Raw genomic sequence first — 120,393 nt, 5'->3', positions numbered from 1 at the left:
AGGCCCGTCCCAAAATTAGCAGCGCGGCGTAGAATTCGTCTAGCGATTCTCCGGGACTTTGCCGTCTCATTGCGAGTTGGTAGCGTGAGTAGATCTGGTTCACTGGGCGAACATAGATGCTCTTTAGTGCTGCGAACGCCGTCTGTAAATCCTCTGCGTCTTCTATGAGAGGGTAAATTTCCGGGCTTACCCTCGAGTGCAGGACCTGTAGTTTCTGGTCTTCTGTGACCCGGCCGGGGGCCGTTCTGAGGTAGGCTTCGAAACAAGTCTGCCAGTGTTTAAAAACTGCTGCTGAGTTCACTGCGTGGGGGCTGATCCTCAGGCATTCCGGGACGATCCTGAGCTCCATCGTCCTTTAAGCACGCTTAATAAATTGTAGCGCACAAAGACTCAAGAGAGACGAATAGAGATGAAGTCGATGAGGCTTTATTAAGCGTGACTTGTTCCCCGCAGTTCAGCAACAGACTGGCCTGCGGGGGAGAACTCCTGGTTCTTATACTCCGCCTTCAGGGCGGAGCTAGAGATCAACAGCCAACCAGGACCGGGGATCTGTCAGCCAATGACATCACGGCTTCACAGTCCCACATGACCCCTAATGCATACTACCATGTGTTTAATTTGCACCTGAATTTTTGCCATTTCCCATGAGTCAAACGCTATCTCAGGCAACTTTAAATGCTTAACCACCGCCATAATGACCTCACCTTTTCCCATTTTGTCAGGTAATATTAACCGCAATGTTTTTGCCAGACTCAACAGTCTGCGTTTAGTCACTGTCCGTAAGGTACTGCGTGTGACAGTCTCCACCCCCAAACATTTCTGAGCCTCTGAAAGAGCCATTGTCCACAACACACTTAAACTAAAATACCACACCGGAAAAGCCACAATCCTTCACTGTCTTTAAGTTCACAAAAGCCAATCCAATAGATAGACTTTTATCCCCCTCGAGCCCCCAATTGTTATGGGAGAGGCGTTTTCAGAACCCCAAAATGTATCATGGAGTTCAACAAACCTCCCCCTTTAATGCTATTGGTGCTTTTCCAAACACACGGTTTGTTCTCCAGGTGTGATATAGCAATTATGGACAAATGGTTTTTAAACACAAAACAATGTTTATTCCATGAACTCAACTTAACACTTTTAAATAAACATTGAATCACTTAACACACCCTTACTTCAAAGATAACCCTGAAAATATTACAACACTAAATAATCCTTCAGTTATTCCTTTCAACATCCAAGAGAGACTTAACACCTTTAAGCAGAAACACATCAGGTTAAAGGCATGACTTTTATGAGTTTAAATCACCCAAATGATCCAGAGATAGTCTTTCATGGCAGAGATCACAGCAGATCCAGCTCACTGCAAACACAGACACTCCCCAAGCTCTTTTCCTCAAAACTGAAACTTCAAAATGGCTGAACTGAGCTCAGCTCCACCCACTCTCTGACATCACTGTTTTCTTAAAGGTACATTGCTTAAACATCCATTTCGTAAAGGTACTCTCACATGACACATGCAACATTTTCCACGCAACATGCCACGTGTTTTGCAGCGGTGGAGGCTGCCGGCCTACAACAGGATCTTCTGGTCCTGCTGTTGTCAATGGGGTTTCGGTTGAATGCACCCCTCATGAAACCTGTGGTGGGGGTGCACCATTGGCAGGACTAAACGATTTCACCGACGTGAATAGGCATAAAATTCCGGCCAATGAGTTTTTTGTGATAGTGATAAATATTGGTCAGGACGTCCTCAATACTGCACTACAGTACCAGCCTTGGTTTTTGTGTTCAAGTCCCAGAGTGGGGTTTGGACCCACAATCTTGTGATTGAGAGGCAATGCCGCAACCAACTGAACCTCACCTATTACTCTATGCACCCTGTGACTCATGTGATGTAAAACACTATGATTCTGACTGTTGTTATCGTTACTTGGTTGTTACAAATATTACCCCTTATCAGGTCACGTCTATGTTGCCAAGGCCTTGCTATATGCGGGCAGGACAAGTTTCATCATCTGAGCAATGATACTGAACACTGTACAATCACCGGTAAATATCCCTTCTTTTGACTTGATGATGACAGGGGTCATTGGTGAAGTGTCTGAAGATGGTTGGGCATAGGACATTGTCCTTGGGAACTATTGCAGCAATATCCTGCGGCTGTGTTGATTGGCCTCTGAAAACCATAAGCATTTACCTTTGTGATCGGTATGACTCCTGTCAAGTGTAGATTTATCTCTCTGATTTCCAATGGTGTCATTTTTATTAGGGTTCCTTTATGCCACACTTGGTCAAATGCTGACTTAATTTCAAAGGCAGTCACTATCACTTCACCTCTGGAATTCATCTCTTTGATTCATGCACTAACCAAGAAGGGAGTGGGGGTGGGGGTGTCTTGTGGCCAGAAGCTGTGGGTGCAAGTCCCACTTCAGGACTTGATGGCTTGATGGGCATGGAAGGTGTGTGTATGATGTAGCCAGACAGGTCGATAATGAGCCTGTAAATTTTTCCAAATATGCCTGATGGCAAGTGTTAAAGAGTGGGAGGGTTACCGCGGCAGTCGTACTACAGAAGACAAACCACTGCAGTGCGTTACCAAGCATAACCATGGGCAATCCAATGGACGTCCACAGTTCCCCAATGTCCTTCTTGGGCAGGATAGAGTAGGAGGGGGACCAAACAAGGCTGCGATGAGGTGTGAAGTGGAATGGCCGTGGCGGAACCCAAACGCCGCAACGGGAGGAGCAGGCTGCTGCTCAACTTCCTTTTTTAAAATAAATTTAGAATTTATTCTAAAATTCTAGAGTTTTGCACTTTTGCGGAGTTTGCACATTCTCCCCTTGGTGTTTGCGTGGGTTGCGCCTCCATAACCCAAAGATGTGCAGGCTAGGTGGATTGGCCACACTAAATTGTCCCTTAATTGGAAAAAATGAATTGGGTATAAAAAAAGAGTACCCAATTCATTTTTTCCAATTAAGGGGCAATTTAGCGTGGCCAATCCACCTACTCCCCTGCACACCTTTGGGTTGTGGGGGCGAAACCCACGCAAACACGGGGAGAATGTGCAAACTCCACATGGGCTGCTCAACTTTCTTAACATTTCTCCAAAACCTGCGGTACCAGCGTCGTCCAGCAGAGGTTCCCTCCCATGTTCTTGCAGTAGCGAGGCTGCCGGGATGGGGGCGGCGCGCGCTGTCTCCGCCTCCGTCCCGGAGTCTCGGGCAGTTACATCCGGTGCGGCTGCGACGTGACCCAGTTGCCGATCGGCCGGCAACATCTCGGGGAGACTAAACAGGGGCAGCTCGGCCGGACCCTCCTCCCCACCCCCCTCCCGGTATCACCAGCTGGAAGACTCGCTCGCTCCCTGCGCCATGGCGGACAGCAGCAACCGGTATCAGGCGGTGAGTCGCCGCGCGCTCGGCTTCCCGGGGCGGCTGGGTCTGGCCAGTCCCGGGCAGGCGGCTCGGCTGGCGAGTGCCAGGAGACACCGAGGCTTGGCGTTGTCCTCTAGGCCTCAGACCCCATGAAAGCGGGCGGGGGCGTCTGGGTGCTGACTGACGGCAGCGGGCACCGGATTTAATATGTCAATTGATATAAAATAATAGGTAGCAAACCAACACCACATTGTCAATTGTTAAAAACCAATTGATGGTGTATACAAAAGCAAGGAGTTTGAGTCGCGATGGAATCGCCGCCTATGTTGAGCAAACGCAGTGTTGGCGGATAAAGGCCATTTGCATTGGAAGTGACTGGCGGTCGCACATCTTGTAACATTACACCTGGATTGGGTTCTTGTCACTCTTAAAATGCGGCCTCGAGCCCTAAAAGAGCGCTTGAATCCCGCTCGGTCCTGGCGAAATTGTGGCAGTCCCACTTCAACCTGTTGTGGATAACCTTGGGTCAAAGGATTGCGGAAGCTGTCAACATCATTTTAGCGAGACACGGCGTGAGGGGGATTGCAAACTCCTTTCAACACACATACACCAAGTGTGTTCTGTTCTTGAGGGTGACCTATTTGAAATTGGGTTAGGAACTGGCACACCTCAGTAGCAAATCTCCAGCTTTTCCTACAGCCATTGAAGGTGCAATTTAAAACTGTCTGCCTCCTCATGCTGGTCAATTGTTAAAGACCAGAGAAAAGGGGGAATGCATATTTTAAAAGAAAGGTATAGTGATCTCTCGCGGGGGGGGGGGGGGGTCCAAAATAACATTTATATGCATTGTTTATGATTTAAAAGAAAGAAGCTCTTAAGGTGCGTCTGAGATGCAATATTGGATAACAATTTGCCAGTATTATAAATATTTGCCCGAACTATAAATACTTCACAGCTGATCGGATTACCTTTTGAGTGGCACGATCAACCTTGAATTAGTGGTTGCACCCTCCTCTGCTGAAAACTGATATTGAGGGAAAGCACCAGGGTATTGAGTAATCTAAGGGAGGTTTTGTAAAGATATTAGTTTGTGACAGTAAAGGGTGGATACCAGGCACCACATACAAATGAAAACAATCCTGGACTCAGTTGTATCCATAAATCAGCTTGTCGGCCTAATATTACATTTGGTGACAATACCTCTTAATGTTTGCCTTAAATGTTTTGTAGAAATTCTGTGGGATGTTTTACTACATTAATGGCGATATGTAAATTCAAGTTGACTGTTATACACAACTAAGAATTGTCTTGAAACAATACGCAAGTGTTTTCTGTTGATTTCTATTAATTCCCTCACCCACCATATACTTAGCTCTATCATCACGTCTCTGTTTCTGCTGTGAGCTGTAGAATTTTAATTTCTAAAAAAATGCTTTTGTATACATTTTTGGAACACACTACACAAATTACGCAGGAGATGCAGTCAAATAAGGTATACAAAATGTGTGAATTTTCTCTTAGGCAGTTGTTGTGAGTTGTTAATCTTGGTAGGCATGTTATTTTGAGGTTGAATAGAAAGGGATATAATTTATTTTGGCTCCAGACAGACAATTACTTCTGGACAAAATGTGCAGCTGTAGAACTTGGCAAAATGGTACAACCCTGCCCTCTTTTAAAGCATTTAGATTTAAAATCTTAGTTTACTATTGACAGTGTTTACTGTGGATGGCCTAATAATCCTCAGGAAGAATTCATTTCTGAGCCCCATTCAGAGAGTTTTAGGAAAATAGACATTTAGGATAGTTAGCTTTAATAAAGTGAAACACAATTCATGTATCAAGAGAAAGCTGGTAGGGAAGAAGTAGTCACATGATTCATTTAAATGCAGCTGACACTGCATCTTTAGTGCAAAGTTGTGAGCAGTTGTGCTCCGAAGCTGCTGCTGTTAAAGGCAGAGGTGATTTGGAGCAAAGGGGAAACATACTATATTTGCTGACATCTTCTGGAAATGTGCAAATTGGTGTGGTGGGGAAACTCCTGTATATTAAATACAGTGAAATTAGCTGCATACATTTGGATTTTTGTCCTCCTTTGACATCTATTCGGATTAATATTTAATCCTCCTTTGTTCCAGTGTACTGTTACTTCAGCAAGGTAGATATGTGCCTCTACCCTTGAACTAATTAGTTCCCAGAACCACTACGCCATTATGCTTTGGCCGTCTGCCTATATTGATAGGCAATCGACTTTCAAAGATACGGTTACTTAAGTAAGAATGCTCGAAAGGGATTTGCCTTCCCTTGGGTTGGGGGGTGGGGGGGCGGGGGGGCTAGTCCACATATCCACTTCCTAATGTGCATGGTCTAAAAAAACAACCACATCTTTACTTTTTGGTATACAATTTGGTTGACAATACTGGTTATTTCAGATGCATTGAATGCCATCAGGGGAGAGATTATGTTCTCATATCGCGTCAAGTAAGAATTGTTTTGGGACAGCACGGTGGCTCAGTGGTTAGCACTGTAGTCTCACTGTACCGAGGTCCCAAGTTCGATCCCGGCTTTGGGTCATTGTCCGTGTGGAGTTTGCACATTCTCCCCATGTTTGCGTGTTTCGCCCCCACAACACAAAGATGTGCCGGGTAGGTGGCTTGAACACACTGAATTGCCCCGTAATTAGAAAAAATTAATTGAGTACTTTAAGAATTGTTTTGGAATTCACCCTATTACTTCGAATGACGATTCCTAACTTTGAAAGAGGAACCCAACATGTCCTTGATTTCATTTTTTGAAAGTGCATCCATAAACTCCTACCTTTCCTCCTTTTAAAACAATTCTTAAAACTTATCTCCATGAACATAGTGATCTTTCCTAATTTCCTGTGATTTGGTGTCTATTTGTTTCTGTGCCTGTTTTGTGATGCACCGTGGGATGCTTTGCTGGTATTAAAAATGTGAAGTGAATGTAAATTGTTTGGGGTAGTGCTCCCAGGGTAGTGTTAGGTAAAGAATCCAATATATTGACCCAGTAATAATGGTTGTATAAAGAGTTGAGTGGGAAGAATGTTTTTTAAATTTGTTCTTGGGATGTGGGTATCGCTGGCCAGGCCAGCATGGTTGCCCATCCCTAATTGCTCTTGAACTGAGCGGCTGGTGAGACCATTTCATTGCGGGTTTAAGAGTCAACCGCATCGCTGTGTGGGTCTGTACTCGCACGTTGGCCAGACCAGGTAGGGATGGGAGTTTTTTCCCTGAAAGACAGCAGTGAACTAGAAAGACTTTTTCAATAATCGACAATGGTCGTCATTAGACCTTTATTTCCAGATTTCTATTGAATCTAATATCGTAGGATTCGAACCCAGGACCCCAGAGCATTACCATGGGTCTCTGTATTACTCGTCCAGTGACAACACCACTATGCCACTGCCTGACGAAGGTACTTGCTAATAAGCCACTTTGGCTGGTGAACTAGCGGCAGCACCTTTTGTTATTGTGGATTTGCTGGCTTAGATTTGGACTGCTGAGTTTGCCATAGTGATGGTTGACTGCAATCTCTCTCATCAGTTAATTTGTCTTAGGACCAAGTTGTGTATCTCCGTGCTGCCCACCCCCAACCTAAATGAAGATAAACACCAATTGTTACCCAAGATAACATTAGGTACATGATCTCTTTGTAAGTGATTTAAGATGGTTCACTAAAAATAGTTTGAGGACTCCAATCAAGGCATGCCACAGTAACGTTTCGGAGAAATTAGAAGCTGTAAATTTAATTCATGTGTGAGCACGTCACCTCCGTGAGCTTTCTGTTTTGCAGTCTACTAGTTGATAACAGATAGCATTGTAATAGAGGATTACTAAGTAAGTTTGCAGACGACACAAAGGTTGGTGGAATTGCGGATAGCGATGAGGACTGTCTGAGGATACAGCAGGATTTAGATTGTCTGGAGACTTGGGCGGAGAGATGGCAGATGGAGTTTAACCTGGACAAATGTGAGGTAATGCATTTTGGAAGGGCTAATGCAGGTAGGGAATATACAGTGAATGGTAGAACCCTCAAGAGTATTGAAAGTCAAAGAGATCTAGGAGTACAGGTCCACAGATCACTGAAAGGGGCTACACAGGTGGAGAAGGTAGTCAAGAAGGCATACGGCATGCTTGCCTTCATTGGCCGGGGCATTGAGTATAAGAATTGGCAAGTCATGTTGCAGCTGTATAGAACCTTAGTTAGGCCACACTTGGAGTATAGTGTTCAATTCTGGTCGCCACACTACCAGAAGGATGTGGAGGCTTTAGAGAGGGTGCAGAAGAGATTTACCAGAATGTTGCCTGGTATGGAGGGCATAAGCTATGAGGAGCGATTGAATAAACTCGGTTTGTTCTCACTGGAACGAAGGAGGTTGAGGGGCGACCTGATAGAGGTATACAAAATTATGAGGGGCATAGACAGAGTGGATAGTCAGAGGCTTTTCCCCAGGGTAGAGGGGTCAATTACTAGGGGGCATAGGTTTAAGGTGAGAGGGGCAAGGTTTAGAGTAGATGTACGAGGCAAGTTTTTTACGCAGAGGGTAGTGGGTGCCTGGAACTCGCTACCGGAGGAGGTAGTGGAAGCGGGGACGATAGGGACATTTAAGGGGCATCTTGACAAATATATGAATAGGATGGGAATAGAAGGATACGGACCCAGGAAGTGTAGAAGATTGTAGTTTAGTCGGGCAGTATGGTCGGCACGGGCTTGGAGGGCCGAAGGGCCTGTTCCTGTGCTGTACATTTCTTTGTTCTTTGTTCTTTGATTGAAGAAGACTAATTTGTGTCAGTTAATATTTAAATCCAGATCCCATCATTATTTATTCTGGTGTGTTGTAAGTAGAATACTAATGAGCTATGTCATACAAGTTACCTTTGTTGGTAGAGCTGGGTTAGGACAGCTGATGATGCTCTATTGTCTGTGCATTCTTTACATATGTTCTACATCCAGTAAGTCACAATTAACCGCCTCAAACTAAGCTTCTTACTCCGGTTGTCAATTGAACATACAAAAATGGAGCAGGAGTAGACCAGCACCTCGAGCCTGTTCTACAATTTAATAAGATTACGGCTGAATTGATAGTAACCTCAAATCTGCACCCGCCTACCCTTGGTAACCTATCACCTCCTTGCTTACCAAGAATCTATCCACCTCTGCCTTAAAAATATTCAAATATTCTGCTTCCACCACATGAGCATACAGTGAACAATTTTCAATGTGTCCATTCATCTCTCACCCCTTGTGTACCGGGTAGTGATTTTGTAAAGTATCATGTGCTCTACAAGTACAGTTGTGTCCTAATAAATTATCTGACTGTAGCTGTGCTGCAGTGGGTGTATTGTAGCAAGGAATAGGATATGAAAAAAATGAATATCCATTAATCTTTTCATAGATATTATCTTAAAAACTAAAACAAAAATTAAAGGCAGGATGTACTTCCTGGATTTGTTTCATGCCAGCTGGTACCACAAATAAAACCACTGGAGTGGTACTGAATGTCTTGCCATTGTACTGAGATCTCGAAATCATTTAGTTGACATCTTCTCAAAGCACCATTGGATTGTACCAAACAATTTCATGTGGGCCTATCTATGAAACTACATGGTGATTGCATCTGGCATCCTAGTCAACTTTGGGGGCCTCCAGAATTGGCACAAGTTTACATTTTCTTAAATAAGTACGTTTATTTTATAAATGAAAGGCAAAAATGTACACTTTGTTATGAGTGTGTATTAAAAAAATTGAAGGGATCAGACTTTCACGTGGCAGAATTTATCCTTCGCGGAAAGCTGAGCAATCTGCTTGATTGGCTTACTTGCCTCTGGTCTTAATTCACCACTGACACCCTGTGGCCACCATCTGAAGAAAGCACTGTAGATGCAACATGTATTATCTGCAGGATCTGGTGCACAGTTTAAATGCCCTTCAAAATCCCATGATCTCTACCACCAGGGCGAATGAAGGATGACCTTAATGTGAGCACCATCACCTCCAATTTTCACAACAACTTGTATATCTTTCTGACGTGGATATATATTGCTATTTCTTCACAGTTATTGGGTCAAAATATTTTAATGCATATCTCACATTGTGTAATGTATTTCTCATTGTGTGGAAGCAATCATCACCATAAGGACTACCGTTTCAGGAAGATCTGAAACCATTATCTTGGGGTAACCAGGGATTGTCAATAAGCGAGCATTGCTAGCTTTGCCACATCCAGACAACCAATAAATTAAAATGTTTAAAACAAATCATGTATCTGAGCTCCTAAAATAAAGACCCAGCTGAATTTGGTAGCCACGGAATGACCAGCTAGTGTCTCTCTGTCTCCCTTTCCCCATCTTTAGTATTGCTGATGTGCAGAAGTATGTGCAGTCTCCTGTAACTTATCTAAGTGGCCACTTTTCCAATGTGAGCCTAGATTGTGACATTTCCTGACTGTTTGATGTGCAGAATATCATAGCATTCTGCATTCGGATATGACTTGTAATTGTATTATCATTTTTCTATAGCTTAGGGATTTTGACTTCCACATTGGTGTCTTGGCTGAGATCAAATTCCTATTTTCTTGTCAAAAATGACATTAAAGGAACATTTCCAAGAATAGTTCCTGCCTGAAACAGACTTGCAAGATTCCTTGCATAAGAATAAGGCAGAAATAGAACCAGCCTTTCCAGCCGAATGTTGTGGGACATTTTAAACAAGTGGACATGTGTGACTACAAGATCCCTACAAAGAATAGGAATGTCATTTAAAGAATTATAGTAATTTTGTATTGAAAGAAAATCTCCAAAGGCTCAATAGGTCAGTAACTAGTTGAGCTATACAGGTCTGGAAGACACCAGTTTAATTCCAGCAGCCGGAGTTGACCTCCGCTCCCTGGGTTGGGAGTGGAGAAAAGTGAACCATGGCTTCTATTCCTGATTGCTATGAGTTCTGGCATCAGAAGAGGATTAAACTCAACGGTGCTCTCCTCTTCCCTCCCCACTCAGCATGAAACTTCACACAAATAACTGTCAAAACACCAAAAGCTTCAATGGAGCTAAAATCCGCAATGAGTCAATGCTTTCAGACACGGAAATGATATGGAAAATATTTTTCCTGCACATAGGTATATCTGCACTGATAGTCTTTGATATTTCTTTTCCTATTAAGGATTTGCGGGAGCAAATTTTTTTAATAGTTTCATCCGAATAAATTGATACACTAAATGGCCTTCTACGCATTAAGGTTATATGATTGTGGATGATTAGGGAGTAGAGAAAGAAATTATTCTGTGGAAAAGCATGGATTACAGGTAGGCGAGAGGCACTTTGGTTATCGAACATTTTTGGGTTGTTTCCTGAAGTTTGCTTTTAAATTAATATTTTACATTTCACATACCTGCTTTGATAATGAGATTTAATTTGTGTCTTTTTGTTTTTGTCAATACAGTTGCAGAATGAAGAAGAGCCATTGGAGGTGTCGGAATCTGGGGCTGAGGCTGCACCTCCACCATACAGCAGCATCGCAGTAGAGAGTGCAGGTATGTAGGACTGTTAAGGAACTACAAGTATTACTGACAAAGTAATTCTCTGGTGGATTTGCAGATGGGAAATGAAGTAGCTCACCAGCTTTACCCGAGATCCCGATTGATGAGAAACAAAAAGGTTTAATTTGCATTTTGGAAAATATTTCATCATTGTACGTGGGTACATAGGTATTAAGAGCAGAAGTAGGCAATTCAGCCCTTCGAGCCTGCTCCGCCATTAAATCAGATCGTGGCTGATCTCTTCCTGGTCTCAAATCCACCTCCCTGCCCCTTCCCCCCCTCCCTTTAGGGGATTTTCACAGTAACTTCATTGCAGTGTTAATGTAAGCCTACTTGTGACAATAATAAAGATTATTATCATTAAATCATTTTTTATCAGAAATATATCTATCTCGTTCTCTACCGCATTGAGGCAGCGGGTTCCACAAATTCACCGCCCTCTGCAAGAAGTAGTTCCACCTTATCTCCGTTTTAAATCTATCGCCACTCAACCTATAGAGTGAATTGGCAATTAGATAAGATCTTTTTGTTGAGTTTTTTTAAGCTTCTCTCTTTTCCATCAGTCACTTGAAGAGATGACTTTCTTTAGGGTATCACCTTTCAAAAATACACAAATTCCCTCTAAGCTGCTGTCCACCCAACTTGCTTCTAAGTTAACTAACATTGTGGCTCTCCTTGGACATTCAAAATGACCTTTACTGCCCCCCCCCCCCCCCCCCCCAAAGAAACAACTCTACCTTAATCCCTCCTTACAAATTACCACACCAAACATAAATCTGTCTCCAAATTCCAAACATATTTCCTGTGAATTGACCACTTTGCTCTTTCCTCATCAGAAGGCTCCAGCAAGTGAATTAAATGTTATTTACGTTTGACAAATCCATGCTGGCTTTCCTAATGAACTCTCATTTGCCTCCATGACTATTAATTTCATCCTGAACTTCATTGTTAGAAGCTTCCCCACCACCAAGGTGAAACTGACTGGCCTGTACTTGCCAGGCTTATCTTTGCACCCTTTTCTGAATAACGGTGTAATATTTGCAATTCTTCAGCCTTCTGATACCACCCCGAGTCGAAGGAAGATTAGAAAATTATGGCCAAAGCTGTCACAATTTCCACACTCATTTCCCTCAGTACCCTTGTTTGCAGTGCAGTACAGGCAGCCTATCCAGTACTTCCTTGGGTATACAAGGATCTAGAAACTCAACAAAGCTCCCGGTCTCCTGTTCCAACGTTTCTCATCTCGTTCCTCCTGCTACCACCACGTCACACCAACTTGTCATTAGGAATCTTTGTAAAGTAGAAATAACTAGGAAGAAATAACTAGGTGTGAGAAATAACATTCAGGTGCATGACTATTGTGCCTTGTATTACTTGAGTAGAGCAAGAAGTCTTACAACACCAGGTTAAAGACCAACATGTTTGTTTCAAACACTAGCTTTCGGAGCACTGCTCCTTCCTCTGGTGACTCGGAACAGTGCTCCGAAAGCTAGTGTTTGAAACAATCATGTTGGACTTTAACCTGGTGTTGTAAGACTTCTTACTGTGCTCACCCCAGTCCAAAGCCGGCATCTCTACATCATTGCTTGAGTAGGTTTGTATGCTGTTCGTTCAAAGGGGGCTTGAGATTTAACATTGAAATTTGTGTTGTTTTAAATTGCCTTCCATATGCATTGGTTGTATGAAGGTTACAGTCCCATTGTAGAATTGTATGAATGCACATAATAATGTCAGTAATTTAAGTCAATATAATGGTACCTTCATGGGAGCCAGTCTATAAACAAGCGTATTAAAATTGAATTGTCGCGAAAAAATATTTGTGGGTATCAGCTATTTGAGGTGCCAATGCAATTGTTTAAATATTTGCCTATCTTGTCCATCTGTAACTTGTATTCCAATTGTGCTTAAAAATAAGCTGCAAACAGCATTTTCTCAATAAATATGTGAGGTTACTGGTGCCGGTAAGAGGTTGTGGTTTTGAAACAACTTTTCAAATGGGTTTAGGACTAAATAACCACTCTACTGCACAATGACTTGAAAACTATTTCCAGAATGACTTTGCTGCCCCTCTTGGCTGAATGTCAGGACATTTTATAATCTTTTAGTCCTTCAGAGTAAGACAATTTTGCATTTTTCGTTAATTCAGTTCCAGTACAGAAAATAGTTCTACGGGACTATTAATAAACCTGAATTTAAAATGATTTCTGGCTCTGCATCAATCAGTTTTAACTACCCTGCACGGAACCAAGTTTGGTAACTATTTTTGCTAGCTTGTGTAGAGACCTGTGCCAAAATAATTTGAAATGTTGTAAATTAAAGATATGATCTATGTGCAAAGGGTTTAGGGTCTTATTTTGTATACAAGACCATTGACAAAATATTACTGAAATGATATTTATATTGCTTGTGATTCAGTCAGTTTTTGAAGTATACTCTCCTTTTGTAGAAAAGTCTTAAACAATTCCTTTTTCTTCATCTCTCCCCGCAAAAAAAAAAAATGACTTGTGGATTATACTGTTGCCAAGCTTGTGTTGTCAAATAATTATTTTTAAGGTCATCCCAAATTTATAGTTATGCAAACAAAAATCTCCAATATTTGGCCGTTTAAAGAAATGTTAATCTTTTTGAAATGAGAAATTTCAGTTCTTGAATCCTGTTCTCCTTTTTCCTAAAGTCAGTGACTTCCCCTGGGATTCAATTCCATGTGTAATTGCAGCCTTCCAATACTTAACTCAAATGGCCATTCGCCCTGAGTCAAGGCAGTGAATGTCGACAGTCAGTTCAAAAGGTTCAAACTTTGCAGGCAAGCCTAAACCCGGAATCATCAAACATCCACATACATGCACTTTGCAAAACAATTGGATATGCTACTAGGTAGCGTGATCCCTTCTAGTTTTCCTTTTGACTTAACTGCAAAGCATGAGTTTTTGGCCGGATTGCGATCATCAATTCACCTCTGACTAATAACACGATAGTTTGAATGGTTTTGTACTGCGCTGAGTGCTGCAGTTACGCACTGAAACTTGTAAAAATGTTAAATTCTGTTACGTGTGAACAGAATGAACAGTAACTTGTTTTAATATGTCCCACTACTGTGCACCTATTAACTAGGGAACTGAAATTGTGATGCAGCCTCACTATGAATTAAGTGGAAATGGTTCAGTTTGTTCATTTATTTGCCATTCATTTTGAAATTTGGCATTGGCAGGGTATCAAAACTAGTGTTTTCATGTGATTTCCTTAGGGCCCCATTGGCCCAGAATATTATTTGTGCATGTTAATAACAGTTTACAGATATGATAAGTGTAGTGGTTATGTTACTGGACTAGTAATTCACAGGCCTGGAATAACAATCCAATAATGTGTGTTTCACCCACTGTGGCACTTTTGAATATTTTAATTTGGCGATTAAGGAGAATCTGGCAATAAAAGATTATCATTAAAAGTGCTACTGATACTGGTGGATTGTCATAAACAGCCAACTGGTTCACAAATGCTCTTCGGGGAAGGAAACCTGATGCCCTTAGCTGGTCAGGCTTAAATGTGACTCTAGTCCTTTAACGATTAGGTTGATTCTTAAATCGGAAATGGGCAAGCAAGACAGTCAGTTGTATCAAACTGCTGCAAGGAAGACAAGCCACCACCTCAGGGTTACTATAGATGGACAATAAAGGCAGGCCTTGCCAGTGACACACACATCCAGACAATGAATGAAAAAAACACAAGTAGACATAGGTTTAGTCAAAATTTAGTATTAGTTTCAATATTCATTTTAACTTGAAATTTTGACGGTGCCATCCTGAATTTTTGATCATGTTGTTAAAATGCATAATGTCACCCAAAAAATGTAATTTCTCATAATAATGGTGAGATCTAGTCATGAACAGAAAGTAACTGTTGAAGTCTGCATCGAAGAGGGAGGAAAGTTCTTGTAATTTTAGCTTGTTGAGAATGAAGAGGATTTTGCTCGAGAGATGGGTTTCGTTTCAGCGTGACAGGAAAATGTCATAGAATGGGAACAGCACTGGAGGTCACCCGGCCTATTGTGTTTTTGCTATCTGTCTGAAGGAGCGGCTCACTTAGTCCCACTCCCTTGTCTTTTCCCTGTAGATATGTAAATTATTTTCTCCTCTATAATTATCCAATTTTTCCCTTCCAGCCTCAATTGAATCTGCATCAATTGCACTGCCAGGGAGTGCATTCGATATCCTAAACATTCACTGGGTAAAATAACTTCTCACGCCACCATTGCTTCTTTCGTCAGTCACCTTAAATCCGTGACATCTGGTTCATGGCCCTTCCAGCAATGAGAACGGTTTCTCTGTATCGACTCTACCCAGATCCTTCACTCACCCTTTTCTTTTAAAAAAAAAAAAAAAAATTTTTATTAAAGGTTTTCATAAAATATCAATAACAAAATGAGAAAGAAAAAAGAACCCAACATGGTTAAGTACAAAACACAATCTAAAAAAGCAACCCCCCAAACCCCTCCCCCCTGTACATAAATAATAAATTAACATTAACACCCCGACTTAACACAACAGGTGTATACACCCCCTCAGACCCTCCCAGTGTAAATAACATAAACAAAAATAAAGTAACCTCCCCCCGAGCTGCTGCTGCCACTGACCAATGTCTATCGTTCTGCCAGAAAGTCTAAGAACGGGTGCCACCGATTAAAGAACCCTTGTACCGACCCTCTCAAGGCGAATTTCACCCTCCAATTTAATGAACCCTGCCATATCGCTGGTCCAGGATTCCACGCTTGGGGGCCTCGCATCTTTCCACTGAAGAAGAATCCTTCGCCGGGCTACCAGGGACGCAAAGGCCAGAATTCCGGCCTCTTTCGCCTCCTGCACTCCCGGCTCCTCTGCCACCCCAAATATTGCGAGCCCCCAGCCCGGTCTGACCCTGGATCCAACCACCCTCGACACCGTCCTCGCTACGCCCTTCCAAAATTCCTCCAGCACTGGGCATGACCAGAACATATGGGTGTGATTTGCTGGGCTCCCTGAGCACCTAACACACCTGTCCTCGCCCCCAAAGAACCGGCTCATCCTTGTCCCGGTCATGTGCGCCCTGTGCAGCACCTTAAACTGTATGAGGCTGGACTGAGCCTCACGCACGAAGAGGAAGAATTCATCCTCCCTAGGGCATCTGCCCATGTCCACTCTTCGATCTCCTCTCCCAACTCCTCCTCCCACTTACCTTTCAACTCCACCACCGAGGCCGCCTCCTCCTCCTGCATCACCTGGTAGGTTTCTGAGATCTTCCCCACTCCCCCCTCCACCCCCGAGAGCACCCTGTCCTGTACTGTGTGTGGCAGTAGCCGCGGGAATTCCACCACCTGCCGTCTGGCAAACGCCCTTACCTGCAAGTACCTGAAGGTGTTCCCCGGGGGGGAGCCCGTACTTCTCCTCCAGCTCACCCAAGCTCACGAACTTCCCGTCCACAAACAGGTCCCCCAACTTTCGTATCCCTGCCCTGTGCCACCCCGAAAACCCTCCACCTGTTCTTCCTGGGGTGAAACGGTGGTTCCCCCGTAATGGGGTCCACGCCGAGGCCCCAACTCTTTCTTCCCCCCCCCCCCCCCATGCCGCCTCCACTGCCCCCAAATTTTGAGGGCTGCCACCACCACTGGGCTCGTGGTATACCTCCTTGGAGGGATCGGCAGCGGCGCCGTTGCCAGCGCCCCCAGATTCGGACCCACATAGGACACCGTCTCCAGCCTCTTCCATGCAGCCCCTCCCCCTCCATCACCCACTTGTGCACCATCGTCGCATTGGCGGCCCAGTAGTACCCACAGAGGTTGGGCAGCGCCAGCCCCCCCCCCCCCCCCTCTCTATCTCTACTCCGCTCCAGGAACACCCTTCTCACCCTCGGAGTCCCTCGCGCCCATACAAGCCCCATTATACTCCTGTTATAGCTCGCTCTTCCCCATATTGAGCTTGTACCCCGAAAAGTCCCCGAATTCCCTAAGGATCCTCATTACCTCTGGCATTCCTCCCACCGGGTCCGCCACATACAGCAGCAGGTCGTCCGCATAAAGCGACACCCTATGCTCCTCCCCACCCCGCACCAACCCCCTCCAGTTCCTCGACTCTCTCGGTGCCATAGCCAGGGGTTCAATCGCCAGTGCGAAGAGCAGGGGGGACAGGGGACACCCCTGTCTCGTCCCTTGGTGCAACCAAAAGTACTCGGACCTCCTCCTATTTGTGGCCACACTCTCCATCGGGACCTCATACAACAGCCAAACCCACCTGACAAACCCCTCCCCAAACCCGAACCTCTTTAGCACCTCCCACAGGTACCCCCACTCTACCCTATCGAAGTCTTTCTCAGCATCCATCGCCACCACTATCTCCCCCTCTCTCGCCGGCATCATGATAACGTTCAAAAGCCTCCGCACATTCGCGTTCAAATGTCTCCCCTTCACAAACCCCGACTGGTCTTCATGGATGATCTGCGGCACATAATCCTCAATCCTCGTGGCCGAGACTTTCGCCAGCACCTTGGCACCTTCATTTAGCAAGGAAATCGGTCTGTAAGACCCACATTGCAGGGGATCCTTCTCCCGCTTCAGGATCAAGGAGATCAGTGCCTGGGACATCATTGGGGGTAAAGCCCCCCCCTGCCTTGCCTCATTAAAGGTCCTAACTAACAGCGGGCCCAACAGGTCCATATATTTTTTATAGAATTCGACCGGGAAACCGTCCGGCCCCGGTGCTTTCCCCGCCTGCATGCTTCCTATCTCTTTGATCAGCTCCTCTAGCCCAATCGGGGCCCCCCAGTGCCGCCACCAGTCCCTCTTCCACCTTTGGAAACCTCAATTGGTCCAGGAAACGGCCCATCCCTCCCTCCTCCTGTGGGGGCTCTGATCGGTATGATTCCTCGTGGAAGTCCCTGAAGACCCCATTGATGCTAACCCCACTCTGCACCACGCTCCCTCCCCTGTCCTTAACTCCCCCGATCTCCCTAGCTGCGTCCCGCTTCCGAAGCTGATGCGCCAGCATCCGGCTTGCCTTTTCCCCATACTCGTAGACCGCCCCCTGGGCCTTCCTCCACTGCACCTCCGCCTTCCTGGTGGTCACCAGGTCGAATTCAGCCTGAAGGCTGCGCCTCTTCCTCAACAATCCTTCCTCAGGCTCTTCTGCATACCTCCTGTCTACCCTCACCATCTCCCCCACCAGCCTCTTCTCCCTCTCCCCCCCCCCCCCCCCTTGCTCCTTGTGGGCCCTAATGGAGATCAGCTCTCCCCTCACTACCGCCTTCAGTGCCTCCCATACCATCCCCACTCGGACCTCCCCATTGTCGTTGGTCACCAAGTACCTCTCTATACTTCCTCGGACCCGCTTGCTCACCTCCTCGTCCGCCAACAGCCCCACCTCCAAGTGCCACAGCGGGCGCTGGTCCCTCTCCTCCCCCATCTCCAAGTCCACCCAATGCAGGGCGTGGTCTGAAATGGCTATTGACGAATACTCTGTATCCTCTACTCTCGCTATCAGCGCCCTACTCAATGAAAAAGTCGATTCGAGAATAAGCCTCATGGACATGTGAGAAGAATGAAAATTCCCTAACCCCCGGCCTTGCAAATCTCCAAGGGTCCACCCCTCCCATTTGGTCCATAAATCCCCTCAACACTCTAGCCGCCGCCGGCTTCCTACCCGTCATAGACCTGGAGCGATCCAGTGCCGGATCTCCCCCCATTATCAGGCCCCCCACTTCCAAGTCTGGGATCCGACCCAACATACACCGCATAAAACCCGCATCGTCCCAGTTCGGAGCATACACATTGACCAGTACCACCCTCTCTCCCTGCAATTTACCACTTACCATTATGCACCTACCGCCATTATCTGCCACAATGCTCGACGCCTCGAATGACACCTTCTTTCCCACCAAGATCGCCACACCTCTATTTTTGGCATCTATCCCCGAGTGAAACACCTGACCTACCCACCCTTTCCTCGGTCTTACCTGGTCTGCCACCTTCAGGTGTGTCTCCTGGAGCATAACCACATCCGCCTTGAGCCCCTTCAGGTGCGCGAACACGCGGGCCCACTTAACCGGCCCATTCAGTCCCCTTACATTCCAGGTTATCAGCCGGATCAGGGGGCTACCCGCCCCCCCTCTCCCGCCGACTAGCCATGACCCCTCCTCGGCCAGCCACGCGCCCGCACCCCACACCCGGCCCGTTCCCCACAGCGGTCCCCTTCGACTCCTCCCATTGTGTGGCACACCCTCCTCTCCCGCTCCCCATCCACAGGCTCTCCCCCTCCGTTCTAAGCGCGGGAAACAATCCTCATTGCCCCAGCCCCCCCCCCAGTCTTCGGCGCGGCGAAAAAGCCCGCGCTCCCCACCTACCAGGCCCTGCCACCAACCAAAACAGTGCCCAACCCGCCCCATCCATCCTCCCCAACCCGAAAGAGAAAAACACAAAGAAAAAGAAACCCAAAACAATACAAAGGCCCCCCCCCCCCCCCCCGAACCAAAAATAGGCATAACATATCCACCGCAGTCCCCCCCTCGTGCATCCCGACCCTCAGTCTGTGTCCAGCTTCTCGGCCTGAACAAAGGCCCATGCCTCCTCCGGAGACTCAAAATAATGGTACTGGTCCTTGTAGGTAACCCACAGTCGCGCCGGCTGCAACGTGCCAAACTTCACCCCCTTCCTGTGCAGCACCGCCTTCCCTCGATTGTACCCGGCCCCCCACTTTGCCATCTCCGCACTCCAGTCCTGGTCTCTCTGAACCTCCGCGTTCTCCCACCTGCTGCTCCTCTCCTTGGCCCACCTGAGCGCACACTCCTGATCGACGAACCGATGGAACCGAACCAGCACCGCCCGCGGAGGCTCGTTAGCCTTGGGCCTCCTCGCAAACACTCTATGGGCCCCTTCCAGCTCCAGGGGCCCTTGGAAGGACCCTGCTACTCACCCTTTTCTAAGAACAGTCTAGTTATACCTATTTGGAACTTAAGTCTCTCACCTCTGTAATTATTCTCATAAATCTTTTCTGCAACCTCTCCAATATCTTCACGTTTTTCCTAAATTGTGGTGCCCTTCTCCATTTGAGACTAAGCCAGTGTTCTTAAATGTTTAGCATAACTTTCTTGCTTATGTATTCAATGCCTCATTAACTGTTTTCTCAACCTGTACCCCGCATCTTCAATAATCTGTGCACATATACCTCCAGTTACAACTGTGTTGTATCCTTTATATTGCTTCTTCGTTCTTCCCATCAAAATAAATCACTTCACATTTTTCTGCATTAAATTTCAACTGCAGTATGTCTGTCCATTCCTCAAGCCTGTCTAGAACGTCTTGGATTTGGATTTGTTTATTGTCATGTGTACTGAGGTACAGTGAAAAGTATTTTTCTGCGAGCAGCTCAACAGATCATTAAGTACATGGGAAGAAAAGAAAATACATATTAGGGCAACACAAGGTATACAATGTAACTACATAAGCACCTGCATCAGATGGAGCAGGGTGTAGTGTTAATGAGGTCAGTCCATAAGAGGGTCATTTAGGAGTCTGGTAACAGCGGGGAAGAAGCTGTTTTTGAGTCTGTTCGTGCGTGTTCTCAGACTTTTGTATATCCTGCCTGATGGAAGAAGTTGGAAGAGTGAGTAAGCTGGGTGGGAGGGCTCTTTGATTATGCTGCCCGCTTTCCCCAGGCAGCGGGAGGTGTAGATGGAGTCAATGGATGGGAGGCAGGTTTGCAATCTATCGCTATCCACATCACAGTTCATAATACTTCCAGGTTTTATCATCTGCAAATTTTGAAGTTACAGCCTGGCAAGCAAGTCTGGGTCATTCATGTAGATCGCAAAAGGCAGCAATCCTAATGTTAATCCTGAGGAATCCAACTGTAAACCACCACCTAGTCCGAAAACAACCATTCACCACTACTCTGATTCGTGTTTCTCAGCCAAATTTGAGTGCGTGCTGGTATTGTTTCATTTATTCCTTTTGCAGGATTATCCTAACCAATGAAAGATTAACAAAAATTCCTGAAAGTAAAACAGTAGGGAAAATGGGAATTATTTTAAGGCAATGTAAAATGGGGACTTGCATCTGCATATAGGGCTCAGTCTCAAATTTTATATCTTTGCTTTCAATGAGGTAGTGTTGTGGGAAAAATCAACCACTTCAAGAGTCAGACTTGCTGTGATCAGGTAAATGCAGTTTTATTGTTACACGAAGCTTCGGGAGAAAGCGTACGTACCCCGCGGTACAGTAGCCAGCCTTTCGCTCGGTTTGAATGGCAGTCATTCATTTTACACTTTGGGTTCACAATGAGCCCAGATACAAAACAATTATCACCTTGTTATCTTTAAACATTTTATAGATTGTACATCGCTATTTGTAAGCATTTTGCCATTTACACATGGCCACAGTCAAAGAGGTTTAATAGGTTACAGGCAGCGGCAGGAAGGTAGTATTGATTGTCCCTTTGTTTTAGGAAATGGCCCAAGACATTCGTATTAGCATATTGTGTACACCTTGGCTGAAGTCAGCTTTATTCAAGTGGTGTCCCTCATTTATGTATTTCTTAATCTTCCTGTCTGGCTTCCTTTGTCCTGTATCTGTTCCTATCTGTCCTACTGGATTCCAGGCATCAGTTATGTCTGCTTTATTCTCAGTCCACCCCGCTGGACTCCAGGCATCAGTTATGTCTGCTTTATTCTCTGTGCCTCCATCTTGTGTGTCAGGCAGCCATCTTCTGTGCCAAGTGCCCTTTTGAACCATTTCCCACTTCAGTAGATACAAATTAAAATAGTGTACACTTATATGAACATAACTGCTGGTAAGGATAGGATTTTAAGGAGTGATTTTTGTAACTTGGCCATTAAAATGAATTTGTTTAATAAATGAAGAGAAGCAACATTGATTTTATTTCTATGCAATGCATATTTAATGGCTGATGAATAATTCAGGATGCTTTATTGTGCTTTTGAGTAGTTGCTGAAAGATTTTTATGGATGTTCTACTTTTGATGTGACTGAGGAGGAGAATTCACCATTACACAGCACAGGTGTTACATCATGATTAAAAAGGGAAAAAATAAATCATAAATTTGAAATACAAAACTAGAGATGCACAGCACCTGAGATCGAGAAGTTTATCTGCTGAAGCCCTTCATCGGAGTAACATGGTTAGGGTGGAACCTGGCCACAGCAGAGAGGGAAGAACATCTCATTTTCAACATCTGCAGTATTTTGACTTTTATTTTAGAATTCAGGAATCTTTGCTTTCCATGAATTGTCTTTTTGTTCAATTGTTCTTCAGCTCACATTGGTGTTAGGAAGTCTGTTGGATATGCTGCAACTCGGTAATTTCATTTCAAAAATAGCTTTTACATTGAAAGGTAGGGTGCTGTTGCAAACTTTAGGAGCAAGTGGTTACACTGGAGTCAGCAGGGTTCATGGCCTGTTCTCGTGGACAGTATTCTTCAATTTATGGCAGTTAAAGTGTCCATATTTAATAATAGTTCAAAACACATTTCAGGTGAGAAGTAGGGTGCAGCACAGATACATCAAAAAGCAGGTACAGGCCATTTATGGACTTTGTGTACCTTGGAGCACTAAAAGACATGATTACTCCTGATTATGGTCCTGATTCTCTTAAATATGAGATTGTGGCAGAAATAAGGCAAGTATGAGTAATTTGAAACATAACATGCTTTGGTGGAACTAGTGACTTTGATCGTTATTGGTACGGTAGCACAGTGGTTAGCACAGTTGCATTACAGCTCCAGGGTCCCAGGTTCACTTCCGGCTTGGGTCACTGTCTGTGCGTGGGTTTCTTCCGGGTGCTCTGGTTTCTTTCCACAGTCCAAAGATGTGCAGGTTAGGTAGATTGGCAATGCTAAATTGCCCTTAGTGTTCAAAAAAGGTTAGGTGGGGCTATGGGGACAAAGGGGATAGTGTGGAGATGTGGGGCTTGGGTAGGGTGCTCTTTCGAAGGGCCGGTGCAGACTCGATGGGCCGAATAGCCTCCTTCTGCACTGCAAATTCTATGATTCTATGTAAATCGATATACCAATGACTTGGGCAGGGGGGTTTGGGAAGAAAAGTTGAGGCAGAATTTGGAGAGCTCGGAAAGAAATGAGCAGGCAGGACACAGAGCTAGTAATCTCTGCCTTACTCCTGGGGTCACACATTAGTGAGTTTAGAAATAGGAGGATAGAGTAGATGAATATATCACTGGAGAGATGGTGCAGTAGGGAGTGCTAGACATTCCTGGAGCATTGGCACTGGTTCTGGAAGAGATGGGATATGTGCAGGCCAGATGGGTTGCACCTGAACAGAACTGGGAACAATATCCTTCCGGGGCAGTTTCCTTGTACTATTTGGGAGAGTTGAAGCTAAATTGGCAGGGAATGAAAATAAGGAGGTAACAGAGGGAAAACAAGGTGCACAAGGAATTGTGAGAGCCAGAGGCACTAAAGTAAATAGTAAGGTATTGGGTTGGGCCAGAATAAGAGGGAATGCATTTAGGTCTAAAGTTGATTTTAAGTGCCATATGTGAATGCACAAAATGTAGTAAATAAAGTTGATGAACTGCAGGAGCAGATAACCACATTGGAGGATAATGTTGTCGCGATAAAGTGGACCTGGTACTCACAAGGGCAGAACTGGGTACTAAATATTCCTTTTTGAAGCTATTTAGGAAACATTGGCAAACAAAGAAAGACGAATGGGTGGCAGTGATGATCTCACAATACTGAAGAACGAGAATATCCTGGAGAATCTGTTTGGTTCGAGCAAAGAGATTTTCTTCGGCGATCACTCGCTAAAGCGCATGATAGTCACTTAAGAAACTAGGTATTACTTTTCATGGGTTCTGTGGGTTCTTGCATGGCTGATGAGCCTGATTCTAGAGCCGCATCTTCGACGGCACACTTGGCAGGGATGGGATCGGTTCTTGGATCCTAGATTCCTAGTATTCCTTTCTCAGGCTCCTTTTCCAGGCCTCTTGCTGTCAGGTGTCCTCGAAGCATTGTGTCCCTTCAATTAGGAGATTCCTCCATGCAGGGAAGAGAAAATGCTGGAAAATCTCAGCAAGTCTGTCAGCATCTGTAGGGAGAGAAAAGAGCTAACGTTTTGAGTCCGATGACGCTTTGCAGGACTCTTGTCCTTGGCATCCGACAGATGTGCGTGCAGATTTGATACGATGTTAGATCTTTGTATCGATGTTAGCCTTAGAGGAGAGTGGCTCCCCAGGTATGGGAAATGTTCCACGTTTGGTTGGATTTCTGCGTTGATTTTGATGGAATGAGCGACCGGATCTTGCCCTGGGGTGGGTTGGTAAAGGGCTTGCGTCTTCATGAGGTTGAGGCTGAGACTGATTCTTCGTATGCTTCTGCGAAGGTGTCAAGCATAGCTTGGAGATTATCTATTGAGAGGGTGGAGATGGCTATATCATGTCAGTGTCATTTCCTCCTTGGATTTCAGTCGGCTGAGGTTGAACAATTTCCGTTCATCCTGTAGACTATATCCACTCCACTGGGAAGCTTGCTCTTGACAAGGTGAAGGATGGTGGTGATGAAGATGGAGAAAAGGGTGGTGTGATGACATACCAATGACTGACTCCAGTCTTGACTGCGAAGGTTTCTGTCTTATTTCTTCAGTGAGGACTGACGCAAACATCTTGTGGTGGATGAGTTGGAGGATGTTGATGAATTTCTCTGGACAGCCAGCCTTTGACATGGTTTTGAATAGTACTTCCAGTTTGACAGAGTCAAAAACCTTCATCAGATCAAGGAGGGCCATGTCATGTGGTTGATGTTGCTCCTGGCACTTCTGTTTTCACTTTTGAGCAAAATGTGTCCACTGTTCCACAGTTTGGTTGGAAGCCACACTAGCTTACCAGCAGGATTTCTTCAGAGTGGGAGAAGGCGGCATGCGAGGATTTGGGCAATGATCTTCCCCGTATTGGAGAGTACGGAGATTCCTCGATAGTTCCCACAGTCCGCTTTGATTCCTTTCTTGAAGATGGTGGTGATAATGGCATCCCCGAGGTTGGCACGAATTTCTTCTCTGTCCCAGATTTCCAGCAACAGCTGATGGAGATGATGGGTGATCTCCAAGTTTGAAAGGAGACGATTTCTTCAAACATGCTCTCATCTATTACTGTAGCACCGTTTAGGAGTTCTTTGAAGTGTACTCTCTATCGAAGACCGATGTTTTCTCTGGCTCTCGAGGGTTCCATCCTTACTCTGCTCCAGTTTGAGACCGAGGGTATTGGGTCCACATATTGTCTTAGTAGCACTGAAGAAGCCCTGAGTGTCATGCCAGTCAGTGAGGAGATGCAGCTCCTTGGCTTTCTCAGTCCATCATTAATACTTGAATTCCCTAGTTCTTTTTGTACCTCTGCCTTGACTGATTGAGCTCTCATCTCTGCTATGCTGATTGTTTTGCCGAGTGCAGAGAGCATTCCTCCTCTTGTTGATGAGGTCTTGGTTGGTGTGGTTGTTCTCGTCGAACCAGTCTTGGTGTTTCCTGGTGTGGTTACCAATGGTTTCTTCACAGCTATCGATGATGGCTGTCTTTAGTTCTTTCCAGTTTTTCTCAACTCCATTAGAATGAGATTTTGGAGACATTCACCAGCATGCTAGACTGCTCAAAGTTGATCTTTTTTCTGAGCTGTTTCTTTATCTTCCGCTGCTTCTGGAAGAGTTTGATGGACAGAGAAGAACGGATAAGCGGGTGGTCTGTCCAGCAATCATCTGCACTGGTCATCACTTTGGTGATGAGGGCTTGCTTTTGGTCTCCGTATCGGATGATGGCGAAGTCAATCATGTCCCGGTGCTTTGATCATGGATGTCTCCAGGAAGTTTTGAACTTGTCTTTTTGGCGGAACTGTGTGTTAGTCATGACCAAGCTGGTGTTCTGTGCATTTGGTGAGCAACAAGACCCTGTTGGAGTTACAATTCCCAACTCCTTCCTTTTCCGATTTTTCCTTTGCCGAGACCGGAGTCCTTTCCAACCCTGGCGTCGATGTCGTCGAGGAGGATGATCTTCCTTAGGAATGTGGGCGTGCCTGGTGTCCAGAGTGGAGCACAAGCTTTCTTTGGACTCATCATTGGCATCAAGGGCTGGGGCATTGGCACTCACGATTGTTGCCTGCTGGTGCTTGGCAAGTTATAGACTGTTCATGAGGCACTCGTTGATGCCAACAGGGAACTCCGAGTGTCAGTTGACTAGTTCATTCTTGATGATGACTTCAGTTCCATGCATCCTGGCTGATCCGGGGGTTTTCCTCTGCAGAAGAAGGTGTAACCACTGTCATTATATTCGCTCTTACTTCGGATCTCTTACAGCACAGTGACATCAATGTTGAAGCGCTAGAGTTCATGAGCAACAAGGGCAGTTCTCCGTTCCGATCGATTGTTTTGCTCATTATCCAGGAGCGTTTGCACGCTCCGGGTTCCGAATGTTTAACTTTGATGTTTTGACCGCAGGTAGATGAGCCTGCTGGATAGGGGGTCAGTTTGGGGGCGGAACAGACTATTTTTAGGATACATTTTCTAGCCCTTTCCCCATGCGGGGTGAGCAGAGTGGACCCTGAAGAGGGCTGCTCATTCGTGAAGAAAGTTGCCGAAACACGCTCCTCCTCTTATTCCAGAAGCGAGATGACTCCACCAAACTCCACTGGCTACGTGCCAGTCCGAAGCTTGGGACTTGCAAATCTCATGTTCCTGACCCCGTCACCTCTTGCCGATTGCCGCAGGGCTTATCTGTGTATGTAAGGGGGGTTCCTCTAGGTAGACACCTGGTGCAGGACATAATTTCATGAGGGCATGCTGTTGCAGACGCACGGTCCTTGACAGAGGGGAGGTCCAGTTCCAGTGGCATGGGAACCTCGACAACAGGGGATTTCATTTTGTCTGCCATTGCCGTTGATTCCATGCTGGTATCGTCCACCTGATCCGCTGTTGAGGACTTGTTTTGGATTGCACAGTGTCTGGTTTCTCCCCTCCAACCTTAACGTCATGGGTGACCCTCGACTCCTGGCTGCATTGTTCTCTGGCTCAACGGAACATTCAAGCCTCTCCACGGTAAGGTGGCAATCCAAGAAAGGAGCTTAGAAATAATAGAAGTACCATTCCATTACTAGGTGTATTCTATAGCATCTCTAATTAGTGGGGACGGTATGGAGGAACAAATTTGTAAGGAAATTAGAGTTACAAAAACTAGAGGGGTTGTAATAGGGGACTTCAAATATGTTAAAATAGACTGGGGTTGTAACAGTGTAAAGGACAGAAGGGGGAAGAATTTCTGAAGTGTTCGGCAGAATTTTCAACATCAGTATGTTTCCAGTGCAATGAGGAATGTGGCATTATTGAATCTGGTTCTGGGAATGAAGTAGGTCAAGTGGCAGTTGGGGAACATTATGGTTATGTTCACAAAAGGTTTAGGTTAGCTATGGATAAGATCAAAAAGCAATCCAGAGTAAACAAGAATTAATTTTGTTATTGGCCAGGGTTTAGAAAACTGCACAGTATATCACCTGACCTCCAACTGTTTATTGATTTTGGTTACGATGAGCACAAAAGCCTGCCTTTCAGGTGTTATTGAACAGCGTTCTTGGGCGCTTTTAATAACAAACGCCAAGCTTTATTCTACAAATTTAGTTAACATTTGTACAAACACACACACTAAGAATTTTTATCAACTACAAACATAAAGACCCCATACAGCTACAGTAATCTATGTATAACCCTTAATAAATTCCCCCTTAACTGTTCCAATTTAATAACACAATCCAAGTACAACCAGAAACCACTTTTCAAAGGTGTGGCCCAGCACAAGGCATTCTTACTGGTTTTAGACTTGTTAGTGATACTCTGTTCCCGTTTTCTTTTTTTTTTTAAACAAACCATTTTATTGAGGTATTTTAGGCATATAGAATAAAATGACATCGTACAGTACAAACAAAAAAAGTCAAGACACAAATTCCACATTAAACATAATGCAACCCATGGCTCTGTTCACGCACGGACCTGCCTCAATATCCCCCTACTCTACTCTACCCCCCCCCCTTTTTGCTGACGCTTACTCCTCTGCAAAGAAGTCAATAAATGGCTGCCACCTTCGGACGAGCCCTAGTAGCGAACCTCAAGGCGAACGTGACTTTCTCTAGGCCAAGAAAGCTCACCATGTTTGATAGCCATACCTCAGCCCTCGGGGGCTTTGAGTCCCTCCATGCTAACAGTATTCATCGCCAGGCTACCAGGGAAGCCAAGGCCAGAACATCGGCTTCCCTCTCTTCCTGAACTCCCGGGTCCTCCGAAACCCCAAAGATTGCCACCTCCGCCCTCATTACCACCCCAGTTTTCAACACCCGGGACATGACATCTGCGAATCCCTGCCAATACCCCCCCCCCCCCCCCCCCCCCCCCCGAGTTTAGGGCACGACCAGAACATGTGTACATGGTTAGCCGGCCCTCCGGTGCATCTAGCACACTTGTCCTCCAGCCCGAAGAATTTACTCATCCGGGTCATGTGGACCCGGTGCACGTCCTTAAACTGGATCAGGCTGAGCCTGGCGCATGTTGCGGTCGTGTTCACTCTGCTCAGGGCTTCTACCCAAATACCGTCATCCAGGCACCCCCCCCCCCCCCCCGAGTTCCTCCTCCCACTTAAGCTTCAGGTCCTCGGTCTGCGTATCCTCAGCTCTCATTAGCTCCTTGTAGACGTCGGAAACTCTACCCTCTCCCACCTCTCACCTAGAAACTACTCTGTCCTGCCTCCCCTTCGGCGGGAGATGTGGGAAGGACGGCACCAGTCTGCATACAAAATCCCTCACCTGTAAATATCTAAAGTCGATCCCTCTCGTCAGCCCTCTGTTCCCCTTTTCAAACGGCAGGTTTGAATTTCTTCCAGAAAGCAATTATCTATTTTAAGTTACCAAGTAGTCTGGAAACAACTTTTAAAATGAAGATCGAGAGACACTTCTTTCAACCTGTGCAGTTCAAACCAGTCCAAACCTCAAAACGAAAGTAAAACCAGAGCCACAGCCCAGCTCCACCCACACTATGACATCACTGAAGCCATGTGATAAAACAAAAACATTTCTTAAAGGGACACCCCCATGACAATTGCGAGACAACGAATTTCATTAGGATGGGAAGGAATCTCGCAAAGGTGAAGGTTTAATGGGCTGCTTTTAAAGAAGACATAGTTTGGGTTCAGTCAAGGTACATTTGCATGAGGAGGAAAGGTAGGACAAACACAGTCAGATTTCTAGATGATGAACGAGAACGGGTAAGACAAAACTGAAAAAGGTCGTCTTTTAAGTGCATGACTTGGTGTATGGTTGATAATACAACTCTGAACCAGGCTGAGTATAGAAAGTTCAGAAGGAAAGTGAGTGAAGAAATAAGAGAAACAAGCGCATGTGAGAAGAGACTAGTAATAAACATAAAAAGAAATCCATATAGATAGTAAAAGAATGGTAACGGGGGAATAGGGTGCATTAGGGACCAAAAAGAGGAATTATGCAAGGAGGCAGGGATCATTGTTAAGATACTGAATACTTTGCATCTGACTTTACCAAGGACGATTATGCTGCCCAAGCCATAGTAAAAGAAATGGTATTGAGATGCTGGATGGGATAAAAATTAACCGGAGGTATTACAATAGGCTGTATTGAAAAGTTGATGCATTACTGGGACTGGATGAACTGCATCGAGGAAAGTGAGGATGGAAACTGCAGACACACTGGCAGTAATTTTGCAATCTTCCTTCCTCCCCACTCTGCAACCGGATCCTCGATTTTCTGACCAACAGACTACAATCAGTAAGAATGAACAACAACACCTCCTCCCCAATAGTCCTCAACACCGGCGCCCCACAAGGCTGCGTACTTAGCCCCCTACTCTACTCCCTGTACACACACGACTGCGTGGCAAAACTTGGTTCCAACTCCATCGACAAGTTTGTTGACGATACGACCATAGTGGGCTGGATCTCGAATAACGATGAGTCCGAATACAGGAGGGAGATAGAGAACCTAGTGGAGCGGTGTAGCGACAACAATCTCTCCCTCCATGCCAGCAAAACTAAAGAGCTGGTAATTGACTTCGGAAGCAAAGTACTGTACACACCCTTGTCAGCATCAACGGGGCCGAGGTGGAGATGGTTAGCAGTTTCAAATTCCTAGGGGTGCACATCTCCAAAAATCTGTCCTGGTCCATCCACGTCGACGCTACCACCAAGAAAGCACAACAGCGCCTATACTTCCTCAGGAAACTAAGGAAATTCGGCATGTCCACATTAACCCTTACCGACTTTTACAGATGCACCATAGAAAGCATTCTATCGGGCTGCATCACAGCCTGGTATGGCAACTGCTCAGCCCAGGACCGCAAGAAACTTCAGAGAGTCGTGAACACCGCCCAGTCCATCACACAAACCTGCCTCCCATCCATTGACTCCATCTACACCTCCCGCTGCCTGGGGAAAGCAGGCAGCATAATCAAAGATTATGGAAGTTGCATCAGGTCAATCATGGGCAGCGAAATCTCCTGATTACCATCTACCCACCCTCTCTCAACTGATCAATCAGCACTCCTTCATCCTGTGCACCACTTGGAAGAAGCACCAAGGGTCATAAGGGTACAATATACTCTGGGTAGATAACTTTAATGTCCATCACTATGAATGGCCCCATGGTACCACTACTGGCTGAGTCTTGAATATATCTGCCTGACCTGGTCTGCAGCAGGTGGTGAGAGATCCAACAAGAAGGAAAAAATTACTTCACCCCGTACTCGCCAATTTATTTGCCGCAGGTGCAACAGTCCATAACAGTATAGGTAGGCGTGACCACCTTAAAGTTTTTATGAAGACTAAGTCCTGTCTTCACAATACCGTTCATCATGGTTTGTGGCACAAACATTGTGCTAAATTAAATAAATTCAGAACAGGTCTAGCAGCTCAGAACTCTGGCTCTGTGAAATATGTGAGCAATCAACAGCAGCCTACAATTGTATTCAACCCACAATCTATAACTCAGCATATCTCTTGCTCTCCCATTACCATCAAGATGGAGGTCCGACTCTGGTTCCTTGGGTGTTGGGCAGTGTGTCAGGCGAAACACAGACATAGCTAGAAATCAGGCGCCAACCCGGTGAAGCTAAACCCAGGACTGCATGTTAAAACAGCAGTAATAATCTTTTTTGCCCTGGGACCCATTTTGGCGACTGGCCAACCTTCGCGAACCACGCCGGCTGACCGTTACGATACACGTTATGTTTGCATATCTTTTAATGTGTAAGGGCAGCCTGTCCTCACAATCTCACTTGAATCCAGTTCAAAGGAACACCGGGCAATCCGCGTATCAGACTTCAGCCAGTTCCTTTTGTGCCGTCTTCATCTTTATGAAAACGGAAAATCCAACCTCGCATGCAGGTCGTCATGCAGGGCAATAGCAACAAAATGTTTGTTTTACTCAGCACTGGATATTCCTGCGAGATGCTACATCAGAATGCTGACAGCCTTGTGGGCTTTTGCCGTGTTTTTAATGTGGTAGTACAGGTAGCTGCAGCAGCATAGTCTTTTGATTTGGAGTCCGCTCCAAATTAGTAACTGATTCTGTGGTCTCAACCCGAAAAGGAATTTTTCATACCCCACTTCTCTTTCAAATTCTGAAACTTCCCTCATTTACCAGTACTTGCCTGCATATAACACACAGGGGTTTTGCCTCCTTATTTGCTTTCCACAATTCTCCAAAAATCATTATTATACTTCTTTGTTCCGAATTAAGTTTCTTTTTTCAGGGCTGTTAACCAGAGGCCCTGGAGCTCTAATGCTATCACTGCTCTGTCCTGCCCTGGACTCTCCTGCGCAGCTTGCTCCAGCCGATTCTGTTGCGAGATCCTGTCCAGTAGGTCATCTGCCTATTTGAGTCTTCGGCTGTCTCTTACTTTTAAGAAAACCATTGATCTTCACAGTTCATGTGTCTTGCTTGCCTGCTCCCTGCTTTGGCGCCAAAAGCATATGGCGCTTTACGTTAGTTCTACGTGCAGGGTGCGTGACCTGCTTTTTGCCGCCGCTTCTGGCTGAAAGACCCCCACAGCCTAATGTATCTCCATTTAAAAGGTGGCAACAATTCTCAATGTAAAAGCTGGAAACAGCTGTTGGGTACATCTTCCGCAATTAGGACCACCATTGGAATGCCGGGACCGATCGCTCTACTACACTCCTAACGCCCCCAGCGACCTACCCATGGGTCATGACCCTGACTTTGAAAAACCCTGTTTTAGACACAGCTAAGTGATATCACAACCAATGGATCAGATCAAGGTTCTGCAGTCCTGCGGTGAATGGTTGTGAACAATTAACTGGAATTAACTGTGAAATTCCACAGACATCCTCAATGATGGGGAACCTAGTATATCAGTGCAAAAAACAAGACTGAAGCATTTGCAATCATCTTCAGCCAGAAATGTTATTTGGATGATTTATTTTCGCCTCCTTCTGAGGTCCCCAGTATCACAGTCTTCAGTTCAATTCAGTTCACGTGATGCGAAGAAATGGCTGAAGGCAGTAAAGCTATGAATCCTGACAACATCCCAGCTCTAGTACTGACCTGTGCTCCAGAGCTAGCCGTGGAATCTAACCAAGCTGTTCCAGTACAGCTCATCTCCAGCATCTACTTGACAATGTGCCCAGGGAAAATTGCCCAGGTATGCCGTGTCCACAAAAAGCAGGAAAATGCAATCCAGCCAGTTAACTGTCTTCCCCCCCCCCCCCCCCCCCCCCCCATTAATCTGCTCAGGGTCTTCAGTGAAGTGGTGGAAATTGTAATTGATGATGCTGTCAAGTGATACTTCCTCATTGCTCATTTTGGATTCTGCTAGGTAGGGCCATTCAACTCCAGGCTTTATTAATGATTCTCTCCAAAAGTGGACAAACAGAATTCAAATGGTGAGGTGAAAGTGACTACCCTTAACATCATGACTGCATTTGTGTGGTATTAAGGAGTACTAGCAAAATTGAAGTCACTGGGACTTGAGTTCAAACTGCATTGGTTGGAGTTGGACCAAGCTCGAAGGAATATGGTTGAGGCTTTTGGATGCCAATCATCTTTGCCTGGGACATGACTGCAGCAGTCCCTCAGGATCATGTTCTCGGTCCACTCAGCTTCAACTGCTTCGCCGTGACCTTTCCTCCATCATAAAGTCAAAAATGCGAATGTATGCAATTTCTCAGCTACTGAAGCAGCCTGTGCGTGTTGAGGTAAGATCTGGATAACATTCAAGTATGCTGATGAGTGGCAGTCGACACTTCATGCCATACAAGTACCAGACAATGGCATCTCCAAAAAGACAGACTATGACCAGCTCCCCTTCAAGTTCAACTGTATTACTCTCGCTGAATTCCTCACTACCAACATCCTGCATGTTATAATTGATGAGAAACCTAACTAGACTAGCCTTATAAAAGCTGTAGCCTTAAGAGGGGTCACTCACTGGGAACTTTGTGCAAGGTAACTCACCTCCTGATTACTGTCAACCACCCAGAATATGCTTGCCCAAATGAACCCCCTCCCCCGCACCAAAGAAGCTTGGCACCACCCAATACAAAACAGCCTACATGATCTGCACCTCATCGACAAACATGCATTCCCTTCACACTGATTCAATGTGGCAGTGTGTGTCGTCTACAAGGTGCAGTGCAGCAACTCACCAAGGCTTTGTCGGCACCTTTCAAATCCATGACCCCTACCGCCTGACAGAACAAGGGCAGCAGACACATGCAACCACCATCGTCTGCAAGTTTCCCTGCATGTTCTTCACTGTCACTGGGCCAAAATCCTGACACTTACTCCACAGCAGCACAGTGTATGGATGAAAACCTTGTGGACTGCAGCAGTTCAAGCTTGCAACTTAGCACCACCTTGAGGGCAAGTACTGAAAGTACGGATAAGCAATAATGCTGGCCTGCAAGTGATGTTCACCTCCCATGAACAAAGAAGAAAAAAGGCCAAGCAACAGAGATTGACTAGTCAACAAGTCCAATTCTCTCTATCATGCGAAAAACAGCATGTTAATGGTCAAACTACAAAGAACAAAGGAAAGTACAGCACAGGAACAGGCCCTTCGGCCCCTCCAAGCCTGCGCCGACCATGGGGCCATCTAACCTAAAATCGTTTACACTTCCAGGGCCTGTATCCTTCTGTTCCCATCCTACTCATGTATTGTCAAGTCTCCCCTTAAATGTCAGTATCTTACCTGCTTCCACCCCCACCACCTCCGGCAGTGAGTTCCAGGCACTGACTACCCTCTGTATAAAAAAAAAAAAACTTCCCTCGTACATATCCTCTTGCCCCGCGCACCTTAAACCTATGTCCCCTAGTAATTGAATCTTCCACCCTGGGAAAAAGCTTCTGACTATCCACTCTGTCCATGTCCCTCAATTTTGTAGACTTCTATCAGGTCGCCCTCCACCTCTGTCGTTCCAGTGAGAACAAACCATTGTGGGGTTGTGGGGGCGGAATCCACGCAAAGACCGGGAGAATGTGCAAACCCCACACGGACAGTGACCCAGAGCCAGTATCGAACCTGAGACCTCGGCGCCGTGAGGAAGCAGTGTTAACCACTGCACCTACTTGATCTGCACCTCATCGACAAACATGCATTCCCTTCACACTGATTCACAGTGGCAGTGTGTGCTGTCTACAAGATGCATACACCGTGCTGTCCACGCAATATGCCAGTCTTGACTACCTTCACCTGCTTTGCCACTTTCAGTGACCTGTGGACCTGTACACCTAGATTCCTCTGCTTGTCAATACACTTCAGGGTTCTGCCATTTACTGTATATTTCCCACCTGTATTAGACCTTCCAAAATGCATTACCTCACATTTGTCTGTATTAAACTCCATCTACCATTTCTCCTCCCAAATCTCTAACCAATCTATATTCTGCTGTATCCTCTGACAGTCATATTACAGGGTTCTTTCTATTTTTATGACTTAAGTATTTTTTTGCTACACAATTCTGCATTTAATTTTGCGATCTTGGCTAATCTTGAATGAGTTGGCAGTAAGTTGATTACAAATCACCTCCCATGTCCTTGGGCTGGAGAAGGTGACAAATTCGACTATGTCAATTCCTGGTTGCTGTCTGACTCATGCAGGAATTTTTTCCCGTGCACTGAATTAATTAATTACAGCTGGGTTCCATGGGTTGTCCTTGACTGCGCAAAAATTCCCATACTTCATGTGAGCTTAAACTGTAGGCGATATCGTAGTCAAGCCAGATTCTTCCCTCAACCAATTCCCATTCACATGCACTTTTCAGCAGGAGGCACTGCCAATGATGAGGGCTACTGCCTGATATACTTTTCAGTCCAATGTTGTATGGCTGTTTGAAGCTCCTTGCTACCACTCCAGCTAGTTCAATACAGGCCTGGCTCTTCCTGGGCTGTGGAATTTGGTTATTCCCTGGCTTAATCACTGAGCTACTGGAGCGACAATGCTGCAAACATTTGCCCAACCTAAACATCTGGAGAAGAGGACTGGGCATGGTTCATTGTGGTTAAATAGCCATTTTATTTATCTATCTGGCTTGCAATTTAAGTATGGTTAGCCAACAATTAAAGAAGTGATGTACCCACAAGAGTACCTCATTTAGGAAATGGGGCAAAACAGCCTTTTTTTCTACATGACAGCACGTCTTGAACTGATCTGAGGTTCTAACTCTCTCAAGTCTCTGCTGTTTTTCTTCTATACAAGCCACCATATTTGTTCCCACTCATTTACTGACTCTCCATACTTCACCTCCCCTTTAATTATTTTTAATTTGTTAAACGTGGAATTATGCTCAGAAGAGATGAGAATTTTGACGGAGCTTTCACCATGCCAATTAGTTGAACCAATTTTCATATCTACTTTATCATAACACTTCATATTGGAGGACCTCCCAGGTTCTGTACTTCACAACTCCTGTCTTATAAAGAACAAGAGCTCCTTATCTGTGGTAACATCGTAGGTCTTGGTTGATAACTGGAATTGTTTCAGAAAAGACTATGGCTCACCTTTGCCACAGATTGTAGCTATGCTAGCATTAATGAGCAACGTCAACCTAGTGATTCCGGTGACAAGTTGTTCATAAAATGTACAAACCTTGTTCAAAGACCTCAGTCATGTGATTTACTGGAAAGTTCAGGATTGGCATTATTCTTTGTCTAGCATTAGAAGACAGCACGCAAATTTGATAATCTGACTGTTGTATCGTAAATTTTGGTAGGCATCGTGAATCTAGAACATAGAACATAGAAAATACAGCACAGAACAGGCCCTTCAGCCCACGATCTTGTGCCGAACCTTTGTCCGAGATTAATCATAGATTATCATTGAATTTACAGTGCAGAAGGAGGCCATTCGGCCCTTTGAGTCTGCACCAGCTCTTGGAAAGAGCACCCTACCCAAACTCAACGCCTCCACCCAACACCAAGGGCAATTTGGACATTAAGGGCAATTTATCATTGGCCAATTCACCTAACCCACACATCTTTGGACTGTGGGAGGAAACCGGAGCACCCGGAGGAAACCCACGCAGACACTGGGAGGACGTGCAGACTCCGCACAGACAATGACCCAAGCCGGAATCGAACCTGGGACCATGGATCTGTGAAGCAATTGTGCTATCCACAATGCTACCGTGCTGCCCTTAAGAACAAATAAATCTACACTATATCATTTTCCCGTAATCCATGTACCTATCCAACAGCTGCTTGAAGGTCCCTAATGTTTCCGACTCAACTACTTCCACAGGCAGTGCATTCCATGCCCCCACTACTCTCTGGGTAAAGAACCTACCTCTGATATCCCTTCTATATCTTCCACCTTTCACCTTAAATTTATGTCCACTTGTAATGGTGTGTTCCACCTGGGGAAAAAGTCTCTGACTGTCTACTCTATCTATTCCCCTGATCATCTTATAAACCTCCATCAAGTCGCCCCTCATCCTTCTTCGCTCTAATGAGAAAAGGCCTAGCACCCTCAACCTTTCCTCATAAGACCTACTCTCCATTCCAGGCAACATCCTGGTAAATCTTCTTTGCACCTTTTCCAGAGCTTCCACATCCTTCCTAAAATGAGGCGACCAGAACTGTACACAGTACTCCAAATGTGGCCTTACCAAAGTTTTGTACAGCTGCATCATCACCTCACGGCTCTTAAATTCAATCCCTCTGTTAATGAATGTGAGCACACCATAGGCCTTCTTCACAGCTCTATCCACTTGAGTGGCAACTTTCAAAGATGTATGAACATAGACCCCAAGATCTCTCTGCTCCTCCACATTGCCAAGAACTCTACCGTTAACCCTGTATTCCGCATTCATATTTGTCCTTCCAAAATGGACAACCTCACACTTTTCAGGGTTAAACTCCATCTGCCACTTCTCAGCCCAGCTCTGCATCCTATCTATGTCTCTTTGCAGCCGACAACAGCCCTCCTTACTATCCACAACTCCACCAATCTTCGTATTGTCTGCAAATTTACTGACCCACCCTTCAACTCCCTCATCCAAGTCATTAATGAAAATCACAAACAGCAGAGGACCCAGAACTGATCCCTGCGGTACACCACTGGTAACTGGGATCCAGGCTGAATATTTGCCATCCACCACCACTCTCTGACTTGTATCGGTTAGCCAGTTCGTTATCCAACTGGCCAAATTTCCCACTATCCCATGCCTCCTTACTTTGTGCAGAAGCCTACCATGGGGAACATTATCAAATGCCTTACTAAAATCCATGTACACTACATCCACTGCTTTACCTTCATCCACATGCTTGGTCACCTCCTCAAAGAATTCAATAAGATTTGTAAGGCAAGACCTACCCCTCACAAATCCGTGCTGACTATCCCTAATCAAGCAGTGTCTTTCCAGATGCTCAGAAATCCTATCCTTCAGTACCCTTTCCATTACTTTGCCTACCACTGAAGTAAGACTAACTGGCCTGTAATTCCCAGGGTTATCCCTAGTCCCTTTTTTGAACAGGGGCACGACATTCGCCACTCTCCAATCCCCTGGTACCACCCCTGTTGACAGTGAGGACGTAAAGATCATTGCCAACGGCTCTGCAATTTCATCTCTTGCTTCCCATAGAATCCTTGGATATATCCCGTCAGGCCCGGGGGACTTGTCTATCCTCAAGTTTTTCAAAATGCCCAACACATCTTCCTTCCTAACAAGTATTTCCTCGAGCTTACCAATCTGTTTCACACTGTCCTCTCCAACAATATCGCCCCTCTCATTTGTAAATACAGAAGAAAAGTACTCATTCAAGACCTCTCCTATCTCTTCAGACTCAATACACAATCTCCCGCTACTGTCCTTGATCGGACCTACCCTCGCTCTAGTCATTCTCATATTTCTCACATGTGTAAAAGGCCTTGGGGTTTTCCTTGATCCTACCCGCCAAAGATTGTTCATGCCCTCTCTTAGCTCTCCTAATCCCTTTCTTCAGTTCCCTCCTGGCTATCTTGTATCCCTCCAATGCCCTGTCTGAACCTTGTTTCCTCAGCCTTACATAAGTCACCTTTTTCCTCTTAACAAGACATTCAACCTCTCTTGTCAACCATGGTTCCCTCACTCGACCATCTCTTCCCTGCCTGACAGGGACATACATATCAAGGACACGTAGCACCTGTTCCTTGAACAAGTTCCACATTTCACTTGTGTCCTTCCCTGCCAGCCTATGTTCCCAACTTATGCACTTCAATTCCTGTCTGACAACATCGTATTTACCCTTCCCCCAATTGTAAACCTTGCCCTGTTGCACGTACCTATCCCTCTCCATTACTAAAGTGAAAGTCACAGAATTGTGGTCACTATCTCCAAAATGCTCCCCCACTAACAAATCTATCACTTGCCCTGGTTCATTACCCAGTACTAAATCCAATATTGCCCCTCCTCTGGTCGGACAATCTACATACTGTGTTAGAAAAGCTTCCTGGACACACTGCACAAACACCACCCCATCCAAACTATTTGATCTAAAGAGTTTCCACTCAATATTTGGGAAGTTAAAGTCACCCATGACTACTACCCTATGACTTCTGCACCTTTCCAAAATCTGTTTCCCAATCTGTTCCTCCTCATCTCTGCTACTATTGGGGGGCCTATAAAAAAACTCCTAACAAGGTGACTGCTCCTTTCCTATTTCTGACTTCAACCCATACTACCTCAATAGGGTGATACTCCTCGAACTGCCTTTCTGCAGCTGTTATACTATCTCTAATTAATAATGCCACCCCCCCCCCCCCACCTCTTTTACCACCCTCCCTAATCTTATTGAAACATCTATAACCAGGGACCTCCAACAACCATTTCTGCCCCTCTTCTATCCAAGTTTCCGTGATGGCCACCACATCGTAGTCCCAAGTACCGATCCATGCCTTAAGTTCACCCACCTTATTCCTGATGCTTCTTGCGTTGAAGTATACACACTTCAACCCATCTCCGTGCCTGCAAATACTCTCCTTTGTCAGTGTTCCCTTCCCCACTGCCTCATTACATGCTTTGGCGTCCTGAATATCGGCTACCTTAGTTGCTGGACTACAAATCCGGTTCCCATTCCCCTGCCAAATTAGTTTAAACCCTCCCGAAGAGTACTAGCAAACCTCCCTCCCAGGATATTGGTGCCCCTCTAATGGACATTGTTTACGTTGACTGATATCCTAGGATCAGATTGATTTGGCAGCAGTTTTAAATTTTCAAAAGGACATTTGTTGTAATATTGAATGCTTTTAAAGCATTGGTGCTCATCATTTTCCTTATGAACCTCCAAATCTTTTTTACCAGCTGGAAGCAAGCCCTTTGCTAGATTAGTTCCATGGGCTGGAGCAGATGAGAAAAGGTACAAACTCCAGGATACAGATGTTTCAGGCAGGATAGAGGGGTTCTAAAAGGGGTGGGGGAGATGCATTACTGGTTAAGGAGAATACCACAGCTGTACTGCATGAGGACATCATACAACGAGGCAATATGGGTAGAGCTCAGTAATAGAAAGGGTGTAGTCACGATGTTGGGGGTTTACTATATGCCTCCCAACGGCCAGCGGGAGATAGAGGAACCGATATGTCGGCAGATTTTGTTAGGTGTAAAAGTAACAGGGTTGTTGTGTGAGATTTTAACTTCCCTATATTGACTGGGACTCACTTAGTGATAGGGAAGTGAATGGAGCAGAGTTTGTAAGGAGCATCCAGGACAGCTTCTTGAAACAGTATGTAGATAGTCCAGCTGGAAAGGGGCAAGACTGGACCTGGTATTGAGGAATGAACCCGGCCAGGTGGTTGATGTTTTAATAGCAGCAATTTGGGAACAGTGACCACAATTCAGTAAGCTTTAAGGTACTGATTGATGAAGGTGAATGTAGTTCTCAGGTGAAGATGCTAAATTGGGGCAAGGTAAATTACAACAATATTAGACAGGAATTGAAGAATGTAGATTGGGGGCAGATGTTTGAGGACAAATCTATATCTGGCATGTGGGAGGTTTTCGTAAATTGATAGGGATTCAGGACTGGCAGCCTCCTGTAAGGATGAAGGATAAGTAAGTATGGCAAGTTTCAGGAATCTTGGATAACGAGAGGAATTGTGAGCCAAGTCAAAAAGAAAAAGTAAGCATTTGTCAAGGCTTGGAGGCTGGGAAGTAAGCAAGTGTGGAATGCAAGGAAAGTAGCAAGAAACTTGAGCAAGGCGTCAGGAGGGATAAAATGGGTCACAAAAAGTCATTGGCCAGCAGGATTAAGATCATAGATCATAGAATTTACAGTGCAGAAAGAGGCCATTTGGCCCTTTAAGGAAAATTATACATAAATAAAGAGCAAGAGGGTTGCCAGGGAGAGGGTTGGCCAACTCTAGGACAGGGGAGGGAATCTATGCATGGAGCCAAACGAAATAGGAGAGATATTAAATGAGTACTTTGCGTCAGTATTCACCAAAGAGAAGGACTTGGTGGATGATGAGTCTGGGGAAGGGTGTGTAGATAGTTTGGGTCGTGTTGAGATCAAAAAGGGGGAGGTGTTGGAGGTCTTTAAAAATATTAAGGTAGACAAGTTCCCAGGGCCCGATGCGATATATCCCAGAATACTGAGAGCGGCAAGGGAGGAAATTGCTGGGGCCTTGAGAGAAATCTTTGTATCCTCACTGGCTACAGGGGAGGTCCCAGAGGATTAGAGTGTAGCCAATGTTTTTCCTCTGTTTATGAAGGATAGCAAAGGTAATCCAGGTAATTCCAGGCCTGTGGGCCTTATGTCAGAGGTATGGAAATTATTGAAGAGGATTCTCCGAGACTGGGTTTACTCCCTCTTGGAAATGAGTGGACGTATTAGCGAGTGGCATCATGGTTTTGTGAAGGCGAGGTCGTGTCTCACTAATTTGAGTTTTTCGAGGAAGTGACGAAGATGATTGATGAGGGTAGGGCAGTGGATGTTGTCTACATGGTCTTCTGTAAGACCTTTGACAAGGTCCCTCATGGCAGACTGGTACAGAAGGTGAAGTCGCACGGGATCAGGCATGAGCTGGCAAGATGGATACAGAACTGGCTCGATCATAGAAGACAGGGTATCAGTGGAAGGGTGTGTTTCTGAATGGAGGGCTGTGACTAGTGGCATTCCTCAGCGATCAGTGCTGGGACCTTTGCTGTTTGTAATTTCTAACTATGATGATTTTGGGGAATATGTTTGATTAGTAAGTTTGCGAATTTTGGTGGAAATCTGGATAGCGATGAGGACCGTCAAAGGATACAGATCGATGGAGACGGGCGGAGAGATGACAGATGGAGTTTAATCCGGACAAATGTGAGGTAATGCACTTAATGCTCTTTGGAAGGTCTAATACAGATGTGAAATATACAGTAAATTGCAGAACCCTGAAGAGTATTGGTAGGCAGAGGGATCTTGGTGTACAGGTACACAGGCCACAAAGTGGAGAAGGTAGTCAGGAAGGCAGACGGCATGCTTACCTCTGTCGGCCGGGGCATTGCTACGAGGAGAAGTTGGAGAAACTTGGCTTGTTCTCACTTGAACGACGGAGGTTGAGGGTCGCCCTGATAGAAGTCTACAAGATTATGAGGGACAAGGACAGAGTGGATAGTAAAAGGTTTTTTCTCCAGAGTGGAAGAGTCAATTACTAAGGGGCATAGCTTAAGGTGCAAGGGGCAAGTTTTAAAGGAGATGTGGTGGGAGCCTGGAACGCTGCCAGGAGAGGTAGTGGAAGCAGACACAAGTGACTTTTAAGGGACGTCTTGACAAATCTATGAATAAGATGGGACTAGAGGGGTATGATCCCCGGAAGGTTAGAGGGTTTTAGTTCGGATGGGCAGCATGGTCAGTGCAGGCTTGGAGGGCCGAAGGGCCTGTTCCTGTGCTGTACCTTCTTTGTTCTTATTGACTGACATCAGTGGCTCAGCTGCAGCCTTGGAGGCAAGGCAGGACTTGACTGAAACAAAGAAGCATATTTTAGTTTATTCACAAAGTCCATATAAAATTAAACTCTACAAGCTGCAGCAAACATAACTCATGCATGTCTATAATTACTGCTGCACCTGAGAAAAGCATGGCGAAAATGCAATGATAGTTATGTGCCTATATTCAATCCCAGGAATATAGGTGTCACTATATGCAGCCCTAAACTGATTGCTTGTGAAGTAATGTTTTACTGAACATAAAATTTGCATGGGTGGCGTTTGCATGTACCCTTATAGTAACTTCAGTATTTAATTGTCACCAAATAATAACTGCACCATATGGAATTAACCTTGTTCCAAGAAAGTAGGGAGCCATTGTTAAATCATTTGGATTTGTGACCTCACCTCATCAAAAAAACCCTTGGGTTAAATTTCCAGTCTTGAACGACTGTCCAATTCTATATGTGGATTGGGCAGCAAGATAGCACAGTGGTTAGTACTGTAGCTTCGCAGCGCCAGGGTCCTAGGTTTGATTCTCGGCTTGGGTCACTGTCTGTGTGGAGTCTGCACGTTCTCCCCATGTCTGCGTGGGTTTCCTCCGGGTGCTCCGGTTTCCTCCCACAAGTCCCGAAAGACGTGCTGTTGGGTAATGTGGACATTCGGAATTCTCCCTCTGTATGGCCGAACAGACGCCGGACTGTGGCAACTAGGGGCTTTTCACAGTAACTTCATTGCAGTGTTAATGTAAGCCTACTTGTGACAATAAAGATTATTGTTATAAAAAATGTCAATATTGCTTGAGTGGAAAACCTACCTGTAGCTAGATTATAAAGATAAAGGGTTAATTGATTTCTCCAACAAATTGTTGCTAATTCTGCCTTATTGATGTGCAACCGTCTTTTCATTTAGACCCACTGATTTCTTTGACAACCTTTAACATTAATTTCCTATATCCCATTTTCTAGATATTCTTGAAAGTGTGGCTGAGCAGAGGGATCTAGGTGTCCATGTACATAGATCCCTGAAAGTTGCCACCCAGGTTGATAGGGTTGTGAAGAAGGCCTATGGAGTGTTGGCCTTTATTGGTAGAGGGATTGAGTTCCGGAGTCGGGAGGTCATGTTGCAGCTGGACAGAACTCTGGTCCGGCCGCATTTGGAGTATTGCGTACAGTTCTGGTCACCGCATTATAGGAAGGACGTGGAGGCTTTGGAGCGGGTGCAGAGGAGGTTTACCAGGATGTTGCCTGGTATGGAGGGAAAATCTTATGAGGAAAGGCTGACGGACTTGAGGTTGTTTTCGTTGGAGAGAAGAAGGTTAAGAGGAGACTTAATAGAGGCATACAAAATGATCAGGGGGTTGGATAGGGTGGACAGTGAGAGCCTTCTCCCGCGGATGGATATGGCTGGCACGAGGGGACATAACTTTAAACTGAGGGGTAATAGATATAGGACAGAGGTCAGAGGTAGGTTCTTTACGCAAAGAGTAGTGAGGCCGTGGAATGCCCTACCTGCTACAGTAGTGAACTCGCCAACATTGAGGGCATTTAAAAGTTTATTGGATAAACATATGGATGATAATGGCATAGTGTAGGTTAGATGGCTTTTGTTTCGGTGCAACATCGTGGGCCGAAGGGCCTGTACTGCGCTGTATTGTTCTATGTTCTATGTTCTATATGGAAGGCCTAAAGTATCAAGGCGCGTTTCTATCTCTAACCATCTCTGCAATGAGGGATTCAAAGATGGTTCTATTTAGGTAGTTTTACAATGTGTTGTTTGTCGAGAATTTCTTGAATTTCACTGTTTCCAAACTAACATCATCACTACAGAAATGACGAGACAAAATATATCATCACCAGGAAATATAACATTGAGCCATTTGTGCTCAATTAATTATCTTTCCAGATACCTTCTAGCCATATGCGGGAGCAGAGAAAGTAGAAACAAAAATGAATCACCACATTCTTATATAACAGGACTAAATTTGTCACTGTTTGAGTCCTCTAATACGTGGGTAGAAAACGAGATGGAAAGATCACAGGTTGAGTAGTGTACTTAGTGTGCTGTGTTGAGCTCTCAGTTACTGTTTTAAGTGCTGAAATTGAAATTCTGTGGCTGAGCAGATAAACCCTGACTACCACCTCACAAGTACATTACTTGATCTGGACAGTGGTTAGAACTCGCTCACCTTGTTACGTTTTAATGTCAAGTTTGTTTTGAGTAATTTGCATCCAACTTTATACTTTTCCATATCAATTCGGTGTTCTGGCACAGATAAGATGGGAAGAGTGGCCTCCATCAAGTTTTCTACAATTCCATGACAGAAAGTAACATCGACCGATCTACATGATCTGCTTTTTGAGATAAAAGATACAAAAAGAAATGCACGAAAAGTCAAGAGCATGTAAAAGCCAGTTGAGTACATCCCTCCAGTAATTCAGTTAATCAATCCGAGCATTCAACTGTACTCTCTCTGGATTATTTTAGCGGTTTGACTAAAGATATTTTTGAGATTTATTTTGCTCATCAGTAATTCATTTTCTAGTTTTACTGGCCAGATTGGCAAAGTAATCTAGTTTATTCCTCTTGATTCAGCAATTGAATTAAATTATTTGTACTAAATGTGCATATTGATATGATTTATATTGATTCAATAACTTCAATTAAGTATTCAACTTTTAAAGTGCACAAATTACTTAATTGGACTATTCAAAGTTCACCGTAGCTATGTAATTTAATACTTCATGCACCTGATGAGGTTTCCTCCTAAATAAACCAAAAGCATAAATCATTTCTGCTCTTTCCTCAAAGCTCATTGTCTTTATCCTTGCAATCATTCTTCTTCTCTGTGTTGCTCTTATTAGCCTTAGTTTATTACCTCTGATTATGTCACCTTTGCTCATGAGTCGCCAGGTATCTTTCTGATACCGCCACGTGGTTCAAGCTCGAGTTATGATTAATAAGTCAGCACACCGCTTAGTAAGATTGAAATCAACGGTCATTTATTATGTACAACAAGTAATGCTTACACAATAATGCTACTCTCTATCTAGAAACCTACCACAACTGGCCAATACTTAACTTTAGGAAGGGCCCACCAGGTCATGGAAACGAATGGCTTATCGAATCGGATCTGGCCCGCGGGATTCAAAAGGTTGATATGGGTCGATGGCCAGGAGTCTCTATCGGGTAGCGATCGCTGGAGTCAAACTTACTGTTTCTGGTCGATGTTCTTGCGAAGGTCGCGAGCAGGTGAAGAAGGGAGAGAGAGAGAGAGATCTGAACTTGGCCCCTCACTTTATAGGGTCCCGGGGCTTCCCGCCTCTCGGGGCGGCCCTTGACCCTGAGTCCCAAGTGATTGGACTTGTTCCCAATCACTGGGTTCGATATATCCAATAACGGGGCGATTCCTCGATCAGGGGGTGGTCGTTCACCTGTCTTTGTTTCGGCCACTGCAGGCGCCGACAGGTCTGGCCCGGCATTCAATTGCTAATATGTTGCAATTGTTCCCGTGGATAGTCGATTAAACTGCAGATGTCTGGGTTGCGGTGCTGCTAATAGTCGTGAGTATCGATCTGGGCCGACTTCCCCAGAGCCGAATACGCTATTCTGTCTGCAGCTGTCCGTTTGTGTCCTGTTGCCTGCTTTTCCCATCAGCCTTTTCGGTTAGCCATTTTAAATCGGGTTTTGGCCAAATTAATAGGGAATCAGCCATTTTAGGTGGCTACATCTGCTTTAAAGAGTTTCCGTCAGAATTGCACAAATTATTCCAAGTTAAATCAAACCAGAGCATTATAAAGATTCAACATAACATTGTCTAGATTTGGACTCTGCAGATCTGGCTATTCCATTTACATTTTGTTATTTTTTTTGCACTATTGTTGCATTGCTCAAATGGTGAGCCGGCTGACACTTTAAGTGTCACTTTTTGTTTTCAAAACCTCTGCTCAAAATTTGTTCCTTTCATTCTATAGCCATGTTACTGATACCGCATTACTTCACATTTCCTATTTGGCTCCACCATTGCATGACACACTTTCTGCAAAACCTGAACTGCATTCTCTGTTAGTCATCTGCAAGTTTTTCAGGCTTGCAATTAGTTTCTGCACCCACGTCATTTGTATTCCTAAATGTACTTCATGTACCACCCCTGCCCTCATCCTAGCTCTTTCTATTTGTTTCTGATTTTTTTGGTCCATTATTCAGTCACAACTGGAACTGCGGATTCTATAGATTCTCGTTTCAATTGTAATTCTGCATGTGGAACTTTTCAAAGTTTTCTGGGAGTTGAAATGATTTTCTTGGTGGGTTTTGTCTGCTATCCATTTCAATTGTAAAATCGCTTTTTTATTCTTTCATAGGATGTGGGTGCCTTTGGCAAGGCAAGCTTTTGTTGCCCTTCCCTAATTGTGCTTGAACTGAATTGCTTACAAAGCAATTTCAGAGGTCAGTTGAGAGCAAGCTACATGTTGTGGGTCTGGAATCACATGTAGGCCAGACTGGGTACGGGTGGCCTATTTCCTACCCGAAAGGGCATCAGTGAGCCAGATGGGTTTTCAACATCAGTCAATGATAGCTGTCATGATCACCATTGCTGAGATTGGCTTTCAATTCCAGACTTTATTAATTGAATTTAAATTCGACCAGCTACCATGGTGGAATTTGAACCCATGTCCCCAGTGTATTAACAAAAACCGAGAAAGCTGGAAAAGTTGTCTCTGTTTTTTGTTTCCAACATTTGCAATATTTTGCATTTATCTCCAGTCTGGGCCTCTGGCTTTCTCGTCCAATTACATTATCACTATGTCACCATTTCCCTTCAATCAGCAAAGACAGACAAATTTGCATAGGTATAGTGCCTTTCATGACCTCGGAACACCTCCAAGTGCTTTACAGTCAATTAAGTATTTTTGAAGTGTAGTCACTGTTACAAAGTCGAAAACCAGTCTAGAAATATTGTCAAGTAGGAGCTTACTCTCTGACTGTCGCGGTTTTTAATTAATTCATGGCGTAAGAGATCACTGCCAAGGCCAGCGTTTATTGTTCATCACCAATTGCCTTTGAGAAGGTAATGACGAACCACCTTGAGTTTCTCGATTTTATAGAGAGGAAGTTCCAGGATTTGATCCAGCGACAGTGAAGGAACAGCAATATTGTTCAAGTTAGAATGTATGTAATTTGCAGTTGATGGTATTCCCATGCACCTCCTGCTCTTGTATTGCTAATTGGTAGAGGTTGTGGGTTGGACGATGCCGTCAAAGGAAGCTTCTCGTGTTGCTGCAAAGCACCTTGTGAATAATATGCATTGCTGCCACTGTGTGCAGGCAGTGAAGGAAGTGACTATTTAAGGTGGTGGGTGGGATGCCAATCAAGCGGGCTGCTTTGTCCTGGATGGTATCGAGCTTTTTGAGTGTTGTTGGAGTTGCACTCACCCAGGTAAGTGGAGAATATTCCATCACACCCCCGACTTGCACCTTTAAGATGGCGGGCAGGCTTTGCGGAGTGTGGAGATGAGTTACTTGCTGCAGAGGTCCCTGCTTCTGAAATTCTAATGTAGCCATGGTATTATATCGCTGTTCCAGTTTGAAGTTTTTGATCAATTTTATGGCCCAGTATGTTGATGCTCAGGGTTTCAGCGATGATGGTGCATTTGCAGGTCAAGGAGATGGTCATCGTTGAACACCTGTTGAACACAGGCACTGAATTCTTGGAATCCCACTGGTTAGGATACCGGACCAGACCCCAACATTTGTTAGGATATTGGACAAAGGCAGCACGGTAGCACAGTGGTTAGCACTGTTCTTTCACAACAACAGATTCCCGGCTTGGGTCACTGGTTGTGCGAAGCCTGTACGTTCTCCCAGGGTGCTCTGGTTTCCTCCCATAAGTCCCGAAAGACGTGCTTGTTAGGTGAATTGGACATTCTGAATTCTCCCTCCGTGTACCTGAACAGGCGCTGAAGTGTGGCGACTAGGGGATTTTCACAGTAACTTCATTGCAGTGTTAATGTAGCCTACTTGTGACACTAATAAAGATTATTATAAATCTCTTTAGCTAGGGCTATGGAGCTAAGAAGGTCCAATTACGTTGCTTGGTGCAATTTATAGGTCACCAGCTAATGCGAAAGATATAGAGGAACAAATTTGCAGGAAAATTAGAGAGGTGCAAAATTACAGAGTAGTTATATTGGAGACTTTACTATTATCCCAGTCTATATTTGGATAATTAATGTAAAGGGCAGAGGGGCAAGAGTTCATAATAGCTTTGGGAAGTTTTCTACATTCGTACATTTCCAGGCCAATAAGAGGGGAAGCAATGCTCAACTTGATTATTGGGAATGAGGTGGGCCAAGTAGATCAGGTGTCAGTAGGAGAACATTTAGGTGTCAGCGATCATTCTATCAGAAGGCTTAGGTTTGCTATGAAAAAGGGCAAAGAACAATCCAGAGTAAGAATAATTAATTGAGGGGGCGGGGGGGAGGCGAATCCAAATTCAATAGAATAACAACAGATCTGGACCAAATAAATGAGTCAAAGATTGGTGCAAAAAGATACCTGAACAATGGGCTACCTTCCAGGAAGTGCACAGTCAAGGTATATTCTCTCCAAAAGGAAAAGTAGAGCAAACCAATCCAGAGCTCCCTGGAGAGATTGAAATGAAGAAAAAATGTGTGCTTGTGACAGATGTCTGGTACAAAATACACTTTTAAAAAATAAATTCAAGTACCCAATTTTTCTTTCCAATTAAGGGGCCATTTAGCGTGGCCAATCCACCTAACCTGCACCACCTACCCTGCACATCTTTTGGGTTGTGGGGGCAAACACAGGGAGAATGTGCAAACTCCACACGGACAGTCTTCTGGAGGCATATACATAGTAAAAGGGTGATAAAAATGGGAGTAAGGCTGATTTGGGAGCCAAAACAGGATTTACGCATCAGCATTGGACAGGATGAGATATGTCTAAGCATACCAAGGGAAGTGAGAATGGAAATTATGGAGCCATTGGCCATAATTTTTCAGTCTTCCTTGGATTTGGGGCTGGTGCCTGAGGTTTGGAGAATAGTAAATGTTCCACCCTTGTTCAAAAAAAGATATAACGGGAAGCCCAGCAATTACTGAAGAATCATAGAATCGCTACATTACAGAAGGAGGCTGTTCGGCCCATTTAATCTGCCCCAACCCTCTGAAAGAGCACCCTACCTAGGCCTACTCCCCCGCCCTATTCCCGTAACCCTACTCAACCGTTGGACACGAAAAGGCAATTTAGCACGGCCAATCTGCCTAACTGTCACATCTTTGGCCTGTGAGAGGAAACCGGAGTGCCCAGAGGGAACCCAAGCAAGCACGGTGTCATGTGAGAGTACCTTTAAAAAAAAAAAAAAAAATAAATAAATAAATAAATGGGTGTTTATCAAATAGCTGTCGTGGGTGTACCTTTAAGAAATGGGTGTTTATCAGATAGTTGCAGTGATGTCAGAGTGTGGGTGGAGCTGGGCTGTCTTGTCTTTCACTTTTGTTTATGAGCAGACAGCTACAGGGTGTGTTTAGTTTTGTTTTGCAGATTGAGAGCTGCATCCAGAGAGACGAGGTGTAATTCTGGTCTGTCTCTGTACGAAAGGAATGTCTTCAGATCACTTGCCAATTTAACAGTGATAACTGCTCTCAGTAGTGAATTTAAACCTGATCTGTGTTAAAAAGGGTCTTTTGTCTTATGGATGTTGCAAGGAACGATTAAGGGATACTTATAGAATATTGTATCTGTGGGGATAATTGGTTTTGATAGTTGTTAAACTGTGGGTTTATAAAGTGTTAACTTGTTTCATAAATAAACATTGTTTTAATTTAAAAGTACTTCAGCTCTCTGTTGCACCACACCTGTAAAGTAGGCCCGTGTGCTCCCCATAACCACACTCTATTAAAAGTTGTGGGTCAGGTGAACTCCATGATACACTTTAGGGTTCAATAAACCCTGGCCCATAACAACGGACAGAAGGTACAAACTCCACACAATCAGTACCCAAGGTCGGAATCGAACCCTGGTCCCTAGTACTGTGTGAGGCAGCAGTGCAACCACTGTGCTGCCCAATAATCCAGTCAGTTTTTCCTCCGTGGTGGGAAAACATCAAGAAACAATTTGGTACAAAATTAATCGTTGCATAGACAGGGGCAGCACAGTAGCATTGTGGATAGCACAATTGCTTCACAGCTCCAGGGTCCCAGGTTCGATTCCGGCTTGGCGTGGGTTTCCTCCAGGTGCTCCGGTTTCCTCCCACAGTCTATCCCAGTAACCCCACCCAACACTAAGGGCAATTTTGGACACTAAGGGCAATTTATCATGGCCAATCCACCTAACCTGCATATCTTTGGACTGTGGGAGGAAACCGGAGCACCCGGAGGAAACCCACGCACACACTGGGAGGATGTGCAGACTCTGCACAGACAGTGACCCAAGCCAGAATCGAACCTGGGACCCTGGAGCTGTGAAGCAATTGTGCTATCCACAATGCTACCGTGCTGTCTCCTTGCGGAAGAAGTTTTTGATTTGCAAATGTTGCTGTTATTCCCATTGGGCAGTTGCAACCTTTCTGTCAGTTCCTCTGTCGTAAAAGTCTCACGTCAGTGTTCCCATCCTGTCTCCACCTCTTAGAGGTGGTGTCCACTGCAGCTGGTGTGAACCTGTGGTTGTTGCAGATTGAGACCATGGTGGATATTTCGGTCAGGCGGAAGCGCTGCCTTGGCTGGTTCCATGACTGGAGCATGGCTATTAACGCTTTGCTGGAGTGTTGCTGTGGCAAGACCCGGTGGGACTTCCTCTGCAGGAACTCTCTGCTATCCTTGGCCATTCTGCTTCCGGCTCCCTTACCCATCCCCTCACTCTTTCTGCTGTGGCCACCCAGTGGTAGTATTTCAGGTTTGGGAGGGCCAGGCCTCCCATGCTTCTCTTTCTCTGTAGAATCTTTACGGGGATTCTTTTCCCTTGATTCTCATTAACTTCAATTTTGTTAAAGCTGTTTGATAGCACAGTGGGAAACTGCTCCCTTAATATCGGAAGGCCAGTCACTCACCTCTTGAATTTGGCTGTTTTGCCCATGTTTGGACCAAGGCTGTAATGATGTTTGGAATGAAGTGGTCCTAGTGGAACCCAAACTGAGCATCAGTGAGCAGGTTATTGCTGAGAAAGTGTCACTTGATGGCAATGACTTTGACACCTTCCATAATTTTACTGGTAATTGAGCGTAGACTGATGAAGCAGTAATTTGCTGGATTATATTTGTCCTGTATTTTGTGCACAGGACATAAATTGCAGTTTCCACATTGTTGGGTAGATGGCACTTGTCACTGTGGAGCAGGTTGGCTACAAATGTGGTTAATTCTGGAGGACGTGTCCTCAGTACCACAGCCAGGCTGCATCAGGGCTCAAAGCCTTTGGCCTATCCAGTCACTCCATTTCTTGATGTCATGTGGAGTCAATTGAATTGACTGAAGACCAGCCTCCATTATGCATGGACCCGCATGAGGAGGCGAAGATGGATCATCCACTTCAGATTGAAGATTATCGCAAATGCTTGTTTTTTCTTTTGCACTGATTGGGTTCCCCCAATTAGTAAGGATGGAATTATTTGTGGAGCTACATCCTCCAGTTAGTTTTTTTTCCTAAACATTTTATTGAGGTATTCATGGTTTTATAACAACAACATGAGAAACAATGTACATACAAATATAAACAAAGTGCAAAAGCCGTCTTCCTCCCTCTGAGGCCCCACCTTTTCCAATACCCGACTCTAAACTAAACTAAACCACAACCCCCCCCCCTCTCCTCCCCTCCCTTCTGCTGACCGTTAATTTTCCCCAAAGAAGTCGACGAACAGCTGCCACCTCCGGACGAACCCTAACATTGACCCTCTCAGGGTGAACTTGATTTTCTCCAGACAGAGAAAGCTAGCCATATCAGTTAGCCAGGTCTTCGACTTCGGGGGCTTTGAGTCCCTCCAAGCTAATAATATCAAGTCTCCGGGCTACCAAGGAGGAAAAGGCCAGAACGCCTGCCTCTTTCTCCTCCTGAATTCCTGGATCTTCCAACACTCCGAAAATCGGCACCTCTGGACTCGGTGCCACCCTTGTTTTTAACACCTTGGACATGACATCCGCAAACTCCTGCTAAAATCCCCTAAGCTTCGGGCATGCCCAGGACATATGGACATGGTTCGCTGGTCCTCCCGCACACCTGCTCATCCGGGCCACTGTCATGTGGGCCCGGTGAACAACCTTAAACTGTATCAGGCTGAACCTGGCGCATGTTGTGGACGCTTTGACTCAAGTCAACGCTTCCACCCAGAGATCATCCTCTATCTCACCTTCTAACTCCTCTTCCCATTTGTGTTTCAGCTCCTCAGTTTGCATTTCCTCTGACCCCATGAGTTCCTTGTAAATGTCCGAAACCCTCCCTTCTCCCACCCACATTCTGGAAACTACCCTGTCCTGTATCCCCCTTGGCAGTAGGAGCTGGATGGTTGAGACCTGCCTGCGTAGGAAGTCCCACGCCTGCTGGTACCTAAACTCATTCCCTCCCGTCAATTCAAATTTCTCCCCCAACTACCTCAGGCTGGGAAAGCTCCCCTCTATAAACATATCTCCCACCCACTCGGCCCCTGCTCTCTGCCATCTCCGGAACCCTCCATCTACCCTCCCCGGGGCAAACCGGTGATTGTTGCATATTGGAGACCAGACCGATGCTCCCACAAGTCTCCTCCATTGCCCCCAGACTCTCAGGGCCGCTACCACCACGGGGCTGGTGGAGTACCGTGCCAGCGGGAACGGCAGAGGCGCCGTTACCAATGCCCCCAAAGGCATTTATGGTTTTATAACAACAAAAGATTAAAAATACAAATGTAAATTTTTTTTGTTTTAAAGTAATTTTTATTAAAGGTTTTCATAAAATATGAATAACAAAATGAAAAAGGAACCCAACAGGGTTAAGTACAAAACACAATGTAGAAAAAACAACCCCCCATACCCCCCCCCCCCCCCCGTACATAAATAATAAATTAACATTAACACCCCGACTTAACACAACAGGTATATACACCCCCTTAGTAAATAACAAAAACCATAATAAAGTAAACCCCCTCCCCGAGCTGCTGCTGCCATTGACCAATGTCTATCGTTCTGCCAGAAAACCTAAGAACGGTTGCCACCGCCTAAATAACCCTTGTACCGACCCTCTCAAGGCGAATTTCACCCTCTCCAATTTAATGAACCCTGCCATATCGCTGATCCAGGATTCCACGCTTGGGGGCCTCGCATCCTTCCACTGAAGGAGAAAACTTCGCCGGGCTGCCAGAGACGCAAAGGCCAGAATACCAGCCTCTTTCGCCTCCTGCACTCCCGGCCTCTCTGCCACCCCAAATATTGCGAGCCCCCAGCCTGGTTTGACCCTGGATCCTACCACCCTCGACACCGTCCTCGCTACGCCCTTCCAAAATTCCTCCAGCGCTGGGCATGCCCAGAACATATGGGTGTGATTTGCTGGGCTCTCTGAGCACCTAACACACCTGTCCTCACCCCCCAAAAACCGGCTCATCCTTGTCCCGATCATGTGTGCCCTGTGCAGCACTTTAAACTGTATGAGGCTGAGCCTCGCGCGCGATGAGGAAGAGTTCACCCTCCCTAGGGCATCTGCCCACGTCCCTTCCTCAATCTCCTCTCCCAACTCCTCCTCCCACTTCCTTTTCACCTCCACCACCGAGGCCTCCTCCTCCTCCTGCATCACCTGGTAAGTTTCCGAGATCTTCCTCACTCCCACCCACCCCCCCGAGAGCACCCTGTCCTGTACTGTGTGTGGCAGTAGCCGCGGGAATTCCACCACCTGCCGTCTGGCAAACGCCCTTACCTGTAAGTACCTGAAGGTGTTCCCCGGGGGGGGGGAGCTCGTACTTCTCCTCGCTCACCCAGGCTCGCGAACTTCCCGTCCACAAACAGGTCCCCCAACTTTCGTATCCCTGCCCTGTGCCACCCTGAAAACCCTCCACCTGTTCTCCCTGGGGCGAACCGGTGGTTCCCCCGTATTGGGGTCCACGCCGAGGCCCCAACATTCCCCCTATGCCGCCTCGACAGCCCCCAGATTGAGGGCAGCCGCCACCACCGGGCTCGTGGTATATCTCCTTGGAGGGAGCGGCAGCGGCGCCGTTGCCAGCGCACCCAGACTCGTACCCACACAAGACGCCGTCTCCAGCCTCTTCCATGCAGCCCCCTCCCCCTCCATCACCCACTTGCGCACCATCGTCGCATTGGCGGCCCAGTAGTACCCGCAGAGGTTGGGCAGCGCCAGTCCCCCCCTGTCTCCGCTCCAGGAACACCCTTCTCACCCTCTGAGTCCCTTGCGCCCACACAAACCCCATTATACTCCTGTTAACCCGCCTGAAAAAAGCCTTCGGGATAAACACGGGGAGGCACTGGAACAGGAACAAAAACCTTGGGAACACCGTCATTTTGACTGATTGCACCCTACCCTCCAAGGACAGCGGCAACGCGTCCCACCTCTTGAACTCCTCCTCCATTTGCTCCACCAGCCTTGTAAAATTAAGCCTATGCAGGGCCCCCCAGCACCTGGCCACCTGGACACCCAAAATACCTGAAGCTCCTCTCCGCCCTTTTCAGAGGGAGCTCGCCAATCCCCCTCTCCTTGTCCCCTGGATGAACTACGAACAGCTCACTCTTCCCCATGTTGAGCTTGTACCCCGAAAAGTTCCCAAATTCCCAAAAAGTCCCCGAATTCCCTAAGACTCCTCATTACCTCCGGCATTCCTCCCACCAGGTCCGCCGCATACAGCATAAAGCGACACCCTATGCTCCTCCCCACCCCGCACCAACCCCTTCCAGTTCCTTGACTCCCTCAGTGCCATAGCCAGGGGTTCAGTCGCCAGTGCGAAGAGCAGGGGGGACGGGGGACACCCCTGTCTCATCCCTCGGTGCAACCGAAAGTACTCGGACCTCCTCCTGTTCGTGGCCACATTTGCCATCGGGACCTCGTACAACAGCCTAACCCACCTGACAAACCCCTCCCCAAACCCGAACCTCTTCACCTCCCACAGGTACCCCCACTCTACCCTAGCGAAGGCTTTCTCAGCGTCCATCGCCACCACTATCTCCGCCTCCCCCTCCCTCGCCGGCATCATGATAACGTTCAAAAGCCCCCGCACATTCGCGTTCAACTGTTTCCCCTTCACAAACCCCGACTGGTCTTCATGGATGATCTGCGGCACACAATCCTCAATCCTCGTGGCTAAGAACTTCGCCAGCACCTTTACATCTACATTTAGCAAAGAAATCGGTCTGTAAGACCCACATTGCAGGGGATCCTTGTCCCGCTTCAGGATCAAGGAGATCAGTGCCCGGGACATCGTCGGGGGCAATGCTTGCCTCATTAAAGGTCCTGACTAACAGCGGGCCCAACAGGTCCATATATTTTTTATAGAACTTGACTGGGAAACCGTCCGGCCCCGGTGCCTTCCCCGCCTGCATGCTTCCTATCCCTTTGATCAGCTCCTCCAGCCCAATCGGGGCCCCCAGTCCTGCCACCAGTCCCTCTTCCACCTTTGGAAACTTCAATTGGTCCAGGAAGCGGTCCATCCCTCCCTCCTCCCGTGGGGGCTCGGATCGGTACAATTCTTCATAAATGTCTCTGAAGACCCCATTGATGTCAAGACCACACTCCCTCCCCTGTCCTTAACTCCCCCGATCTCCCTAGCTGCGTCCTGCTTTCACAGCTGATGCGCTAGCATCTGGCTTGCCTTTTCCCCATACTCCTAAATCGCCCCCCTGGGCCTTCCTCCACTGCATTTCTGCCTGCCTGGTGGTCACCATGTCGAATTTGGCCTGGAGGCTACGCCTCTTCCTCAACAATACTTCCTTGGGCTCCTCCGCATACCTCCTGTCTACCCTCACCATCTCCCCCACCAGCCTCTCCCTCTCCCCCCCCCCCCCCCCCCCCCCCCGCTCCCTCTGCTCCTTGTGGGCCCTAATGGAGATCAGCTCTCCCCTCTCCACCGCCTTCAGTGCCTCCCATACCATCCCCACTCGGACCTCCCCATTGTCGTTGGTCTCCAAGTACCTCTCTATACTTCCTCGGACCCGCTCGCTCACCTCCTCCTCTGCCAACAGCCCCACCTCCAAGCGCCACAGCGGGCGCTGGTCCCTCTCCTCCCCATCTCCAAGTCCACCCAATGCGGGGCGTGGGCCGAAATGGCTATTGCCGAATACTCCGTCTCCTCTCGCTATCCACGCCCTACTCAAAATGAAAATGTCGATTCGGGAATAAGCCTCATGGACATGTGAGAAGAATGAAAATTCCCTAGCCCCCGGCCTTGTAAATCTCCAAGGGTCCACCCCTCCCATCTGGTCCATAAACCCCCTCAGCACTCTAGCCGCCGCTGGCTTCCTACCCGTCCTAAACCTGGGGCGATCCAGTGCCGGATCCAGCACCGTGTTAAAGTCTCCCCCCATTATCAGGCCCCCCACTTCCAAGTCTGGGATCCGACCCAACATACGCCGCATTAAACCCGCATCGTCCCAGTTCGGGGCATACACATTGACCAGTACCACCCTCTCTCCCTGCAACTTACCACTCACCATTATGTATCTACCGCCATTATCTGCCACAATGCTCGACGCCTCGAATGACACCTTCTTTCCCACCAAGATTGCCACCCCTCGATTTTTGGCATCCAGCCCCGAGTGAAACACCTGACCTACCCACCCTTTCCTCAGTCTTACCTGGCCTGCCACCTTCAGGTGTGTCTCCTGGAGCATAACCACATCCGCCTTGAGCCCCTTCAGGTGTGCGAACACGCAGGCCCGCTTAACCGCCCCATTCAGTCCCCTTGCATTCCAGGTTATCAGCCGGATCAGGGGGCTACCCGCCCCCCTCCCCCGCCGACTACCCATGACCCCTCCTCGGCCAGCCACGCGCCCGCACCCCACACCCGGCCCGTTCCCCACAGCGGCATACCTCCGTCTCGACCCCCTCTTTTCCCCCCCCCCACCCCCCAACTCGCTCCAGCTCCCCCTTGACCATAGCAGCAGCAGCTCGATTTTCTCTCCCCCCCCCGCCCCGCAGCTAGGACCCATCCTAGCTGATTTACTCCCCCCATTGCACTTCCGCAAGTCAGCTGACCCCAGCCACTCCCGCCTCTCCTTCGACTCCTCCCATTGTATGGCACACCCCCCTCCCCCGTTCCCCATCTATAGGCTCTCCCCCTCCCCCTTCCACTCTAAGCGCGGGAAACAACCCTCGCTTCCCCGCCCCCTCCAGTCTTCAGCGCGGGCAAAAGCCCGTGCTTTCCACCTACCAGGCCCCGCCACCTCTGACGCAGCTCCTTTTATAGGCCTGGTCCCCTCACCCCCGACTCAGGCCTCCCCCTCCCCGCGGGGCCCCATCTCACCGCCGTCCACCCCCCTGTTCCGTTTACCTACCCCCCTCCAAGAGCCCCCCCGACCAACCCGACCAAAACAGTGCCCAACCCGCCCCAGCCACCCTCACTGACCCGAAAGAGAAAAACAGAGAAAAAGAACCCCGGAGCAATACAAAGGCCCCCCCCTCGAGAAAAAATATAAACATAACATAACATATCAACCGCAGTCCCCAATCGCCCATTCTGACCGTCAATCTGTGTCCAACTTCCCGGCCTGAACAAAGGCCCACAGCTCCTCCGGAGATTCAAAATAATGGTGCCTGTCCTTGTAAGTGACCCACAGTCGCGCCGGCTGCAACATGCCAAACTTCACCCCTTTCCTATGCAGCACCGCCTTCGCTCGATTGTACCTGGCCGCCCTCTTCGCCACCTCCGCACTCCAGTCCTGGTATTTTCGGACCTCCGCGTTCTCCCACCTGCTGCTCCTCTCCTTCTTGGCCCACCTGAGCGCACACTCCCGATCGACGAACCGATGGAACCTCACCAGCGCCGCCCGCGGAGGCTCGTTAGCCATGGGCCTCCTCGCCAGCACTCTTCCAGGGGCCCCTGGAAGAACCCTGCTCCCATCAGCGAGTTCAACATGGTGACCACCTAGGCCCCCACGTCCGGCCACTCCAGCCCCTCCGGGAGGCCCAGAATCCGCAGATTCTTCCGCCTCGACCGATTCTCCATCTCCTCGAACCGCTCCTGCCATTTCTTGTGGAGCACCTCTTGCGCCTCCACCTTTACCGCCAGGCCTAAGATCTCGTCCTCATTGTCAGAGATCTTCTGTCGAGCCTCACGGATTGCCACCCCCTGGGCCGTCTGTGTCTCCAGCAGCTTATCAATGGAAGCCTTCATCGGCTCTAGCAGGTCCGTTTTAATTTCTTTAAAGCAGCGCTGGATACCCTCCTGCTGCTCCTCCACCCACTGCATCCACGCTGCCTGGTCTCCGCCCGCAGCCATTTTATTCTTCTTCCCTCGCACCTTCTTCGGGTCCACCGCCACCTTTTTAGTCGCCCCGCTCCTGGTTGAAGCCATATACTGACGGTGAGCTATTATAAACTGCTTCCCATACCGGGAAGCGTCGCAAAAGTCCCGTTGGGGGCCCTGAAAAGAGCCCAAAAGTCCGTTTTTGCGGGAGCCGCCGAATGTGCGACTTAACTCCGCATAGCCCCAACCGGAAGTCATACAAATGTAACTATAATTCAGTGCCCCCCTCCATCCTTCACTGTTCCCGCCTAAGCCAAACAAAAAATTACCTTAACTACCCCTGCTGCCCTTACTCCCGAACCCCCCCCCTAATTGTATCTGCTAACAGTTTAGTTTTCCCCGAAGAAGTTGATGAATGGCTGCCACCCCGGACGAACCCAAACACCGATGCTCTCAGGGCGAACTTAATTTTCTCAAGCCTGAGAAACCCAACCATGTCACCAACCCATATCCCTGATTTGGGGGCTTCAAGTCCCTCCATGCTAATAAGATCCGTCTCCGGGCTACCATGGAGGCAAAGGCCAAAATGTCGGCCTCACTTGCCTGCTGGACTCGCGGGTCTTCCCACCCTCCAAAAATCGCCATCTCTGGACTTGGCACCACCCTTATTTTTAGTACTGTGGACATGACATCTGCAAATCCCTGCCAGATTCCCCCGAGCTTCAGGCATGCCCAAAACATGTGGACATGATTTGCGGGCCCCCCTGCACACCTCACACACCTGTCCTCCACCCCAAAGAATCTGCTCATCCGGGTCACCGTCATGTGTGCCTGGTGAACCACCTTGAATTGTATCAGTCTGAGCCTGGCACATGATGAGGACGTGTTGATTCTACTCCGAGCATCCTCCCACAGCCATGTCTCTAACTCCTTTCCCAACTCATCTTCCCATTTACGCTTTAGCACACCTATCTGGGTTTCCTCCCACTCACTCCATAAGTAGTTTTTTATGGATTTCCGATATCTTCCCCTCTCCCACTCACGTTCTAGAGACTACCTTGTCCTGTATCCCCTGTGGCGGTAGAAGCGGAAAGGTCGAAACCTGCCGTCACACAAAATCCCTAACCTGCAGATAACAAAATCCATTCTCTTCCGGCAATTCAAACTCCTCCAGATCTTCCAAACAAGGAAAGCTGCCATCAATAAACAGATCACCCAGCCTCTCAATCCCTGCTCTCTGCCACCTCTGGAACACCCCATCCATCCTGCCCAGGACAACCACAAATTATTGATTACCACAAATTGGAGCCCATACCCATGCTCCTTCCACTCCCACATGCTTCCGCCACTGTCCCCAAACTCTCAAGGCCGCCACAACCACTGGGCTTGTGGACTACTGTGCCGGCGAGAACGGCAGAGGTGCCGTTACCAGTGCTCCTAAACTTGTGCCCTTACATGAGGCTGCCTCTACCCGCTCCCACACCGACCTCTTCCCCCACTACCCACTTCCTTGTCATGGCTATATTTGCTGCCCAGTAATAGTTCCTAAAGTTCGATAGTGCCAACTCTCTCTCTCTCTCTCTCTCTCTCTCTCTCTCTCTCTCTCTCTCTCTCTCTCTCTCTCTCTCTCTCTCTTTTCTCCCCCCCCCCCCCTCCTCCTCAGCTCCGCTCCAGCTGCACTTTCTTACTCGCGGGGTTTTACCTGCCCACACAAACTCCGAGATCACCGCATTCACCCGCTTAAAAAAGGCCTTTGGTATAAAAATAGGGAGGCACTGGAAAAACCCCCACAAATCTCGTGAGAACTGTCATTTTTACGGTCTGTACCCTCCCCGCCAGTGACGACGGGAGCAAGTCCCGCCTCCGGAGGTCCTCCTTCATTTGCTCAACTAACCGGGCCAAATTTAATTTATGTAGCTGCTTCCATCCCCGTGCCACCTGAATACGCAAGTAACAAAAGCTCCCTCCCACCACTTTACCACGGCAACTCTCCCAGTCTCCTCTCCTGCCCCCTCGCCTGGATCACAAAAACTTTGCTCTTACCCATGTTTGTACCCTGAGAACCGGCCAAATTTCCCTAAGATCTGCACAATCTCCCCTGTTCCACCCACCCCCCGGACTAGCGCCTTCCAGTCCTCTGACGCTCTCAGCACTGTCGCCAATGGCTCTATAGCTAAGGCAAACACCAGTGGGGAGAGTGGACATCTCTGCCTTGTTCCCAGTGCAGCCTAAAGTAGTCTGAACTCACCTGGTTAATTCGCACACTCGCCACCGGTTCCTGATACAGCAACTGAACCCAGTCAATAAAGCCCTGCCCAAACCCAAACCGTCCCAGGACTTCCCACAGATAATTCCCCTCCACCTGGTCAACGGCCTTCGCCGCGTCCATAGCGACCTCCATCTCCTTCTCCTCGGAGGGCATCATGATTACTTTCAAGAGCCTTCTAACGTTGGACTTTAGCTGCCTGCCTTTGACAAACCCCGTCTGGTCTTCCCCTATCACCCTCGGAACACAGTCCTCTATTCTCGAGGCCAGAAGTTTGGCCAGCAATTTGGCATCAACATTCAGTAGGGAGATTAGTCTGTATCACCTGCATTTCTCTGGGACTTCCTCCCACTTCAGGATCAAAGAAATCAAAGCCTGTGTCATTGTTGGGGGAAGAACGCCCCGCTCCTTTGCCTCATTAAATCCCCTCACCTGCAACGGGCTCAACATCCCAGAAAACTTTGTGTAAAATTCCACTGGGTAGCCGCCCGGTCCCGGGGCCTTGTCCGACTGCATGGCCTCCAATCCTTCTACTACGTCTATAATCCCAATCGGGGCTCGCAACCCCACCACCAACCCTTCCTCCACCTTCGGAAACTCCAACGCTTCCAAAAATTGCCTCATCCCCTCCACTCCAGCTCGGGGCTCCGACTCGTACAGCTGACTTTAAAACTCCTAGTTCACCCCCGCTGGGTCCAAGACCGTGTTTCCCCCCCCTGTCCTTCACTCTTCCTACCTCCCTGGCCGCCTCTCTTTTCCTGAGCTGGTGTGCTGGCATTCTACTGGCCTTCTCACTATACTCTTATATTGCCACTCTTGCTCTCCTCAACTGTCCCACTGTCTTCCCTGTATATATCAGATCAAACTCCATCTGCAGCTTTTGCCGCTCCTTCAACAGCCCCACCTCCGGGGCTTCCGAGTACCTTCTATCCACCTGGAGTCTTTCCCTAACCAGCCTATCCATCTCTGTCTGCTCCACCTTCTCCCTATGAGCCCATATCGAAATCAGCTGCCCCCTAACTACTGCTTTCAGTGCCTCCCATACCGTGTACTCCCGGATTGATCGGATTGCCGCCCTCACCCGACCGAACATCCCCGTATCCACTAACAGTCCTACATCCAATCTCCATTGCGGGCGCTGACCCCCCTCCTTGCTCACCCGTAAGTCCACCCAGTGTGGGGCATGGTCCGACACAAACCATCGCTGAATACTCGGCATCTACCACCCCCACCAGCAAAGCCCTGTTCTAAACAAAAAAATCAATCCGGGAGTACACTTTGTGAACATGGGAGAAAAAAGAAAACTCCTTCGCTCTTGGCCGTCTGAACCTCCATGGATCTACCCTTTCCATCTGCACCATAAACCCTTTTAGTTCCTTTGCCGCGGCTGGCACCCTCCCTGTCCTTGATCTCGACCGATCCAACCTCCGATCAATGACCGTATTAAAGTCCCCCCCCCTCCCCCCATGATCAGCCTGTGTGGCCCAAGTCAAGGATCTTCCCTAACACCCACCTCATCAACTCCCAGTTTGGTGCGTAAATATTCACTAATACCACCGACATCCCTCCAGCTTCCCACTCAATGGACAGATTGGTCTCCTTCACTGTAAGGATTCTATGATACTGAGCCAATCATGATGATGGACATTGAAGATCCCACGTACAGTACATTTTGTGCCCTTGTGATGCTTGGTGCTTCTTCCAAGTTTGGTAAAATGGAGGAGCACTGATTATTACCTGAGGGTGCATGATCGCTATTAGTCATCTGGAGGTTTTCTTGCCCATATTTGACCTAATGGCATGAGACATCTTGGGTCCAGAATCAATGTTGAGGACTCTCTGGGTCACTCCTTCTTGACTGTATACCATTCTGCCTCCACATCTGGGTGGATCTGCTCTGTTAATGGTTCAGGACGTACCCAGGAATGATGATGGGGGATTCTGGGAATTGGCTGTAAGATATGATTTGATGAGTATGCTTGTGTCAGGCTGTTGCTTCATAGTCCGTGGAACAGTTCTCCCAACTTTGACATGTCCCCAAATAGTGAGGAGGGCTTTGCAGAGTCAGCGGGGAAGGGTGCCTTTAGAAATAGTGCAGACCTCTTGATCAGTTCCAGTCACCGCCATCCCCTGCTGTGGTAAATCTTCCAATATTTTCATAATCAAAGCCATTTCCCTACAAATACTCTCCCCTAATCTCCTACAGTACGCTGGGATAGTTACCATGTGGCCTAGACCATTCATAAAGTATCAGTCCTTTTAAATCCTCAAGTACCCCTCACTGATTTTGCTGCATGGACCCTGTATGCTAAATTTGAAATGCTTCTGTATTTTTATGCCTTTAAAATTGCACAACTCCCTGAGGCCCTCTAACGGTTGTCGCACATTGCTGCAGTGTTGCAATCATAAGTAGATTCTAGTAAGCATAGGTGCCGAAAGACGAGGCTGTTTTGGCACCCACTAATTGTTGGAGCACTTCCAGTGGCATCACAAAATAATATGCTGGTATTGGGGCATTTCTGGCTAGCGCTGCTGTATCATGTCTATCACTGAAGAGAGAATTCTGCACAAGATCTTTGTTTCCAGGCTGCCTCTGGCCAGTTGCTTTTTAAAATACATGCGCCGGAGTAAATTTGTGGAGATATGTACATTTCTAAATGTTTATCCTCGGCCATGTTATAATAATAATCTTTATTAGTGGCACAAGTAAGCTTTTATTAACACAGCAATGAAGTTATTGTGAAAATCCCCTAGTCGCCACATTCCGACACCTGTTCGGGTACACTGAGGGAGAATTCAGAATGTCCAATTCACCCAACAAGCACGTCTTTCGGGACTTGTGGGAGGAAACGGGAGCACCCGGAGGAAACCCATGCAGACACTGGGAGAACGTTCAGTCACTGCACAGACAGTGACCCAAGCTCAGAATTGGGATATAGCTGACTTTTTTTTATGTAGTCATGTCTTAATATATTTACAAAATGAGATACTCTTGAAGTAAAGGCTTGGAACATCAGAGGACCAATGGTTCTGAACATTCTTTGATCACAGCTAGTTGTAATATGCCTTTGGCAGAGGCCTGTTGCAGATTTGCAGCCCATCCTATGACATGAGAGCAAGGTTCTGCAATAAGGAGCAGTTCTGTATGTAGACTGAGAGAAATTGCACCCTATATTTCTAATGCTTCATATTTTTCTGCAGCGTACTTTGATTACAAAGAGGACTCTGCATTTCCAAAGCCTCCATCCTACAGTGTAGCAACCACACTCCCTTCATATGATGAGGCTGAACGAACAAAAGTTGAAGCAACTTTGCCCCTGGTCTCTGGACGGGTAAGAATCTACCTGCATTTGAATGCACAAGATATACTACAGCTGGACTACTACATACAAAAATATGCTTAGGACTAATGTTTCTATTAATCTATTTTTGCAGCTTTTAATAGAGATAAACATATCTCCCAACTGTTATGGGCCAGGGTTTAGAAACTCTAAGTATATTATGGAGTTCCCCTGACCTGTAACTTTTTATGTTGAATTTGACTAGGATGAGTACAAGAGCCTATTCTTCAGGTGTTATTCGACAGTCTTCCAGACACTTTAATCAAAGCAAGCTTTATTCTAAGAACTGAGTTGACATTTATATAAACAAATAGCAAGAATTTTTATCAATTACAAAAATATATTCACCCCAGTTCAAAAACAAAATCCCATAAACCAAAATACTCTGCCCAGCACTCTGCATTCTCACTTGCTGTGAGAATCTGACCCCGTCTCAGCAGCAGGTTTAAACCCTGCCGGAAAGCAAACTATATCTTTTAAGTTACCAAACAGGTAAATAATCAATGTTTTTTTTACTGGAACAGATATTTAAACTGAAAATGGAGAGAGACAGGCCAAAACACTTCTGTTCTCTGTCTGAGTCCACAGCAGCCAAATGTGAAAGCGAAACAAAAACAGCTCGCACAGCCACAGCCTAGCTCCACCCTCACAATGACATCACTGAAGCCATGTGATAAGACTAAAACCTTTCTAAAAGGGATGTCGTCTTTTAAAATTTTTCCTACTTCAAGACTGTGAAGAAAACAACTTTAAAACTCTGTTTCGAAATAAATAACTTTGTCTTTATTGACCAAAGTCTGCATGCAGATGGCTACAGGTTAGAGAGAGAGAGAGCTGTTCAGGTAAACCTGCTCATTCTTTCTCAAGCTCGCAAAGACATGGAGAAAACGTTCAATATTTATACAAAAGCTGTATCATTTTACAAAAACAGACCTTGTTCAAAAATGTCAATACAGTCATAACTTCTGATCAAACATGTTGTCATGGAAAGACCCTGACTCGGCTTATTTGCAGTATTTTGTCTTTAGAGGATTTAAGACGTGGTCCTATTTTGTTTTTCACCTCTGCCCTCATGATGCCTTGACGCAGATGGACCTAGGTCATGAGGAGGTTGTGTTACTAGGACATTCCTAGATCGTGGCTTTGTTATCAGGTTTTACTAGGCACTATTTTTCCTCTTCTGGCCTTGTATGATATGATTATGTGGATTTTTAGCTTTGTCTAGTTTGTCAGGGTCTGATCTTGGCACTTAGCTGACACAGCTGTCTTACACTTGGTTACATAAGTTGGCTATTTTCCCCATCATGCTATTGCTGAGTTTGTACACTTTTACAGGGACACTAGACACAACCCCATTTGCTTTATTCTAATTTCATCCTGGTTTGTCCTTTGAGAAGCAACCTTCTGCAGTTGCTCTATTGCGATAACTTCTTGGCAAGCCAATCAAAATTTAACTGACTTCTCTACCAAATATTTTTCAAGAGAAATTACTGAAATAATTTTCTATTAATCCGGTTTCCCAAAATCTCCCCTTCTCATCCCATTCTAAAAGCAACAGCCATCAATCCTTAGTTTTCATAGCATGCACCTACCACTACGTTCAAATCTAACTCTTCCCTTTAGACAGGATATTACTTTTGGTCTGTTTTATAAGGTGCTGGATAGGCTTGACTTTTTGTCTAAGGAAACACTTGCAACATTCCATTGCTGATTCTCCAACTATGTTGTACCCATTGAACCCAAATCCGTACACTTAACTTTTGCTATTTAAAAGCTGGATTTCCCAAAGCTTTAGGTGCTTTTACTTACAGCTGCTCGAATTTGACTTTTGAGGTGGGATAACACTGCTGAGATTAACAATATTACGGTACCCGGAACTGACCCCAATGTATATTAGGAAACCGGACAAGACCCCAACAATTTTTCAATTTGCAAGCTGTGAGGAAAGGATACTTCACTCCAGGAGTTATTCCACTGACAACTCGGGGTCTTTTACAAGAAAACAAACTTGATTATTAACACAGAATTTACCCCATTAACATCCAAGAAAAACAGCCTTTTAATTAACAGTTAAACAGTTCTTATAAAAGAAAGGTCTTCCAGCTTACTTTCCCAAGTACTTCTAAACATTCAATTAAACAAAATCCACACACTTCAGTTAAATGCCATTTATTAATACAGTTAACACTCAGTGGCTTACAAATTTATTCACAAAGCCCTTGGGAGGGAAGCTTTCAGAAGTCAGTCTGAGAAACACCTCCTTTCTTCAGAAACCAGAGCAGAACTCTAAAAACGAAACTACAAACAACAGATGCAGGGCTGAAAAACAAAACTAAAAACAGACCCAGCCCCTCCAATGAGTGACATCACAGTCTGCCTAGCTGTTAACCCCTTAATCACAGCTTCAGCAAACATATAATCTGGATGCCTCACCTAATTTATTTTGATAACATGACTGCAACAGACACACAATACGATATTTCTTTTAAAAATCCTACGTTCACCACAGCAGTAACATTAAAGAATTCATCATTCTGTTATACTGCAAATGTATTCAAGTATAGATTTCAGTAGATGTTTTTTGAGTTGCAGAGTAGCTTTGCTGAGTCTTCTCTATGCACCTCAGTGACAGTGCAAAATGATGCCGAAAAATAATCCCATTTTTCCTCAAGACGCCAGTAAATAAGTCTTCTGTGCTTCACCTCAGCTGTAGTCTGCTCCCCACAGAGATTGAGATTCCTGGATTAGGTACCATATTGAAGTGAAATGCTGAATCACTATAATCTAAAGTAATAGCTGGCTTTGTTGCATGATTATTGATCCACTGATGATTGATTTAATATAGACTTTACTTCCATCACTAACAGTTAAATCTCTTCCTGTTGGGGTTTTAAAATTGCATTTCAGTTTCCCTAGCATTGTGCCGCTCTTTGAATCCCAGCCAGTTGAATTTTGTGACTGCTATGATCATCTCCATGTCCTCCACCACTTCCTGATGCCACTGTTAGCACAGAATTAAACTTGGAGTACAGAATTCCTCTAATATTGCAAGTGTCACAAGACATCTGTTACAGAATTAAGCAGCTTTATTACGGAGACCCAGGGAGAAGGACTGCCCAAATTCAAAGAGATGTGCAATTAATAGTTTCCTAAGATACTTATGTTTGCGAAAACATGGGATGTTAAGCCATGAAATGCTGCATACTTGAGAAGTTGTTAATGGAGTCCAAGTATTGTGCCTCTTAAAGGAGATCGAGCAATGCCTGCCTTATAGCAGGTTTTGTGAAATGTCTGATCCTCCCTTTTCTTTAGCCTGTGACATTATAAAAAGACTTTCAAACATATGAAAATACTTAACCATGCTCAGAAAAAGAAATTAATTGCCACACAAGCGATTTACTTCTAATATACAGCAACAAACCAGGCTCTTTGTCACAGCAACTGTGTGTGCCGGTCTTTATGGTGTACATGAGTCTCCTCCCACCCTTCGTCATCTAACCTTCTATTTTTGCCTCATGTACTTAGCTTCCCCTTGAATGTATCCATGGCACTTGCTCAACTTCTCTTTGTGGTACCAAGTTCCTTGTTCTAATTGCAATTTGGGTCAAGATGATTGTATATCATGTGTATATTTGTATTGCATTTTGCTATTAAATTAAAACTTCCCACGCTTCAACTCATTCCTTATATCGGCAGTGGCCTTAGCCTGTAGTTGTCTGGAATTCAGATTCTGTGCACGGTGACACTATAGACTAACAGCTGTTAAAGCTGATCCTGGTGAAATCCAAACACTAGAATTAATTAGGATGTGTTAAAAGGCAATAGATGGTAATTAATTATTCACCTGTTGCCACTCAACTATGACTGACCAATTTGTTCCTTGGTATTAACTTGGCTAATTTTAAGTGGGGACTACTACTGATGGTATTTAAGTGACCTTTGTGTCGGTCTATAGTCCTAAAAATGGGAACAATATATGCAACTGCAGCAAGAGCTATATTTAGACTGCAGTAAGGATCAGGGATCAAGTATAGGTTCTTCCTGGTCTGTTACCCAGCATCTCTCCCTATCAAGCATTTGTCTAATGGTATGGTGCAGAATCGTATCATCACTTTGTTCTCCGTCACTGCAGTTGTCGTGCCATGGCTCCATTCCTGAGTAGTAGGTTATTTTGCTTTGCAAAAGATGCATTATTGGTGTGGGCATTGGATGACCCTTCCAAGACTTACCAGCTCTTTTTAAAAAAAAAAAATAAAAAAATAAAAAAAATTTAGCGTACCGAATTATTTTTTCCATTTAAGGGACAATTTAACATGGCCGATTCACCTACTCTGCACATCTTTTTGGGTTGTAGGGGGTGAGACCCAGGCAGACACAGGGAGAATGTGCCAACTCCCCACGGACAGTTACTCGGGGCCGGGATCGAATCCCGGTTTCAGTGCCGTGAGGTAGTAGTGCTAACCACTGCGCCCAACGTGCCGCCCTGACTTACCAGCTTTAAAGGAAATTAATGTGAAATATTCCATGTTTAGTAAAGGAATTCAATACCTCCGCATATGCTGCTAATGTTCATAACAATCTTGAAAGTGGGAATCAGTTTTAGAATCATGTTCTGCTGATCATCCAAGTTTTAACTTGAATATTTGCTGTTTTGTAGCTTTTGTCCAGTGAGGTACGTTTAACCACATAAGACCCAATATGAGCAGTTTTAAAAACATTCTCCATATTCTGCTGCAGAAAAGAAGAATACAAATTTCTCAATGATTCAAACGGAGATTGAAACTAGTTAGAATTGATTATTTCATCAAAAGTGTTCACAAGGGAAAGCAGCATGTTGGTCATTATTTGAACGGTGGTCAAAGACAGTCTTAAAGGATTTAAAACCAATAAATTTTAACCAGGAATTAATGATCAACCTTTGTGTGCTTGGTATGCTGGCAGTCATGGCGAATTTGTTGAATCCTAGGAGAGTCCCATGTAATTAGAAAAATGACCAAACCTGACCATTTCCTCTAAAAATACTTCGATACTCGATTTCGGAAGATGTGATCCTGCCTGAACAATCTCCTTGATTGTTTTTGAAAAGTGGCATCCCAAATAGGTATTAGAAATCCTTTGGTATGGTTTTCCAGGAGGCCTTTGATGCCCAGAATGAAAAGCTCCACATCTTGGGGCATTGTGGGTAACCTGGGTAAATCAGGCATAGGAAATTGGCTAAAAGAGAGGAAGTGGCAGGCCCTGGTTAAACAAGAGATGTCAGGCTTGGGAGATTCACTAAGTGGACTGCCCCAGCGATTGCTGAAGAAGCTTTACTGCATTTCATGAAAGTATTTATTTTCTATACTGTAGTTGGTGTTTGTGTGTTTTGCATATTTAGTGTAGAAATATGATGTCTGAGTTTGAAAATTAAATGGGCATTTAAAGAGCAGTAAACCAGTGATTCAAATAGATTGGGACAAGCCGACTAGCTAATCAAAAAGGCAGTGAATTCCTTTAGTATTGAGGAGAGTTTTCTGCAAAAATATGTTCTTGAATCAACAAGAGGAAAATTGAGTATGGTCAATGGAAGCTGGTTTAGCCAGTGACAGCTGCATCCTGTGAATGAATGTATAAAAAACGTCCAGGTGGAAGGGTCTGGGTGGTGTTTACCCAACAGGCAAACTGAGTGATGAGATTGGAAATAGCAACTATTTAAGGTGGGAAGAAGATGAGAAGCATGTGCAGAGACTATTTTCCAGCAAATAAGTTATCAATACTGAACACTTGTTACATGGTCAACGTTTGGAGGAATGCCACTGTGCTGGGAAAATATGTGTACGGTTGCGGAGAGAGTTGAGAGGAGAAAGTTGAATAAGAACTAGGAGCAGGAATATGACATCTGGCCCTCCGAGCCTGCTCTGCCATTCAATGAGATCATGGCTGATCTTTTGTGGACTCAGCTCCACTTTCCCGCCTGAACACCATAACCCTTAGTCCCTTTATTCTTCAAAAAACTATCTATCTTCATCTTGATAACATTTAATGAAGGAGCCTCAACTGCTTCACTGGGCAGGGAATTCCATAGATTCACAATCCTTTGGGTGAAGAAGTTTCTCCTAAACTCAGTCTTAAATCTACTTCCCCTTATTTTGAGGCTATGCCCCCTAGTTCTGCTTTCACCTGCCAGTGGAAAAAGCCTCCCCGCACCTATCCTATCTATTCCCTTCATAATTTTATGTTTTTAATAAGATCCCCCCCACATCCTTCTAAATTCCAACGAGTACAGTTCCAATCTACTCAAACTCTCCTCGTAATCCAACCCTCTCAACTCTGGGATTAATCTCCTCTGCCCACCCTCCAGCGCCAGCATTTCCTTTCTCAGGTAAGGAGACCAAAGTTAAACACAATACTCCAGGTGTGGCCTCACCGACCGTATACAGTTGCAGCTTAATCGCCCTAGTCTTAAACTCCATTCCTCTAGCAATGAAGGACAAAACTCCATTCACTGCCTTAATCACCTGTAAACCAACTTTTTGCGACTCGTGCACTAGGACACCCACAGCAGCATGTTTTAATATTTTATCATTTTAATAATAATCCCTTTTTGCTGTTATTCCTACCAAAATGGATAACCTCACATGTGTCAACATTGTATTCCATCTGCCAAACCCTAGCCCATTCACTTAAACTATCCAAATCCCTCTGCAGACTTCCAGTGTCTTCTGCACTTTTTGCTTCGCCACTTATCTTAGTGTTGTCTGCAAACTTGGACACATTGCACTTGGTCCCCAACTCCAAATCATCTATGTAAATTGTGAACAGTTGTGGGCCCAACACTGATCCCTGAGGGACACCACTAGCTACTGATTGCCATCCAGAGAAACACCCATTAATCTCCACTCTTTGCTTTCTATTAATTAACCAATCCTCTATCCATGCTACTACTTTACCCTTAACGCCATGCATCTTTATCTTATGCAGCAACTTTTTGTGTGGAACCTTGTCAAAAGCTTTCTGGAAATCCAGATCTACCACATCTATTGGCTCCCGTTGTCTACCGCACTGGCAATGTCCTCAAAATGTGGAAGTTCAGTAGTAATGGATGCTTGAATTACGAGAGGAGCACTGAATGACATGTTGCCTCTCTGGATAAGGCTCATAAAAGTGGGTGCAGAAGCTCTTGAAGAGACAGAAGGCCCCACCACAGGTTTTCGTACCGCATCAATAGCATAGAGAAGAATGGTATGAAAGTCATTAAGTAGGGATAGTTAAAGATCGCAAAGTAGGTTGTGGCACAGGGTCTTCGGGATCAGTTACAATTGATGTTGCACTTTAAATTCTCAATTTTGTGATTATTTTCTAGGTGCTTAATGTGGTTTTCCGTGGTATGGTTTCATCTGCCATCAAGAAAACAAATCTAAAATGTATTTCTTCTTGTCCAAACAGGATGATGATTTTTCAGCAAGGGATGACTTTGATGATGCCGATCAGCTCAGGATAGGGAATGATGGTATATTCATGCTCACGTTCTTCAGTAAGGATTATTTTTAAATTATAATTTTTCCAAAATTAACATTTCTGAGAATCATTTAGCCAGTATATTTACTAATAGGAAGGTAAGAATTTGTCAAAGAAGTTTAACTGTAAATTTGTGGATATAATGTGGAGCTCCGATAAGTGCATTACATCTTAATATTTTGCGTTTCTAATACTTTTATGGTACCTGTATAATTTAATGAATCTTGAAGATTTTTAAATCATGAGTGCTAGATTTGAATTATTAATATTGTAGTTTGAGTCTTAATTGTCATTTCCATTTCTTGAATGGAATTAAAGCATTTCTCTAAATTTCCTGTATGATCTTTAAAGCTTCCCTATCTGAAATGATAAATAATTGGACAAACGTTCCCTACTACACCTTTGTGTGCAAGTTATTGGAGTAGCTGTAACTTCAAGAGGCCTGAAATTCTTGCACCTGGGTGGGCATTACAAGGGTGTACGAGTAGGCTGGAAATTGGATTGAAATTCGGTCGGAAGAGTCTGCGTTGCATTTTTGTCCAATGAGAGATTTCTGCTTGCTTCGTTTGCTATTATGTCCCCTCTGACCTAAAATAAGGAGGGGGAGCTCGTGAATTATGGCACCCATGAGAAATCTTACCTGCTTCAGCCCCATTGTCCTGAATATAAGGGCACCTGGCTGATGCATTTCAGTGGATTAAATGTTACTCTGAGTGCAAGGTTCTTAATAGTAGTCAACTGACATTAGGAAGCTGGTATCTGCACAATAGATTATTTTTCTATAACAATCCAATCTTCGTGCAGAGTGTCAGATTCTGAGTGGCACTCTGAAATTCTTGACCCTCAAGCCAGAATTACGAGAAATATAAAAGGCAACCTTGTGTCACTGACACTGTTCTATGTATTTCCATCTGGGTCAAGCCGAGGTAGACTGGTGGCTAGAACTAATGCCCTGCTGCACTTGGTTGGCAAAGTGGGTCTCTCAGAATTTCAACCGTGCATATTTATAAATATGCACACCCTAAATTTATAATTTACGAGCTATGGGGAGGTGTTAATGGTGGGAAATCTGAGAATGATAGAAATGTGGAAAATTGTGTTTTCAATCATCTATGATTTTTCCCCTTTCCTTTGTTTCCCAGTGGCATTCCTGTTCAACTGGATTGGTTTCTTCTTATCATTTTGTTTGACCACTTCAGCTGCTGGTCGGTATGGGGCCATTTCTGGATTTGGCCTCTCGCTGATTAAATGGATCCTCATTGTTCGGGTGAGTGAAATGTTTCTTTGCCTATTTAATGTTGACTATCCAGACCAAAAAATAATTTGTTCCCAAATATAAAATGAATTAAAGTCGAATTTTCCTTTTGACTAAAATCCAAATGAAAATGTATTCCCTTTAGTAACAGTTTAAAAAATATATTTTTATTCAATTTTAGCAAATTTTCAACAAACCCCCCCAAAAGAAAAGCATAAAACAAACACATCAACATCGTACACTTATTGCGAATTCCCCCAATGTACAAACCCCCCCCCCATGAAACAATAACAAACACCTACCCGAAACCCCCCCCCCCCTGCTGCTGCTGCTGCTGCTGACCACCTCCTAACGTTCTGCTAGAAAGTCTAGGAATGGTTGCCACCGCCTGAAGAACCCTTGCACAGACCCTCGCAAGGCAAACTTTACCCTCTCCAATTTAATGAACCCTGCCATGTCGCTGATCCAGGCTTCTACCCTTGGGGGCTTCGCATCCTTCCACTGTAGCAGAATCCTCTGCCGGGCTACCAGGGACGCAAATGCCAGAATACAGGCCTCTTTCACCTCCTGCACACCCAGCTCGTCCGATACCCCAAATAATGCTAACCCCCAGCTCTACTTGACCTGGGTGTTCACCAAAGCCCCTCCAAAACCCATCCAGCGCCGGTCACGCCCAGAACATATGGGTGTGGTTCGCTGGGCTCCCCGAGCACCCCACACACATGACCTCTACCCCAAAAAACCTACTCAACCTCACCCCTGTCATATGCGCTCTGTGAAGAACCTTAAATTGTATCAGGCTAAGCCTGGCGCAAGAGGAGGAAGAAATACCCCTACCCAGGGATCAGCCCACAGACCCTCATCTATCTCCTCCCCAAGCTCCTCCTCCTATTTACCCTTTAGCTCCTCCACCGAGGTCTCCTCCTCTTCCTGCACCTCCTGATAGACCGCCGAGACCTTGCCTTCTTCAACCCACACCCCCGAGAGCACCCTATCTTGAATCGTTCGTGCTGGAAGCAGCGGAAATTCCCTCACCTGCCGTCTCATGAACGCCCTCACCTGCATGTACCTGAAGGCGTTTCCGGGGGGCAGCCCAAATTTCTCCTCCAGAGCACCAAGGCTCGCAAACGTCCCATCTATAAACCGGTCCCCCATTCTTTTAGTTCCTGCCCGATGCCAGCTCAGAAACTCCCCATCCATTCTCCCCGGGACGAACCGATGGTTCTCTCGGATCGGGGACCAAACCAAGGCCTCTACCTCACCCCTGTGGTGCTTCCACTGCCCCCAAATTTTCAGAGTCGCCGCCACCACCGGACTCGTGGTGTACCTTGTCGGCGGGAGTGGCAGCTGTGCCGTCACCAGCGCTCTCAGACTCGTGCCCACACAGGACGCCATCTCCAGCCTCTTCCACGCCAACCCCTCCCCCTCCATTATCCACTTACGGATCGTCGCCACATTGGCAGCCCAGTAGTACCCACAAAGATTGGGCAACGCTAGCCCTCCTCTGTCCCTGCTACTCTCCAGAAACACCCTTTTTACCCTCGGGGGGGGCCTTATTCGCCCACACAAATCCCATGATGCTCCTGCTGAGCCGTTTAAAAAAGGCCTTGGGGATCAGGATGGGAAGGCACTGGGACACAGAGGAACCTCGGAAGGACCGTCATTTTCACCGACTGCACCCTACCTGCCAAGGACAGTGGCAACATATCCCACCTTTTAAACTCTTCCTCCATCTGCTCCACCAGCCGCGTCAAATTGAGCTTGTGCAGGGCCCCTCAACTCTTAGCCACCTGGATCCCCAGTACCGAAAGCTCCTTTCCGTCAGTGGACATGATTTTCACTGCTCGACAGCTTCACAAGAAATGCCAGGAAGACCTTGTCAAAGGCCGACTGTCCAGAAAAATTCATCAACATCCACCAACGTCTCCTAGATAAGGTGTTCTCACCGATGGAAATAAGACAAACTTTTGAGGTCAAGACTAGAGTTGAGCAGGAATATAGCACCCTTCTCTCCATCCTCATTGCCATCATCCTACACCTTGTCAAGAACGAGCTCCCCAGTGGAGTGGACATTGTCTGTAGGATGGACGGAAAACGTTTCAACCTCAACTGGTTGAAATCCAAGAAGAAAATGACACTGACATCGCTTGTGGAACTTCAGTACGTGGTTTTTATGTCATTTCCACACTTTGAAGAAAATCTCCAAATCACACTTGGCGTCTTGGTGGAATTATACCGAAGAGTCGGTCTCTGCCTGAAGCTCAAGAAGACTCCAGTCCTTTACCAACCCACCCCAGGGTAAGATCTAGTCTGTCCCTCCAAGATCAATGGATAAAACCTACCAAACATGGAACATTTCTCCAACCTGGGGGAGCCGCATCTCATCTAAGGCTGACATCAACACAGAGAGCTATTGATAGGGAATTTGCAGAGACCCCGGAGGAGGAATTGTACAGGGAGAGGAGACGACTCCAGACGGAATTTGACCTTCTGACCACCAGAAAGGCGGAGGTACTGTGGAGGAAGGCACAGGGGAGGAGGTATGAATATGGGGAAAAGGCGAGTCGCCTGTTGGCTCATCAATTGCGAAAGAGGGCAGCAGCGAGGGAAATAGGAGGAATTAGAGACGAAAGGGGAGACACGGTGCGAAGGGCAGGAAAGATAAATGAGGTGTTCAAGACCTTCTATGAGGAACTGTATAGGTCTCAACCCCCAGAGGGAGAGGAGGGGATGCGGCAGTTCCTGGACCAATTGAGGTTCCCGAAAGTGGAGGAGCGGGGGGTGGTAGGCCTGGGGGCACCGATTGGGGTGGACGAGGTTATTAAGGGACTGGGAAGCATGCAAGCAGGGAAGGCCCCAGGACCAGACGGGTTCCCGGTGGAGTATTACAGAAAATATGTGGACTTGTTGGCCCCGTTGATGGTGAGGACGTTCAATGAGGCCAGGAAAGGGGGGACTCTACCCCCGACGATGTCGGAGGCGACGATATCGTTAATTTTGAAGAGGGATAAAGATCCGTTGCAGTGCGGGTCCTATAGACCCATTTCATTGTTGAACGTGGACGCCAAATTGTTGGCAAAGGTACTGGCATCGAGGATAGAGGACTGTGTCCCGGGGGTGGTGCACGAAGACCAGACAGGGTTCGTAAAAGGGAGACAACTGAATGTTAACGTGCGACGACTATTAGGGGTGATAATGATGCCCCCAGTGGAGGGGGAGGCAGAGATAGTGGCGGCAATGGACGCAGAGAAGGCATTTGATAGGGTGGAGTGGGAGTATTTATGGGAAGTGTTAAGGAGGTTTGGGTTTGGGAACGGGTTTATTAGCTGGGTTAGACTTCTTTATGGGGCTCCAACGGCAAGCGTAGTTACAGGTCGACATAGATCGGAGTATTTCCGACTATATAGGGGAACAAGACAGGGATGCCCGCTGTCTCCATTGTTGTTCGCGTTGGCAATTGAACCTCTGGCCATGGCGTTGAGAGACTCCAGGAAATGGAGAGGGGTGATTAGAGGGGGAGAAGAACACCGAGTCTCGTTATATGCGGATGACCTATTGTTATACGTGTCGGACCCAGCGGGGGGAATGATAGAGGTTATGCGAATTTTGAGGGGGTTCGGGGATTTCTCGGGGTATAGGCTAAACATGGGGAAGAGTGAATTATTTGTGATACATCCAGGGGACCAGAGTAGAGAGATAGAAGGCTTGCCTCTAAGGAAAGTGGAAAGAAACTTCCGATACCTGGGGATTCAGATCGCTAGGAGCTGGGGAACCTTGCACAGACTTAATCTGACACGGTTGGTAGAACAAATGGAGGAGGACTTCAAGAGGTGGGACATGCAGCCTCTATCGCTGGCGGGCAGGGTGCAAGCAATTAAGATGATGGTCCTCCCGAGGTTCTTATTTGTATTTCAATGTCTCCCTATACTAATCACTAAGACCTTTTTTAATAAAATAGACAGGAGCATCACGAGCTTCGTGTGGGCAGGGAAAGTTCCGAGAGTAAGGAGGGGGTTCCTTCAGCGTAGTAGGGACAGAGGAGGATTGGCACTACCGAACTTGGGCGATTACTATTGGGCCGCCAATGTGGCAATGATACGTAAATGGATGATGGAGGGTGAGGGAGCGGCGTGGGAAAGACTGGAGAGAAAGTCCTGTAAAGGGACGAGTTTAGAGGCGCTGGTGACGGCGCCGCTACCGATCTCACCTAAAAAGTTTACCACGAACCCGGTGGTGGCGGCAACATTGAATATCTGGGGACAGTGGAGGCGACAGAGAGGGGTGCGGGGAGCCCTGGTGGGGTCCCCAATCAGGAACAACCATAGGTTCGCCCCAGGAAGAATGGATGGAGGATTTCAGAGCTGGTTCCAGTTGGGAATTAGGAGGGTGGGAGATTTATTTATAGATGGGACTTTTGCGAGCTTGGGAGCATTGGAGGAAAAGTATAAGTTGCCCCGGGGAAATTTCTTGAGATATATGCAGGTGAGGGCATTTACCAGACAACAGGTGAGGGAATTTCCATTGCTCCCGACACAGGGGATACAGGACAGGGTGCTTTCAGGGGTGTGGGTCGGAGAGGGCAAGGTGTCAGAGATTTACCGAGAGATGAGGGAAGAGGGGGAGGATTCGGTGGGCGAACTAAAAGGAAAGTGGGAAGAAGAACTAGGGGAGGAGATAGAGGAGGGTATGTGGGCTGATGCCCTAAGCAGGGTAAATTCCTCTTCCTCATGCGCCAGGCTTAGCCTGATTCAATTTAAGGTGCTACATAGAGCACACATAACAGGGGCAAGATTGAGCAGGTTCTTTGGAGTGGAGGACAAATGTGGGAAGTGTGGCGGGAGCCCGGCAAACCACGCACATATGTTTTGGGCATGCCTGGCACTGGAAGGGTATTGGAAGGGAGTGACGGGAGTGATTTCGCGGGTGGTGAAGGCCCGGGTCAAACCAGGCTGGGGGTTAGCTCTATTTGGAGTTGCGGAAGAGTCGGGAGTGCAGGAGGCGAAAGAGGCCGACGTTGTGGCCTTTGCGTCCCTAGTAGCCCGGCGCAGGATCCTACTCATGTGGAAGGAGGCGAAACCCCCCGGACTGGAGGCCTGGGTAAATGATATGGCGGGGTTCATTAAACTGGAGCAGATAAAGTTTGCCCTGAGAGGATCGGCTCAAGGGTTCACCAGGCGGTGGCAGCCATTTCTCGACTACCTAGGGGAACGTTAGAGGAAGACAGATGACCAGCAGCAGCAACCCAGGGGGAGGGGGGGGGGGGGGGGGGAGGGGGGGTTTAGTTTAGGTCAAAGATAAAGGGGTTTTGTTACTTGTGTATTGTTTAAAATTTCTGTATTGTTATTGTTGCGTTTGCTTTGTAAGAGGGGAAAAATTGTTGTTTGGGAAAAAATTTTCAATAAAACATTTATAAAAAAAAAAAAAAAAAAAAAAAAAAAAAAACCACAGAGAGCTATCATTGTATCCAATCTGCGAGCGTCGCCTACAGTTACCAAAGAAATGAGGGCCTTCGACCGCAACATCCGTGCTGAAACCAAGATCCTTTTATACAAGGCCGTCGTCCTCCCAACTCTCCTATATAGCTCAGAAGCCTGGACTACGTACCGACGCCAAGGCCCTGGAGAGCTGCCATCCACATTGAGATGGATTCTCTGCAGCAGCTGGGAGGATAGGCGTACTAACATCAGTGTCCTTGAAGGAGCCAAGAGTTCCCACTAGTATCGCGACTATTATTATTCATAACCAACACTGCTGGGCCAGTCACGTGCTTAGGATGCCAGAGTCTCGATTGCCAGTGCAAATTTTCATCGCCCAGCTCAAAGAAGGCTCCTGATCAAGAGGAGGACACCGGAAACAGTTCAAAGATACCCTAAAGGCTGACCTCAAGAAATGCAACATAGATGTCAATGCCTTGGAGACCCTTTCTCAGAAGACACATACTTTGAAGATCACATACGTCCTGATTTAACGGAAACAATTCTTCGAGAACACCCCATGGCAAGAGGAGAGCCAGAAAAGGAGCCTAGGAAAGGAATACCAACGATAGAGTCCAAGGATCAAACCCACCTCTCAGAAACACCTGTCGAATATGCGGTCGGCGATGTGGCTCTTGGATCAGGCTCATCACCACGTGAGAACCCACAGAACCCATTACCAGTGACATGGAGTTTCTTAGGTGGACAATCATACACAAGCGAGTGATCAAAGAAGAAGAATGAAAAATTAACTGTTGCCAAGGAACATAAATTTTCATAAACTGGCATTTTGTAGCCAGAAGGAGAGATCAAAGCTTTTACATAGTCCCAAAAGTATTTAAATAAATAATTTTTATAACTTTGCATGACAGGAGATTCTCTGAACTTGCTGTTGTCAGTGAGATGTAATTTGGAGGTGTTTAAATAAGCTCTTCCTGAGGTGGATTCATCATTCTTCCCATTGGCAGACCTTGTGCCCTGCGAACCAGAGGTTTTGTTACTTCAGAAATCATGTGGCCGGGCAGCACGGTGGCGCAGTGGGTTAGCACTGCGGCCTCATGGCACTGCGGTCCCAGGTTCGATCCCAGCTCTGGGTCACTGTCCGTGTGGAGTTTGCACATTCTCCCTGTGTTTGCGTGGGTTTCGTCCCCACAACCCAAAGATGTGCAGGGTGGGTGGATTGGCCACGCTAAATTGCCCCTTAATTGGAAAAAACGATTGGGTACTCTTTAAAAAAAATTTTTTAAAGAATTCATGTGGCCTTTAGAGTGTGCGCAATCTTCAATCTCTAGCACACACTATGCTTCGATGCTATCCAAATATTACTAGTGGAGTCCTTGAGTAGAGCTCCAATTCCATATAAGCCAAGTTGAGATCTATGCACTGTTGTTAAATAAGTAAACTCTGCAAATCCTGGAACTATGACAGCAGCAAAGGTATTGATCTTTTAAAACTGTGCACTGCTGCAGGCAGCACCGAGTACAGACCGTCTCTTTACCAACAATAGTCTCAATGCTTATTTAAATTCTGTTTCACCCTGTACCACTCTGGTTCATATGCTTTCATGACTTTCAAAATCATTTTTACTCAGTCCAGGGGCTTAAATGTCCTTTTTATTCTTTGAAATATGAGGGAAAATCCAGTTGCATAGTAAAAAAGAAAGACTTAGCACTTTTCCAGACCTCTGGACATCTCAAAGCACTTCACAGCCAATGAAGTACTTTTGAACTGCAGTTACTTTGTGGTGAAGGAAACAATTCAGCAGTAGATTTGCATATTGATATTGAATTTTCTTTGCGTTATGGGAGGATTATGGGTTTCTATAGAGAGATAGCTAAGTGGGAATTGCTTCCTCCTTCGTGAAAAAAATATTGCTACCTGAGCACACATGAATTTATATTTTGATTGCTGATGCAAAATGTCACTACTGTCATTCAGTATCTAAAGTTCTCTTATATTTGTAGACTTTTATTTTCAAAAAAAAACTTCTGTCTTTCAGTTCTCCACTTATTTTCCTGGTTATTTTGATGGTCAGTACTGGCTCTGGTGGGTTTTCCTGGTCCTGGGTAAGTGTCTAGTTTTCATCTTTATGAATTCATCTTTAGAAACATATTTGTAATCATTCTTTTTAAATAGAGTTGCAGGACTCTGGTGAGCTGATGACGGCATTAGTTTTTAACTTGATATTTCTCCGATACCAGATTAAGGATATGTGAATTTCCATTTGGTGACCCAGGCAGTTCTTCATTTGGGGAGGAAATTCCAGTGCAGTTCATGTGTGCTTCTGAAATGCACAGTTCTCACTTGCACATCCATTTCAAGCTTTATAAGGTGTCAAAGAAGGAGAAAGAAGAAAAGGTGTTTCGAGGATATGGCCGAGGTATTGAGAGAGAATCTTGGGGCTTTTAAAAGAAGATTAGCAAAAAAGAGGCATTTTGGAAATTAATTTCATAATGCATGGATGTAGTAGCTGAAGGCTGTGTTATCGACGATGGAGTGAAAGTGGAAATATGCTATCGACCTGGGTGCATATAATGTTGAAGGAGTGCAGAGAAAGTAACAATTTTAGTTTTTTTCACTGATGGGTGGGTGGAGAGAGAGATGCTGCTGTCTTGACAAGAGAGTTCTGCATAGCATTCGGGGAAGTGAATGGTGCCTATAAAATGAGGAAAAATAAGCTTCACAAATTCATGAGGGGTGGGTAGGGCGAGTGTAACATTTCGGGCAGCATAATCTGTTGAATGTTTATGTAGTTTACATTAATCCGGGTGGTATGCCCTAGCCACACCAAGACTGCTCTACCCGAGGCCACAAAGCACAGCATCTTGCAAAGGTAAAGCTTTTCATCCAGTATGAAGAAAATTAACCACAGCTTTGAGTGCATTGTCACCATATTTTTTAGTTCTGTGTGTTCATGCAGCTGCCTCACTATGGATAATTGCAGAGTAGGATATGGAGAGCTCCATGGAAGTACACAATTTTGATTCCTCCAAGCTGTGATAGTTCGGTTTTTAATATATTTTAAAAGCTATTATACATGTTCCAAAAATATATTGAGCCATTTAGCTGTTCCCAAAGTGACTTGATTAAAGGGGAATGTGAGAAGCTGAGTGCAGCAGTTTGACACCAGTGCTGAGCTGGACACTGGCTTGCATTAAAATTTTATGTCAGCACTCTTGTCCTCCCAGTATTTTCTGATCATCCTCAATAAGATCTGTATTTTAATATTTACAATATGTTGGAGGTTGATTGCATCTACAAAATAACTGTCGATCCTGCGAATCGTAGTATTGCATGCCGCTTGAAGTGAAACGGTTTCTTATTCCCAGAACAGACCTGTTTATTAGGTTCATTTTGTAATAGTAGGAAAAAAATGAAACATTTGAGCCTGTGATGTTTTAATTCATATCATTATCTCTTCACCTTTAAATAACTCTTTCAGAGAGCAGTTTTGAACAACTCACCAGCTGAAATAAGCCACCGTAAAAGTGACTAAATGGTCTTGTAGAATAAGAATGCAAAGCTGTAAATCTATATTCACATTTTTTAAATGATAGTTTTGTTTACTTTTTTTTAATTGCCTCGTATATCAAAGAAATACTCCAGGAAAATGCTGTTTCTGTGAACTCGGCCCCCAAAGTTTAGAATTATTACAGCACAGAAGAAAGGCCTGCCGTGTTCGTGCTGGCCCTCTGCAAGAACAATTTAGTCAGGTCCACTCCCCTGCCCTTCTATACTGGCAGAAACCTGGTTTAAAAATTATAGTTTGGTCCAATAACCCAATGATGCATATTTGCTCCAGACAGATCGGAAAGGTTCTAGTTTCAATTGCTGGTCTCACTGAATAATTTTTTTTCCCCTTACATTATTCATTCATGGGAATGTGAACATTGCTGGCAAGGCCAACATTCGTTGCCCATCTCTAATTTCCCTCGAGAAGGTTGTGGTGAGCTTCCTTCTTGAACTGCTGCAGTCCATGTGGTGTAAATACTTCCACAGTGCTGGTGGGATGGGAATTCCAAAGAATGGTGATGTCGTTCTAAGTCAGGATGGTGTGGTTTGGTGGGGAGTTTGCAGATGATGATCTAATTTATTTGCTGTCCTTTTGTCCAGCTTCCAGCTGGCATAGATTGTGGGGACGAAACTTTCTTGTTGGAAGGAGGCTTGGCACATTGCCGAATCTTGATGGTATACACTGCTGCCACTCTGAGTCGGTGTATCAATCAAGAGAGCTGCTTTGTCTTGGATGGCATCAAGCTTCCTGAGTGTTGGTGAACTGTGTCCATCCAGGCACTTCAGGAGAATATTCCATCATACTCCTGAATTGTGCTATAGAGGTGGTGGACAGCCTTTGGGGACTGAGGAAATAGTTTACTTGCTGTTGAATTCCCAGCATGAGACCTGCTCCTATGGCTGCAGACAGGCTATATTTATATGGCTGATCCAGTTATGTTTCTAGTCAATAGTAATCTCCAGGGTATAGCTGGTAGAGGATTCAGTGATGGTAATATTGTTGAACGTCAAGGGAGACGGTTAGATTCGGTCTCTTATTGGAGATGGTCTTTGCTTGGCTACTTGCCAAATCCTGAATGTTGTTCAGGTCATTGATGAAGCATGTGGCATGAGTACTTTAGTATCTGAGGAACCATGAATGGATACTGCAATGAATACTGCAATCATCAGCAAACATCACCAACTCTGATCTAAGAACAAGAACAAAGAAATGTACAGCACAGGAACAGGCCCTTCGGCCCTCCAAGCCCATTCTGACCATGCTGCCCGACTAAACGACAATCTTCTACACTTCCTGGATCCGTATCCCTCTATTCCCATCCTATTCATGTATTTGTCAAGATGCCTCTTAAATGTCACTATCGTCCCTGCTTCCACCACCACCTCCGGTAGCGAGTTCCAGGCACCCACTACCCTCTGTGTAAAAAAAACTTGCCTCGTACATCTACTCTAAACCTTGCCCCTCTCACCTTAAACCTATGCCCCCTAGTAGTTGACCCCTCTACCCTGGGGAAAAGCCTCTGACTATCCACTCTGTCTATGCCCCTCACAATTTTGTAGACCTCTATCAGGTCGCCCCTCAACCTCCGTCGTTCCAGTGAGAACAAACCGAGTTTATTCAACCGCTCCTCATAGCTAATGCCCTCCATACCAGGCAACATTCTGGTAAATCTCTTCTGCACCCAGAATGTTGCCTGGTATGGAGGGCATTAGCTATGAGGAGCGGTTGAATAAATTCGGTTTGTTCTCACTGGAACGACGGAGGTCCCAATGAGGTTGAGTCTGGGTCATAGTTGAAGCAGCTCACGGTAGTTTGGCCTATGACAGTACCCTGATGAGCTCCTGCAGTGATGTCCTGGGGCTTAGATGTAATAGTTGTCCTTGGGTTACCTATTTGGGAATTGAGGGACAATGTGCTGGTGGGGTCAGTGATTGTGGTGGTGAGGAAAGAGATTTGGTCAAAAGCCTTGCTCCTAATTATTATCCAACAGCCCCTGTTGGAAGCCTGTATCCATGGATGTTTGCATCAGAATGGAAATGAGCGCAACTGTGATTACCCCCACCCCACCACTACCTGTTGCCTGCTTCCTCTGGCAGCTGAATAGCTCACTCACATTCACTGTTGAGACAAGCTCCCAGAGAGCAGCAATTGTCCAGAGAATGTGCCACATTGATTAAAGAAGAAAATTTGCAAGAGACAAAAATAAATTTGTTGCATGTAGTCCTTGTGATTTTAGTTTTTAATATTCTTCAGCTTTTGTGCATTTTGAGCGAGCACGGACTGTAATTTTGTTCATATATGCTCCATAATAACATGATGAAGCACCATTTGATGCTGTATGTAACAGTTTGACATCCATACTGGGTCACTGACCTGCATTAAAATTTCATGTCAGCAATATTGCTCTTCCAACAAATAGCACTAATTTTGCATATCTCAAACTCTAGCAAAAAGGATGTTGGAAATCTTATTAAAGCTGACCAATGACCATTCACAATATTCATGTTTCCCTGGAATTCAATGGGATTCAATCTGGAGAAGAGTGCGGTAATGCATTTCAAGAGGGCAAACAAGGCACTGGTGTACACAAAAAACAGTGCTGGAAAGTCTCAGCAGGTCTGGCAGCATCTGTAGGTAGATGGGAGAGAGTACCAGTTAACGTTTTGAGTCCAATATGACTCTTTGGAAATGAAGCATGGTAAAAATGTGATGGATTTTATGCTGTTGATAAAGGGAGGAGAGTTCGATAGAGCAAAAGGGAAAGTCAGGGGTGTGTTAGAGGGGCAGGGGAGATTAAGTGACAAGATGTGATGGAACCAAAGGTGATGGTAATGACAGGAGTAAAGGCAAAAAGCATTGGTCCAGAGTTAATAGCAGAATAAAGGTCTGCTAACAACACTGGCACTAAGGGAAGAAAATATAAAATGGCAGGCAGAGTTCATCATCGCAAGTTGTTGAACTCAATGTTGACTCCGGAAGGCCTATTTGGAAGATAAAGTGCTGTTCCTGAAGCTTGCACTGCGCTTCACTGGAACATTGCTGCAGAAAGAGGACAAAAATATGAACAGTAGAGCGAGGTGATGAATTGAAATGACAAGTGGCCGGAAGATTGAGGTCATGCTTGTGGACTGAATGGAAGCATTCCGTGAAGTGGTAACCCAATCTACATTTGCTCTCCCCAACGTAGCAGAGACAGCATTGTGAGCAGCCTATACAATAGACTAAAGTGAAATCTGCACAAGTAAATAACTTCACAATTCACAGTAATTGGTAGAATACTGAGTAGCGCATAGGAACTTTGGTGTGCATGAGCTCAGCTCTAAAGATGGCTGGAAAGGTAGATAAGGTGATGAAAAAGAATTTGGGCAACTTTCCCTTATTAGCTAAGTCATAGAATATAAGAGCAGGGAAGCAATACTGGAACTATATCAAAGGCTGAGTTAGGCCACAGCTTATGCTGTGTACAGTGCTGGCTGCTGCATTATAGGGAGGATGTGATTGCACTAGAGAGGGTGCAGAAGAGATTTAAGATTTTACAAGGAATAGATCATTTTGATTGCAAAGAAGATTGGATTGGCTGAGATTATTTTCTTTGCAATAGAGTTGGGTGATGAGAAGATTCATTGAGGTTTATAAAATTAAGGGTTCTACTTGGGATGCTAGAAAGGACTATTTTCCCTAACAGAGAGGTCAATAATGAAAGGGTGTAGATTACAAATGATTGCAGGTAAGATTAAAGAGGAGTTGAGAAATTGTTTCACCCAGAGGATGGTGGAGGAATTCTTGAATATGCACTTTGAAGTGCTGTAATCTCCAAGTCAGCAGACCAAGAGCTGAAAGGCGGTATTAGACTGGATAACACTTATTGGATGGCACAGAGAGCTGAATAGCTGACCTCTGTACCATACATTTCCAGTCGATAAATCTATGTTGGCTGTTGCTTATTAAGTTGTTGCTACGGAGGAACCAAACTGCATCCAGTAGAATAAGCGAACTTGTCATGTCCTCTGATTCAGTGCTTGAATCTCAACATATTATAGAACTAATTTTGCATTTCTCTTGCTGCAGCAGTTTGGGAATCTTAGGCGCAATTCTCCCAGCCCCGGGCCGGAAAATCACCGCAATCGCGGCACGCCGCCCTGACGCCGACGCGCAATTCTCCGAGGTGCGGAGAGCCGGCGCGTTTGGAGGTGCGCCAGTCGCAGGCCGCTGTACGAGGCCGGGGCCGATGATTTTCCGGCCCGGATGGGCTGAGCAGCCGCGTGGTAAAAGCAGAGTCCCGCTGGCGCCGTCCACACCTGGTCGCTGCCAGCGGAAATTCTGCGCGAAGGGTCGGGGGGCAGCCTGTGAGGGGGAGAGGGGGTCTCCGTCCCTGGGGGGGGGCCTCCGATGTGGTCTGGCCCCCGATCGGGGCCCACTGATCGGCGGGCCGGCCTCTTCTCTTCCCCACCCCCCGGGCCTACGTTGTTGCGCGTCTGGCCCCAGAATCCCCACGCAATGTTGCATCGGGGCCGGCGCATTCCGTAAAGCCACCACGCATGCGCGGGTTGGCACCGCCCCCAGTGCACGCTAGGAAGTGAGGTTGGAGCGGCGTGAACCGCTCCAGCGCCGTGCTGGCCCCCTGTGGGAAACAGAATCACTAGTGCTCGCGCCCATTTCACGCCGTCGTGAAACGCGACGGCGTTCACGACGGCGCGGACACTCTGTCCCGCGATCAGAGAATCGCGCCCCTTATTTCCATAAAGTAGGGTTCTAGGATTTGTAAGACCCATTGTTGATTGAAGGAAATTGTGACCGTAGTGGTTTTATGTTGGTATGAGCTAGGCCTTGTATTTTAATTTAAAAATCCCTCTGAAGTGCTTTGTATTATATCAGATTGTGTTATTCATCATACCAACTGGACAGATATCAGCTGAATTATACAGTATTGAGGGAGTGAACAGTTCAATATATTCTGGTGAACCATTATACAACTGCATCATTATTTCCATTCAAGAATAATTTGTGAAATATTTTTGCTAATTATCTTGCAGGATTTCTGCTTTTCCTCCGAGGATTCATTAATTATGCAAAGGTTCGGAAAATGCCAGATACTTTCGGCTCTCTGCCAAGGACTAGGGTCCTTTTCATCTACTGAGAATAAAGGTCTGTTACTGATTTAAATTTACTCACATCCTTGCATTGCTAATAGTTGCTTTTCGGACGACAAGGTTTCAGGAAACTTTGTCCACTCTATTCAAATGCACATGCCACTTTTTAAACCTGGAGAGACGATGAGGAAAAACAGCCAGTAAATTAGCTTGTTAGTATGTAACCTGGTTAATCTTTATGCGGCACAGAATTACGTTGGTGTTGAAAGATTTGTTTCTTTTTAAATGCAGCTCAATATAGGAGGTTTGTTATGTCCTCAGCTGTACTGAGGTTCACAGTAGATACCAAGCTGTCCAGTCAATCCCATAAAATTCCTCGGCTCAAACCTAATCGTAAAACAATTTGGTTTTATACATACCTTTTACAAATATATTTGCATTTTCAAAGTTGAAACAGGAAAGAGATTTTTCTTTAGCTCATTTGCTCTGCAATCTTTTAGTTCCTGCAGGGAGGGGTGGAAGAGTGCTGTGTCCAAATTTGGTTTGAAATTTGCAGCATTGTCCGCGCAACAAGTTCATCTTTACAGCAGAAGAAAATGTGCTTTGGATGTGAGAATAGGCAGCCATAAACAGGAGGTGTTGATTTTCTCGTTTTAGCAGCACTATTGTGCTGTTTGTGATTGAAGTCAAAACGAGGGGAGGAAGAATAATGCCAGGTTTTGAAAGATGAAAGGTTCCAGTATCACATGATCGGAAGGGAATGTAATACAGGATCTATCTTTTCAGAGTATTGCATTATTCACTGTCTTGTATTTGTATAGCATTGGATACTTCCAGGTCTGATGGTGGTACTGTAATCCTCTTGCCGTTTTTTTTTCCTGTTCTGCCTGAAAATAGAATGGGTCTCATTATAGTTTATAATGTCCTTTTTCTCTTCCCCACTACAGATGGTTTCCTGGAGAGTAATTTCCTGCATCCGTAGATTGAACAACTCGTTCACTAGCAACTGACACCTGCAGGAAGTGGACCGTACAGCTGGGACATAAAAGGGGGGATGGATGAATTACTGCATTTAAAAGAAAAATGAGGACAGTGTTTCGTATCTGTTTTTAGATGTACAATTTTAATAGTGAATGCTGAGAACTTGTAATCATTCTATTGTTTTAGTGGCTACTGTTGAAGTGCTACCGCAAAACTGACTGGTCTGTGATGTACTAACAACGCCTTATTCATTTGTAGTCATTACCTAGCATGCATTTTGCTCTTATAGCCAATAGAGGGCACAATTGCTTTACTTTTTTTCCTTTGGGCTTTACCATCAATGGATTTTAAGAAGACAAAATAGTGTAGAAATGATGCTGGTCATGATATATGTTTAAAATAATTGTACTCCTTGGAGCTTAGGATCTCTGTAAAGTGGTGAGATGATGTATTATCATTTGCAGAACCACTCTTCTACATTTTAAGAACAGACTAATGCACTTTTTGTGCTTTCTGCCAAGTGTTATTGGACTGTACCTTCTGGTTTTATTATGTTCTAAAGTATATGACTGTAAATAGTTCAGAACATCTAATAAATGTGAATTCTATAACAGCCTTCAGGAGCAGTGCCTGTTCAGTGAAAACCGCAAACACCTCCACTGGTTTCTATCCTTCCATATTTTGAGCAATGTTATTTCTTTCTCCTCGCTCCAGAGATGCATTTTCATGTTGCTGCCTGATTTTTTTTTTAAAAAACATTTTATTGAGGTATTTTTGGTATTGTGACAACAACAAAATAAACAATATACATGAAACTATAAACATAGTGCAAAAGGCATCTCCCTTCCTTACAGGTCCCACCTTTATTAACCCCCTACTCTAAGCTAAACTAACCCCCCCCCCCCCTTCTGCTGACGATTAATTTTCGGCGAAGAAGACTACGAACTGTTGCCACCTCCGGGCAAACCCTAACAGTGACCCTATCGAGGCAAATTTGACTTTCTCCAAACCGAGAAAGCTAGCCATGTCCGACAGCCAGGTCTCCGACTTCGGGGGCTTTGAGTCCCTCCAAGCTAATAGTATCCGTCTCCGGGCTACCAGGGAAGCAAAGGCTAGAACGTCTGCCTCAGAACGTTCCCAGGTCTTCCGACACCCCGAAAATCGCCACCTCTGGACTCAGTGCCACCCTTGTTTTTAACACCATGGACATGATATCTGCAAACACCTGCCAGAATCCCCTAAGCTTCGGACATGTCCAGAACATGTGGACATGGTTCGCTGGTCCTCCTGCACATCTTGCACACCTGTCTTCCACCCCAAAGAATCTGCTCATCTGGGCCACTGTCATGTGAGCTGGATGAACGACCTTGAATTGTATCAGGCTGAGCCTGGCACATGTTGCGGACGCGTTGACTTTACTCTATGCGTCCGCCCATAGACCATCCTCTATCTCTCCTCCCAGCTCCTCCTCCCACTTGCGCTTCAGCTCCTCGGTCTGTGTTTCCTCTGACCCCATAAGTTCCTTGTAACTGTCAGAGACGCTCCCTTCTCCTACCCACCCTCTGGAAACTACCCTGTCCTGAATCCCCCTTAGCAGTAGGAGCGGGAAGGATGACACCTGTTTATGTAGGATGTCCCGCACCTGCGGATACCTGAATGTGTTTCCCCTCGCCAACCCAAACTTCTCCTCCAGCGCCCTCATACTAGGAAAGCTCCCCTCTATAAACGAATCCCCCATCCTCTCAATCCCTGCTCTCCGCCATATCCGGAACCCCCCATCCATACTTCCCGGGGCAAACTGGTGATTATTACAGATTGGGGACCAGACCGATGATCCCTCTGCTCCCACATGTCTCCTTCATTGCCCCCAGACTCTCAGGGCCCCCACCATCACGGGGCTGGTGGAGTACCGTGCCGGTGGGAACGGCAGAGGCGCAGTTACCATTGCCCCCTGACTGGTGCCCTTGCATGAAGCCGCCTCCATATGCTCCCATGCCGACCCCTCCCCCACCACACACTTCCCGATCATGGCTATATTCGCTGCCCGGTAATAGTTACTAAAATTTGGCAGCGCCTGCCCGCCCCCTCCCCGACTCCACTCAAGCATTACCTTCCTTACTAGCGATGTCTTGCCCGCCCAAACAAAGTCAGTGATCACTTTGTTGACCCGTTTAAAAAAGGACCGTGAAATACAGATAGGGAGACACTGAAATACAAACAGGAATCTCGGGAGGACCGTCATCTTCACCGTCTGCACCCTCCCAGCCAGTGACAACGGAAGCGCGTCCCACCTCCGAAAATCGTCCTTCATTTGGTCTACTAGTGGCGCCTGATTTAATTTATGCAGCCGGTCCCATTCCTGTGCCACTTGAATGCCGAGGTACCAAAAGCTTCTCCCTGCTAATCTAAACGGCAGCTCCCCCAATCGCCTGTCCTGTCACCTCGCCTGAACCGCAAACATCTCACTTTTCCCCATATTTAACTTATACCCTGAAAACCGGCCAAATTCCCCTAGAATCCTCATGATTTCTTCCATCCCCTCTTGTGTCCGATATATATATATATATATATATATATATATTATATATATATATATATATATATATATATATTATATATATATATATATATATATATATATATATATACAGAAGCAGGTCGTCTGCATAGAGCAAGACTCTGTGCTCCACCACCCCCCCAGACCAGCCCCTTGAGGCTCTCCGAGCAATTGCCAACGGCTCTCTAGCTAGCGCGAACAACAGTGGGGGGAGGGGGCATCCCTGTCTCGTCCCCCGGTGCAGTCTAAAATAGTCCGATGTTGTCCTATTCATCCGTACACTTGCCACAGGAGCCTGATACAGCAACCTCACCCAGTCAACAAAGCCCCGCCCAAATCCGAACTGTCCCAGTACCTCCCACAGATAATCCCATTCTACCCGATCAAAAGCCTTTTCTGCATCCATTGCGATCACTACCTCCACCTCCCTACCTTCCGGGGGCATCATGATCACGTTTAACAACCTTCTTACAATGGCCACCAACTGCCTACCCTTAACAAGGGTAGACAGTTGGTGGCCTCCAACTGCCTCTGGTCCTCCCCAATAACGTCCGGAACACAATCCTCAATCCTGGAGGACAAAATTTTGGCCAGCAATTTAGCATCCACATTCAACAGGGATATCGGCCTGTAGGACCCACACAGCTCTTGGTTCTTGTCCCGCTTCAGAATCAGCGAAATCATAGCCTGTGATATCGTCGGGGGCAACACTCCTCTTTCCCTTGCCTCATTGAACATCCTCACCAACACCGTCCCCAATATCCCAGAGAACATTTTATAAAACTCCACTGGGTACCCATCCGGCCCTGGAACATTTACCCCCCCCCCCCCCCAGTAACAACACTCTGTAACCCAAACCCTTAAATAAACCAAACATATGCACTCCCCCCCCCCCCCCCCCCCCCACTGCTTCTGTGAGCTAGCCCGCCCAGCTAGCTTGGTGGTCCCCATCCCTGGTGCTGGATGGTCTACCTATCGTCCCCCGTTCTTCCCCCCCCCCCCCCGTTCATGCAAGCATGCTCCAACATCAAACAATCCCCACACAATTGCCCGACAGAAAAACACCAAGATCTACACACCTCCATCCCCCAACAGTGCAAATGATAACTGTAACTCTCTCCGCTCTACCGCTGGTCCCAAATCAATGCAAAAGGCATTACCAACAGCTTCCACAAAATGAAAAACGAGAATCATTTTTTTTTTAAAAGAACAAAACAAAAGAAAACAAAACAAGAACATGGCAGCATATTTCAAAAGTTCTCAGTCCACCACCACTCCTTTCCTTTTCGCGAATTCCAGCGTGTCCTCAGGCGACTCGAAATAAAAGTGCTGTTCCTCGTGCGTGACCCAGAGACGGGCTGGATACAACAGTCCGAACTTCACCTTTTTCTTAATAAGGATCGACCTAATCTGGTTAAAGCCTGCTCTTCTCCTGGCCACCTCCACACTCAGGTCTTGGTAAACCCACAGAATACTGTTGTCCCACTTACAGCTCCGTGTCTGCTTGGCCACTGTAGAATGCGCTCCTTATCCAAGTACCTGTGGAATCTCACCACCTCTGCCCTCGGGGGGGTCTCCCGTTCACGGCTTCCTCGCGAGTGCTCTGTGAGCTCTGTCCACCTCCAAGGGTCGGGAGAATGCCCCATCCCCCAGCAGCTTCACAAACATGTCTGTGATGTGTGCCCCAGCGTCCGCTCCTTCGGAACCCTCTGGGATCCCAACGATTCTCAAGTTCTGCCAGCGGGACTATTCTCTAGGTCCTTCACCTTCTCCAGGAGCTTCTTCTGCTGGTCTTTCAGCGTCCCCACCTCCAACTCCACCGCAGTTTGATGTTCCTCCTGCTCAGCCAGCGCCTTCTCTACCTTCTGGATCGCCCGATCTTGGGCGTCCAATCTAAGCTGCAGCCGCTCAATCAACTCTTTTATCGGGTCCAAGCAGTCCCGTTTCTGCTTAGCGAAGCCTTCCTGAATAACTTGCATCAGCTGCTCCGTTGACCACTGGGTCGACAAACCAGAGGTCCGGTCCTCCGCCATGCTGTCTGCTGCTGCAGCTTCAGTCCAAGCCTTCTGTCTTTCTGTTTCTGCCTTTACAAGCGCTTCTAGTCCTTCTCTCCATGCACCGATGTGGGAATTCAGTGCACAATTGCCTTTGTCATCAGTTTTACAATTCAAGTCTGGTAGAAAATCGGGGGGAAAGATCCAAAGGTCCGACCAGAGCGGGAGCCACCAAATGTGCGACTTCTTCATAGCCACCACTGGAAGTCGTTGCTGCCTGATTTTAACGGAACTGCATAGATGCTGTCCTTGGCAAATCCCAGCACATTTCACTGACTGGTATGGTTGATTCGCAGACCGGAGGGATACAGTTTGCTCTATAGTGTGTGAGATGAGTCAGCAGTGGGTACTACAAATGGTCACTGTGTCCCAAACCAGGACAAAAGCAGTCAGCAGATCCCACTCCGGATTAGAATCCCGTGCTATGTAGTTGAAAAGTTCATGTGTGTGGGCCTCTGGTGAAGATCGATCTTGGCAGTGATGAATCATAGAAGTTTACAGCATGGAAACAGGCCCTTCGGCCCAACCAGTCCATGCCGCCCAGTTTTTACCATTAAGCTAGTCCCAGTTGCCCGCACTTGGCCCATAACCCTCTATACCCATCTTACCCATGTAACTATCTAAATGCTTTTTAAAAGACACAATTGTACCCGCCTCTATTACTACCTCTGGCAGCACATTCCAGACACTCACTACCCTCTGAGTGAAGAAATTGCCCCTCTGGACCCTTCTGAATCTCTCCCCTCTCACCTTAAACCTATGCCCTCTAGTTTTAGACTCCCCTACCTTTGGGAAAATATGTTGACTATCTACCTTATCTATGCCCCTCATTATTTTATAGACCTCTATAAGATCACCCCTAAGCCTCCTACGCTCCAGGGAAAAAAGTCCCAGTCTATCCAGCCTCTCCTTATAACTCGAACCATCAAGTCCCGGCAACATCCTAGTAAATCTTTTCTGCACTCTTTCTAGTTCAATAATATCCTTTCTATAATAGGGTGACCAGAACTGCACACAGTATTCCAAGTGTGGCCGTACCAATGTCTTGTACAACTTCAACAAGACGTCCCAACTCCTGTATTCAATGTTCTGACCAATGAAACCACGCATGCCGAATGCCTTCTTCACCACCCTGTCCACCTGCGACTCCACCTTCAAGGAGCTATGAACCTGTACTCCTAGATCTCTTTGTTCTATAACTCTCCCCAACGCCATACCATTAACTGAGTAGGTCCTGGCCTGATTCGATCTGGCAAAATGCATCACCTCACATTTATCTAAATTAAACTCCATCTGCCATTCGTCGGCCCACTGGCCTAATTGATCAAGATCCCGTTGCAATCCTAGATAACCTTCTTCACTATCCACTGTGCCACCAATCTTGGTGTCATCTGCAAACTTACTAACCATGCCTCCTAAATTCTCATCCAAATCATTAATATAAATCACAAATAACAGTGGACCCAGCACCGATTCCTGAGGCACACCACTGGTCACAGGCCTCCAGTTTGAAAAACAACCCTCTACAACCACCCTCTGTCTTCTGTCGTCCAGCCAATTTTGAATCCAATTGGCAACCTCACCCTGGATCCCGTGAGCTTTAACCTTCTGCAACAACCTACCATGCGGTACCTTGTCAAAAGCTTTGCTAAAGTCCATGTAGACAACGTCTACTGCACTGCCCTCATCTACCTTCTTGGTCACCCCCTCAAAAAAACTCAATCAAATTTGTGAGACATGATTTTCCACGCACAAAGCCATGCTGACTGCCCCGAATCAGTCCTTGCCTCTCTAAATGCTTGTAGATCCTGTCTCTCAGAATACCTTCTAGCAACTTACCTACTACAGACGTTAGGCTCACCAGTCTGTAGTTCCCAGGCTTTTCCCTGCTGCCCTTCTTAAACAAGGGCACAACATTCGCCACTCTCCAATCTTCAGGCACCTCACCTGTGGCTGCCGATGATTCAAATTTCTCTGTTAGGGGACCCGCAATTTCCTCCCTAGCCTCCCACAACATCCTGGGATACATTTCATCAGGTCCCGGGGATTTATCTACCTTGATGCGCTTTAAGACTTCCAGCACCACCTCCTCTGTAATATGCACACTTCTCAAGACATCATTATTTATTTCCCTTAGTTTCCGAACATCCATGCCTTTCTCCACCGTGAATACCGATGAGAAATATTCATTCAGGATCTCACCCAACTCTTGTGGCTCTGCACATAGATGTCCTTGTTGATCCTTAAGAGGCCCTACTCTGTCCCTAGTTACTCGTTTTCCCTTTATGTATTTGTAGAAGTTCTTTGGATTCTCCTTTGCATTATTTGCCAAAGCAATTTCATGTCCCCTTTTTGCCCTCCTGATTTCCCTCAACTCTATTTCGACAATCTCTATACTCTTCAAGGGATCCACTTGACCCCAGTTGTTTATGTACGTCATATGCCTCCTTCTTCTTTTTGACCAGAGTCTCAATATCTCGAGTCATCCAGGGTTCCCTACTTCTACCAGCCTTGCCCTTCACTCTAAAGGGAATGTGCTTACCCTGAACCCTGGTTAACACATTTTTAAAAGCCTCCCATTTACCAGCCGTCCCTTTGCCTGCCAACAGTCTCCCCCAATCTACCTCTGAAAGTTCCTGTCAGATACCATCAAAATTGGCCTTGCCCCAATTAAGAATTTTAACTCTTGGGCCAGACCTATCATTCTCCATAGCTATCTTAAAACTAATGGAGTTATGGTCACTTGTCCCAAAGTGTTCCCTCACTAACACTTCTGTCACTTGCCCTTCCTTATTTCCCAAGACGAGGTCAAGTTTTGCCCCCTCTCTAGTCGGTCCATCCACATACTGAATGAGAAATTCCTCCTGTATACACTCAACAAATATCCCTCCATCCAAGCCCCTAATGCTATGGCTGTCCCAGTCAATGTTGGGAAAGTTAAAGTCCCCTACTATTACCACCCTATTATTCTTGCAGCTATCTGTCATCTCCTTACATATTTGCTCCTCAATTTCCCGCTGACTATTTGGGGGCCTGTAGTAGAGTCCTATCAAGGTGATCTCTCCCTTCTTATTTTTCAGTTCCACCCATATAGACTCAGTGGGCGAACCCTCGGATATATCCCCTCTAAGTACTGCCGTGATGTTCTCCCTAATCAAAAACGCCACTCCCCCTCCTCTCTTACCTCCTGTTCTATCCTTTCTATAGCATCTGTACCCCGGAACATTGAGCTGCCAGTCCTGCCCCTCCCTTAGCCATGTTTCAGTCATAGCTATAATATCCCAGTCCCATGTGCCCATCCATGCCCTGAGTTCATCCGCTTTGCCCGTCAGGCCCCTTGCATTGAAATAAATGCAGTTTAATGTAGACTTTCCTTGCTCTCTGCCCTGCTTCCTCTGGTCATGCTTTACACACTCTCCCTTCCTGCCTTTTGTTTCCGTCCCCACTGACTTCCTACATCGGTTCCCATCCCCCTGCCACATTAGTTTAAACCCTCCCCAACTGCACTAGCAAACACACCCCCGAGAACATTGGTTCCAGTCCCACCCAGATGCAGACCGTCCGATTTGTACAGGTCCCACCTCCCCCAGAACCGGTCCCAATGTCCCAGGAATTTGAAACCCTCCCTCTTGCACCATCTCTCAAGCCACGTATTCATCCTAGCAATCCTGTCATTCCTACTCTGACTATCACGTGGCACTGGTAGCAATCCTGAGATTACTACCTTTGAGGTCCTACTTTTTAGTTTAACTCCTAACTCTCTAAATTCAGCTTGTAGGACCTCATCCCGTTTTTTACCTATATTGTTGGTGCCTATATGCACCACGACAGCTGGCTGTTCACCCTCTCCCTCCAGAATGCTCTGCAGCCGCTCCGAGACATCCTTGACCCTTGCACCAGGGAGGCAACATACCAACCTGGATTCTCGTTTGCGTCCGCAGAAACGCCTGTCTATTCCCCTTACAATTGAATCCCCTATCACTATAGCTCTGCCACTCTTTTTCCCGCCCTTCTGTGCAGCAGAGCCAGCCACAGTGCCATGAACCTGGCTGCTGCCACCTTCCCCTGGTGAGCCATCTCCCCCAACAGTTTCCAAAACGGTAAATCTGTTTTGGAGGGAGATGACCGCAGGGGATCCCTGCTCTTCCTCTGTCTGTTGGTCACCCATTCCCTATCTGCCTCAGTAATTTTAATCTGCGGTGTGACCAACTCACTGAATGTGCTATCCACAACTTCCTCAGCATCGCGGATGCTCCAAAGTGAATCCATCCGCAGCTCCAGAGCCGTCAAGCGGTCTAACAGGAGCTGCAGTTGGACACACTTCTTGCAGATGAAGGAGTCAGGGACACCAGAAGGGTCCCTGACTTGCCACATCTCACAAGAGGAGCATGACACGGGTCTGAGCTCTCCTGCCATGACTTAAACCTGAAGTTAAATTTGAACGACACTACACAACTAAGAGAAAGTCAAAGAGAGACAAATCACTTACCACTCACAAGCCAATCACTTACCTGCTGGCTGTGATGTAATTGCTCCCGAGACTCCCTCACAGGTCTGCTTCTCTGCACCTCCATAAAATGAGCACCAAATTCCCTTAACTAGTTAAATAATTTACAGAATTAATTGGATTTTTTTTTGTGGAAACTCAACCCCAAACACCAAACTCCAAAAAACACAGCCCTCACTCACCTCTTACCCGAACTCAGCCTTACCCAAACTCAGATACACTCTGTTTGCTTCCAGCACTCTGTTTCTATAGGCACTTCAGCCACACCTTTTGTATCCTTCCTGATTTACAGTCAGCCAATAGGCCTGCTCCCGGAACTGAACTCCCGAAACTAACAGCTGACCTGCAAGGTAAGGAGGTTGTTAAACAGTACTTACCTCTCCCAGGCCGCGAACTTTTAAACTCTCCGCTCTGACTCGCAGCTCCCGCGCTTTTTAAATCTCCCGCGCTGTTTTCAATGTCCCGGCTCTCTCTCTCTCCCGCTCCCAGCTGACCTGCAAGGTTAGGAGGTTTTTAAACAGTACTCACCTCTCCCAGGCCGCAAACTTTTAAACTCTCCGCTCTGACTTGCAGCTCCCGCGCTTTTTAAATCTCCCGCGCTGTTTTCAATGTCCCGGCTCTCTCTCTCTCCCGCTCCCAGCTGACCTGCAAGGTAAGGAGTCAGATAGTTTGCCAGCGTTTGCATCTAGGATTAGGCAAGAAGAATGAGGTACTTGGGCAAAGCACTGGAGAGGGGCTAGTGTAAGCTGAATCAACACGTGAGGTGGGAAAACAAAGGATGAGCTCTCAAGGGGAAGATTGTGGCCTAGTGGCAATGCCACTGGATAGCTGGTGGAATTTAATTACAAACATTAAAAATCTGGAATATAAATCTAGTCTCTGTAATGGTGACCATGAAATGTAACAATTGTTGTAAAAACCCATCTGGCTCACTCATGTCCTTTAGGGAAGGAATTCTGCCATCCTTACCTGGTGTGGCCTACATGTGACTCCAGCCCCAACGCAGCCTGTCCTTGGAAATGGCCTAGCAAGTCACTCAGTTCACGGGCAATTAGGGATGGGCTTGCCTTTCCAGAGGAGCCCACATCCCATGAAAGAGTAAATAACCCTATAATCTGGGCAGTGGGCAAAATTGAATTTATTGTATCTGAGGCATTATCATTTTCAGGTCAACCCCTGCATCTTTGCTCAACTGAGGAAATGTTTTTGAGCATGAAGGTGGTCAAAAATGTGTAGCTGTGCCAAACCTCTCTGGGGTTCAGGATTTCTTTTGAAACTAAACCGAGAAACTGGATTGTCACATTACCCTTCATTTATTCTGTTTGCATTGTTTATTGGTGTATCTTGTCATGAAGGCTATGTTTAATAATGCCAATTGAATAGAGTCACTAGTTGTGTAGATCAGTGATCTGCTGTAGGGTCCTCTCTTGGACACCTAACTGATTTGGACAATGGCTTGTGGATATAGTTTCACTGTTGTCTGTCACCGAGACTGTAAAGGTAGCAGAATTACTGGACCACACAAAAAAAAACAAGCAGGTGATACCCCTTGGAGGCAAACCACCCACTGCAAAATGTATGTTGCTTATTCGAAACTCCTCGGGGTTTAAATGGTTGCAACCTTCTGCCTGCCCCGTACTCAAAATGATAACTTTTGTTGATACAATGTCTGCTAAACCCCTTCAAGTTGTAATTGTTGTAGAGGATGTGGTTTTATTTGTCTACTTTTAACAGTAAAGCAGTGGAATTTAAACAAACACTGATACGAATTACTTGAGTGGAGACAATGCAAATGCTTTTCGTGATACAGCAACACGTGCTAAAACAGATGACCTGATTCTAGGATCCCACCCAAAAGGGATTCACCTCCCATTTCAGCATAAAGAATTACTTATTTAATGAAGAACAGCATCAAATCTGTTTAACCCCATTTACACAAAAGCAAGGGTTGTCTGATGTGGGAGGAAGTCCATTGTTACTGGAGTAAGATTCGGCGTACCAGATTATTATTTTAAAATGATAACTTGAGAATTTTAACATTAGGTGCTTCAGAAAACCTCAAGTCACATTGGAACTCTTAACCCCAGTGGTTCGGGCTGTACCTGCGTTATCACCGTTGATGCTTCCTTTGTGCTGTTAGCTGATCTCTGCGTGGGAGGTGATGAAAGTGGCAAATTGGTTTCATGGACCCTGGCCTTGGGAGAACGAAGTCTGCCACGGTTCCCAGTCCTGCAAGTAATTCAGTAACCCCTGCTGGCATGTACAGCTGTGTGAATGCCTGGTGCCGGCAGAATTGGGCATCTCTGTAATGTCCAGTTAAGCAGCATATCAACACTTGCTGTCTTGGCTCCCGGAGAGAGTGGTCACTAAAGGTACCAGAATTATGGCAGCAGCACACCATCTTCAGAGTGGCAACAACTCTTTTTGGCTAGAGCACAAGGAATTTGAGTAGCTTTCAATATTTTCCTCTCCTGCTTGTAATGGTGGAGCTGCTGAAGCATAAAGTGCTGAAGTATGGAAAAGAACCTATAATTCTCTCCTGGCGTGATAGAACGTAAGGGACCTTTTTAAAAAATCCTGCTTTTGGGTTACCAGCATTGACTAATGTAAATGACTTTGTAAGAGTAGTGTCAAGACGAAAGAGTTGAAGTAAAGTTTTTATTCTCATGTATGCGCGCCTGCATTACAAAACCAGCTATGTATTGGAATAGTCTCAATGCTGCTTTCATTCCTGTATAAACTTGGTTGTGTAAATGGAGGTTTTTGTTCTCTGGTTATGTCTCTGTGCAGCAATGGTTTCATGTTTTATTCTGTAGCCCAGGAGTTAAAAAAGCAATTTGTGCTTATCTAGATGGTGGGGGAGAGACCTATGTTATCAACACCATGTAAACAGCTTTTACTGCTGCAGAGAAAGCTTTTGCTTGGAGATTGAGTGATGAAAGGCACAAAATGCACTTGTTAAGTAAGGGCCGTTTCTGTGGAAAGCAAAAATAGTTTATTTAAAGTATATGCAACCCTCTGGAGCTCAACACCCAAGTTACCAGAGTTAGAAAATAAATTGTGGATGAGACTATAGATGAGACTATTTCCCCTGGATAGCAAAGTGAGAAGAGACTTGTGAAGTTGAGTTGGGGGGGCGGGGATGAGGGAGCGATTTCCAGGGTGTTCCTGTGCACCACTTTGAACTGTAATGTCAGCAACAGGCCAGAGCTTGAATACATTGACGATAAAGCTGGGTGGAGCAGTGCACACAAGCTTATCCCTGGGCACCGGATTCAGAAAATTGTTTTAGTGAAAGAACATCTGCTTCCACAGGCTTTGTAGTATTTAGCAGAAGATACTGGTTCTCGTGTCCAATCATTTTTATATTGAATACTCCCCTGGTCAATCTTGAGTTTGACAGTAAATGAGACCTGGTTTAAACTACGTTGTACAGCAAGCTGATCTAAACTGGCTAAACTCATTGACCTACATGTCTGGCAATGTCTGGATTTTTCTTATCCTCGTTGTCAACTCCCTCCACGGTCTCACCCCCTCCGATCTGTAACCTCTTCTCGCCCTGCAACCCTCCAATCCCTGTACTCCAATCCTGGCCCTCTGCATACCTGAGTTTAGGAATGTAGGAACACGAAGGGGCTATTTAGTCCCTTGAGCTTGTTCGACTATTGTGAGATCCTAGCTGATCTGCGACCGAACTTAAGAAACCCACCAAATACCAATAGTTTAACAAAAATCTTATCAGTCTTGAACTAACAAAATTTGATATGTCCACATTGACTCTTACCAATTTTTACAGATGCACCATAGATAGCATCCTATCTGGCTGCATCACAGTCTGGGTTGGCAACTGCTCGGCCCAAGACAGTAAGAAACTACGTAGAGTCGTGAACACAGCCAGTTCATCACGCCTCCCATCCATTGACTGTCTACACCTCCCACTGCCTTGGCAAAGCGGGCAGCATAATGAAAACCCTCCCACCCAGGGTATTCTCTCTTCCAACCTCTTCTATCGGACAGGAGATACAGAAGTCTGAGAACATGTTCAAAAACAGCTTCTTCCCAGCTGTTACCAGACTCCTGAATGACCTTGTTTTGGACTGATCTGATCTCTTCACCCATCTTATCTCCTGAGTCGTACTACACTCCTGTGTACTACACTCAGTATGCTTCACCCAATGCCTGTGTCTATGTATTTACATTGTGTATTTATGTATGACCTATGTTTTTTAATGTATGGAACAATCTGGACTGTATGCTGAACAATACTTTTCACTGTACCTTGGTACACGTGACGATAAAACAAATCCAATCAACTTAAAAGTAACAATTGATCTAACATCACTTGACATTTGTGAAGAAAACTTCAAGCTTCTACTACCCTTTACGTGTATGCGTTTCCCAAATTAATTCCTGGAAAGTCTGACTTCAATTTTTAGACCATACCCACTAATTCTAGACTCCCCCAACAGTATAAATAGTTTATCTCTATTTATCTATTTGTTCCCCATAATATCTCAGAAAATTTTAATCAAATCACCTCTTAAATTTTCTAAATTCCATGGAATATCACTACAGTGTTGTTGGCCATATCTTGAGCTGCCTCTAAACTCCCTCCCTCATTTTCTCTTCACCAGTACACCTCGCACCTTCTTTAAAACGGTTTATGGAACCAACCTCATTCACCAAGTTTTTATCACCCATGCTAATGTCACCTTTTGTGGCTTTGTGTCACGGTTTTCTAATAATGCTCCTCTGAAAGACCTTGGGAATATGTTACTATGAATAAAAGTACTTTTTCATTGTTGAATTTTGGCTTTATATATCATAGAATCCCTACAGTGCAGAAGGAGGCCATTTGGCCCATCAAGTCTGCACCAACCCCCTAGAGCCACTCGCCCGCCCTACCCCTGCAACCTAACCTGCAGATCTTTGGACTGTGGGAGGAAACCAGAGCACTTGGAGGAAACCCACACAGACGCAGGGAGAACGTACAAATTCCACTCTGACAATCACCCAAGGTCGGAATGGAATCTGAGTCCATGGCGCTGTGAGGCAGGACCAATAGCCACTGTGCTGCTGTAATAACTATTAGGCTTCCAGAAACTTATCTATAGACAGAGTCAAAAATGCAATACGATACTTTGAATGCAAGTCTTTGCAGATAAGTAAATCTACAGGTCCAGACGGGGCAACTGGAGAGAGGGAAAGATGGCGATTATCCATCTCTCCAGTTGCTCCGTCTGGATTCTATATATAATATATATATGTATATATATATATATGTTTCTGGAATCCACCTCTTCATTCACCTGAGGAAGGAGCAGTGCTCCGAAAGCTAGTGATTCGAAGCAAGCCTGTTGGACTTTAACCTGTGTTGGAAGACTTCTTACTGTGCTCACCCCAGTCCAACGCCGGCATCTCCACATTCTGGGTGTTAGTAATGTACTCCTCTATGGCCTGTGATATTTTCTCTCAGAAAGCCTTATCTGCCACGAGGTCCGTGCCCCCTGGTGTTGGGCACGGCCCATTCTCAACCTCACATCCATAGAGTGTGGAGCGTAGTGGGAGATTACGATCGCGGAGTATTCTGCCCTTACTAGCTCTGGAAGCACCAATTTTTTCCCACTACAATCCATGAATAAACATGTACTTGGGAGAAAGGGGGATGAACCGCCATGGGCCCACTGCCCCCATCTGCCCCATGAATAGGTTGAGTTCCTTTGTCATATTTGAGGTCTTTCCCGTTTTGGGGATCGACCTGTCAGTCCATGGGTCCTGTACGCAGTTAAAGTAATCCCCCCCCCCATGATCAGTCGGTGTGTATCTATGTTGTGGATTTCCGCCATGGTCTTGTTTACGAATTCCGTGTCATCCCAGTTGGGAGCATACATGTTCACCAGGACTACCAGTGCCCCGTCCAGGACACGGCTGACCATGACGTACCGTCCCCCTCGGTCCGTAACCGTCTATGTCGCCGTGAACATCGTCCTCTTATTTACCAGAATGGCTCCCCCACCGGCTCTCGTCCTGTCACAGGAATGCTAGGTCTGTGCCACCCGGCCCTTCCTTACTTGCAGTCGGTCCTTCTCCCTCAGTCCGTCTCTTAGAGGACGACTATGTCAGCTTTCATACTTATCAGGTGGGCGAAGACTCTGGATCTTTTCACTGGGCTGTTAAGTCTCTTGACGTTCCAGGTGACTATCCTGATGTTTTTTTTTTGTCCCCCCCCATTCCTGCAGGATCAACCATATTTACCTGTTGTACGTGCCCCTGCACTGTGGGGGTTTCCCTTTGTTAGGGGGCCGTCCAAGATGGCCACGGGCACTGTTCACCCCATGAGGTCGGGCCCATGCACTCTGGGGTTTCCCTTTGTCCAGGGGACACCCAACATGGCCGCAAACTGTGAGTTCGCCATGTCGGTGAGCCCCTGCACTCCAGGGTTTCCCACTATCCAGGGACCCTCCAAAGTGGTTGCTAGCAGCGCCATTTTGTTCCAAGTTGCCACGAGTGGCCTGTTGTAGTCAGCGTAATGCCCTCCATTTTTCTTCACCTATCTCTCCCTTATGATATTGTCTCTTCCCCCCCTGTCTTCTTTCCTCCTACCACGTAGCTAATCTCTCCCCTTCCCCTGTCCCCCTGTTTCTTCCCTGAGCTATCCTTCAGTACCCATTGTCTGGCACCCCATACCCCTCACCGCTCATGCCCCGCTGCCAGGCGCCTTCCCCCTTGTGGGGGCTTGTCGTGGCCTCTCTTGCATGAATCCCGGTGCTAGCTACCTCACTAGTGTGCTGCCTCCCCTCCCGGGGGTTGTTGCACTTCCTCCCATTGCCTGATCTCTGGGCTCCCTGTCCGACATTCCTCTCACCTTCCCCTGTGCTTTACTGTACTCACGCATCCTTCCCTTTCTTACCGCTCTCGTCTCCAAAATGAGGCAATGTTCTCCAGCATAAAGCAGTCGGTGTGGCGATAGTTTACTGTTGGCTGTACAGAATGTAAAGGGAGAAAACTTATTCTGTTTTTAAAATTTAGAGTACCCAATTAAGAGGCAATTTAGCGTGGCCAATCCACCTACCCTGCACATCTTTTGGTTGTGGGGGCGAAACCCACGCAAATACGGGGAGAATGTGCGAACTCCACACGGACAGTGACCCAGAGCCAGGATCGAACCTCGGACCTCGGCGCTATGAAGCAGCAATGCTAACCACTGCGCCACCGTGCTGCCCTCAAAAAAAACCTCTTTAACACTGTACCATAAGATTCTCATTCAGCGGGCTGCTGAATGGATTTGTACATGACCCGTAGCTTGGCTGGGTATAGCATTCCAAATCTCACGTTGTTTCTGTACAGCGCAGCCTTCGCTATGTTAAATTCGGCCCGCCGCTTGGCCAGGTCAACTCCAATATCCTGATAAATCCGGATCTTGTGACCTTCCCAGTTACAGTTTTTGGTCTGCCTGGCCCAGCGCAGGATTCTTTCCCGGTCCCTGTACTGGTGCAGCTTTGTAATTATCACCCTCAGCTGTTCCCCATTTTTGGGCTTTGGTCGGAGTGACCGGTGCGCTCTGTCGATTTCTGGTGGGTTGGGGAAGCTGTCCCTTCCTACCAGATTACCCAGATAGTCTTGGGCCACATAGTCTTACGGGTTCCTTCCTTCAATCCCCTCTCATAGGCCCACAATTCGTAGGTTTTGCCACCTCGACCAGTTCTCCTGGTCCTCAACTTTTCCTCTCCGGTGGCCTTGTGTCGCCACCAGCCTTGCCACCTCCTTTCATCGGCCTGGGCAGTTGCAGCCCTTTCCAGCTCCTTGATCGTTTCCTCCTGGGCTTCCAGTCTCTTTTCGGCTTTATCCAGGGCCACCTGCATGGTCGCCACAGCTTCGACCAACGCAGCTTGTATGTCCGATTTTGTTTATTCTCGATGTTCCCTCAATTCTCTTGAGAGAAACGCCCTCCACCTATCCCCAGGTGTGTGGGGGGGCTTCTCATGTGGCGTCAGTCCCTCTCGCTCTGGCGAAGTCCGAGTTTCACCGCCTCGTGCGTTGGCCGGTTCAGCCATTTGCTGTTGTCCTGGCGTTTGCCACTCCTGGTCTCCACTCGTCCTCTGGACTGGTGGTTGTTTGGCATCCTTTCCTCCTTCTGTGTTTTGTTTGTGGCGTGGTGATGATTTGTGTTGTTTGCAAAATCCCTATTTTTCAGATTTGTGGGAGGAGAGTCACCTGATGTGCGACTTCTCAGCACATCGCCGTCACCGGCTGTCCCAGGGGTCATAGTTTGAGGATAAGGGGTAAACCTTTTAGGACTGAGGTGGGGAGAAAGTTTTTCACCCAGAGAATGGTGAATCTGTGGAATCCACTGCCACAGAAAGTCATTGAGGCCAAAATATGTAATTTCAAGAAGGAATTAAATATAGCTCCTGGGGCTAAGTGGATCAAGGCATACGGGGGGAAGGCGGGATCAAGGTGTTGATCTTGATCAGCCATGATCATAATGAATGGCGGAGCAGACTCAAAGGGCCGAATGGCCTCCTATTTTTTATGTCTGTATCTACGTAATTCAGATTTAATTGAATTCAAATTCCGTGAGTTGGCATGGTGGAAGTTTAGCCCATTTCCCCAAGGCATTAGCCTGGGCCACTGGAATACTAGTTCAATTACATAAAAATTGACCGTGTAATTGATAGTGAAGAGGATAGCTGTCGACTCGAGAATGACATCAACGGTTTGACTGGGCAGAGAAGTAGCAAATGGAATTCAATCCGGAAAAGTGTGAGGTAATGCGTTTAGGGAGAGCAAACACAGTAAAGGAATGTTCAATGAACGGTAAGATATTGCGAGGTGTTGAGGAAGTGAGAAAACTTGGAGTGCATGTCCACAAGTCCTTGAAGGCAGCAGGACGAGGTGGCCAAGAAAGCTAATGGAATGCTTTCCTTTCAATGGGCGAGGTATTGAATACAAAAGCAGGAATGTAATGATGGATCTCTATAAAACACTGGTTACGCCACCGCTGGGGTTTAATAGTTCTGGTCACCACTTAACAGGAAGGACATAATTGCTCTGGAGAGAGTGCAGAGGAGATTTACAAGAATGTTGCCACGGCTTGGATATTGCAGCAACAAGGAAAGATTGAATAGGCCAGGGTTGTTCCCCTTAGAATAGAGGAGACTAAGGGGTGGCCAATTGTGTATAACATTATGAGGGGTCTAGACAGGGTATTCAGGAAAGACTTGTTTCCCCTCGCTGAGGATCAATTACCAGGGTGCATAGATTTAAGGTGATTGATGGAAGGATTCAAGGGGACATGAGGAAAAACCGGATGGTGATGGTGTCTGAATTTACTGCCAAAGTTTGTGGGTGAGGCTGAAATGCTCAAGTCATTTAAAACAGACCTAGAACTGCATCTGAAGTGCTGTAACCTGCAAATGGGATGAAATGAGCAGCTAGTTTATTTTTCTTCTCTCTTTTTGGCTGGCGCAGGCATGATGGGCAGAATGGCCTGTCTGCACCATAATCTTTCTATGGATCGCTTACCGTTGGGCCTCCCCATTATGTAGAATGAGCAGAAGTTCTGGGTAAACACCGAGGCGTAAGTTTAACTTTTCCCCGATCTGCATGGTTCAGCAAGTCTGGCCTGTGTGTGCAAACTGGAAGTTTCCACATTTAATCTTCTTCTTATCTAGTCAAAGTCAGGGGGTGCGGCAAGCGCACCCAAATGGATGAAATGATCCTGTGATAAGGGAAATAGAACAACCTCTCTGCTTATAATTGTTCTCCAATGAGCTATGATTATATAGAGGCTATAAAGGTACCAACAGGCACACAGTCCGTCCCCACTGAACAAACAGCTTACTGACATTCACATGTGACAACTAATCTCCTGGGAGAGAGAGAGAGTGCAAGAACTTGATGCTTTCAGAAGATAAGGACATAGAAAATTGGTGGAATTAAAAAGTGCGTTCAGATTTATGTGATGTCAAGTGAATTGTTCCCTTGTGTAAACCAATATATTAATGATCCACATCAGACTATAATCTGCCCTAAATCATTGAAACTGTGGCATAGTAAACCCAAGCCGTGGCACTTAAATTGAATTCTAATCCCCATGGTAAACATCGTCAATCCAGGTACATCACGCCTCAGTGCATCTCTCAGGAATATAATGTCATAAAGACAACGGTTTAATATTATTGCTTTAGTGACACTGACAAAAGGAATAATATTGTACTTGGTTTCCCAAGATATAAAGAGTTTAGCAATTAAGTCGCTGAATTGTATAGAGGAAGAAGATCTCATGTCCCATCCTTAGTTTGCCCTCCGTTAGTTGTGAGTTGATTTAAGGATTGTTCTGATCAGTACCCGTTGGCACCTTTTAGGGAAGGGGGTAAAATAATTAGCCTGGTTGCTGCTGCTTAGACCTGTGTCTCCTGCTGTGCTAGGGCTGCTTCCTGGGGGTGGGAAATAGCCTGGTAAAATCCAGCCCTGGATCACATTGACCCATTGGCCACAGTAACGGAATGTGGTCATGATTCTCAGGGGCGATAGTGGCAGCAGGAGTGGAAACTATGAGTTACATCAACCGGACGAGCACAAAGGGACCTGCCAACCTGGGAAAGAAAAGCCTGAGCTGTGGAAGAAAATTATGACCCGAGCCCAGTGAGCCTGAAAATCAGCTGGGCTGGCAGCTACATGCTGTGAAATTTCTAAGAACCAATTTGACAGTAAAAAAATAACTTTCCTACCACTACATGAAACGGTAGCACAGTGGTTAGCACTGTTGCTTCACAGCGCCAGGAACCCGGGTTCGATTCCCCGGCTTGGGCCACTGTGCGGAGTCTGCACGTTCTCCCCTATCCTGAACGACCTGCTTGTTAGGTGAATTCGACATTCTGAATTCTCTCTCTGTGTACCCGAACAGGCGCCAGAGTGTGGAGACGAGGGGATTTTCACAGCAACCTCATGGCGGTGTTAATGTTAGCCTACTTGTGACAATAAAGATTATTAAAAACAACGGAAAAGGGATCACTCTTCTAATGATGGTTTAGAGGGTAAAGTCCCCGTCCCGGTGTGGCACGGAGCCAGAGTGAAGTATGGAAGCGATGCCCCAAAGTGCTTTACAGCCAATGAAGTTGTGTTGTCACCTTGTGAGGAAACACAGCAGCGAAAATGCACAAAGCAAAAAACCCACCCAAATAATCATCTGCATGATGGTCACATGGGTCCAGTGTCACATGCACGCACACGTTAACGGCTTTAGGAGATGAGGGGGATACTGGGAAGGAAATTCTAATGTGGTCAAAAGCCAGAAACGAAAACAGAAAATACTGGAAATATACGGCACGTCCTGAAAAAGGAAAATGAAGTTAAATGATTCAGGCGGGGACGCATTCCTCAGAGCTGGGCCGTGAAAACTACCACATATTGTGGGGGGGCTGCTGGCGAACACAACATCAGTGACCATTCACTACACATCGAGCACAGACTAGCTGCTGTGCAGGAAAGCTTAAAGACAGACAGACATTTTTGCAGAAGTGTTTAAGGAGGTGAACAGGCTCTAGCCTCAGGTGTATATGCATGGCGTGGCCGGGTCGTTTTAAAGAAACCTACTGTTCCCAGGGACCAGTTCACCTGCTCGTTAAGCAATTTGTCTGCTTTCTTTCCTTTTCAGAAATTTGCTTGGCTGAGTGTAAGGTGATAGTTGGCACCTCTTCAGGGAAATGGTGGAAACCCACAGGAATTTCAGAGACAACAGGGAGGATAATGGAAGGGGAAGGAGAATTTTGTGAATGAATGAAATCTTTATTGTAGGCTTGTGTTCTGAAAGTGCTGACATCTGAAAGTTCAGGGTTAACCCTTTAATTGGCATAAACAGTGCACACAATGGGGAATAGAGGGACATGCAATTTATCCCATTTAGTTAGAAAAACCACATCATCCCTGAGCAGGCCGTACCCATGTTTACAAATCTACTGCTGATCAGATTTAACAGGATGAATAGTCAAGAGTTCGGACACAGGCACCGCATTCTTGGAATCCCACTTGTTAGGATACCTGGCCAGACCCCAACATTTGTGAGGATGGTGGACAAGGGCAGCACAGTAGCACAGTGGCTAGCACTGTTCCTTCACAGCGGCAGGGTACCGGGTTCGATTCCCAGCTTGGGTCACTGTCTGTGCAGAGTCTGCACGTTCTCCCCGTGTCTGCGTGGGTTTCCTCCAGGTGCTCAGGTTTCCTCCCACATGTCCCGAAAGACGTGCTTGTTAGGTGAATTGGACATTCTGAATTCTCCCTCAGTGTACCCGAACAGGCGCTGGAGTGTGACGACAAGGGGATTTTCACAGTAACTTCATTGCAGTGTTAATATAAGCCTAATTGTGACACTAACAAAGATTATAAAAGAGGCCCAAATAATTTGTTAAGAATTTGTAAATCTATGAGGAATGGATAGTTCACCCAGGAGTGATGGTGACCAATAGGTATCTTTTATGTTAAAACAAACTTTATTTTAAACACAGAATTAACCACATTAACATCCAAGAAATAGCTTTACAATTATCATTCAACAGTTCTTAAACATAAAGAAAAACTTAAACTTACTATCTATACCTGCTACTAACTCCAATTAAGCAACCCAATATAGTTGAAACGCCACTTATAAATACATTTAACAAAACAGGTTTATTTGCTTAACTGAGTAGAGACTTTGGAGAGAATTTCTTTCAAGTACAGATCCAGTACAATTCAGCTCAATCTAACAGCATCTGGCAAAACTTCTGTTCAATTTAAAATCCTACAACAGACTGAAAAACTACAGATCGACCTGACTCCTCCAATTATTTTCATCCTCTGTATCCCACTAAGTTCCATGATCTGCTTAGCTAGGACAAAACACCACTCCCCCATAAATTCTCTACACTCCAGGGAATCGCCGGCAATCAAATCACAATTCCATTAGCCTTTTATCTGTAACCAAGTGAGTGGTTGGAATTAATCATTACCTCACATTTTACGACTCTTTAATTACAGTTTTAGCAGGCACACAGTCTGGGTACCTTAACCAAGGTTCTTTAATAATATTATTGAAACAAACACATACCAGAACCCAGTCCTTTTGAAAACATTACTGCAACAGATATTAAATATGATGTATAACAATTTTGGCATTCATCACAGCTCCACCCTTAGAAAATCTACCAGAAATATGAAAAGATGGCTTCATTTTCATAAGTATTTTCAAATTTATACACTGATCAATACTAAACACTACCATTAGTCTGTATAATACATATTTCATCATATTTATGCATGCAAATTTAAACATCAGTCCATTTCAGTCTTCCTTTTCCAACTTTGAATGTTCCAGTCTTCTTACGTCTCAAAGTTGTGATAAAACATCTGCAAACACGTTTCTTATGTTCTTCCTGCTACATGAATAATTTTCAAGTTAAATGGTTGTAGCAATCAACTCAATCTAAACAGACTTACGTTTTGATCTTTAAACTTCTCCAGAAACTTCAATGGATTGTGGTCTGTATAAACAATTGCATCTGATGATCTGTTCACAACATAAATGTCAAAATGTTGCAAAACCAATACCAAACTCAATGGGCACGATTCAGTGGACTTGAAACTAAGTTTGGGCACGTTTGGCGGGGTGTTTCTTGCTGGCTGCAGCACCAAGATTCGCCCCGTTATTCATCAGCACTTCACCAGTTTTCTGTGCCTCGGGGCGTTTCCCCCCGCTAAGGCCACATTTTAGTTTATTTGAAATGAAATGAAAATCGCTTATTGTCACAAGTAGGCTTCAATTAAGTTATTGTGAAAAGCCCCTAGTCGCCACATTCCGGCACCTGTTCGGGGAGGCTGTTACGGGAATTGAACCGTGCTGCTGGCCTGCCTTAGTCTGCGTTCAAAGCCAGCGATTTAGCCCAGTGTGCTAAACAGCCCCAGTACCAGGTTCCTGCACCAGCGAGCTGAATTTGCCACTTTTTTCATCACATGCTGTGACAATTTTAAATGCTTTCTAGTCAACTCACTAGCTCTATTTCCCGTCCTTATGTTTGACACATAGTCCAACAAGTTAGTCTCAAAATGTTGACTCACCAATTTCTCCTTAATCAATTTAAGTGATCCTCGTACGTCATGACCAAAAATCAATTCAAATGGAATTAATTGATTCATTAGGTGCATTCCTAATTGAAAATAGTACAAATTGAATTCCTTTATCTCAATCCTGACGATAGGACCTCGACATGGCCTTTAAAGTTTGATGCCACCTTTCTAGCACTCCTTGTGATTCAGGATGATACGCAGTTAATTTAAATTGATTTACTCCTAAGCTATCCATAACTTCCCTGAGTAATGAAGACATAAAATTGGATCTCTGATCCGATTGGGTTTCTTTTGGTAGTCGTATCTGGTAAAAAGAATTAGTTAACTCCTCTACAGCCCACTTACCTGAACTATTTCTTAATGGAATGGCCTCCGGAAATCTAGTAGACACATCCATTGTGGTCAACAAATACTGATTCCCACTTTTTGTCTTAGGAAGTGACCCTACACAATCAATTAGTAAAAGGTTCCTCAAATGCTAGAATAGGTATTAAGGGCGCTGGTTTGATTACCGCTTGAGGTTTTACTAACACCTGACATGTGTGACATGTACGGCAAAGTTCAACAACATCCTTATGCAGTGCAGGCCAATGTAGCTGCATTCATCAAGGCAAATGAGAATATTCCATCACACTCCTGAGCTTGAGCTTTGTAGAGAGTGAAGAGGCTTTGGGGGATCAGGAAGCAAACCTTTTATCTACATAACTGGAGAGAACTCCATTACACAAAACCAAAATACTCCAGATGGTGGAAATCTTAAATAAAAGTAGAAAATCCTGGGAACACTCAGCAGGCCAGGCTGTATGTGCAGAGAGAAACAGATGTTAACATTTCAGGTTGATGGCTATTCATCAGAACTTCAGTAATAAAAGCAGAAAATGCGGGGAAAACTCAGCAGGTCTGGTAGCATCTGTGGAGTGAGAGACAAAGTTAACGTTGCGAGTCCGTAAGACTCTTCTTCCGAGCTCCAGTATATTTTATGCTCACCATCAATGCACTTTCACCTCACAAACTTAATAAAAAGCTAAACTAATTGAAATCTACCTGAAAACTACAAGAATTACGACATATTTAATAAAGATTGTTGAGTATGTTAATGAATCTAATTTGGCACTGAGTGATGTCAAGGACGGAAACTAATTTTGATGTTTGGATAATAATCCAACTTCATTCACGTTCATCATTTGTGGCATTTCAACCCCAAAATTCAATTGAACCTTTGCAGTTTGTTCTTTGCTGTCCGTTAATTTAAGTTTAAACCAGAAAAACCCAAGTTGTACTTCCGCTGGCTGGAAATGAGAAATGCAGTTCTTCTCTATTTGGATACAGCCATTTGTTTGTGTTACTGACTCATTTAAAGATTCAGTAAGAAGTCTTACAACACCAGGTTAAAGACCTACAGGTTTATTTGGAACCACTAGCTTTCGGAGAGCGGCCCCTTCATCAGGTGAGTCGCACAAGAACTGGACATTGAGAGAGTGAATCCCCTTTTGGTTAACATAGGGCAACCCTGATGGCCCAGTGAGCACAAGACAACATGCATGGCATCTATGGCCCCCTGGACCCAGGGCATCCCGGCGATGGTGGAGAAACCTGCTGTCCGAGCAGCTTGCTGGGCTTGGTCCATGTCAAAGATGATGTCGTTTTCCACCCGGGCATAGAAGGCATCCGGATGCACCAATGGCCTGCGAGATACCACACAGGTCCCCGCTCGAGCCCTGGAATGATCCCAAGGCGGAAACGTTCAGCGCTGCAGTGACCTTGATGGCCACCAGATGCGGGTGTCCTCCTCCATGTGGTCCCAAGTCTGTGAGGACATGGCACTGATGCCACACTGTCTCCTTGCTGAAGGGGGCCCGCTGTCATCATCTGTTCGAACTACCAAGCCCTGCCCAAGTACATCCGGCCACAGCGGGCCACCCATCCGGACCCCAGACCCTGTACCCCGGATTCCCACTCATAACGTCAACTGGACCGGGTGCTGGTTCCCCCCGCCCTGTTGTACACCCACCCTCCGGCTGAGGACATGTCCCCGGAGCTGTGTCCCATCCACTGGGTGTTCGGCTGTTGGCTGCTGCGTGGGTGGTGTTGCCTCCCTCAGTGTTCAGGCATCATGGTCTGATTGGGATGCTAAGCAATGACTCTCACATGCTACATGGCCCACCCACCCACGGGAATCCACTTGGGTTGTGTGAAGTTGCTCACCTAACTATGATTGCCAATTCCCTATTAGCAATAGCCTTCAGCCGCACTGCCAGAGACCTCGGCAGTTGGTGGGGGTTATGGATAGTTGGTCGGCCAGACGGGCAGGAACAATGGGTAAACATGGTCCAGGAGTTAGCATTGTGGTGCTGCGTGCAGTTGCCCCCCCCACCCCCCCCCCAGTTGACCCCCGCCCTCCCCCGGTTGCCCCCCCCCAGCACCTCCCTCCCCCACATTCCACGGCAGCCCACCCCCCACCGAGCACTGAGACAGCAAGCCCAACACCCCCGGACTCTTTGCCTCTGAGCAAAGATGGCTACTCACCTCCTCAGCACCCCACAGGAGCCCATCCACCAGCTTCACGTTTTGCAAAAGGAATTCTAATCAGCGCCAGAGTGACCACTTGCTGGGGAGGCAGATGAATCACGGGAGGCCATTAGATATGAGGTGGCTCCTGTTAGTTGGGGAATATGTGGTTTCTCGCCTCGCTGTGGCGAGAACCCGATTTCACCTAAGGGAGTGGGCCGGTTGCATCGCAAACTGTTTGGCGCCTGGGCGGTTCTCGTTTTCTGCCTCTCCTGCTGTTCACCGGCCTCGTGTCACTTGAGCGAAATTGGAACGAGACCGGAGAATCGCTCCCAAGTATTCAAACCATTTTGAACTCTTTCTGAATATTTCACGTGAACACTGAAATGGATTTATTGACACGGTCTACTCCAATCTTTTGTTTCCATGGCAGTGACTCACCAAAGCGACCCTTTCTTTATTAATTGCCAGAATGTGGGCATCACCAGCATTTATTGCCCATCCTGAGTAGTCCTTGAGAAGGTGGAAGTGAGCTGGCTCTTGAACAACTGTAATCCGTGTGGTGTAAGATTTGAGATGGGGAGTTCCAGGATTTTGACCCGGTGACAGTGAAGAAATCAGCATGGCTTGTGACTGGGAGGAGAACTTGCAGGTGGTGTTGCCCTCATGTGTTTGCTGTCCTTTTTCTTCTCGGTGGTTACGGTCAAAGGGGTTGGAAGGTGCTGCCAAAGGATTCTTAGCACGTTGCTGCAATGCATCTTATAGACGATAAACAAGACCGACATTGTGTGCCACTGGCGAGGGAGTGAATATTTAAGGTGGTAGATTTTGTCATATAGAAAGCCAACAAACTTTATTAAATATATTTACTTTTGTCATTCTTTTTGTCATTCAAGCAGTCTACTTTTCCCTCGATGGAGTCAAGCTTCTTGTGCGTTGTTGGAGTTGCACTTATGCAGACAAGTAGACATGTATACATATCTGACATATGTACATGAAAGTCTTGATGATGAAGCCAGCGATACATTTAACCACAAGGCAGCATTACAGCTGAGCCCCATCACAACCCCACTCATTGTCAACAGAGATGGTTGGATAACGATCCAGATGGGGAATCCTGGCGAGCTTTCATTCCTTAATTTGGCAATGCTGAGTTCTATTGCAACATGCTAATTGAGATCAGCCTGAAAGCCTACAGCTCCTCTACTTGCTGTATCCGATGCACAAAAAGGTGACCCGTGCTCACAGATCAGTGAACAGGATCCAACGGCAACAATGAGGAAAATGATGGGTAAATCAACACAAAAGTTTTTTCCCAATTCGTTTTTTGGAAAAATAAGTGCGTGGTCCAGAGCAAAGTAGGCCTCTTGACATTGTCAATAGAAATAAGGATCTGTCAGAATGTTGAATAATTACTTTGCATCAGTATTGAGAGTAGACGAAGAGGTCAGCATGCCAGAAATCCCAAAGAAACTAATACTGAACCAGGGACAGGATCCAACAAAAGTTAATTTCAGAAAAACAGCATGAGTGAAGTAAATAATGGCACAACAAAGTGACAAAGCCCCAGGGGTAGATGGTTTACAACCCAGGGCTTTAAAGCAAGTTGGTGAGATGATTGCAGATGGGCTAATGACAATCTTCCTGAAGAACGGTCCATCTAGATTGATAAATTGAACATGGCAGTCTGCTTGTTAAGGAAGATGAGACAGGGGAACCAGGGAGTTATAGGCCTCTTAGCCAAAAAGCTTCTGTTGGGAAATTACTCGAGTATCCAGTTAAGGACGGAGGCTGGTTACCTCAATTAGCTCGATGGCTAGCACATGGTTCAGAGTAATGGCTGCAGTGTGGCTTTGATTTCCCCATTCTGGTTGAGGTAGGTTTGGGATCTGTCTCTTCTCTCTGCCCCTGAGAATGGAAGGCAAAGGCAAACCACTGTTGACAAAACGTTTCCAAGAAAACAGCTCAGGGTGGAGCATGAACAGGCAATGGGCCAAAGGGCCTGCCTTCAGGCAAAACACACAGGAAAGAATTAAGGAGAAGGGGCTGGATTCTCTATCGGCTGGATCCTCCCATTCGCCGGCAGTGCACTCAGTCCCGCGGATTTCCCGACGGCGTGGGGGTGCCCACAATGGGAAACTCCATTGGCCGGCTGCTGGGATGGAGAATCCCGCTGCCGCTGGGGGTGCGCCGCACAGGAAAACGAACGCGGTGGAACGGAGAATCCCACCCATGGCTTTTGTTTCCAGCATCTGCAGTGATTTGCTTTTAATGAAGGATAGGGTGACTGGCTGAAAATATTTCCTTTGATAGGGTAATCCAGAACAATCTTAAATTTGGAAATCGGCCAGTGGGTGGGCGTGCCATGCAGCATGTGGGTGTTATTGCCCAGCATCCCAATCAGACCGTGATGCCTGGACACTGCGGGAGGTATCACCAGGGACACAGCGGCCAATATCCGAACACCCAGGAGCTGGGCCCCAGCACCGGGGACATTTCGGTGACCAGAGGGTGGGTGTGTGCACCGCGGAGGGACCAGCGCCCGGTCCAGGTAATGTTACGTACGGGTGTCTGCGGTACAGCGTGTGGGGTCCGGTGAGCAGGGGCTCCCGCTGTGGCCAGGGGTACATGGGCAGGGCTGTCAGATGGCTGGGGAGGGGGGGTGGAGGGAGAATTGGCGGAATGGAGAGGGGGGAGGATTGTGGGAATGGAGGATTCCGGGGTGGAAAATATCGCTGGTTGTCAGTCCCCCATCCTCTCAATTACAGATAGTACATTCAATGTATGATATCTTGGACCCCGCGGAAGCTGCCCTCATGGTGTTACTGGCAGGCCAAGCGGTCAGACGACGGAGAAGGCAACGGCAGCAACATTGACAGAGATTCAAGACGGTGGCGCATGTGCAGGGACCCCCCCAACACCCTGAGGACACGGCCATCCATCAGGCCAGGGAGGGACCCAGAGGGGAGGCCCGCGACAGACCCAGGTGTTTAGGCATCACTGGTCTTTCGGACACATGACAGAGTGTGCCGCAGGAGGTACCGCAAAACAAGGAGACAGTGCTGCACCTGTGTCATGTCTACGCCTCAGGATCACTCCAGGGCTCAAGCGGTGACTTGTGCATCTCACAAGCTACAGCCCACAAGTGGACCCGTGAAGTCATGGATGCCCTCTTTCCCCGTGCAGCGAGCTATGCAAACTTTGACATGGACCAAGCCCACAAGATGCCCGAGCAGCAGGACTCTCCACCAGCAGCAGGATGCCCTGGGTCCAGGGGTTAATAGACGGCACGCATGTCGCCTTGCATTCACTGGGCAGTCTGGGAGTGCCCTACATCAACAGGAAGGAATTCCACTCCCTGAATGTCCAACCCATGTGCGACCACCACATGAAAATAATGGACGTGCGTGCAAGCTTCCCAGGGAGTGTGCACGACAGCTACACCCTGGGGCAGCTGGACATTCCCGGCCTCTTCAAGGACTACCCCAGGATGACCGGTTGGCCCTTGGGGGGACAAGGGGTACCCACTGAGAACCTGACACCAGTACGGAGGCCGGTGACTGATGTGGAGAACCAATACAATGATGGCCATGTGGCCACCGGGCTGTCATTGAGTAGTGCATCAGACTCCTCAAGATGCCTCCACTGTGCTGGTGGCGCACTACGGTACACCCCCCCAGAGGATCAACCACTTTATGGTGGTCTGCTGTGTCCTCCCCAACCTGGCACAGCAATGGCGTGGAAGTGGAGGAGCAGGAGGAGGAACATGTGGCCACCTCCAAGGAGGGAAATGAGGACGAGGAGGCGCTGGAGCAGGAGGCGCTGGAGGACGAGCACAGGGAGGACCCGTAGGACCAGCCGATGGATGGCGGACAGGCGGCAGCGGCATGGGTTCGGCCAGCCCAGAGGGGCCTAGGGGGCCAATCATCCCCACCTGCTTCACAAAGAACGTGGCCTCGTCCATCATTCCCCCCTCCCCACCAACCCCCCCATCCTTCTCCCCCATCCTTCAGCCTTCCCCCTCCCCTCAATCCCCCCCCCACCTTCACAGGATCGAGCCCCAGCTGCCCCTGCGACATGGGACACAGCAGGGGCATTGTGAGCCGCACGCATCATTCATCACTGGGGTGTGGGGTTTGGGTGGGTGGGGGGGGGAGATGGGACATATGTGGGGGGGGGGGGGGTTGGGGAGCTGACCCTCCGAGACCCTCGGGGAAACAGGGCATTCCGTCTGGCCTCCACCATGCCCAACAATCTGCCCAGGTCGGCATCCCCGAATCGTGGGGTGGTCTCCTTGGTGACATGGCTGTGAGCAAAGTGGGGTTGGCTGTACAAGATCGGTTGAAGTGCTGCTCCCCCTTGTTAGCAGGGGGCTGGTGAGCCCAGTCTCGGGCAATCAGTGACGGGACCATCATTTGCAGCGTGAAGCCTATGAAGCCTAATTAAGTGAACCAATTAACGTTTTATAGCAGTGACGGCCTCGTTGGTCCGAGCATCGGGAAGCTCGCAGCAGTTCCCACTCGCTACCACACTTCGAAACCTTAGCATTGAACCACGCCCACTGTTTTGCGATTGTACCATCCATCCTTCTGCAGGATTTACTAACTGGAACAAACTTTATATGTTTATAAAGAAGCATTCAAAGTGAAAGTATCAGGCTAACTGCCTTCACATTCATATATCACACATTGTTCAGAGGCACCGCACTTGTGTGCAGGTACAACACTATCGAGACAAATCAGGAAAAGAAAAGTGTGAATTCAGCCCATTTACCATAGGGATCGCTCACGTTATGGAGGGTAAAACTTCCAAAAGTATCATCAACTCGTTCTCAGTCACGAGTAAGTTTCCGAAGAGGATTCCATTATTAGTCTTTTCCACAGCTATCTTTAGGAAAAGGAGACATAATGCCAATAATGTCTTGGAAAAGTTGGAAGATGGTCCTTGCGTGAAGGAATGGGAACAGGTCCAAGTACAATATTGGTGGCCATAAACTACCACGAGATAAAGCAATACTGTAAAGTGCAGGCACTGGATTGTTCATCCCCAAGGCTGGCTTGGAAAGATAGAATGCTCCAAGTTCAGTTGTCAATGTTTTGGGCAGCACTTGGGAATCAGAAATTTTTCACAAGCCTGACCCTTGGGATAACAAGGAGGAAATCCACACCAACCACAATCACCATCAATATTCCTGCTGAGGAATGCATGAGTGCGGGGGGAGCGATATTGGGGCAGGGCAATATCAGGCTCACAAGTGGCGGCACGGGGGCATAGTGGTTAGCACTGCTGCTTCACAGCGCCAGGGTCCCAGGTTCAATTCCGGCCTCGGGTGGAGTTTGCACTTTCTCTCCGTGTCTGCGTGGGTTTCCTCCGGGTGCTGGAATCGAACCTGGGATCCTGGAGCTGTGAAGCAATTGTGCTATCCACAATGCTACCGTGCTGCCCTTAAGAACAAATAAATCTACACTATATCATTTTACCGTAATCCATGTACCTATCCAATAGCTGCTTGAAGGTCCCTAATGTTTCCGACTCAACTACTTCCACAGGCAGTGCATTCCATGCCCCCACTACTCTCTGGGTAAAGAACCTACCTCTGATATCCCTCCTATATCTTCCACCTTTCACCTTAAATTTATGTCCCCTTGTAATGGTTTGTTCCACCCGGGGAAAAAGTCTCTGACTGTCTACTCTATCTATTCCCCTGATCATCTTATAAACCTCTATCAAGTCGCCCCTCATCCTTCTCCGTTCTAATGAGAAAAGGCCTAGCACCCTCAACCTTTCCTCGTAAGACCTACTCTCCATTCCAGGTAACATCCTGGTAAATCTTCTTTGCACCTTTTCCAAAGCTTCCACATCCTTCCTAAAATGAGGTGACCAGAACTGTACACAGTACTCCAAATGTGGCCTTACCAAAGTTTTGTACAGCTGCATCATCACCTCACGGCTCTTAAATTCAATCCCTCTGTTAATGAACGCTAGCACACCATAGGCCTTCTTCACAGCTCTATCCACTTGAGTGGCAACTTTCAAAGATCTATGAACATAGACCCCAAGATCTCTCTGCTCCTCCACATTGCCAAGAACTCTACCGTTAACCCTGTATTCCGCATTCATATTTGTCCTTCCAAAATGGACAACCTCACACTTTTCAGGGTTAAACTCCATCTGCCACTTCTCAGCCCAGCTCTGCATCCTATCTATGTCTCTTTGCAGCCGACAGCAGCCCTCCTCGCTATCCATAACTCCACCAATCTTCGCATCGTCTGCAAATTTACTGACCCACCCTTCAACTCCCTCATCCAAGTCATTAATGAGGGAGTTGTATTGGTTGTTGTTCTTTTTTTTTTGTATATCATCGTTTTTGGCATGCTATTTGACCACAGGGAGCATCACACACAGAATCAGATTCATAGAATCATAGAATTTAAATAGAAAAATAGAAAGAATTGCAGGTTAGGTTGATTGGTCGTGTTAAATTACCCTCAG

At 46.3% G+C, this 120,393-nt stretch overlaps 1 protein-coding gene across 1 annotated transcript; it reads left to right on the top strand.

Moving 5' to 3' along the window:
* Positions 1-3,228: 3,228 nt before the first annotated feature.
* On the top strand, positions 3,229-88,787 carry LOC140427108 (NEDD4 family-interacting protein 1). Its single transcript, XM_072512626.1, has 8 exons — positions 3,229-3,404; positions 10,838-10,928; positions 64,222-64,352; positions 71,787-71,874; positions 73,001-73,125; positions 80,587-80,653; positions 87,135-87,246; positions 88,139-88,787. The coding sequence occupies exons 1-7, from the start codon at positions 3,375-3,377 to the stop codon at positions 87,236-87,238; spliced, it is 636 nt and encodes a 211-aa protein (XP_072368727.1). The 5' UTR covers positions 3,229-3,374; the 3' UTR covers positions 87,239-87,246; positions 88,139-88,787.
* The last annotated feature ends 31,606 nt before the right edge of the window (positions 88,788-120,393 follow it).

The sequence above is a fragment of the Scyliorhinus torazame genome, chromosome 7 (genome assembly GCF_047496885.1).
Source record: "Scyliorhinus torazame isolate Kashiwa2021f chromosome 7, sScyTor2.1, whole genome shotgun sequence".
In the NCBI taxonomy this organism is placed as follows: domain Eukaryota; kingdom Metazoa; phylum Chordata; class Chondrichthyes; order Carcharhiniformes; family Scyliorhinidae; genus Scyliorhinus; species Scyliorhinus torazame.
The sequence above is the reverse complement of the archived record's forward strand: the minus strand, read 5'-3'. Positions and strand labels throughout refer to the sequence as shown.

What these genes read in the sequence shown, in the direction of transcription:
- LOC140427108 (XM_072512626.1), top strand. Translation starts at nt 3,375, where the DNA reads ATGGCGGACAGCAGCAACCGGTATCAGGCG. An exon ending in TGCCCCTGGTCTCTGGACGG is followed by an intron (nt 64,353 to 71,786) that starts GTAAGAATCTAC and finishes TTGTCCAAACAG; the next exon opens with GATGATGATTTTTCAGCAAG. An exon ending in GTGGGTTTTCCTGGTCCTGG is followed by an intron (nt 80,654 to 87,134) that starts GTAAGTGTCTAG and finishes ATTATCTTGCAG; the next exon opens with GATTTCTGCTTTTCCTCCGA.